The 144,179-nt window shown below is 47.0% G+C and overlaps 1 protein-coding gene across 1 annotated transcript; it reads right to left on the bottom strand.

The window, feature by feature from the left end:
• Positions 1-35,948: 35,948 nt before the first annotated feature.
• LOC120995644 (NXPE family member 1-like) lies at positions 35,949-103,978 on the bottom strand. The gene is made up of 5 exons (XM_040424995.1): positions 103,887-103,978; positions 51,568-52,253; positions 50,595-50,659; positions 38,431-38,646; positions 35,949-36,657 (listed from the first exon to the last, which is right to left on the bottom strand). The coding sequence occupies exons 2-5, from the start codon at positions 52,122-52,124 to the stop codon at positions 36,122-36,124; spliced, it is 1,374 nt and encodes a 457-aa protein (XP_040280929.1). The 5' UTR covers positions 52,125-52,253; positions 103,887-103,978; the 3' UTR covers positions 35,949-36,121.
• Positions 103,979-144,179: the final 40,201 nt, after the last annotated feature.

Genomic DNA, 144,179 nt, shown 5'->3' on the forward strand with positions numbered 1-144,179 from the left:
CGAATCCCCGTGCTGTTGTGGCGGGGACCCGATGGGTGACAAGGCAGCCTGATGCCATGCACAGGCTGCCCAATAAAAAATAGAAAAAAAGGAAAAAACACACATATTAGGTATCACCGTGTCTGTAACGACCGGCTCTATAACTATATCCACCCCGTCCGAAAAAACACCATAAAAAAAAAAACGGTGTAAAAAAAAGCCATTTTTGTCACGTTATATCACAAAAAGTGCAACACCAAGTGATCAAAAAGGCGTATGTCTCACAAAATGGAACAAATAAATCTGTCACCTCATCCCACAAAAAATTAGCCCTTATATAAGAAAATCGCTAAAAAAAAATAAAAAACTATAGCTCTCAGAATATGTTGATATATATGTATATATCTATATATGTGTATATCTATATTTGTGGTCCTGGGCTACGGTAAACGGACCCTGGAACTCTGCGCGCCCTGCCTGCCTAACCTAACTATGGTGACTAGTAGTGTGCCTTTAGCCACGAGCGAGGGTAGGCAATAAAGGGGGATACCCTAAGGAGAGTTATTAGAAAAGGGGTGGGAGGGTGGGGCACCGGCGTTCGCGTGCACCCATGATAGGGCGGCGGGCGTTATGAAGCCCTGCGCCCCGCCCACAAATGCAGGCTGACCTTCAGCCTGCTGTATTTGTGGTCCTGGGCTACGGTAAACGGACCCTGGAACTCTGCGCGCCCTGCCTGCCTAACCTAACTATGGTGACTAGTGGTGTGCCTTTAGCCACGAGCGAGGGTAGGCAATAAAGGGGGCAAAAGCATGCAAATAGGTGATATTTATTAAGGAGGATAATTACAGAACCAAACTGAAAAATGATCTGGCAATTTCGTCCTTGGGATGCGTAATATAACGTGAGAAGCATGATGACCGGCAGCATCCCATCTCGCGGATGACGTGGGCCGGAACTCCATGCTTAGAGGCAGCGGATGTGGCTCCGATGCGGAAGGAATGGCCGGAAATTACTCTGGGATCATGCCCTAAACCGGATGCTAGGCTACGGACGTGACTGATGAATTGATTAGACATCAATGGGCGTGCCGGGAAAGGAAGTAGGGGGGTACCTGGGGCTTGACTACCTAAGGTAGATAGCAATGTATCGAGGACTATTACCAGACACCAAGCGTTGCCTGTCTGGAAGTATTCTACCTGCACAGGGGGCACTACCTGTGACGTTTTGGAAATGGGCAGAAGGAAGGTAAAATAGTCTTGTCTCCGGACAAGCTGACTGAACGCCGGACCTGGGCGATGGTCCGAGGTGCTAGTGAACTCCCCGGGCCTTAGGAAACTGTAGAAGCTCAAGTAGAGGGCAGCTTTGAGAATCGTGCTTTTAAATGGCCGAAAAGGTTTTCCATCTAAGGAAGAAGATAATTTCCTAAATAATTCCCCGGATATGGGTTGCCTGGTGCGAATGGATTTAGTGGAGCTTTTTTGAATGCCTCGCAAAGTGGCCTTGATGGCTTGGGACGAGAATATGGAGTAACTACTGTGATGCTTGATCATGTGAAAATGCTGTACCCCCGCCAAATATACCCTGATAATGTTGTAGGATAAGTATTAAGCAAATATATTGCTGCATTTGTGGGAGGGGAGGCTGATTACAAGGCTATTCATACGTATCTGTGGTCCCAGGCTGGCTGATTACTAGGCTATTTATAGGCACCTGTGGGCCCAGGCTGATGCTGATTCAGCTGATTTCACTACCTCTGAGTCAGCTCTAGGATACAGCAGCATGGTGTGGAGGCTCCTTACGGCTGGGCGACGGCAGAATGTCTCAGGAGGGCCGCGATTTGCAGTGTCCTGGGACGAAGGGGGTTGGGCGCTAATAGTCGGATGATGGTGGTTAGGATTGTTGCCCGGCCGTTTCTATAAAGATTATTTTATGGGCAAGCATGTGTCAGCGGTTCCGTGCTATGTTTATAAGTACACTATATGTCAATTAATTGGCGTTGCATCAGGGTTTATGTTTCAACCACGTTTATGTTTTTCCTAGGCCAGCACGAGGTGGTGTTGTGGTGACCATCGATTAAAAAAAACAAAAAAAAAACACACCTGCAGCATCATGTTGAGGTTCGTTCGCGCCTGGGCAATGACAGAAGGTGCCAGGCGAGTGCTGGCATTCACGATAGGATCGGATTTGGTTACACGGTCCGTGACTTGTAGCGCTCTGGGGCGAAGGGGGTTGGGCGCTAATGGTCAAATGATTGTGGTTAGGATTGTTACCTTCAAAGCTACGTCCGTGTGTCTGCATTTACATTTTGTCCTATACGCCATTCACTACTAGAGCTGCGTTCATGCGTCCGCTGTTGCATTACATTAATACTCTGCTCACTTTCAGATTGCATTCATACGGCTGCTTTATACCATGCTCCTCATATTCATACTCAGAGCTGTGCCCATACCATGTTTTTAGGCACCACTCACATCCAGAGCTGCATTCACCCACTTGTTCTTACATCATGTGTTATACTCTGCTTCCACTTAAAGCTACATTTCTTTTCATTGCTACATTATGGTTACTCAGTATTCTTACTAGGGCTTACCCCGCTCTGATACTGCTCTTCCGATAAACCTAGCTGCTTACGTTTCTTTCCTCGGTGGTTTGTTACATTCCTTAGGCCTACCTTTTTCTGTTCACTTGGGTGGAAAATAATAATAATAATATTTTTGTGGTGTTCTTTAGTCCTGGTTTGCATTCACTCAGACTGGTCTCCTTTACTTCTGGTTCGCTTTCACTCAGATTGGTCTCCCGCCCCAGTTAACCAAATAGCTCCCTAGCGGTCAGTGGGCCAATAGGAGTAAGTTCCTACTATGTTTTCACAGTTCATTCGTTTGTCACGACAAGGGTCTTCTCTTAGCGAACTGCAATGCCTCTGCCTCTGGCTCTTGTTTTTCTCCCATCTGTTTCAATTTCACGGTTCGCGGTTGGTTTAATGTTTTATTAATGCACGTAGTTTGGATCACTAATGTCTATGCATTTTCCATTAGGTATAGCTCACGTTTTAATTACTTATCGTCACTGTAAGGTCATCCAGGTTCTTCATGTTGTTCGTTAGGGGTACAATATGGTTGTAGGCTGGTTAGTGTCCTAGGTTTATTGTCGGAGAGGGTCATGGTTATGCGAGTCCCCAAGTCATACTGGTGCTGCATAAGTGGTGTGTGTGTTTATATAATATAAAAATCCGCCATTAGAGTCTCTCACGCATGGCTTCTCCGTTTTTTAGTTTTACACATTTGACTCTGCCATTAGAGTCTCTCACGCATGGCTTCGTCATTAGAGTCTCTCACGCATGGCTTCTCCGTTTTAGTTTTACACATTTGACTCCGCCATTAGAGTCTCTCACGCATGGCTTCGCCATTAGAGTCTCTCACGCATGGCTTCGCCATTAGAGTCTCTCACGCATGGCTTCTCCGTTTAAATTTACACACATAACTCCGCCATTCGAGGCCGGCTGCGTGGTCCCACAACAAGTAGGTTCCATGTCTTTTTCTGCCTTCAGACCCGCTCGCATGGCTCGGTCATCTGTGGCTCTCAATACAATTTTCTTGTGGTGGCTCGCACGCGTGGCTTGTGCCATTAGAGTCTCACTCACGTTATTGTTTTCTCTGACTTTTATTTTCTAGGTTGTTGGGTCTTCATTGTTTTCTTTATAAGCAGTCATCCCAAGCCTGCCTTTGCGGACATCATCTGCTCCCAGGCATGCTTACTTCATCTACAAACTTGGGCTGAGGGTGTTGGTGTCCGGCCTAAGTCCTGGGTATCGGTCCGTCTTCCAGTAGGAGGTACAGTAATTAGGCGCAGTTTACGAAGTCTGTCATGTCTACAGACACAAGTCCTATCACGACTACAGGCGCAGCATACATAGTTTATCACGACCTTAAGCTTATTTTCTGTCATAACTGCAGGTATTATGTGTACGTTCTGTCCTTATTACAGGCAACATTAGCTCGTTAATCGAAATAGCCATGTATTCCTGTGGATGGTTCCCCAGGCCTGGTGGGTTTACACATTTCACTTAAATTACTACTACAGTAAGACGCCAGACACCATGTTCTGACTTTTGGGCCCTTAATAGGAAGTGTGGCCTGGGGAATAAGTAGAGGTGAAGTATTTTGCCACCAGGAACAGTCGGTGCCCGATCAGGGCCCTTGGCGGATGGTTGGAGTTCATCTAGGCCCTTCCAACAGATTCACCATTGTTTTTCAGTCTGCAGCTCTCAGACCTTCTCGTAATATGGTCATATGTTGTTAGTCAACATAGGAGTAAATCGTTCCTGTTTACCAGCCACTCTTTCAATCGCATCAGCATTAACCATCTCCAAGAACGAGGTAAGGTAGATGGAAGTCACTGTGATATATACGGTATATTCCGCACCTTCATCGTGAAAGGTCTTTTCCGTTCAAAATTGGGTGTCGTAACTGTATGTATATATTTACTCTAAACTAAGGTCTGCTCTTTTTGGCCCCTTTAGACTGCCCTACCACAGCAGTTATGGCATAACTTCACTGCTTGTTGTAGATAGGGTTTGATAGGTTAGGTCCACCTTTCTGATAGCTGATCTGACCACAAGTGGAGTTCTGTATGACAATAAGCCAGAAAGGCCATGATGAAGGTGACCCTGTCGGTGCCCCTTCCAGGATGGAGACGAGAAAAGACTTTGAAGGTCTTCCACCCAGTCTTATAGTTCCTGACTGAATTGGCGGAAAGGGACTTGCGGATAAGTGACTGAGCTGCTGAGATGTGCCTATCTAGTCCATTGTCAATGTGTTGAAAGTCGGGGGAGTGAGTCCGATCCTTTCGGCTCCTGGCATTACCTGGAAGAAAATGGCAAAATTTAAACGGGATAAAGCGTCTGCGGCGGTATTTTTAACCCCCTTAATGTGCGTGCAGGAGACATGAAAGTTGAACTGCAAGGAAAGCCATGTGAGCCTACGGACAAAGCGCATAACCCTAGGTGAACTGGACCTACCTTTAGTCAATATGTCTACCACGGTTTGATTATCAGTGACAAAGGAAACCGGCAGGTTGGCCCATTCCCTACCCCAAACTTGAGCCGCTGCCAGAATAGGGTAGATTTCCAGAAAGGGGGAGGAACTAATGGCACTGGAATCCAAGAGTATCTGAGGGGGCCAGGCACCCGCGAACCATTGCCTGCCACATATGGCTCCGAATCCGATTGATGCGGCCGCATCGGAGAACACCGTGGGTAAGGCTTCCTTCCATTGAGGAACGAACAGGGAAATGCTGTTCCACCTGGATAAGAACACCTCCCACATGGCAAGATCCGCCAAGGCTTCCCGATCCAGATGGATAAGAGAGTCTTGATCGGAGGCAGCGGGTAACAATTGGAGGAGTCTAGATAGAAAAGACCTTCCCTGTGGCATAATTTTTGTGGCAAAATTAAACGTGCCCAGCAGGGACTGCAACTCAGCTTTAGAGATGGTCCGGGATCCCACGTGTCTAGTGATGGATTCTTTAAGCCTGCCCAATTGTCCTCTGGGAGCCTAGCTTCCATCCTTCCGGTATCTAAGGTAATACCTAGAAAGGTAATTGTCGTGGAGGGACCTTTGACTTTGAAGGGGCCACTGGTACATTTAATTCTGCAAATACGCTGAGCAGGCTGTCCAGTCTGTCAGGGACATGATGAGGATGTTCCAGTAACAAGAAATCATCTAGGTAATGGATCACCCTAGGGCAGTGGTGGCAAACCTGTAACATCCCAGAGTATGTCACTAAAACTCTTTCACCCTGCTACAATAATGTCAAGTGTTAATGTATTGTCAACTAGTGTGATATAACTGTGCATTGCCATTTCTATGACTGTTTAATATGTATTTGCTGTAATTTCCATATACACCAGCAGGTGGCAGCAATATGTAGGCAGAACATAGCTAGTTAATAGATCTAGACTGGAATAGACCATTCCAGGCTAGCTTCCCCCTATCTGAGGAGGAGTGGAATGTTCCCACATCCTACTTCAGGGGGAGGACAGAAAGTTCTAGGCAATGTACCAGCCACCCCCTGTTGGGGTAGGCTGTGTTGATAGGAGCTCCCAGAAACATGGACCCCAACCAGGGATCCAAGCCTCTGCTGAGGCCCAAGATCAACCTTCCCAGCCTGAGTCCCTTACCTCAGCAGGTAGACCAAGGAAGCAGCCAACTTCAGAACTATCAGATCTCCAGGACGCCACCATCATTCCCTGCGAGCAGTCCTGTAAGTACAGATTCCAAATACAAGGAGAAGATAAGTACCTCCACAGCTAGTCAGGCCCATATCAAGCAGACCTCAGACAGAGCAGAAGATAGATACCTGCCAGTTCTAATAGGTGTATGTACCAGATGCAGAATATATATATAATTCCTGCCACATATTGCCAATACCTGCGGGGATCCTAGACTATTGCTGTAAATTGTATGGATCTAAAGCTGCATATAAGAACATCAAGTAAAGACCAGTTGGACCCTATTATCTGTGTGGAATTCCATCATTCCTCCATTACTCCTATTGACAGCACTCAATTTTGTTGTATGTGAGCCAGGATACAGGAGTCCAGCCGTACTACAGGTAGGAGACACCGTTGACACAATACAGAGACAATCTCCCCCTCTGGCATTCCTTACCTAGTACGTGTGCTCATACCATCTTAAAGGGCCCTGCTACAGTACCTGCGCAAGCTGCAACTGGCGTCACGAACTTATCCACATATACCGACCCACTGCATAGCAACCCCACTGACCCAGTGTCCTGCTCATTGCATCAAGTGGCGTCACGAACAGGATCGGATTGAAATTGTGTGTCCATCCCTAACTACAGAACCGCATCCAATTGTGCGCAAAAAACGGACTTAAAACCACATGTTTCACAGTATAATAAGGTCTGAAGATTGTACAAAAATCGCTAGAAAAGTGACTTGCTTACTTGTATTATTGTGCCAAGAAAGCGATGGATGTGCGCTACAGCACAAAGTGTTAATTTGATATTGTGGAGATTCGCCATATTCGTTTCAAGATGGTGCTGTATCTTCATGCCAAAGTACAAAGAAACAAAGAAACGCCCTCCCAGGAGCGCGAAAATGCTGTCTACACCCCCCAGAAGCGGGAAAATCTTGTAACACCCCCTCAAGAAAGGCGTGAAGATGTCGAATACGCCCCTTCAGGAGCGGGAAAAATAGAGAACGCCCTCCATGGACTTGTCACTGACCTGGCCCGAGGTGATAAAAGCTCCACCCTCTGCGCCCCTCCTTTAGTACTGGCGATCAGCGTATGCAGAGGAGCAGCAAGAATGGCACACCCACGTCCCAGATGGAATCAAATGGCCATCGACGGAGAGGACGTCTATCCTGAGCAGCCGCTGGAGATACGAGTCTCCCAACTAGTACAAGGACGTGGATCTTCAATCTTAGGTGCTATGCCGGAGGCTGTTGATACTTCCGCGCCCCAGAGCTTCGCAGTACCTACCCCATCTAGTGTACCGGAGATGCCAGAGCGGACGACTGCTGAAGTTCCGGCTCCTGCCATCGATGTCCCGGACCTGATGATTGAGTTCCAGGAAGCCGTGGATCCCTTTGCCTCGTTCAGTGCACCAGCGGACGGCGACACACCTATGTGAATGGAGGTAGATGTCATGCCTGCTCCCGCGGAGGACGCCGTTGACGTCACTGCACCAGCTGAGAAGAAGCCTGTGAACCAGATGGCGCTCGAATCCCGGGAGGACCAGCAGAGGACACCGGAACCGGCCACCCGGCCGCGACAGCAGGTAGGAGCAACCCCGCTCCCTGAGGCCCAGGCCCGGTCCGTGTCCGTCCCGCCGCCACATCCAGAGACCCCAACGCCGGTCATCAACTTGAGACCTGCAAATCCACAGCCGCCTACTGGTGCGGTGGAGGTGGCTGGAGATTCCACTCCACCGCCCAGCTACAGCCAATTGAGCAGCCTAAACCCTGAGGTCCCGCACAAGATCACAGCATTCACCCAGACTGCGTGGGAATACAAGAGTCGGCTGTAGAAGAGTGGGTCAAACAGGTTATTGACAGCCCCCAATCTGGTGACCCCAAGCTGACTAGGAGGACCGGAACCGTTCTATGGTTCTCTGTAGAAAGAGGAGTGGGATTCCTCCAGGATAATCACTCTGGCACAGAGGTATTTGTAGGCCGCCGCTCTGTAAAGAGACATTATCTGCCCCAATAAAGGCACAACCTATATATTGGAGACCAGGTGGAGTACACACCCATGCGGTCAATGCAAGGACTCTTTGCAGCTGGAGTCACCCTACTGCAGAAACCGCTCTCCCCTGCCATCACCCCAGAGACCTGGCAGGAGGATCCAGGCTCTGCGGCCAGGACCAGGTGCCTTCAGGAAACTCCAGACGGTCGACTGATCTTCAAGGAAAAGGCTCAACCAGCCCCTGCTCCTTTGATCCCTGATTTATCACCGCCACCAACCCTGAGGGTAGGACAGATAAATAATTCGGTCCTCACGCTCAACCCCAAGGTGCAGCCGTGCTTTATGCCTCCCTACACACTCCTTTGGAAGCAGCCTCAACAAACTCCTCCAGGCCTCCCTGAGCCTTTGCAGCCAGAAATTCTGCCCCTTCCCGCACCGGCTGTGGATTCCGGTCTGCGGCAAGCTACAGCTACCTTTTCCAGGCTGGCAGTACAGCCAATTCCTACTGTCACTGGTAGAGGGCGCTGGCGCACCACCACTAACACTACTCTCAGCTACCAGCAGAGGCAGGAATTACCTCTGATGCACTTTAGCAGTTCCAGTAGCGATGAGGAGCTGGACACCTACCTGTAAGGTGTCCCCATCATAAAGAACAACCAGTGACATTGTTTTGGGAGCCACGCCATGGACTGATTACCTGACGGGTGAGGACCTGTTGGCATTGTTTGTGTGCTTTTAACCGTTTTTGTTCCAGGTTGCCATTGTTTGTCCTCATCCAGATGGTCATGTCAGTAAGGACTCCCCCCATCAGCTCTTAACTCCCTTCATTTCCAAGTTGAAAGTTTTATCCCCTTTCTCAGGTTACTTGATAGCCTGTTGCTGCTATTAACTTTTAACCCTTTGGATTACAATTGACTTTCGCCCTGTGGATTGCAAAGGACTTTTATCAGTTTCCAGAGGATTCTGCAACTTCAAGTGCTTCCAGGAATAAGGACTCAAGTTATTGTTGAGCCTATCCTTGCACTTATAAAATTTGCACTATTTAATAAAATGTTTGCAACATAAAAGCTTGCACTTAATTGTCATGCTATTTAATAATTTATGTCATTGTAACCAGTTTACAAATGTTTTGTAACGTTCAAGATATCCTGCCCATTGTGTGTATTATCCTTCCAGGTGCCACAATGTGAATTCATGCACTATTTACTATGATTGCACTTAACCATTGCACTTGTCCAAAAATGTAGCAACTTACCTAAAGTGTGCCTTTTTACAGCTCTTGTTCTCTCCCCCTTCATACGGACTGTCTACATAGGGACATTGTACACCAATGGCCTACACCCGGTGATGTATACCCATAGGTACCCAGGGTAGGACCAAGTGGTAAGTCCTGACAGGTCTAGTTACAGAGGTACCCCTGCTGCTTCGGGAATCGTTAGAAGCCCTAGGCTGCTCCTTCCCGCTCGTTAAATGTTCCAGATTGTTCCCATCCGGAGGTGTCTCATTTCCAGGAGATCCATGGGAACGTACTGCCCTCCTCCTGTGACATTGCCAGAAGACACGGAGACGATAAATACCTCCCCTTCTGAGCGTTTGCCTAAGGTATGGTACCCCAAGCCTTAGAGCCTTATATTTAGCTTCCTCTTAGTCATCATAGTGATCATGCTATAAGCCAAATTTCTTCAGGCTATGATGCAGGGAAGGGAATACAGGATAAAGCCACCCTTCTATTTGCGGGCTTTGCATTACACAATGGTGGGATTACGGAGTAAAGACACCCCCATGCTTTCTTTGGTATTGGTGGACAATATACAAGGTCAGTCAGCGATGCATGCTTTGTGCAGTTATAGGTTACCTGGTTATACCAAGATAAGGAAACTGTGTGTTGGACACCTTATGCTAGCGGGCAGGAACCTCGAGGAAACCGTTATGTGTTTTGTCTATGTACGTCATTATATGTGAATTCATGCAGCATGTTGTATTGTATTGGGTACCCAGAGCTTATTCCTCACGTCTACCATGTGCCGAGGACGGCTTCACTTAAAGTAAAGGGGTATGTAACATCCCAGAGTATGTCACTAAAACTCTTTCACCCTGCTACAATAATGTCAAGTGTTAATGTATTGTCAACTAGTGTGATATAACTGTGCATTGCCATTTCTATGACTGTTTAATATGTATTTGCTGTAATTTCCATATACACCAGCAGGTGGCAGCAATATGTAGGCAGAACATAGCTAGTTAATAGATCTAGACTGGAATAGACCATTCCAGGCTAGCTTCCCCCTATCTGAGGAGGAGTGGAATGTTCCCACATCCTACTTTAGGGGGAGGACAGAAAGTTCTAGGCAGTGTACCAGTCACCCCCTGTTGGGGTAGGCTGTGTTGATAGGAGCTCCCAGAAACATGGACCCCAACCAGGGATCCAAGCCTCTGCTGAGGCCCAAGATCAACCTTCCCAGCCTGAGTCCCTTACCTCAGCTGGTAGACCAAGGAAGCAGCCAACTTCAGAACTATCAGATCTCCAGGACGCCGCCATCATTCCCTGCTAGCAGTCCTGTAAGTACAGATTCCAAATACAAGGAGAAGATAAGTACCTCCACAGCTAGTCAGGCCCATATCAAGCAGACCTCAGACAGAGCAGAAGATAGATACCTGCCAGTTCTAATAGGCGTATGTACCAGATGCAGAATATATATATATAATTCCTGCCACATATTGCCAATACCTGCGGGGATCCTAGACTATTGCTGTAAATTGTATGGATCTAAAGCTGCATATAAGAACATCAAGTAAAGACCAGTTGGACCCTATTATCTGTGTGGAATTCCATCATTCCTCCATTAATCCTATTGACAGCACTCAATTTTGTTGTATGTGAGCCAGGATACAGGAGTCCAGCCGTACTACAGGTAGGAGACAATGTTGACACAATACCGAGACAATCTCCCCCTCTGGCATTCCTTACCTAGTACGTGTGCTCATACCATCTTAAAGGGCCCTGCTACTGTACCTGCGCAAGCTGCAACTGGCGCCACTGACCCAGTGTCCTGCTCATTGCAAACCTATGGCACGGGTGCCCGATGCAGCACTCAGAGCCCTCTCTGGGCACCGACACCCTGTAAAAAGTCTATGGTGTACTAATATGCATTCGACTTTTCCTGCCATTCATCAGTGCAGGACGCACTATGAACAGCACAGGCAGTGCATTAAATGTAGGCAGGGTATTATAGCTGAATTATAAAGAACATGGAAGATACACTATATTGGACTGTAGTATTCAGGTTAAATTGCTGTGTTGGCACTTTGCGATAAATAAGTGGGTTTTGGGTTGCAGTTTGGGCACTCAGTCTCTAAAAGGTTCCCCATCACTGCCCTAGGGCAATGAACATGATTTACGAGTATCCAATGGAGGGCCTGAGTGAACTGATCGAACAGCCAGGGGCTGCTTTTCGATCCGAACGTGAGGCGGGTGGTGAAGTAGTACAGGTCCCTCCATTTGATACCGTAAAACTTCCATAGATGTGGATGAATTGGTAACAGCTTGAAGGCATCAGATATATCAGCTTTTGACAGCCAAGCACCTGCCCCGACCTGCAAAATGAAATGTATGGCTTTATCTAAGGAAGAGTAATGCATCGAATATTCCTCCGAAGGAATCAATGAGTTTAGACTGGGGATGTTGGAGGCGTGAGGAGCCGATAAGTCATAAATCAGTCTTTTCCACTTCACCACCATGACGGCCCAGAGAGATTGACCCCTGAACTCTGTAGGGACAGGAACAGAGATAGGTTAAAAGGACCCCTCCCACCACCATTCAACAGTGTGTTCCTGCCCCTATAGTGGCCAGGACAGAGAAAAGTCCTCTCTGGCTTTCAGGGACGTGAAGTGGACCTTTTGCATGATTATAAACCTCAAGAGGCTAAACAAATTTGTAATTTACAAAAGGTTCAAGATGGAATCCCTAAATTCTACCATTCCTTTAATTCAAAAAGACGCGTTCCTCTGTACAATCGACCTGAAGGACGCATATTATCATGTTCCTATTCACACCCAGTCTCAGAGGCTCCTGCGTTTTGCATTAAGGGATCACAGAGGTTCACCATTTCCAGTTTGTGGCTCTCCCATTCGGGCTGGCCTCAGCCCCAAGGATTTTCACGAAGCTGGTGGTAGAGATGGTTGCCTCCCTGAGGTCTCAGGGGGTGACTGTCGTTCCTTACCTAGACTACTTTCTACTGATTTCAAACACGGTGGATCAGTCTATAGCAGATCGAGAGATCTTCTGTTCCCTGCTGACGGCTCTAGGTTGGGTGATAAACCTAAAAAAGTCATTCCTAGTTCCAGATACCAAGGTAAAATTCCTAGGGGTTTTGATGGATTCGGTAAAACAAACAACCTTCCTTCCAGCAGAAAGAATCCAGAACCTTCAATCATCAATCAGGGCCTTCCTAGGACATCGCTCCTTCTCTTTCAGAGAAACGATGAGCCTTTTAGGTCAGATGACAGCCTGCATGGTAGCAGTCCCTTGGTGCCAGGCCCATTACAGGGTCCTTCAGTCCTGGCTTCTAAGAAAATGGGACAAGCATCTGTCCTCTTTGGACAGGAAAATCCTGATCCCGGGCCACATAAAATCTTCAGTCCGGTGGTGGCTTCAAACAAAAAATAAAGGGCATGGTCTGGCTCAAAACCCCAGCAGTGCATGTTCAGACTGATGCCAGCCTAAAAGGGTGGGGCGCAAAAATATACTCCGACCTCTACCAGGGAGACTGGCCTCCGAAAATTGCAGCTCAGTCCTTAAACTACAGGGAGCTCAGGGAAGTTTGGGAGACAATACGAGCAGCCGCTCCAAAACTAAGGAACCAACATATAAAGATCTATTCAGACAATGTAACGACTGTGTCCTACCTCAAGCATCAGGGGGGCAAAAACTAGAAGGTCTGTCCAGAAAAATCTTCCTTTGGGGGGGAAAAAATGTAAAGTCAATATCTGCAATTCATTTAAAAGGAAGCCTAAACAGTGCGGCGGACTTCCTCAGCAGGACCACCATAGACCAGGGAGAATGGTCTCGACTCTCTAAGCATCGACATCTTCAATCTAATTGTCCAGAGATGGGGCCTCCCACTGGTAGAACTATTCGCTACAAGGAAAAATGCAAAGGTATCAACCTTTTGCTCCCTAAACCCAAGGGACAGGCCCCTAGCGATCGACGCCTTCTCCCTGCTGGAACTGGGATCTTGCATATGCCTTCCCTCCGTAACCGTTAATCCCAAAGGTTCTCCAAAAAATCATCAGGGACAGGGCCAGAGTAATCCTGGTCACCCCGTACTGGCCCAAGAGGAGCTGGTTCTCGATTCTAACCAACCTCTCCCCACAGGAAGCATTTATTCTCCCAAAGAGGAAGGATATCCTGATCCAGGGGCTGGTTCTCCATCCTCATCCGGAAATCTTCAACCTCTCGGCTTGGATCCTGAGTCTGACCTTCTAAGACGCAGAGGTCTCTCAGAGGGTGTTATATCTACCTTGAAGGCCAGCAGAAAGAAGGTGACTAACTCCATTTATTTTAAAATCTGGAAAAGATTCTGCACCTGGTCAGGTGACGAAGCCCCAGACCAGACTAAACCAAATATACAAAGGATCCTGGACTTCCTGCCAAAAGGACTAGAGTCAGGGTTAAGTCCTTCTACCCTTAGAGTCCAGGTCTCAGCGCTTAGTCCCTATCTTGATTCTGAATTAGCCAGCCATAGATGGATCCAAAGATTCCTGAGGTCTGCAGCCAGACTAAGACCATCTCTCAAATCAAGGGTGCCTACCTGGGACTTAAACACTGTCCTTAGGGGACTCACAGGTCCACCTTACGAACCCTTGGACTCGAGTTCCCTGAAGCATCTTTCTCAGAAGGTGGCTTTTCTTATAGCTATAACATCAGCAAAAAGACTGAGCGAGATCCAAGCATTGTCTATAAGACAACCATACCTCACAATCCAGGAGGATCTAATTACCTTGAGGCTAGACCCGACGTTTTTGCCAAAGGTAGTAACAGACTTCCATAGAAACCAGGAGATCATTCTTCCCTCCTTTTGTGAGAATCCTAAAAATTCTGGAGAGGAACGTTTCCATACCCTGGACGTCAAACGAACAGTACTAAAATACTAGAGACCTAAGAAAGGTGGACAATTTACTAGTACTCTTCTGTGGTAAAAATAAGGGGAAGGCAGCTTCCAGATCTACCATTGCCCTATGGGTAAAACAGGCTATTACAGACTGCTACAAGATTGAAGGCATCAGTTGTCCAGACGTCATTCGGGCTCACTCCACGAGAGCCATATCTGCCTCATTCGCTGAAAGGGCAGGAGCTTCCCTAGATCAGATATGCCGGGCCGCAACCTGGTCCAGTATAAACACTTTCATCAGACATAGACTCGACTTATCCAGGTCTTCCGACCTGGCCTTTGGTCGCAAGGTCCTACAGACCGTTGCCCCACCCTAAGACGTTTATAATCTGTTATGTCTCTCTGGGCCGTCATGGTGGTGAAGTGGAAAGCCGGAATTAGACTTACCGGTAATTCATTTTCCACGAATCCACCATGACGGCATGATATCCCACCCAAAAATTATTGTAATGACTTGGTATGAGTTAATACCAAAAAAAAACAAAAAAAAAAACCTTGAGTTTCACTTCGTAACCGGTGGTTGTGGCACTATAATCTGGAACTCACTGGTGAAAGGTTAAAAGGACCCCTCCCACCACCAATCTCTGTTCCTGCCCCTACAGAGGTCAGGGGTCAATCTCTCTGGGCCGTCATGGTGGATTCATGGAAAATGAATTACCGGTAAGTCTAATTCCGGATTTCTTATCGGAAATTTTTTTATTGACTGAATCAATCGGGCTGACTCTGTATATATTGAAGGGCAGCTCTGAGAAAGGACCGATAATGAAGCCCTTCTGCAGTTCTGCTTGCAGTAGCGAGACTACCGCGGCTGGATCTGCCCATGCCGACAATAAGTTGGGTCCTTCCCAAGAAACCTGGGGCAAGGTAACCAAACCCGTATGAAACCCTTCAATGAACCCAGACTTCAGAAACTGAACGAAAGCGGGGTCGTAATGATTTTTTTAGCAAGGAGAGCAATAAATCGAGATTGATGTCGGTTAGTCAGGAGCTCTTGGCTGACCACTGGGAACAGGAGGACTGGGGGTGGGCCCAGAAACAAATAGAACAGATGTGAAGGGCCTTGCACTTATTGTAATTGCAGAATGACAGATTATAATTATTGCTAATTTGATTTCTCCCCAATAACACTATGGGCCATCCTAGCTTGTCCACCAGCGGGCCAGGTTTCAGAGCCCCTGAGGGGCCGGGCTGGTGTTTAGCTTGAGAAAAAAGGTTTGAATTGGGACACCAGTCGGAGGAATGTAGGACTGACTGGCAGTTCACACAGGTTGGAGCTTTGAGCCCTGCAAAGTGCCTGCAGAAAAGCTCCATGTTCAACGATGCCCAATTGGTGACATGCTGGAACTGGGAGAGTGCTGCGGCTGCCTTTGCCGAGAATGATCGGTGGTAATCATAAAAGGCAAAGCCTCCATATTTGTAGCCTAGTTCCGTGACCCTATACAAATAGGAGTCTAACTCCTCTCTCCTGTTGGGTTGGGCTGAACATATAATATTCCGGTACAAGCTGAAAGCTAACACAAATTCTGGAATGGTCAATTTCTTGTTGAGACGAGCGTCTTTGGATTTGAGAACCACTGACACATTGCCGCAGGCAATGGTCTTGTTCTCAACGGTAATATGGGTGGAGATGAGTATGGCCGCTATGTTAACGTCGCGACTTGCCAAAATATCTTTCCGGATGGACTCCGGAACAAAGTATGATGGCGCGATCTCGGGCGTGCCTGGGACTCTACCTGGAGAAGAAGGTTGGGAGGTAGAAAGGCCTGGTACGGGTATGACTGGCGGAGCGGGTATGGGATCCCTGCTCTCCACCGCCTGAAGTCTGGTGTTGATATCCGATAGGGAGCTCGAGAGGCTGTTGATGGTGGCATGCAACTGAGTTAGGGAAAACTGGATAGTAGACATGGACACTTGCTTGGTTGGTGCGCTGGATGGTTCGGGAAAAAGTAAACAAAAAAGTTTGGCTTTGCGGGCAGAAGCTGAGTGACGGATTGCTCGTCTGTTCAGTTCCGAAACCAACTTGGGAATCGTCCAGCTTCTGTACAAGAAGTGACTGGCCCGCTCAGAAGCTGCAGACTCCAGGGTTGACATGGTGTCCTCGATGTCGGACCCGTGTGACCTGGTGAAGCTGAAATGAGAGAAATATGGTAGAACCCTGCCGGTAGCAACGTAGGCAAAAGGGGGGGGGGTGTGATGGACAAGACGGGTGCCGAATCAGACGGAAATGGAACGCTTGTGACTGTACATGTTGCCCTAGGAGCCCATGACCCACCAGAGGTGAACAAGGAAAGAGGAAGGAGTGCTGGGACCGGGGCCAGATAGGCGGCCCACCGGGAGCCACGTGGCAGCAATGACCCACCTGAGCCTGGAGAAGCTAAGTGAGCGGAACCTGAGGGTGTAAACCTGAAAGAAATGTCAACCATTGCCGTGAACTGGATACGCAAATGCATGAATCGAGAATAAGAAAACCCACTTACCTTGGTGCCAGAACTAAATACTTGACCGAACCTGGTGAGGTAACTTAGACCTGGGAAAAAAGATCACATAATTCTAGCTACGAAGACATGACTTAGGAGGCGGGCCGTTACCGCAGTGGAAGGGTGCTGATGCTGCCTGGTCCTGCTGATCCGAGGATCAGCAATAGACGAGCGTACGGGCAGGCACATGAGATGATGAAAACCCGACGTACGGACAGTGAGGAGACTGAGAGGGCCCCAAAAGGAACGAGCCGGGGGGGGGGGGGTACCGAACGAGGAGGTTACACACTGACATGAACCGACCTGTATCAACTACTCCTGATAATAATATGACCAACAGATGGACAAAGAAGCTACCAGAGCGTTCCAGGTGATCCCCACGCATGGCGGACATGCGTGACCTGACGGAAGCCCGGAGGTTGACTGGTGGAATCAGACAAACAGAATTGGACCAGGGCGAACCTGGTGGGGACAACATTGACTGACAAAACACGACAGCAGAACAGAGATTTGGATGGACCAACCCAGCGGCCTGAGCGTATCAGGCAGACATGTCAATTAGTAAGCAAGGAACATATAGTGGACATGAGAGTGCCCATGCGTGATGGGTAGAAAAGACGTGGCCTGAGCATTTCAGGCAAACCCAGTATGAACAGCCGACAAACGTTAGGATGACAACAGCCCTGGAACCTAGATGACCAGAACGAGACCAGGGCATACCTGGTGAAGACAACATGATTTGACAGGAGCTTGGACCAGAGACAGCAGCCTGAGTGCATCAGGTGAAACATGCGGACTGGAAAGACAAGGAACATATAGTCAAACATGAGCACCCGTGTGTAACGGTTGGACAAGACATGGCCTGAGCGTACCAGGCGGACCCAACGTGAATGCAGACAAACGTTAAGCTGACAACAGACCCAGAGAATGACGGAGGAAATCCAGACGAATAAAAAGACCAGGGTGCACCTGATGCAAACAAGGTGAATGGACAAGTCACGCCGTGAGACAGAACCAGAACAACAAAAGACAGCAGGCCTGAACACATCAGGCAAAAAACAAGCAAGACCAGAAAGGCTGAGGTACACTAGGTCAGACACAGAGGTACCCGTGCGTAACAGGAGAGAACAGACCGTGACCTGAGCGTATCAGGAAATAATGGACCGTACAGCAAGAGTGACAAGCTTGAGAAAGCAGAAAAAACTAAAATATAGCGTTTATTTTATTTATTTTTGTTTATACTGGTGACCCCCAGGGCCCTGGTCATTTCTCTGACAACTGCTTGGAGCGCCTGGACCTGTGGGTCCCCTGGCTATCAAACATTGGGTGAATTAAAGCCGCAGCAAAGCCCTCTGAAGTCGGGCGCTACAGGGGGGTCAGAGCGAGGGCCAAAAAGAACGGTAGCCGCATTGGTGCACCACTCTCCTAATCATGCCGCTCAGAATACGACCCCCCTGCATGCACATCCAAGAACCTACTGCTACACCTGAACAGTTCCAGAAGGCTTGCCAGTGAATGGCTGACCCCCAAGATTAATATGTCTAGAACCTGGTCTGGCCAGTAGCCCCTTCAACATTAAATAATCCAGGTCGCTCCCTGTAATGCCGTATGGGAGCACCTGTACCCCTAACCCGTTAACTGGTCTCTTTATACACAGGTGGCATTCAACTAGCATTTCACATTTGTACATCCGACTAGGTGTAAACCTTGGTGTGATGTGTTACCATATTGAAAGGTTTGAGTTTAGCGTAGATCTGCACAGGGTTCATGCAGCAGGACAATATGTACCAAACAGAATACATCGAAACGTTGGACAGAAATGTGTCTGCTTCTTTCGTGAACCAAGTCAACAACCGATTTGGTGCAGCTCGGCCACATCATGTGATCCACATACATGGGTGGTAAGTTGTTCACTGATCTGGTGGGAACATGAGGCTTTGTATAGACAAGGTCCACCTTGGCACACTGCTATGTCATGGATTTGTTTTGTTCAGATTTGTAATATGATGCCTATGGTCAGTAGTGTCTTATCTGTGCAGGGTATTGCCGTATGTGTACTTCTAGCTGACTGCGAGTGTCAACCGGCTGAACTGTCGGCCAGAGCGCACCGGCGCCCTGGCTGCTGAAGCTTGTCGCGCCCACAGAGAAGCAGCGGGAACCGAGCGCGAGGGCTGTGTGCAGCGGGCAGGAGTGTGACGGTCACGTACACTACACACAGGGGGGAGGATAGTGACCACTGTGCTCCACCCTCACCCCTGGCCCTGCCTACTTGCCTCGCAAGTTCTAATGACAGGGGACAACTAGACGGCAGTCCCTAACTTAGGATACGTGCTGGGAAGACAGACAAGACAAATAACGGAATGTGAACGGACCGGGTCAGAACCAATAGAGCTACGCAGTACAAAGGGTTAAGCAAAGAATAGTCAGGAGAAGCTGGGGTCAAATACCAGGAAGGTAGAGAAGTACCAGAGGAGTCCGCAAAGCGTAGTCGGGTGGGAGCCGAGGTCACAATACCAGGAGGGATGCGCAGTACAGGAGGAGCAGGCAAAGGATCGTCAGGGAACAGGATCAGGTGAATAATCAGTAGTCCAACAAATAGCCAGGAACCTAGAATTAACAGGCAACCTGTGGCCAGCAGGCTGCCTGTATTTATAGTGGGGTCTGAGGGTCATGTGACGTGGCAAGCATCACATGACCGACAGACAGACACGTCGAGCACCGAGTGATCAGCTCGGCGCTCAAGGCAAACCTAGAAGCAGGGAGCCTCCCAGCTAGCAAAGCCGCCTTGGGAACGAGGCCAAACACAGATCCTCGCTCCCGAAGCTAAGCAGCAGGTCTGCGGCTGATGGGAGACAGAGTGCGCCTTTGGTGCCCCGTGACAAGGAGGAGCGGGGGAGCCGAGGCAGACCCGGAGCATGGATACCTGCAGCCGTTCATACTTACCGGATCCCGGCGCTTGAGGAGACAGGAGGGAGGTAGGTTGCATCCGCCCCACGCTGACCCGTCTGCTTGCCCTGATCCAAGGTGCCGCGAACTGCAGACCGGAAGTGACACACTGGCGTTCGCGTGCACCCAGGATAGGGTGGTGGGCATTATGAAGCCCTGTGCCCCGCCCACAAATGCAGGCTGACCTTCAGCCTGATATATATATATATATATCTATAGGCCCTGAATAGCCAAGTGGGAATATATATTGCATTGGGTATATAAATGTCCCCTGTATTATACATATATATTTAATTGTATGGGCCCAGTATATGCCCCCAGGTTGTGTGTGTGTGTGTGTGTGTGTGTATATAGATATAGATACATGCATCTATATGTATGATATATATTATACTTATCACTAATTGCCCCCCAATCACGGGTGCCCCCCCTGATGAATCCTTCTGCAGGTGCATGCCAGCGTGCCTGCAGGGGAAAGATGCCGCCCGGATAACTGGACAGATACAGTTGCAAGAAAAAGTATGAGAACCCTTTGGAGTGATATGGATTTCTGCACAAGTTGGTTATAAAATGTGATCTGATCTTCATCTAAGTCACAACAATAGACAATCAGTCTGCTTAAACTAATAACACACAAATAATTAAATGTTACCATGTTTTTATTGAACACACCATTCACAGTGCAGGTGGAAAAAGTATGTGAACCCTTGGATTTAATAACTGGTTGAACCTCCTTTGGCAGCAATAACTTCAACCAAACGTTTCCTGTAGTTGCAGATCAGATGTGCACAACGGTCAGGAGTAATTCTTGACCATTCCTCTTTACAGAACTGTTTCAGTTCAGCAATATTCTTGGGATGTCTGGTGTGAATCGCTTTCTTGAGGTCATGCCACAGCATCTCAACCGCATTGAGGTCAGGACTCTGATTAGGCCACTCCAGAAGGCGCATTTTCTTCTGTTAAGCCATTCTGTTGTTGATTTACTTCTATGCTTTGGGTCGTTGTCCTGTTGCAACACCCATCTTCTGTTGAGCTTGAGCTGGTGGATAGATGGCCTTAAGTTCTCCTGCAAAATGTCTTAATAAACTTGGGAATTCATTTTTCCTTTGATAGCAATCCACCCCAAACCATGATGCCCCCACCACCATATTTCACAGTTGGGATGAGGTTTTGATGTTGGTGTGCTGTGCCTCTTTTTCTCCACACATAGTGTTGTGTGTTTCTTCCAAACAACTCAACTTTGGTTTCATCTGTCCACAGAATATTTTGCCAGTACTGCTGTGGAACATCCAGGTGCTCTTGTGCAAACTGTAAACGTGCAGCAATGTTTTTTTTGGACAGCAGTGGCTTTCTCTGTGGTATCCTCCCATTAAATCCATTCTTGTTTAGTGTTTTACGTATCGTAGATTCGCTAACAGGGATGTTAGCATATGCCAGAGACCTTTGTAAGTCTAGCTGACACTCTAGGATTCTTCTTCACCTCATTGAGCAGTCTGCGCTGTGCTCTTGCAGTCTTTACAGGACGGAGAGTAGCAGCAGTGCTGAACTTTCTCCATTTATAGACAATTTGTCTTACCGTGGACTGATGAACAGCAAGGCTTTTAGAGATACTTTTATAACCCTTTCCAGCTTTATGCAAGTCAACAATTCTTAATCGTAGGTCTTCTGAGAGCTCTTTTGTGCGAGGCATCATTCACATCAGGCAATGCTTCTTGTGAAAAGCAAACCCAGAACTGGTGTGTGTTTTTTATAGGGCAGGGCAGCTGTAACCAACACCTCCAATCTCATCTCATTGATTGGACTCCAGTTGGCTGACACCTCACTCCAATTAGCTCTTGGAGATGTCATTAGTCTAGGGGTTCACATACTTTTCCCACCTGCACTGTGAATGTTTACATGGTGTGTTCAATAAAAACATGGTAACATTTAATTCTCTGTGTGTTATTAGTTTAAGCAGACTGTGATTGTCTATTGTTGTGACTTAGATAAAGATAAGATCACATTTTATGACCAATTTGTGCAGAAATCCAGGGTTCACATACTTTTTCTTGCAACTGTATGTCCAGTTGCGGGCACATCAAAAGACAGAGGATCAAAGAGATCCTCTGCCTTTTGCTAAACACCTCTGGCAGGGCCGGAGATGTTTTGCATAATGGGGACAGGGGAACAAAGGGTTCCCCTACCCTTGTATGCCACGTACCTCCGGCGCTGTTACAGCACCGGAGATACGCGGTCACTTCACAGGCAGGAGGATCAAAGCGATCCTTTACCTGGAAGCGCCAGCCCATGTGTACTTGCCTGCAGGCGTGCGCGGGAGCGAGCGCCCCCGGATTTAAATAGTCTGGCGGCGGAGTGCTCAGGAGGTGAGTTGAGCCAAGCAGCCCACCTGAGAAGCTAGAACCATGCCCAGGACAACGAGCAAGCGAGAATTAACCCCTGGAAGATGAGCAAGCAAGGATCATCCCCTGGGAACGAGCATTAACCCCTTGATGGCTGAGTAACCCTTTCCCTAGCCCCCTAGACCAATGAGCATTATTATTATTAACCCCTTCATTGCTCCCTGTATTATTACCCCTGCCCTGCATTGCCCTGATCATTAACCCCTGCAATATTACCCCTGCCCTGCATTGCCCTGATCATTATTATACCCTGTATTATTAACCCCTTATTCCCCCTGCCCTGCATCAATATTTGCATTTACCCCTCCCTTGCCATAACCCTGTGTTAACCCTTTCCCACTGCCACAAATATCCCTGCAATATTAACCCCTATATTACAACACCACTGTATTAAATCCTACAATCTCCTGTATTGAATTAACCCCTTTTTTTTCCTGTAGGGACACAGTGTAGTTAGGTTTGGGAGGGTGATGCTATTACGTGTGTGTTTGAGGCCTCATGCACAGGACCGTTCCATTTTTTGCAGTCCGCAAAAAACGGAAGCCGCCCGTGTGCTTTCCTCAATTTACGGAACAGGCGGCCCATTGTAGAAATGCCTATTCTTGTCAGCAAAACGGACAAGAATAGGACATGCTATATTTTTTTTGCGGGGCCTCGGAACGGATAGTGCTAGTGTATTTAGGTGTATTGTATTGCGGTGTGTGTCTATATGTATATATATTTATATAACTATTGATATAAATATATATAGCAGTAAAAAATTTACTGTAAACTTGTGATTGTTTAATAAATGTATTGTACAGATACAGCTTATAGTCTTTTGTCGCCGCCATATCACAGTGCACGCAGTTCAGGAAAAGGGAGGGCAACAGGTAGAAACAAGAATAAATAGGCAGAGGCAACAATAGGTGACTTACACTTATTTATGAATATTAATAATTAATATTAACTCCAAATATTAATAATTAATATTCCCTATTACATCTGCCAAAAAATTGACATTTTGAAATTTCATCTCCATTTTCCTTTAATTCTTGTGGAACACCTAATGGGATAACAACGTTTGTAAAATCAGTTTTGGGTAACTTGAGGGGTGTAGTTTCTACAATGGGGTCATTTATGGGTGGTTTCTAATATGTAAGCCCCACAAAGTGACTTCAGACCCCAACTGGTCCTTAAAAATTGGGTTTTGGAAATTTTCTTAAAAATTGTAAGAATTGCTTCTAAAATTCTAAGCCTTAAAAAAATAAAATGACATTTACAAAAATGAAGCCAACATAAAGTAGACATATGGGGAATGTTAAGTAATAAATATTTTATGAGGTATTACTTTCTGTTTTAAAAGCAGAGAAATAGAAATTTAGAAAATTGAGAATTTTTCAAAATGTTTGGTAAATTTGGGATTTTTTCCATAAATAAAGGTGAAATATATTGACTCAAATTTATGACTATCATAAAGTACAATGTGTCACGAGAAAACATTCTCAGAATGGCTTGGATAAATAAAGTGTTTCAAAGTTACCACATAAATTGACACATGTCAGATTTGCAAAAAATGGTCTGGCAGGAGGGAGAGTACTGGCCTGGGGTAGAAGGGGTTAATAATAATAGGGTATAATTTCTTTATATAGCACCACCATATTCCGCAGTGCTTTACAAATTCATAGGGTTCATGTACAAAACAAAAGTAACTGGCTAATATGCAACGGAAACACTAGGAGTCAGGGCCCTGCTCGCAAGAGCTTACAATCTGAGGAATTGGGGGTGACACATAAGGTAGTTGATTGTGATAAGTAGGTGTCACGGCTGAGGATGGGAGAAATCCCCAGCCGTGCGATGCCAGAAGATGTAAGGCGGCTCGGCCAGGACGACAGGATTAGGGAGCAGGTCACCTCCTAAACGCATCCCTAACCTGACCCTGACTCCTAGCTACATGAGCCGACCTTGATGGTAGGAGGGCTCATGCACCGGAACCTTGAAGTCCCTGCTAGCCCTCAAGATGGCCCTAACCTAGGAGCAGGGTAAGACGGCCTGTTCCTTCTGGACGCGGAGGAACAGGGGTCTCACTGGCCAAGCTGCAAGGAATGGGCGAACTCATACAACATACAGATATGACAGGGGAACTAAACAAGTTCCACACGTACCTGTCACAGCCACGCTGACTGGAACCCATGCATGCACTACTCATGTCCACAGAACACAAAAGGGACATAGCACACATAACACACAGGTTACCAGGACATCCATAGTTGCACTAAACAGGAAACAAAGGGAAACATCAACTGAACATCATGCAAACATAACTTATACATCACAGATAAACCTATGACCACAAGGGTGGCCCCCACTGGCAGGTGATATACACAGGAGGCTGCTCCAGCTACACATGGCTGAAGCAACCCACTGAGACATGCCAAACACTGAGGCTTTATAGGCCAAGAGGCCACACCCAACAGTCAGACACACCCCGTGACTCACACACACTGAAAGGGAGTTAACCCTTCCAGCACCAGGGAAGGGAAAACACCACTTAAAGGGGAAGTGTCGAAACGAAGATCACACTGTGGCTGTTGCCGCAGGCAACGACATGGGTGGCTAACATGTCCTGGGAGTCAGCCCGCAGGCCGGGACACTGCCACCACATGTACACATCCAACCAAACGTTGCCACGGGCAGCCACAGTGAAGGGAAGAGTCCGAGTGCACACACACAACACAAAACACAGTGCACAACAGACAAACAAACACAACACCCAACATGAAGGTTGTTAGGTGCAACCGCATGCAATGCAGCAAGCTGCCCAGCACCGCTCAGGCTGCTCTGCTGAAACTAACACCATACAACTAGTTGCCCGCGGCAACCACAGGTGAGGCCACAAACCAGCGGCCCTCAGCTGTGATTGAAGACCAAAACCAAACAGCAGGCAACCGCATGCGGTTGTGGAGTCACGACCATAGCCGTGGCCATGACAGTAGGATTTGAATCATTATTGAACTGACAGGAGTGGTGCCGGCCGATTTGCTTCGGGTTTGGGACTACTAGAGGATCGAGTTTAGGACAGAGGAGTTGGTGGGGGAGAGGTTTAGTCGGGGAAAAGTCAGCTCGAGAAAAGTCTTGAAGATGGGAGTGAGAGGTACGAATTATGGAGGTTATTAATCTTAGGTCGTTAACAGAATGGAGAGCACGAGTAGGGTGGTAGATGGAGATGAGGGAGGAGATATATGGAGGTGCAGTGGAGAGCTTTGTGGGTGAGAAGTTTGAACTGTATTCTGTGGTGGATGGGCAACCAGTGAAGTGACTGGCGCAGACTAGTAGCATCAGTGTAGCCGTTGGATGGATAGATGAGCCTGGCTGCAGCATTTAGGACAGACTGAAAGGGGGAGAGATTAGTGAGAGGGAGACCTATTAGTAATGCGTTGCAGTAGTCAAGACGAGAACGAATCAAAGCAACAACAAGAGTTTTTGCCGTTTCCACCGCAAGAAAAGGGCGGATTCTGGCGATATTCTTGATGACAAGCGCGTGTAAGTGATTGAATATGGGGAACAAAGGAAAGATCAGAGTCAAATGTGGCCCCAAGACAGCGGTCATGTTGCACAGGAGTTATGATAGTGCTGCAGACCGAAATTGAAATGTCAAGTTTAGGTGAGTTAGTAGATGGGGGAAAGACAAGAAGTTCAGTTTTTGAGAGGTTCAGTTTTCGATACAGAGAGGACATGATGTTAGAGACAGCTGCCAGACAATTACTGGTGTTTTGGAATAAAGCAGGGGTGATGTCGGGGGATGAAGTGTATAGTAGGGTGTCGTCAGTAGAGATGGCCTTGCGGTTCGCCCGGCGGTCGTTTCGCGGCGAACTTTGCTCGTTCGCGGTTCGCCAAACGGAAGAACATATGGCGATGTCCGCCGGCGCCATATTCTTTTACTTTGTGAAGAACTTTGACCCATGACACATCCATCAGGTGGTACAGGACAGCCAAATGAGACGTTTCAGCACATGGACATACCCCCTACCTTATAAATAAACCCGATCTGGCTGCCATTTTACTTTCAGTCTTTTGCCAGTCTTAGGGAGAGGTTGCTGTTTGGAGCAGGGACAGGCTGTTAGGGACACCAAACGCTAGCTAATATGACCACAAAAGTCCTTTTAAGGACTGGTATAGGTGTGTGCTATCGATAGGTGTGACTTACTGAGGGGTGTAATAAACTTATAATATACTTTCTAACATAGAAGGTATATTATAGTGCATTTGTATTGTGCAGCAGTTGTGTGCGGTTCTGCTGCGATACTGCAGCTACACAGAGTGCCAAACGCTATTGGAACAAAAATTTATTCTACCGGTGTGATCTACCATTTCCCCCGCAAAAAAACTGATTGAAGCAGGGGTGTTATATACCAATAATATACTTGCTATTGTGGGGATGTGCTCGTGGTAGGCTACGGTAGCGGCGGCAGTATTGAGGCAATCACAGACAGTCTTTGTGGTTCACCGTGACTTTATTCACACCAAAGGCATAACAGGCAATGTGCAGACCACACAGGTGCATATCCATATAGTGCATAAAACAAAAGTCCTTCCATAGAAAATAAACAGCAGGTTTGAGTCACCTTGTTTTGGACAGACCACAGCAGTTTCTGCAGGCTTGTAGGCTACCTGCCTTTGTCTCCCTCAGGCCAGAGCCACTTCGGCTCGTAGCACCACAGGTCCCAGGACTATCCTTCAATGTGTGCTGCGCCCAGACTCTCCTTCTCCAGCACTCACTCTGTCTGTGGAAATCTCCAGCACAGCAAGACACACCCCACCCCCATCATCAGCAGGCTGGGTTCTTTAAAGGCCCAGCTCCACCAAAAACCTGGGCTGGCCGTGGGGAACAGGCACCCCCCCAACTCTTTACCTGTTCCCAGTAAAAACCGGCCCGGACACGCTGCGCCAGCAGCATTCGCCGCTGTAACCGCAATGATCCGGTTCTTACTCCACCGAGGCCAGGACCTCTGGTGGCACGTATCGTCCGTCCATTATTATTCCGGGGACTCTCCTACATATCCCCCCCCTTTGTTCACCCCTGAGGGCTTGAACATACTGTTCAAGCCTGAGGGGGTGAACACATGCACAGCAGTGTACCCGGGACAGGGCATCTGCGTTCCCCTGTAAGCGGCCGGCCCTGTGCTCAACAGTGAACTTAAAGTTCTGGAGGGACAAGAACCACCTGGTGACCCGAGCGCTCCCCTCCTTAGCTCGACTCATCCACTGGAGAGGGGAGTGGTCGGTCACCAGACGGAACCTTCTCCCCAGAAGGTAATATCTGAGAGACTCGAGTGCCCACTTGATGGCGAGGCACTCTCTCTCCACAATGCTATACCGGGTTTCTGCTGGGGTAAGCTTGCGGCTTAGAAAAACCACGGGGTGCTCTTCCCCGTTGAGCTCCTGGGAAAGCACAGCCCCTAGTCCTACTCCCGAGGCATCTGTTTGAACTACAAACTCCCGCTTGAAGTCGGGCGTCACCAGAACCGGGGACTCACATAGGGCCGACTTCAAACGGGAGAACGCCTCCTCCTCCTGCTCCCCCCAGCGAACCATCACCGACTTTCTACCCTTCAAGAGGCCGGTTAACGGGGCTGCCAAGGTGGCAAAATGGGGAATGAACCTCATGTAGTACCCAATCAGGCCCAAAAACGACCGTACTTGCTTGGTCGTACGAGGCCTGGGCCAATTCCGGATTGCTTCAACTTTATTCACTTGGGGCCTAATGACTCCGCGTCCAATCACATACCCCAAATAGCGAGCTTCCTCTAGTCCCACTGAGCATTTTTTTGGGTTGGCAGTCAACCCCGCCTTCCTTAGAGAATCTATCACTGCCTGAAGTTTTGACAAATGACCCTCCCAGTCCGGGCTAAACACGACTATATCATCCAGATACGCGGAGGTATACTGGTGATGGGGCTTGAGGACGACATCCATCAGACGCTGGAACGTAGCCGGAGCGCCATGCAACCCAAAAGGCAACACCCTATACTGAAAAAGCCCCTCCGGGGTGACAAAGGCCGTCTTCTCCTTTGCCGCCTCCGTCAGAGGTACCTGCCAGTAGCCCTTCGTGAGATCTAGGATCGAAAAATACCGGGCTTTTCCCAGCCGCTCTATCAACTCGTCCACCCGAGGCATGGGATAGGCGTCAAATTTTGATACCTCATTTAATTTCCTAAAATCATTACAGAACCGTAATGAACCATCCGGTTTGGGAATAAGGACAATCGGGCTAGCCCACTCGCTCTTTGACTCTTCTATGACCCCTAGACGTAGCATCGATCTTACCTCCTGCGAAATGGCCTGTCGCCGAGCCTCCGGTACTCGGTATGGTCTTAGGCGGACTTTCACCCGGGGCTCGGTGACAATGTCATGCTCGATCAAGGTGGTACGTCCAGGAAGGTCAGAGAATACGTCCCTATTCCGACTAACGAATTCTCTCACCTCTTGTGCCTGTTTGGTCGACAGTCCGTCCCCTATCGTCACCCCAGCGGCGTTCTCCGGAACACCTGGTGACCCCGGGTCACTCCCTGCCGTCCAGACAGAGGGCGGGCTGTCTCCAAACAAATTCTCTCTGTCTCTCCAAGGTTTTAGTAGATTCACATGATATACCTGTTCGGGCTTCCGCCGCCCTGGCTGGTATATCCTGTAATCAACTGGGCCCACTTTCTCCTTAACTTCATAGGGTCCTTGCCACCGGGCCAGGAATTTACTCTCGACCGTGGGCACGAGTACAAGAACTCGGTCACCCGGGTGAAATGTCCTTACCCGGGCGGACCGGTTATATACCCGACTCTGGGCCAGTTGTGCCGCTTCCATGTGCTCCCGGACGATCGGCAACACGACCCCTATTCGGTCCTTCATTTCTCCTATGTGTTCTATCACACTTTTATGAGGCGTAGGCTGTTGCTCCCATGCCTCCTTAGCGATGTCCAGTAGTCCACGGGGATGTCGCCCATATAACAACTCAAAGGGCGAGAACCCCGTGGACGCCTGGGGCACTTCCCGTACCGCAAACAAAACATAGGGCAACAGTAAGTCCCAATCTCTCCCGTCCTTAGCCACGACTCTTTTTAGCATGGACTTCAGGGTCTTATTAAACCGTTCTACTAACCCATCGGTTTGGGGATGGTAGACGGACGTGTGCAGGTGTTTTATATTTAATAGCTTACACAATTCCTTTGTTATTTTGGACATGAAGGGTGTCCCCTGGTCCGTCAGAATCTCCTTTGGTATCCCCACCCGGGCGAACATACTCATAAGCTCTTTAGCTATTACCTTGGCCGACGTATGGTGCAATGGGACCGCCTCCGGATAGCGAGTGGCATAGTCTAACACTACAAGTATGTGTTGGTGACCTCGGGCTGACTTAATAATGGGGCCTACCAGATCCATGGCGATCCTTTCGAAGGGCACCTCTATAATGGGCATAGGTACCAGTAGACTGCGATACTGAGGGTGGGGGCTAGTCACCTGACACACTGGACAGGACTGACAGAACCTCCGGACTTCCTCATAAATCCCAGGCCAATAGAACCGTTGTAGAATTCGCTCCAGCGTTTTCTTAACCCCCAGATGACCACCCAACACATGCGCATGCGCTAAATCCAAGACCATTCGCCGGTAAGGCTGGGGCACCACCAGTTGTTCCACCACCTCCTGCCTCACCTTGTCTACCCTATATAACAGGTCCTGGTTATAGGCCAGGTGAGGAAATACAGTATCGGCGCCGGGACGCTGGGCAACGCCATTAATCACCGACACACCTTCTCTAGCCCGCAATAACGTAGAATCCTGGAGCTGTGCGGTCCCGAAGGTTTCTCGGGGTACCCCCAGATCCAGGATAGACGAACTTTCTACTGTCTCACCCGCCAATACTTCTAGGGGAAACCGGTCAGGGTTACACTCTACCTCCCCTACGGTGACCCCTACAGCTGGGGCCCCTGCCTCGGGGTCCTCGGGCTCGGGACCCGGACATTTTTCTTCCCCACAGGTAGGCAACCTGTTCCTCCACAAAGTCCAGAACAGGGGAAAGTCCCTTCCCAATATTGCGGCATAAGGGAGCCGTCTCCCCACTCCGACGACATGTGGTACCTCCTTCCCACACACCGCCAGGGTAACCTTAGTGGTGGGATACTCCCGGCGATCCCCATGTATACAGACAATGGTAAGGGTTCGCCTATCTGGGAGTTTTTCCGTTACCAGCGATTCATGGACCAGAGTTACCAGGCTCCCAGAGTCCAGCAGGGCCTGCACGGAGTGACCATTGACAACAACATCACACAACGGAGGGGTGTCCGCAGCCAGCAGGGGGTCAGCTATATACACCGGTTGGGCATAAAAAGAGGACCGGCGAGCGAACCCGCAGTCCATGGGTTCGGATGCCCTAGGGCAGTTGGCTGCCACATGTCCCCAACCCTGACAATGCCAACATCTGATCCTCGCAGCCTCCCTCCTCCCCAGGGTATTCCTCCCACGGACTGGAGATCCACTCCCCTCCTTATGAGGTGGGATCCCTTTTTCAGGATCCCGGGTCGGCAACGGGGGCTGACGTGACTTCGGTAGTACCGCTGAGTCCCGCACCAAATCCTGAGTGGCCATATACCTCTCCACCAGGCTAACCAGTTGTTCCAGGTTGCCTGGATCGCCTTGTCCCACCCAGCGCTGTATGGCTCTCGGGAGGGTACGCACGAACCTGTCGACCACGACCCTTTCAACCATCTGAGAAGGGCTCAATATTTCAGGCTGAAGCCATTTTTTTACTAGGTGAAGTAAGTCATAGGCTTGTGACCGGGTGGGTCGGGACTCGGCAAACACCCACTGATACACCCTGTGCGCTCGCACATAGGTGTTTACCCCCAACCTGGCCAACACCTCACTTTTTAGCCTCTCATAGTCCTTGGCCTCATCGCGGCTGAGGTCAAAATAGGCCTTTTGTGCGTCCCCCACCAGAAAAGGCGCCACCACCTCGGCCCACTGTTCCAATGGCAGCCTCTCTTGCTCCGCGGTTCTTTCGAACACCGTCAGGAACGCCTCTATATCATCTTCCGGACCCATTTTCCTCAGGGCGGATCGGACTTTATCCCTGGCGGTAGACACAGTCGGGGTTGTTGCGGTTGAAACTCCTTGCAGGGATGTTCGCACCGACTCTTGCATGGCTACCAGCTGCTGCATTAGGAGATTGTTTGTTTGCTGCTGTGCACACATAGCCTCCTCGTGTCTTTTTTGCTGTAGCTCATTATTTTCCCTCTGAGCCTGCAATGCCTGTTGCTGCTGTACATTACTCTGAATCAGGTGCTTAATGGCCTCCTCCATCTTGTCAGGAACCATAAAACTTGCAGGCCTGATATATGACATGCAGTCCAACACAACTTTTGCCTCAGGCCTGCCTCACTGCAGGAATGCCCGCTCCAAGCCACCAATTGTGGGGATGTGCTCGTGGTAGGCTACGGTAGCGGCGGCAGTATTGAGGCAATCACAGACAGTCTTTGTGGTTCACCGTGACTTTATTCACACCAAAGGCATAACAGGCAATGTGCAGACCACACAGGTGCATATCCATATAGTGCATAAAACAAAAGTCCTTCCATAGAAAATAAACAGCAGGTTTGAGTCACCTTGTTTTGGACAGACCACAGCAGTTTCTGCAGGCTTGTAGGCTACCTGCCTTTGTCTCCCTCAGGCCAGAGCCACTTCGGCTCGTAGCACCACAGGTCCCAGGACTATCCTTCAATGTGTGCTGCGCCCAGACTCTCCTTCTCCAGCACTCACTCTGTCTGTGGAAATCTCCAGCACAGCAAGACACACCCCACCCCCATCATCAGCAGGCTGGGTTCTTTAAAGGCCCAGCTCCACCAAAAACCTGGGCTGGCCGTGGGGAACAGGCACCCCCCCAACTCTTTACCTGTTCCCAGTAAAAACCGGCCCGGACACGCTGCGCCAGCAGCATTCGCCGCTGTAACCGCAATGATCCGGTTCTTACTCCACCGAGGCCAGGACCTCTGGTGGCACGTATCGTCCGTCCATTATTATTCCGGGGACTCTCCTACACTATATAGTGCATTTAGGTAGTGCAGCATTTGTTTGCGGTTTTGCTGCGTTACCGCAGCTACAGATAGTGACAAACGCTATTGGAACAAATAATTTCTACTGGTGTGATATACCAGTTGCCCCCCCAAAAAAGTGAAAAAAATAGTGGGCTACAGTAAAATTGTTATTCAGTGACCGCATAATGTACCTCGAGCCACATAATCACAATTTATTTTATGTCAGCTGAATGCCTAATTTTTAAGGCCCGTACTCCTGTGGCCTAAAATAAAAATTTTCTAGGCTCCAACAGGGCACAGTTCAGAGAATTTCACTTTAAAACGCATAAAAATGTCCCCTGATTAAGATACATATTTTTTGTTGGAATTTTTGTCATTGACCCCCCTCTAGTATGCCACTGTCCATGTTGTGGGACTATTTGTGCACTTCTACTAAGTATTTGGTGGCTGCAAATATGAGCTGAAGGTTTTTTAGGTTCGCCTGCCATTAAAGTGAATAGGGCCCGCCGCGAACTTGCGGTTCGCGAACATTTGACCGCGTTCGGGCGTTCGCGTTCGCGAACTGTCCTGGCCGATGTTCGTCCATCACTATTCGTCAGCATAGAGATGGTATCGAAAGCCAAATCTACTGATAGTCTGTCCGATGGGGGCTGTATAGAGGGAGAAGAGTAGAGGACCTAGTACTGAGCCATGAAGAACGCCAACATCAAGAGGAAGAGGAGAAGAAGAAGAACCAGTGAATGATACACTAAATGAGCGGCCAAAGAGATAGGAAGAGAATCAAGAAAGAGCAATGTCGTTAAGACCAATTGAGTGGAGCATAGTGAGGAGGAGTTTATGGTCTATGGTATCAAATGCTGCAGTGAGATCCAGCAGAATCAGTAGAGTATAATCACCATTTCTTTTTGCTGTTGGGAGATCGTTAGACACTTTAGTAAGGGCAGTTTCTGTACAGGGAAGAGGGAGAAAGGCAGATTTTAAGGGGTCAAGAAGAGAGTTTGCAGAGATAGCTTATTAAGCAAGAGTAGACAAGACATTCAAGGGATGTTAGAAACAGGTCGGTAGTTAGCAGCACAGGTCAGATCAAGAGATGGTTTCTTTAGTACTGGGTTTACAGAGTGTTTGAATAAGAAGGGAAAGATACCAGAAGAGAGGTTAAAACTTGTTGTTAGGTGAGTGATGACAGCCGGGGAGAGGGACTGAAGGCGTGATGGAATAGGATCACTGCTACAGGTCGTGGGTAGAGATGTCCCAAACTATTCGCCGGCGAACAGTTCCCGGCGAACATAGCTTGTTCACCGCGGCGGGCGAACATATGCGATGTTCGGTCCGCCCCCTATACATCATCATTGAGCAAACTTTGACCCTGTACCTCAGTCAGCAGACACATTCCAGCCAATCAGCATACCCTCCCTCCCAGACCCTCCCACCTCCTATCAAAAAGCAAGGACAGCATCCATCTTAGATTCATTCTGAAGCTGCAGTGTCACAAATTTGACAATGCGATTAATGCAGGTTATATTAATCGCATTGCGAATTCAACTTAGAGCTGGGTTCCTAATGGTTGTATTGCTAGAATATAACGAAGATTGAGAATATAGTGCTATATTCGATATATTCGTCAATTCTAGCAATACAACCATTAGGAACTCAGATCTAAGTTGTAATCGCAATGCGATTAATACAGGTTATATTAATCGCATTGCGAATTCGACTTACCACACTCTGCGTCAACTACGTAATTTTCCATGGGAGTTTTGCCATGGATCCCCCTCCGGCATGCCACAGTCCAGGTGTTAGTCCCCTTGAAACAACTTTTCAATCACTATTGTGGCCAGAAAGAGTCCCTGTGGGTTTTAAAATTCGCCTGTCTATTGAAGTCTATGGCTGTACGGCCGGTTCGCCCGTTCGCGAACATTCGCGGAAGTTTGCGTACGGAAAATTTTATGTTCGCGACATCTCTAGTAGTGGGTCGAGAGAAGCCTGGAGACTTCTTCCTCTGTTATATGGTCAAAAGAGGAGAGCATGTGCATGTGGAGGAATCGGAGGGAGGAGGATTGAAATTATTTGGGGACTGGGAGATTATTTCCTACTTGATACTGCCAATCTTGTCTCTGAAGTAAGTGGCCATGCCATCAGCGCAGAGGACAGTGACAGGTTCTGGAACTTTAGGGTTTAGAAGAGAAGGAAAAGTGTCAAAGGGTCGTTTTGGGTTATTTGAGAGTGAGGAGATGAGAGAGTACTTTTGTTTGGCAATGTTGAGAGCCGAATTGTATGTTTTGAGCATAAATTTATAGTGGAGGAAGTCTGCTGATATTCTCGATTTTCTCCATAAGCGTTCTGCACATCTGGAGCAGCGCTGTAGAAAACGTGTTTCAGATGTGTGCCAGGGTTTCCGTGTTCTGTGTCGAGAGGAACAGATTGATATTGGGGCAACTTCTTCATCTAGGGTGGTTTTGAGGGTCTGGTTGTAATGATTGGCAGCCAAGTCTGGACAGGGGAGGGAAGAGATTGGGGTAAGAGCTAATTGTAGGGTGTTAATAAGTTGCTGGCAGTTAAAGGTCTTTAGGTTTCTGTAAGTGTGAAAAGTGGGATTGTCATGAGAAAAATGAGATGTCTTAATGGTAAATGAAAGAAGATTGTGGTCAGAAAGTGGGAACGATAAGTTACTAAAGTTTGAGACTGAGATCAAGTATATTTCCCTGTTCATGCATGGCAGAGGAAGTAAGTAGTGATAGGCCAAGAGAGGAGGATAAAGAAAGAAAGTGAGCGGCTGATGGGGAGATAGGATCATCAATGGGGATATTTAAATCACCCATAATAAGAGTTGGTGATTCAGAAGATAGGAAGTGAGGAAACCAAGCTGCAAAGTGATCCAGAAATTGGTGGGGGAGCCTGGGGGACGATAGACAACTGCAGCTCTCAGGGGGAATGGATGGAAGAGTCTAATGGTGTGAACCTCAAAAGAGGGGAATGTGAGAGAGGGTACAAGGGGAATGACCTGAAACATGCACTGTGGAGAAAGTAGTATGCCTACTCCTCCACCGTGCCTGTCATCAGATCTGGGGGTATGGGAGAAGTGAAGTCCACCATAGGATAGGGCAGCAGGGGAAGCCGTGTCAGAGGGTTGAAGTCAGGTTTCTGTAAGGGCCAGCAAGTTCAGAGAGTGTGAGAAGAAGAAATGGTGGGTAGTTTATTATAAGCCTACCATGCGTTCCAGAGTGCACAGCTAAAAGAGACTGGAGAGGATGTGCAGTGAACATTAATCAGATTTTTGGGGTTTCTGTGTGTGGCAGAGGAGAAGCTGAAGTTAGCAACAGAGGAAGGGCCAGGATTCAGTGAAATACCCCCTGCAGCTAGTAGCTGGAGAACAGAAAGAGACAGCAAGTGGTTGAAAGATTTATATTGGTGTTTTTTATGCTGCACTGTGGAGGAAGATAGTTCATGGTGATGTATGATGGTATAAAGTGTATGGGAACTGAACAAGGGTGAGGGAAGGAGGAAGGGACTGATGTGGAGAGAAGGGACAGAGGGTGGAAGGTGTGGTTGATTTTAAAGGTAGACAGCCATAGCAATGAGAAGAGTAGCCAGAGCCTGAGTGAAACAATATTGTAGCATACAGCTACATAGCTGCTGTATATCTTTCTCTAGACAGTGGAGAAGAAAATTGTGAGGGCATTACATACTTTATGTATCTCTGGGGCTATATGTGAGGGACTATTTTCTGTTCAGGGACAAAAGAAATTAACAAGAGTTAAGGAAAATGCATCCTGGGAGATGAAGATGCTTAATGAGCTGCTGTCCACCCACAGAAATGGAAAAAAGTCTTTGAGATCGGTGAGTAAAAAAAAGTTTTACACTTGTGGGATAACCATTTTAACAGATATACGTCATCAGCATTTTAATCTCATTCTCAATAACATTTTCCGAAGGATGAATATCATTGGTGTCAAATGAGTTGGTCATGTCCCAGCCATTAACAAAGCCAATATTGAGGCCCTTGAATACCATTTCCATGATAAAATAGTGTACAGAAGCATGAAAATCACTCATTGTTTCGAAATTTTTCTTCATGGGGCTTGTGTTCTCTGTTTTAATTATCACTTTGGTTTCCGGGCTTCTAAGGAACAAACGCTGTATAGCCCGGCGTGTATTGCAGAGTCTCTTAATGAAGTAATAGACGGGGTAGGCTCTGAAGTGCACGCCAATGTTCAGTACGATCACAGTTCTCTTATCACCTCTTATTAAGTCGATTTCACGAGCAATGGTGCGCTCCTCTTTCCATGATTGATACGAGCTGCTGATAAAAGGGTAGGTGTGCCTCTTCCAAGACATTTTCATATTGTTGTTCACATCGAAGCCTAAAAGCTGACGTGCCCAGTTATCTTCATGGAGAATGAACGGTTTCAGTGCTACGCAAGAAAGGATTGCATGGATTTAGATTGTGTTGGAAAATATATTGTTAGAAATCCATGTATAAAAGGGTGAATGCACACATGGCAGATTTGTTGCAGACATTTCTGTGGCCATGCTGTTTATCCAAAAGCAGCTTGCAGGAATCCATGTGTCTGTGGCCACCAAAACCCCTGTCAGATGAATGAAAATGATAAACCTTTTAAAGGGGTTGCCCCAGAATACCCACTTTACCATTAATCCCCAGGAAAGGCGATAAGTGCCTGATTGGTGGGGCTCTAACCACTGAGACCCTTACTGATCACAACAATGAGCGTCCCTTGTTTCCCAATGGACATGAGTGGTGGTCACGCCATTCAAACTCTACGGGACTTACAGAGATAGCCGGAAGTCCGATAGAGTTCAGCATGCTCAACCATGGCTCTACTCAAATAGTGGCCGTGGGACTCCCGTTCCCAGCAATCAGACCCACAATGATATATTGTCATTCTGGGACAACCCCGTTAAGGCACATGACCTGGGGCACCAATTTCACACTTAGATTATGTCATGGAAATCCATGGTCTCGTCATTTTGTCTCAAGGGTCTTCTGACAGCACTTCATATTGAAGTGGTTTAGTGAGACCCTGTAACTAAGGACCTATCCTCTAGATAGATCATCAGTATCCGATCGGTGGGGTCCAACACCCAGGACCTCAGCTGATCAGCTGTTTAAGAAGGCACTGGCACCCTCAGTAGCCCTGCGGCCTTCTCTCATATCACCAAGCACAGTGCCGTACATTGTATAGTGGCTGTGCTTTGTATTGCAGCACAGCTCCATTTTCTTTATTGAGGCTGAGCTGTGCCTAGGCCACGGGACCAATAAACGTGATGTCACATGGCTTAGGCAAAGCTGTCAGCTGTCTCAGCTGTTGGACCCCCGCTGATCAAATACTGTTAACCTATGCTGCTAACCTACTATAGCTTGGAAAACTCCATAAAAAAATACATCCAATATTTGCTGTAAGCTGTGCTTTCCTATACCTGTCATGTCCTTCCCCATCTACAGCTCGGTTTTATCTGACAGTAACCGCCACTTCTGCAGCTTTTTTTTTTCTCTCTCAATGCCACCACTCTGTTTCTGAGAAATTGGTTTTGGCTATATAACATTAAGATGGCCATCACTGGTGCTAAAGACATTGTTTAAGATCTGCTCTAACACTTTCCGCGTCAATTGGACAGTGTCCGAGACTCCGAGTATTGAGGATCGCTCCTCAATTTAGCACCTCCTTCACAACACATGACCTTATAAGCATATCTGACGCCTAAACTAACAGCACTGATTGCTCGGGAACTGGATCAGGGGGTGGGGGTTTTCTATCAGCATAAGCATTGAAGTGGCGGCTATACTCAGTAAAAGCTAGACCCTAAATAAAATATATTTCCAAGTCATTTCCATCTCAAAGTTTCTCTTGCTAAAATTGTTAACTTATTTTCATGACAATATGTTTTAATCAAGTTTTTGGAATATCCAGTAGGCCTATGGCCACAGTCAGATTTCTGCTTGCAGGTTTAGAAGCTAAAATCAGGAATGGTTCAAAAAAATTGAGAAAGTATTAAGGACAGGCAGAATGTCTCCATTTTTTAAAATTTGTTCTTAATTTTGGCTCCCAAAACTGCATGCAGAACCATAACCGTGTGGCCTTACCCTAAATTCCATATACATTGTTTTTGGAGAGGACAATCCTATAGATTATGCATGATCTGAAATTTTGACTTAATGCATAACTTACTCTTGACATGCTTCTGAAAGTAAAACATCCACATTCTTAAAGTTGAGTCTCCCAAAAGGTAAATGAACTTATGTGTGAAGCACTTATGAAGCTCATCCAAGGTTTTATAGGTCAGCGCCCTGCATCCCTTTGGGTGCCACACATCTTTTATAACATATCCACTGGGGTACTCCAACTCTGTTCCAATTTTGCATGTTTCATTAGTGAGACTAATACCTGTTAAAAAATCATCACAATAACATTTGTCAAAACATTTTCATAGCTGGACATTGGTGACTGTAAACCCAAGCCTGAATAAGGGCTAATTACCTCCCAAAACGTTGTATTTGATACATTAAAAGTGTTTTATCATCTTCGACATTAGTGGCATATTGCTGGGATATACCTTCAATGTCAGATCCCACCACTGGGACCCACACCTATCTCAAGAACGGGCCCTTGAAAATGAAGGAGAGTGTACCACGTATGCGCAGTGTGCTCTCCATTTCTATGGGAGTTCTGGAATTGGGAGATACTATGTCTCCTTGGGGAGAGCACCTTAAGAGGCTTATAGGCCATCCATGCTCCTCTGGAATTCTGGGACAAAAGGGATGCAAACGAGCTTTTAGCAAGCTCTGCCTCTAATGCCAGCAGATGTAAGGCATCTATCCTATAAGTCAATATTCGACCCTTTAACTAGGCCTTGAGACCAATTCCTGAACTAGGCCTCTCACCAAGTTAGGCCGATACTCTCTTCTCTGCATTGATGAAGGGAAACCACCCCGAAACAGCTGTCTGATGATGAGATGCTGGCTTATTTATTATCCAAATCATGTCTCAAGGCCTATTTACAGGTTTGAACATTGACTTATACTGTAGGATAGCAGCCTTATATCTGGTGACAGTGCTCAGCTATTTTTGGAACTCCCATAGAAATGAATGAAGGGTGGCTAGGCATGTGTGGCTGCCCTCAATTCACTTCGGAGGTCCCTTTCTGGAGTTAGGAATATGTTCAGAGGTGGGACCCGGACCTATTTGATGTTGGTTGCATTTCCTAGCGATTTTTCATCAATGTCTAAGGTGAGACAACCCCTTTAACAAGAGCTATCCCTAATTCTGGAATTGCTTCACTCAACACAGAAGGCTGAAAGATCTTTTTGAAACAAGCACTATTGCACAGAAGCTGTGCTGTTGAGGCTCTCTGAGCAGCTTGAGGATCTGTAGTTGATAAATGCATGGAGATAACAAACAAAACCACAATCCGAGGTGTATCGCAATTCAGGTTAATCAAAAATAGATGAAAGATGCAAATTTGCCACTGAGGCTGGTCATACACTTTAGATAAGGCTACTTTCACACTTGTGTTTAAATTTTCCGGCATTGACTTTCAATGGTGTTCATGACTGATCCGTCATTGCTATTTTAAACATAATACAACCGGATCCGTTCATAACAAATGCAGCCGGTTATATTATCACAAACAGAAGCGTTTTTGCTGATCCCTGCTGGATCAGGCAAAAATGCAAGTGTAAAAGTAGCCTAAATCAGCTTGTTTGTAAGATAGCTATCTCTCTCAATCTCCCCCATATACAGTATATGCATGTTTGGCCAAGTAGGCATTTAATTTGAATGAGGAAAGGGGTGTAAATGTAGTATACGGGAGTTGTAATACCCGTTACTACCAAAGGTCACTTGGTGTGCTGTCGTCCCTCCTTAATATTGGGGAGTTGTTGTATGTCAGTTTTATAAAATGTAATGTAATGTGTGTATTTCCCTGTCACTGAGACTTGCATGCACAGGCCTGCTAGGGGTGTAATTACAACTTCTAGTCCATAGAGGGAGCTAGGGAGCCCTAGTTTATATAAGGCCAGTCAGGGAAGTGCAAAGCAGACGGAGTCTAGTATCTGTAATCTACAGTTGGAGTTTAGACAATGTCTGAGACAAGTCCAGGCCTGAAGCCTGCTGTTCAGGAGAAGATTCCCTCCTGAATACCCATATGCAGAAGCAGGAACATCTTAGCCTAAGGGCCTGAGGAACCATTCAGAAGCTAGGAGAGACTGAGGCAAAGAACAGAGGAGCCAGAGGTATTGAGAGAAACAGAGGAGGTACTTATGAAAGCCATAATCAAGGATATAAAGCCAGACTTAGGTTAATGGGCCTTGGTGAAGAATTGCTACATTCCAGGATCAGACAGAGTTAGAGTGCAAGCTCCTTTGCTGCGAATCCTGTATTTAACACTCTGTAATTACCCTGCTGTACTGAATTGCCTGCATCGACCGAATTGCAAAATCGACTGTATGCTGAGGAACTGCGTTTCCAATATTGTCTCTGCCTGCAAACTACTAAAGTTGAAGTTCTGTTTTAACACCACGTTTCCTCAAATTATTCCTGCATCCGCAAACGGCGTGCCACCGTTTACTTGGCACTGGCGTCACGAACTATTCCTACCTATACCTGCCCTTGCAGAGAGTCAGCTGTACCAGGTTAGTGTATATTGCACTACTACACTCAGAAACACCTACTACGCACAACTTGAGTACACTGCACCTCTCTTTTGGCGTCACGAACAGGATTCGCACGCTTTCTAGTGCAAGAAGCGTGAACTTTGTGCCTTATACAAGTGCCCTGTGACCAAAGTGACAATTTTTCTGTTTAATGAAAGTGGACTTTGTGGACTGAAAATCGTACCCAAAGTGTTCCAAAAACCTCTAAAAAGCGCTGTGCAGGGTTGCGCTACCCAGAGGAAGAAAATCGCCGCATTGGAGTGTGGTTTTGTGGACTTTAAACATTCCTGCTTGCTGTCAGTGAATAGACAGCGTTTGTACCTAAAGATGGCCGCTGAGCTGGCTGAATTTACTGCTGCGTCACCTTCATCCCGAAAAGGCGGGAAAAATTGGCGCCTTTTTGAGGAAAAAGCGGGAAGAAGGTCAAGGGCAGGCGCCACGGCTTATCTGGGCATTTGCATGTCTGCCAGCATGGACACCGCCCTCCATATACTGGAATACCTGGGGGGCGGCTCCCCAGTGCAATGGGAGGAGCTGGCTACTCTAATTGACGCGACCCTATCGCTCTCCTCAGTAGGATCGAGCATGTTGGATTGTGAGCAGAGTGTTGCTGCAGCGTCCGCACCTGTAATTGACATGATGACTGACACCGGTGTAGAGCCAGAGGAGGCTCCACCGGCCTACGCTCCGGGACCGGAGCAACCCGCCTGCCGCACCAGGGAAAAGGAACCCGAGCCCTACTATGGCTCATGGAGGGACTTTTTTCAGCCATCGTTCAAATGGTCTTCCCTGATGGCGGAGATTCGGGAGGCCGCTATCAAGCGGAATACCAAGACAAAGATCGTGTATGAGGAGCTAACCAAGACCATACATGAAAGACATACGCACACCCAACCCCGCCTGGAAAGGAGAAAGGGAGTGGTGCTGTCGTTCGACAAATCCCGTGGCTACGGGTTTATTCAGGACTATCTGACTGGCAGAGACCTCTATGTGAATCGAAGGTCTGTCAAGAGAGACTACCTCCCTTCGTACCAGCACAGCCTCCGCGAGGGAGAGGAAGTGGAGTACACCCCTGCCGAGAGCCTGCGAGGCCCCTATGCGACTGCTGTGACCCGTCCGAAGCGAGGACCTGAGGATTGGGAGGCAGACGAAGGAGAAGACTACTCTGGCTGCGAGCGAGAACCGGAACGCTCTCCAGAGCCGGCCCATCACGCCTTTCAGGAGCGGAGCTCCTTCATTGGGCCGAATGTCTTCTGGCAGCCAACCGTGTTGGAGAAATGGGTGAGCCCCTACCCTTCCCCCGAGCTGCCTCGTCGGGAGAAGACAATATCGGAGCTGGAGCAGTTAAAAGGACTTAGTGCTACCTTTCAAAATATCCGGATGGGACGGAGACCAGACGCGTCGCCAGTACCTGAAGAGGCCGAGTCCGCGTCATCGGTGACTGTACCTGCGCCGGCGGCGCCAGCAGAGGACAGCGACTCCGACACAGAGAGCATCGGTGAGCAGATCGTCCGGCTGGAGGAGAAGTTGCGGGAGTTGCGTAAGACCTACACCGCCAGGATCCAGACACCGCCGAGGAAGGATGAGGTAAGGGTGCCTGTCACCACCCGCCGACCGCCTTCTGTTGCCACCGCTCCGTCAGTGCCCCAGACCGGACCCGCGATTGCCGTAAACTGCTGCACCCAGAGCACCGGACCGCTTGCTGCGGCGGTGCAAAGCACGTCACACCCTGCAGTGATCATGCCAGGGCCGGCACGGTCCATCAGAGGGTTCCCCCCTAGGCCTATGGGGCCAATACCTATTAGGGGCCCCTTTACCCTACAGCTGCCCCCTGACACAGTTATGTGGGCACATCCTCCTGTAGAAGAATACTACAGACGGTACTTGCCAGCGGAGCCAAGTGGATATGATATGCCACTGTAATCGGCCTGCTAGGCCTTTGATTTATTTCCTAAGAAGTTAATGTTAACCCTTCCAGGATCTCCTGCCTGCTTTTGCTACCCCACGCCAAGTTGTGGCCTGTTCCTTTGTTGCACCTTTTACCCTTCACCCCCTTTTCAGGTTGATAAGGGGTTTTACAGCACTTTTCCTGCTGTCATTTTATTGTGCAACCTGTTACTAAGGAACCGTGCCCGGAGACAGACTCAAAAGGACCTGAGCCTCCGAGATTCTTACGCTTTTAAAAGTATTGTGCCCAGAGATGGACTCCACCGCATGAGAGCCTCTGTGATTTAATAAGAAATAACCTGGGTACGGACTCATGTTTGTTATTTGAGCCTCCAAGAACTTTTATACCGTTTTCTACTGTTTTATCATGGACTTATTCATTGTCATGGACTATCCTGGTTATAATGTTACGCTGTGCCAGGTCAGCGCCCCCGTTCCATTCACTATCCTGAGCGAAGAGAACGACGCCCCTTGTCACTACCCTGCACCTTTGCCAATTGGACCTGATGTAAATGCAGTTGAATTGCATATATGTATGCCTGCATGTCTCTTTTTCTATTTCAGGTAGAGATTCCAGTTGGGCGACCCATGATGGAGTACGAGGGCGTACTCAGCTTAAAGCAGTGGGGTATGTAGTATACGGGAGTTGTAATACCCGTTACTACCAAAGGTCACTTGGTGTGCTGTCGTCCCTCCTTAATATTGGGGAGTTGTTGTATGTCAGTTTTATAAAATGTAATGTAATGTGTGTATTTCCCTGTCACTGAGACTTGCATGTACAGGCCTGCTAGGGGTGTAATTACAACTTCTAGTCCATAGAGGGAGCTAGGGAGCCCTAGTTTATATAAGGCCAGTCAGGGAAGTGCAAGGCAGACGGAGTCTAGTATCTGTAATCTACAGTTGGAGTTTAGACAATGTCTGAGACAAGTCCAGGCCTGAAGCCTGCTGTTCAGGAGAAGATTCCCTCCTGAATACCCATATGCAGAAGCAGGAACATCTTAGCCTAAGGGCCTGAGGAACCATTCAGAAGCTAGGAGAGACTGAGGCAAAGAACAGAGGAGCCAGAGGTATTGAGAGAAACAGAGGAGGTACTTATGAAAGCCATAATCAAGGATATAAAGCCAGACTTAGGTTAATGGGCCTTGGTGAAGAATTGCTACATTCCAGGATCAGACAGAGTTAGAGTGCAAGCTCCTTTGCTGCGAATCCTGTATTTAACACTCTGTAATTACCCTGCTGTACTGAATTGCCTGCATCGACCGAATTGCAAAATCGACTGTATGCTGAGGAACTGCGTTTCCAATATTGTCTCTGCCTGCAAACTACTAAAGTTGAAGTTCTGTTTTAACACCACGTTTCCTCAAATTATTCCTGCATCCGCAAACGGCGTGCCACCGTTTACTTGGCACTGGCGTCACGAACTATTCCTACCTATACCTGCCCTTGCAGAGAGTCAGCTGTACCAGGTTAGTGTATATTGCACTACTACACTCAGAAACACCTACTACGCACAACTTGAGTACACTGCAAAGATACATTTACATGCGCTGACCTGGCAGGCAATTATCGTGAAGAGATCATTCCTTCCCAATGATTGCCTGCTCATCAGTAGAGTTAAGAGCTGCATTTACATGTAGCAGTCTCCTCCAGTGTATGGGAAGAAGTTTCAAAATGTCACTTTTTTTGCAGATTTTCCATTTTAATCCATTTTTGCCTGTAACACAGCAAGGATTAACATCAAAACAAACCTCAATATTTATTATCCTGATTCTGCAGTGTTCAGAAACACCCCATATGTGATTGTACACTGCTGTATGGGCAAACCCCAGGGCTCAGAAGGGAAGAAGCGACATATGGATTTAACAGGCTAGAATTTGCAGACATGGGGAGACATTTATGAAGACCAAATATTTAGACGCTGGTCTTTGTCCCTCCTTCCCTGGCGGTTCAACTGCCTACGTTATGTACCTTATGTATGATAAGGTTATAAAACTACAGGGCGCATAAAGGATAAAATTAATACAAGGATGAGTGATGCACTTTAAAGTAATTCTTTGTGGGGAGGCCTCTGTGAACAGCCAGCTTCTTTAGCAATGACCTTTTGTGTCAATGACTTTCTGCTGGATGACTGTCAAGTCAGCAGTCTTCCCCATGATTGTGTAGCCTACTGAACCAGACTGAGGGACCATTTAAAGGCTTAGGAAACCTTTGCAGTGTTTTGAGTTGACTGTCCACAATATTGAACTTTTTCACAATATTCTAGTTTTCGGAGATACTGACTTTTGGGTTTTCATTAGCTGTAAGCAATAGTCATCAACATTAACATACACTCTTGAAATAGATCACTCTGTGTATAATGAATCTATATAAAATATGAGGTTAACTGTTTGAATTGAATTACTGAAATAAATTAACTTTTTGAAGATATTCTAATTTATTGAGATGCACTAGTATATTGGAGTTTCTTCTTACACTGTTGTGCCTGATGACGAGACCTAAGTTGTCCTGAAAACTTGCAATGTTAACCCTTAAACCCTAGGAGAGTCTTTAACCCCTTAAGGACACAGCCCTATTTCACCTTAAGGACCAGGCCATTTTTTGCAAATCTGACCAGTGTCACTTTAAGTGCTAATAACTTTAAAACGCTTTGACTTAGGCCTCTTTCACACGACCGTATGGCTTTTTCAGTGTTTTGCGGTCCGTTTTAAACGGATCCGTTGTTCCGTTTTCATTGTGTTTCCGTTTCCGTTCCGTTTTTCCGTTCCGTTTTTCCGTATGGCATATACAGTATACAGTAATTTTATAGAAAAAATTGGGCTGGGCATAACATTTTCAATAGATGGTTCCGCAAAAAACGGAACGGATACGGAAGACATATGGATGCATTTCCGTATGCATTCCGTTTTTTTTGCGGACCCATAGACTTTAATAGAGCCACGGAACGTGATTTGCGGCCAAATATAGGACATGTTCTATCTTTCAACGGAACGGAAAAACGGAAATACGGAAACGGAATGCATACGGAGTACATTCCGTTTTTTTTGCGGAACCATTGAAATGAATGGTTCCGTATACGGACCGTATACGGAACGCAAAAAACGGCCCGCAAGACGGAAAAAAAAAACGGACGTGTGAAAGAGGCCTTACCTAGGACGTTCTGAGATTGTTTTTTCGTTACATATTGTACTTCATGACACTGCTAAAATTTGGTCAAAAAAGTTAATTTTTTTGCATAAAAAATTACCAAATTTAACAGAAATTTTGAAAAATTAGCAAATTTCAAAGTATCAGTTTCTCTACTTCTGTAATACATAGTAATACCCCCAAAAAATTGTGATTACTTTACATTCCCCATATGTCTACTTCATGTTTGTATCATTTTGGGAATGATATTTTATTTTTTGGGAATGTTACAAGGCTTAGAAGTTTAGAAGAAAATTTTGAAATTTTTCAGAAATCTTCCAAATCCCACTTTTTATGGACCAGTTCAGGTTTGAAGTCACTTTGTGAGGCTTACATAATAGAAACCACCCAAAAATGACCCCATTCTAGAAACTAAACCCCTCAAGGTATTCAAAACTGTTTTTACAAACTTTGTTAACCCTTTAGGTGTTCCACAAGACTTCATGGCAAATGGAAATAAAATTTACGAATTTAGATTTTTTGGAAAATTTTCCAATATAATCAATTTTTTCCAGGAAAAAAACAAGGGTTAACTGCCAAACAAAACTCAAAATGGGTTTCCCTGATTCTTTAGTTTGCAGAAACACCCCATATGTGGTCGTAAACAACTGTTTGGCCAAACGGGAGGACATAGAAGGAGGGGAACGCCATATGGTTTTTGCAAGGCAGATTTTGCAGGACTGGATTTGTTTATACCATGTCCCATTTCAAGCCCCCCCTTGCACCCCTAGAATAGAAATTCCAAAAAAGTGACTCCATCTAAGAAAGTACACATGTGTCCTTAAGGGGTTAAATATGGTGTCTGATCGTGAGCTAAGCAGGTGCTATAGATAGCGGGTCTCTGCATAGGTCTGCGACTAATGTCTACGACTAATAAAAATGCAAATCGCAGGCATTTAACTCTTTAGATGCTGTGGTCAAGTGTGAATCGGGGAATCCAGTCCTTCGTACTAATGCGTTGAGTCTCTCTGAAGAGACCCAGCGTATTACAGCTGCAGTTCCTATGGAGGCTAAGATAGGATAACTGCAAATTGAGCTTATACTGTATTAAAATATTTATCCCATATGGTGAATCACATAAAAAATAAAAAATAAAAATGGCTGATTCAACATTTTTTTTACTTTTTCACTTACCGAAAAAAATTGAATAAAAAGTGATCCAAAAGTAAAAAACACTGTAAAATATCAATAAAAAATACAGATTGTCCCACAAAAATGAGCTCCCACAAAGCTTGGTAGACAAAAAAAAGCACACAAAAATACATATGTGGTATAGTTTTAATCATACTGACCGAGAGAATTAAGGGCACAAGACAACCTGTAAAACTGGTGGAATTGTGTTTTTTTTCCAATTCCACCCCATTTGAATTTTTCCCCCCTATCCACTACATGGTATGCCATTTTAAATGGTGACATTAGAAAGTACAACTTGTCCTGCAAAAAATAGGCCCTCTTTCGGCTATGTGAACAGAAAAATACAAAAGTTATGGCTCCTTGAAGACAGGGAGAAAAATAAAACTGCAAAAATGAAAAACCTCCGGTATCCAAGGGGTTAAAAGGCATCATACCTGGAAGACTCTCTTATTTTGTTTCTCTTAGGGCTCATGCACACGACCGTATGCCCTCCGAGACGTACAGTCCGTGAGCGGGTCATATGTCCCAGAGTGGCATACATCATGCGCACGGGAGTACACAGCATCATAGATTACAATGATGCTGTACACGTCGGGCCACCCACGGGGCCATTGTCCCGCACTCATAAGATCTTCTCATAGCCTTCTGTATTCCACATAGAGATCTTAGGCTCCTCTCTTTTCCAACACCTTCCCCACCTTCTCAATAAAAACTCCTTATTCTGGTGCCATTACAGTGTCTACTGCTACTACACCTAATTCTGTGCATAAAACTGTTGCTCAGCAAATAGTGCCCCTGACAATAATAGTGCCACAAATATAATGCCTTTCCCCAAAAAAAGAAATAATAGTTCCAAGCTGATTGAAGCTAATTGTGTCCAACAGTAGTGATGTCTGCTAAGTGCCCTAATAATAATTTTGTCTTTTCACAGTGAAGAGTAAAGTAGAGTACCACCAATAGTATTAATGCCCATGTGGGTAAACTGGGAACTCAAAGTAGAGGTGGAAAAAACTAACAGTGGTCCAATATTGTAGGATGGGCCAACACCATCGGGTCGGCAATACCATAACTCAGCACTAAATACTGCCCTAGCAGAGCCAAACAGCACATTACAACACACCATACTGTCCCAGCAGCACAAAATACTTCCTCAGAACCTACCATCTGTGGTGGCCAGTGCCAGCTGCCGTGTTCTGTTCTCCTCCTCTTCCAGTTGTTGGAAGGCAAGGTTGAGGAGGTAAGTAACAAGTCACAGCACTGAGCCAGCCCTACCTTCACCATCCTGCTTGGTATTTTATCACTAGCAAACAAACAGTCCTATATACAGTACATCTTACTTCCAGCAATGTCTCTTTTGATATATTCTATTTCCTTGTCTTCTCCAATTGGCCCAGACCACCATGGTAACTTCATTCAGCCACATCTCATCTCTGCAGAATTTGTCACGCAGATAGCTTAGTTTCTTGACCTTTCTATTATCCTCCCCACCTTTTCAACACAAACTTTCCATCCTGTGCACATTGTGCTCTCCAATGTCCCCAAATACTACAGAAAAATTATTAGTAGTAATAGTACTAGTAGTAATACCCCAGTAGTGCCCCAGTAACAATGATAATAATGACCTTGACGTGGTGAGTGGCTTATTACACTTTGGCCAAAATGTACACCAATGTCTCATCCAGCATGGAGGCAGAATGCTGGATGTAGAGTGCGATCACATTTGCATTGTCCGTTTGTATATGTATTTCGCCATAGTGATGTGCACCTACATACAGGTTGTGCTGACCCTATCCCCCAAATTTTTTCTTTGCAGTATATATTGGAGGCGTGGTGATCTCCTTTGAGTCATGCACACCTGACCAGTCAATCTGTCCTGGAGGCTGGTTTTAAAGTCAGTATAAAACTGAGTCTGCTTATATAGAACCTACCAGTGGCCATTTGGCTCCAGGAGAAGTATATGGTGGGCTCGGCATGCATGTTGGTACTTGCATCCCTGGATCCGATGAAAGCTGTAATGGCACCGGACGGGGTTAAAAGCAGAGTGTGCTTGGCTTGCATGCTGACCTGCATTCCCTGGACTTTGTGTGGCTGTCATGGCCCATAAACAGGTAGGAACTAGTGTTAGGGACCACTCATAGAGGCGACCTTGAGTGGTGAGTGGCTTATTACACTTTGGCCAAAATGTACACCAATGTCTCATCCAGCATGGAGGCAGGGCAGAATGCTGGATGTAGAGTGCGATCACATTTGCATTGTCCGTTTGTATATGTATTTCGCCATAGTGATGTGCACCTACATACAGGTTGTGCTGACCCAATCCCCCAAATTTTTCCCCAGTAACAATGATGCATTATAAAATGCTCCCAATAATAATAATGCCCCTATAGTGCCCCAGTATTATTAATGCTTCCTATAGTGCCTCCAGAAATAATAATGCTCCCCTATTGTGGCCCCAGTAATAATAATGCCCCTATACTGCCCACAGTATTAAAATGCCCCCTATAATGCTCTCCTAGCTCGGAGTGTTTTCACTTTGTGCTGGTTATCTAATAACTAGAGATGAGTGAATTTCCGCTTATGAAATTCGTTCACACTTCGTTTGTTGGTAAAAGGTGAATTGCGTTATGGATTCCGTTACCACGGACCATAACGCAATTCTATGACGGAATGCATAACGGAATGCCTTTAGAGGCATTCCATTATTCATTCCGTCATAATAGAAGTTGGAGTAACCACCCTGAAAAGAGCGACCCCACTCCACGGGGGTTACCTGTTGTGTTACTAGATGGCCCTAAGTGTCCAATGGTCCTGTAGTCCCAACACATTTTTTCCTAGAGATAACAAAAGGTTCTTCAGGGGACACTCAATTAGTGGCTTAATAGATATGATAGATCAGATACTGACACCCCTCGTTAGTTGTCCAGGCCTAGTCCTGACATTTCCTGTCCCTCTAATCCATAACAGCTCTCCCCAAGTAAAAGAACTTGATCTTGGTGAAGTACCTGTGTCTGTTCCAAATCTGGATGTACTCTGGAGATCATGGATCTAGTGGATTGAGTTACATCAGGAATTTCCACTGTACTGGAACCATTGTTTCTTGTGTATCAATCATTGACCTCAGTGTGAGTAGCTGACCTTCTTATACTAGATGGAGACTGGTCTTTTCCTGTCTATTCTGCAATGTGATTTTGGGGTTTTTAAAAATAAAATTATATTTTAAGTGGGAACTCTTGCCACTTACTTAAAAGCAAATTTATTTTCTCTCTCTCCAAAATTCGTCCGAATCGAATCAGTAAAAATCCAAATTCGGATACACCTCACCTTTTTTCACAAAATTCATGCTAAAGCTGTTGTAGTTTATAATCGAGATGCTCATCTCTAATTGTTCAGTTCCTACTTTTGGATAGTTGTACTTACTATTCTTACATCGAAATACATGGATGTGGTCAAAGTCTTTTGGAATTTCAACTCTGACATTAGGCCTTAAAATCAAAGAATAAAGAAAGATTAGTTTTGTCTTCTCAAATCACTGAAATAATCATTCCTGGATCTTAAAGGCTTTATTCAGTTTCTTAAAGGAGTTGTGCCACGATATCTTAAAGGGGCTATTATGGAATTTATATTGATGACCTATCCTCAGAATAGGTCATCAATATCAGATCTGGGGGGAATTGACACCCGGGACCTCCGGCAATCAACTGTTAGAGAGTAGTGTGGCCTCTTCCTAGGCCATGTGACATCACCGTACATCGGTCACATGGCCTAGTTGCAGCTCAGCCCCATTGAAGTGAATGGGTCTGAGCTGTAATACCAAGCACCGCCACTATACGATGTATTGCATTGTGCTTGGAAAGCTGCTGGGAATCGGCTGCGCTCACTAGAGCTCTGGTGAATGTGGCGGCTCCTTAGCTGATTGGCAGTAGAGAAGAACACTGGGGAGGCAGTCAAATGGATTAGAAGGCGGTCTAATGACATATGGCACCCATGGGTAGCAGGAAGGACTTCTAGGGGAATGTTAGGATAGGTAATGGACACTTAAACTGTTTCATATATCATTACATGTCAGTGTATGGCATTTCAAAAACACCTTTTAAGTTACAGCAGCTGGAGATTCTTTCAGTCTGTTGTAACTTGATACAGGCAGCTCTTTTAGGATATATTTTATATATAATGTATATGTGTGTAATATGTAAGTGCAGGCATTGTGTATGTATAGCTAAATCTTTGCCCCAGGTGAATAAATGCCTAGTTTTAGCTCTTCTTATTAATATATTGTATATATTACTATACCGTCCACATGGGTAGAACATCATGGACATAAAGCAGTGAACATAACTATAACATTAGCCTGTGTGCATGAAAAATCCATATTGCAAGAGCATTAACTTACGCGTCAAATAAGCTCTCTTCAAGACTAGTCAGTAACGTCTTGTGTCTACGCCAGCTCTTCACGTGAGTAAGAGAATCACAGCTAAACCCCTCAGGCTTGATACAATAGAAGTGTTCTTCGTCTTTTTCCTCTTTATACTCACACAGTTCGTTGTCTTCATCAAGGTCAAATCCACACCTTGTCTCTATGTATCGCTGAGACGCTTCGAACTTGCCCACATGGCCTACGTAGCCATGCCATTTATTTCTATAAATCCACAGGGCTGATGCCCCTTCACTTGGGTGCATCATAAAAATTGTAATATTAATTGTACCTTCCCAGAATAAGATGAAGTGGACATGATAGGTACCATTATTGAAATCCTCAATCCTCCCGGAAGCTCCCGCCCCGAGCGTGCTTGTTGACATTCTTGCCCTTAAATAGTCTCCACTGTAGGTTTTCCTTCTGCCCACGTAGTCAAACACATCAACTTGTACTATCAATCGGTCTCCAATACAGTATCTGTCTTTTGGATATTTTAGGAAGGCTTTGCTCTTTTCCGCACTGGTCGATTTCATTTTGTCAGTGATATTTGTTGTGGGAATGGTTTGATCGACCTGATGGTAAATTCTACTTACTGTCTTATCAATTTCGCTTACTTGCTCCTTTCTTGCAGTTGATAAAATAGGTATTCCTGGTCTGTCACACTTATCCGGAAACAGAAAAGACATGTTTTTAGTTTTAGTCTATAAGGAAGTCTAAATAATGAAGAACAGTAACGTTCGGTCAGTGCTGTAACCTGCCAGGACAAGTTTTTCCAGATTTTACTCATCATTCTTGAAAAATTGCTTAACCCACAAAAATTATTATTGTACTATGTTACTATGAATCGCTGGAGAAGCGTGTGAGGGAATTTTCTAGACAGGAATTAACGAGAACTGACTGCAATGCACTCCTGGAAGATGCAGGTACTTAATGGGCACATGGGAGGAGCTGCTGCCCACCTACAGAAAGTGAAGAGACCCGAGCTGCAGAGAGGTGAGTAAAGAAGCTTAAAAGAGTGAAAGTGACACTGGAGAGCTACATTTTTTTTTTTTTTTAGCATTGATATGGTTAACCGTTTCCCAGTGGTGATTTTCCATCTTTGCGTTTTCCTTTCGAAGGTAAATCGTCCAATTAGATTTTTATCCCGTTAAGCCATTATGACATAAATACATTTAATATTTAATAGCATGGGTGTTTTGAGATGGTGGAAATCATCTTTATTTTCTTTATTGCTTATTTTTATTATGGGGAAAGGGGGATTAAAAATGTTTAAAACATCTTTAAAAAAATAACGTTTGTTTATATTAAGTCCCCTTAGGAGATTTGAAAATGTGATCGTTAGATTGCTCCTCCCATAGACTGCAGTGAATTACCATTGCAGTCTATGGTAGATTCACTATGTGCCTAAGGAGCTCTACCGCAGGCGGGGCTCCATAGGAACTATTGCTGTAGTAGCCTCGGAGCCTTTAGTGTGCTAGAGACTACTACAGTGAATGAGGGGCTCCCCCAATCTCTGAACAGGGTGCAGTTAGGGCCCCAGGAGTGCATCACTCCTGAGGAAAAACTTCTCAGATGCCATGACATTAGCTCCGGGTGTAAGCAAGTACCATCTTTAAAGTGACTATGGTTTTTAGCAGATATGGTTATGCAGTTGTGTGCCTCATGTACATCTTCTCTATGCTTTTTCTCATTTCATTTTTGACTCTCCTGACCTGTTTTTACCTTGTGAACTAATCCCTCAGGTTTGTTTCCATCCTGTATGTAGCACTTCCTGTTCCTGCATCCAACCAAACCCATAATGCACTTTTCCTTTCTCTGCCACAGCTCCAGCACCGCCCCTAACATCACCCAGGTATTTTATAGCTCCTCCCACCCATCTTCTTACATAGACACTCCCCTATCACTGCTCCTAACACCCAGCATGTTATGGCCCCACCCCCCAGCTAGTTACATAGACACTCCCTTATCACTGCCACTAGCAAGGCCTAGCTATTTTAAAGCTCCTCCCACCCAGGTAGTTTTATTAAAAAATTTTGGGGGGAGGTGTAGAAATGAAACCTCTACGATCAACGCTGATCGCGGCACCTTTAACTTAAGGCAGAGAGATGCCCACAGTGAAATTGCAGGGCTCCGATTGGCTGCCATGGCAGCCTGGATGCTGCTGAAGCGCTCCAGGCCTGTCATGACCAACTCCATACTGAGCTATGAACAAGGCCAGGGCCGGCGCTTCCATAGAGTCAAGGGGGGCAATTGCCCCCGGGCCCCCGAGTCCTTAGGGGCCCCTAAGCCCACCACCCGACACCGGCAGGTCACAGGGAGATGAACGCTTCCATAGTCATCTGTATCGCCGTCCTCAGGACAGCGATACAGATGCCTGTGGGGCAGGGGAGGGAGAGGCATCTCCCTTCCATGTTCCTCTGATAGGCTGCGAGCCTTGTGTCGGCAGCCTATCAGAGGCCGTGCAGGAGGGGCGTACAGCACTTTATACTGGCACATGGGGGGAGTTTGGCACTTGATACTGACACATGGGGGTGGGGGGTTGGCAATTGATCCTGGCACATGGGGGGGTTGGCAATTGATCCTGGCACATGGGAGGGGGGTTTGGCACTTGATCCTGGCACATGGGAGGGGGGGTTTGGCACTTGATCCTGGCACATAGGAGGGATGGTTTGGCACTTGATCCTGGCACATGGGGGGGGGGTTGGCACTTGATACTGGCACATGGGGGGGTTTGGCACTTGATACTGACACATGGGGGGGTTTGGCACTTGATACTGACACATGGGGAGGTTTGGCACTTGTTACTGGCACATGGGGGGCATGGAGAGGCATTTCTTACTGACACATGGGGGGTGGAAGAGAGGCACTTGATACTGGCACTTTATTATGGGGCACTACGGGGGCTTCTACTAAGGCCACAAAGAAGGGATATTTTATATGGGGGCTCTGTGTGGTACTAGTATTATCAGGGGTATTATCTGTTTCTGCAGTATAGTATTGGGGAGCACAGCGGCACAGTATTGGGGGTAGTAGGATGATTTGTCCAGAAGATGGGAGGATGATAGAAAAGTAGTAAACTAAGATTTATTTATTTTTGTTGTCAAACTGCAGAGATGGAAAATGGCGACAAAATGGTGGTCTGGTCTGAAAGGAGAAGATGAGGACAGAGAACATTAGTGTAGATATAAGATGCTAATACACTATAAATTAGAGAAGCCCTTATTTTTGGGTAAATTAGCCTGCAATACATACCATATTCCCCTCCCTTGTCACTGACCCTATACATGAAAGGGATAAGGTATAGGATAGCCCGTGTGAGAGACACCTATGGCATTGCTAGGGTATCCATGGACTCCCATAGTATCACAGTGATCACTTGCTGACTACTACATGAGCAGAAAGGAAAGGGTTACTGCATTGAGACTGACATAGTCCAACCTCCTACCCCTGTCAAAAGACACTGGTCACGTGATATGGAGGATGGGGGCGTGTCTGTGCCGAGGTGAATCGTACTGGTAGTAAGGAAGCGGCGCTTCCATGACGTCACACCACCTGGTTCGGTGCAGCACTCAGAAGGACGCGCACAATAGGCGGTAAGAAAGCATCATTAGTGATGCGAAACAATGGAAGGGGGTGTGCCTTTGATGCGATACATCTCATTGGTGGAGGGGAGCGACACTCGGCTGATGTCACTTTCCCCGCCTACTTGTCATTCCCGGCGGACCTAATCCGTCACGCTCGTGTGAAACCAGCCTTAGGCTGGTTTCACACTGGCTTTGCGGATTGGGGCCGGATGCGTTCAGAGTGCGTTCAGTGAAACTCGTACTATTTTGCAAGCAAGTTCAGTCAGTTTTGTCTGCGGTTGCGTTTAGTTGTTCAGTTTTTTCCGCGCGGGTGCAATGCGTTTTGATGCGTTTTTCACGCACGTGATAAAAAACTGAATGTTTACAAACAACATCTCTTAGCAATCATCAGTGAAAAACGCATCGCACCTGCACTTGCTTGCGGATGCAATGCGTTTTTCACGCAGCCCCATTCAATTCTATGAAAAACGCAGAATATAGAACATGCTGCGATTTTCACGCAACGCAGAACTGATGTGTGAAAAACAACGCTCATGTACACAGACCCATTGAAATGAATGGGTCAGGATTCAGTGCGGGTGCAATGCGTTCACGTCACGCATTGCACCTGCGCGGAAAACTTGCTCGTGTGAAAGGGACCTTAGAGGTCTGGAGTGTACTGAATAACACTGACCTAATGCTATCAGTATGATTTCCAATACATTCCAAAACTGTAAGGCCTCTTTCACACGGGCGTCATGGATTTGGGCCAGATAAGATGTGGGTGCGTCGCGGGAAAATGCATGATTTTTCTGCGCAAGTGCAAAACATTTTAGTGCGTTTTGCACGGGCGTGAGAAAAATCGGCATGTTTGGTACCCAAACCCGAACCTGGACTTCTTCACAGAAGTTCGGGTTTGGGCTAGGTGTTGTGTAGATGTCACGGATGGTGTACAGGAAACAAGACAAAGCAAAAGAATCTATGACTCACTGGATCCAAAACTAAGGAACAAAAGGGAGACCCCTGCATGAGACCTGTCACTCTCCCTGACTGCTCAGCCTATGCGAACACCCCAAAGGTGGATGGTCGCATATCCACGTACCTCCACTATCTACCACCTGAACACCCTACAATAGTGAGGGGACACGACCACCGGCTCCCTACACTAGACACGGAGGGAGTCAGGGTCAACTGAGATCCAGCAAACAGAAGATCACAAATAAAAGTACAGCACTTATCTTTGTAGAAGACTGGGCAATAGGAACAGCATGCACACACACTCCAGGAAGTTGTATAAGCTACACACTATTGCATTATGGGGAGGAATTTAAAGGGATACAATCAGTCCAAACACATGACAGCTGAGAGAGGCTAACGAGATGAGGAACTGAAAACCAAAACAAAGAAAACTCAAGGAGGAGGTTCTGAAAGGCTTCTGTCAGAGCTTCTCAGCTGTCTGGTTGTGACAGTACCCCTCCCTCTAGGAGTGGACTCCGGACACTCAGAGCCCACCTTCTCAGGATGGGACCTATGGAAAGCCCTGATGAGACGAGTGGCCTTAATGTCCGTCACTGGGACCCACATCCTCTCCTCAGGACCATAACCCTCCCAATGAACGAGGTACTGGAGAGAACCGCGGACAAGACGAGAATCCACAATCCTAGAGACCTGAAATTCAAGATTCCCATCAACCATAAATCGGAGGAGGAGGCAAAGGCGAGGGTACAATGGGTTGAACATAAGGTTTCAATAAGGACTTATGAAAAACATTATGGATCTTCCAAGTCTGAGGAAGATCAAGACGGTACGCAACAGGATTGATGACAGACAGGATCTTGTAAGTCCCAATAAACCTAGGACCCAACTTCCAGGAGGGAACCTTCAATTTGATATTCTTGGTAGACAACCACACCAGATCACCAACATTCAGGTCCGGACCAGGCACACGTCTCTTATCCGCCACACGCTTATATCTCTCACTCATGCTCTTTAGATTATCCTGAATCTTTTGCCAAATAGATGACAAAGACGAGGAGAATCTGTCCTCATCAGGTAAACCAGAAGACCCCTCTCCCGAGAAAGTCCCAAACTGCGGATGAAACCCATATGCACCAAAAAATGGTGACTTATCAGAGGACTCCTGACGACGGTTATTTAAAGCAAACTCAGCAAGGGACAAAAAAGAACACCAATCCTCCTGATTCTCCGCCACAAAACAGCGCAGATATGTCTCCAGATTCTGATTGACGCGCTCTGTCTGGCCATTCGACTGCGGGTGGAAAGCAGAAGATAATGACAACCGAACTCCCAAGCGAGAACAGAAAGCCTTCCAGAATCTGGAAACAAACTGCGTGCCCCTATCAGAGACTATGTCTGAAGGAATACCATGCAATTTGCAATGTGATCAATAAATGCCTGCGCCAGCGTCTTAGCATTGGGCAAACCAGGAAAAGGGATGAAATGCACCATTTTGCTAAAACGGTCCACCACCACCAGAATCACAGTCTTCCCCGAGGAACGAGGCAGGTCCGTTATGAAGTCCATGGACAGATGTGTCCAAGGACGGGAAGGAATGGGTAAGGGAAGGAGAGGACCTGATGGCCGTGAATGAGGGACTTTGGCACGAGCGCAAGTCTCGCAGGCTGCCACAAAACCCTCAACCGACTTACGAAGCGCAGGCCACCAGAATCTCCGAGCGATGAGATCCAGTGTGGCTCTTGCCCCCGGGTGCCCAGCAAGGACCGTATCGTGGTGTTCCTTAAAAATCTTGTGTCTCAAAGCGAGAGGCACAAACAACCTCCCAGGAGGACAAAGATCAGGAGCCTCCGACTGGGCTGCCTGCACCTCTGCCTCCAATTCAGGAAAAAGAGCAGAGACCACCACACCTTCAGCCAAAATGGGACCCGGGTCTTCAAAATTCCCACCTCCCGGAAAAAAACGTGACAGGGCATCTGCCTTCACATTCTTAACCCCAGGGCGGAACGTGACAACAAAATTAAACCTTGAAAAGAACAAAGACCATCTGGCCTGTCTCGGGTTCAGACGCTTGGCTGACTCCAAGTAGGCCAGATTTTTATGGTCAGTAAAAACGGTAATAGGGTGTCTGGCTCCCTCTAGCCAATGGCGCCATTCCTCAAAAGCCAACTTGATTGCCAACAATTCCCTATCTCCCACATCGTAATTTCTCTCTGCGGAGGAGAGTTTCTTCGAGAAAAAGGCACACGGTCGCCATTTGGCAGGAGAGGAACCCTGAGACAAGACCGCACCCACTCCTTCCGCTGAAGCATCAACCTCAACTATGAAGGGTAAAGAAATATCAGGTTGTACCAGGATGGGAGCGGAAGCAAAACTCTCCTTGATATTAGAAAAGGCCTTACGCGCCTCTACCGACCAGGAAGAAAAATCTACCCCCTTTCTGGTCATATCAGTGAGTGGTTTAACAACAGAGGAATAATTCAAAATAAACTTTCCTGTAATAATTGGCAAAGCCCAAAAAACGCATCAGCGCCTTCTGATTCTCAGTAAGCTCCCACTCAAGCACAGCGCGGACCTTCTCGGGGTCCATGCGAAAACCAGAAGCGGAGAGAAGAAACCCCAGAAATTGAACCTCTGGAACCGCAAACACACATTTTTCCAGTTTCGCGTATAATTTATTCTCCCGCAGGATGAGCAAGACCTGACGTAAGTGTTCCTTATGAGTTTTGAAATCAGGAGAAAAAATCAAAATGTCATCCAAATACACTAATACAAATTTTCCCATTAAATGATAAAAAATGCTGTTGACGAAATGCTGAAAAACGGCTGGGGCATTCATCAAACCAAAAGGCATAACCAAATTCTCAAAATGGCCCTCAGGGGTATTGAAGGCCGTCTTCCATTCGTCTCCTTCTCTGACCCTGACCAAGTTGTATGCCCCTCTTAGGTCTAATTTGGAAAAGACTTTAGCCCCAACAACCTGGTTAAACAGGTCCGGGATCAGAGGAAGCGGATAAGGGTCACGAATAGTGATACTGTTCAGCTCCCTGAAATCCAGACAAGGTCTCAAAGAACCATCTTTCTTTTTAACAAAGAAAAAACCAGCGGCAACAGGTGACTTCGAGGGTCGTATGTGTCCTTTTCTCAGACTCTCAGAGATATAAGCACGCATAGCGACCCTCTCAGGTTGGGAAAGATTGTATAAATGAGATTTAGGCAGCTTGGCGCCTGGGATGAGATTAATAGGGCAATCGTACTGTCACAGCCAGACAGCTGAGAAGCGCTCACAGGAGCTTCTCAGATCCTCCTCCTTGAATTTCTTTGTTTTGGTTTAGTTTCTCATCTCTTTAGTCTATCTCAGCTGTCATGCAGTTGGACTGATTGCTACCCTTTAAGTTCCTCCCCATAATGCAGTAGTGTGCGGCTGATACAACTTCCTGGAGTGTGTGTGCATGCTGTTCCCAGTTCCCAGTTCCCAGTTCCCAGTCCCCAGTTCCCAGTCCTCAGTCGTCAGTCGTCTGCAAGATAAGTGCTGTTTATGTATTTATGATTTTGTCTTTTCTGGATCCAGGGGACCCTGACTCCCTCGTGTCAGTGTAGGGAGCCGGTGGTCGTGTCCCTTCACTATTGTAGGGTCTTCAGGTAATAGATAGCCGAGGAACGTGGATATGCGGCCATCCACCTTTGGGGTGTTCGCATAGGCTGAGCAGTGAGGGAGAGCGGCAGGTCTATTGCAGGGGTCTCCCTTTGTTCCTTAGTTGTGGATCCAGAGAGACATTGTTTATATGGTATTGTCTTGTTTCCTGTACACCATCCGTGACATTATCAGCCGCCAAAACTGTCTCAAGCATGGATCCGGTTTCACTTTTGGCTGAACTCTTTCAGGGTCTTTCTTTGGAGGTAGCTGATCTCCGTAAGACTTTTTCTCAGTTTCAAGTGACCGGTTCAGCTTGCGTTCATGGAGTTTGTGCTGAGCCTAAGATCTCGCTCCCGGATACGTTCTCCGGGGGTAGTGAGAATTTTGTGCGTTTTAGAGAGGCTTGCAAACTCCATTTTCGCCTTCTTCCCCATTCTTCTGGTGATGAGGAATGGAGGGTGGGGATCATTATATCGCTGCTCAGGGGTAACGCTCAGTCCTGGGCCTTTTCGCTGCCGGAGGGGGCACGGCCCCTTCGTTCAGTGGATGAATTCTTTTTAGCCCTGGGTCAGATATATGATAATCCGGATCGTATTGCTCTGGCTGAGTCTAGACTACGTCTGTTATGCCAGGGTAAACAATCCGCAGAGATATACTGTTCAGAATTTCGGAGATGGGCAGCAGATACGGGTTGGAATGATGCTGCACTCCGAAGTCAATTTTGCTATGGTCTTTCAGAGGGATTGAAAGATGCATTTGCCTTTCATGAAAGACCTACCTCCTTGGATTCTGCTATGTCTCAGGCTGTTCGTATTGACAGGCGTCTTAGAGAGAGAGGAGAGATCTCTCCTTCCTGTCATACTCAGTCCCGGGACAGTGCAGCGGTCTCATTCTGTGCACAGGGGTCTCAGTCGCTGTCAGCCCCTTCTGAGCAGGAGTCCATGCAGCTGGGGTTGATTGCCTCTGACAATAGAAGATTCAGCCCGCAGGGGAGGGTTTGTTTTTGTTGTGGAGGTATAAATCATCTGGCAAATGTTTGTCCCTCTAGGAGATTCAGGCAGTTTTCTGGGAGTAATAAAGAGACAAAAAGGAAAAAATCTTTTAAAAATGTTCCGTCTGTTACTATTGGCAGGGTTGAGGCGGAAATTGAAGGTTTTCCGTTTGCTTGTAGTTCCCGTTTTGTCCTGCCTGCTAGGGTGGCGCTAGAGAGCAAGAGCATTTTTTGTGAGATTTTTGTGGATAGTGGAGCAGCTGTCAACCTCATTGATAATCAATTTGCAATAACTCATGGTTTCCAGGTATGCACTTTGGGAAAGGATATTCCTGTTTTTGCTATTGATTCAGCTCCACTTTCTCAGAAATCATTAAAGGGCATAGTTCACAATATCCGTTTAATTGTGAGTGATGCTCATGTTAAGGATGTGTCATGTTTCGTCCTTAGCGGTTTGCCTACTCCTCTAGTGTTGGGGCTACCCTGGCTCACTAAACATAACCCCACCATTGATTGGCAAGCGAGGCAAATAAATGGTTGGAGTTACTTTTGCAGAGAGAATTGCCTCATAACATCTGTTTCTGAGGTTTCTACTAAGACTGTACCACCTTTCCTCTCTGAATTTTTGGATGTCTTCTCTGAGAGTGGAGTTCAGGGTTTACCTCCGCACAGGGAGTATGATTGCCCTATTAATCTCATCCCAGGCGCCAAGCTGCCTAAATCTCGTTTATACAATCTCTCCCAACCTGAGAGGGTCGCTATGCGGGCTTATATCTCTGAGAGTCTGAGAAAAGGACACATACGACCCTCGAAGTCACCTGTTGCCGCTGGTTTTTTCTTTGTTAAGAAAAAAGATGGTTCTTTAAGACCTTGTCTGGATTTCAGGGAGCTGAACAGTATCACTATTCGTGATCCTTATCCGCTTCCTCTGATCCCGGACCTGTTTAACCAGGTTGTTGGGGCTAAAGTCTTTTCCAAATTAGACCTAAGAGGGGCATACAACCTGGTTAGGGTCAGAGAAGGAGACGAATGGAAGACGGCTTTCAATACCCCTGAGGGCCATTTTGAGAATTTGGTTATGCCTTTTGGTTTGATGAATGCCCCAGCCGTTTTTCAGCATTTCGTCAACAGCATTTTTTATCATTTAATGGGAAAATTTGTATTAGTGTATTTGGATGACATTTTGATTTTTTCTCCTGATTTCAAGACTCATAAGGAACACTTACGTCAGGTCTTGCTCATCCTGCGGGAGAATAAATTATACGCGAAACTGGAAAAATGTGTGTTTGCGGTTCCAGAAATCCAATTTCTGGGGTTTCTTGTCTCCGCTTCTGGTTTTCGCATGGACCCCGAGAAGGTCCGCGCTGTGCTTGAGTGGGAGCTTACTGAGAATCAGAAGGCGCTGATGCGTTTTTTGGGCTTTGCCAATTATTACAGGAAATTTATTTTGAATTATTCCTCTGTTGTTAAACCACTCACTGATATGACCAGAAAGGGGGTAGATTTTTCTTCCTGGTCGGTAGAGGCGCGTAAGGCCTTTTCTAATATCAAGGAGAGTTTTGCTTCCGCTCCCATCCTAGTACAACCTGATATTTCGTTACCCTTCATAGTTGAGGTTGATGCTTCTGAGGTAGGGGTGGGTGCGGTCTTGTCTCAGGGTTCCTCTCCTGCCAAATGGCAACCGTGTGCCTTTTTCTCAAAGAAACTCTCCTCCGCAGAGAGAAATTATGATGTGGGAGATAGGGAATTGTTGGCCATCAAGTTGGCTTTTGAGGAATGGCGCCATTGGCTAGAGGGAGCCAGACACCCTATTACCGTGTTTACTGACCATAAAAATCTGGCCTACTTGGAGTCAGCCAAGCGTCTGAACCCGAGACAGGCCAGATGGTCTTTGTTCTTTTCAAGGTTTAATTTTGTTGTTACGTTCCGTCCTGGGGTTAAGAATGTGAAGGCAGATGCCCTGTCACGTTGTTTTCCGGGAGGTGGGAATTTTGAAGACCCGGGTCCCATTTTGGCTGAAGGTGTGGTGGTCTCTGCTCTTTTTCCTGAATTGGAGGCAGAGGTGCAGGCAGCCCAGTCAGAAGCTCCTGATCTTTGTCCTCCTGGGAGGTTGTTTGTGCCTCTCGCTTTGAGACACAAGATTTTTAAAGAACACCACGACACGGTCCTTGCTGGGCACCCGGGGGCAAGAGCCACACTGGATCTCATCGCTCGGAGATTCTGGTGGCCTGCGCTTCGTAAGTCGGTTGAGGGTTTTGTGGCAGCTTGCGAGACTTGCGCTCGTGCCAAGGTCCCTCATTCACGGCCATCAGGTCCTCTCCTTCCTTTGCCCATTCCTTCCCGTCCTTGGACACATCTGTCCATGGACTTCATAACGGACTTGCCTCGTTCCTCGGGGAAGTCTGTGATTCTGGTGGTGGTGGACCGTTTTAGCAAAATGGTGCATTTTATCCCTTTTCCTGGTTTGCCCAATGCTAAGACGCTGGCGCAGGCATTTATTGACCACATTGTCAAATTGCATGGGATTCCTTCAGACATAGTCTCTGATAGGGGCACGCAGTTTGTTTCCAGATTCTGGAAGGCTTTCTGTTCTCGCTTGGGGGTTCGGTTGTCATTCTCTTCTGCTTTCCATCCGCAGTCGAATGGCCAGACAGAGCGCGTCAATCAGAATCTGGAGACATATCTGCGCTGTTTTGTGGCGGAGAATCAGGAGAATTTGTGTTCTTTTTTGTCCCTTGCTGAGTTTGCTTTAAATAACCGTCGTCAGGAGTCCTCTGATAAGTCACCATTTTTTGGTGCATATGGGTTCCATCCGCAGTTTGGGACTTTCTCGGGAGAGGGCTCTTCTGGTTTGCCTGATGAGGACAGATTCTCCTCGTCTTTGTCATCTATTTGGCAAAAGATTCAGGATAATCTAAAGAGCATGAGTGAGAGATATAAGCGTGTGGCGGATAAGAGACGTGTGCCTGGTCCGGACCTGAATGTTGGTGATCTGGTGTGGTTGTCTACCAAGAATATCAAATTGAAGGTTCCCTCCTGGAAGTTGGGTCCTAGGTTTATTGGGCCTTACAAGATCCTGTCTGTCATCAATCCTGTTGCCTACCATCTTGATCTTCCTCAGACTTGGAAGATCCATAATGTTTTTCATAAGTCCTTATTGAAACCTTATGTTCAACCTATTGTACCCTCGCCTTTGCCTCCTCCTCCGATTATGGTTGATGGAAATCTTGAATTTCAGGTCTCTAGGATTGTGGATTCTCGTCTCGTCCGCGGTTCCCTCCAGTACCTCGTTCATTGGGAGGGTTATGGTCCTGAGTAGAGGATGTGGGTCCCAGTGACGGACATTAAGGCCTCTCGTCTCATCAGGGCTTTCCATAGGTCCCATTCTGAGAAGGTGGGCTCTGAGTGTCCGGAGTCCACTCGTAGAGGGAGGGGTACTGTCACAGCCAGACAGCTGAGAAGCGCTCACAGGAGCTTCTCAGATCCTCCTCCTTGAATTTCTTTGTTTTGGTTTAGTTTCTCATCTCGTTAGTCTATCTCAGCTGTCATGCAGTTGGACTGATTGCTACCCTTTAAGTTCCTCCCCATAATGCAGTAGTGTGCGGCTGATACAACTTCCTGGAGTGTGTGTGCATGCTGTTCCCAGTTCCCAGTTCCCAGTTCCCAGTTCCCAGTCCCCAGTTCCCAGTCCTCAGTCGTCAGTCGTCTGCAAGATAAGTGCTGTTTATGTATTTATGATTTTGTCTTTTCTGGATCCAGGTGACCCTGACTCCCTCCGTGTCAGTGTAGGGAGCCGGTGGTCGTGTCCCTTCACTATTGTAGGGTCTTCAGGTAATAGATAGCCGAGGAACGTGGATATGCGGCCATCCACCTTTGGGGTGTTCGCATAGGCTGAGCAGTGAGGGAGAGCGGCATGTCTATTGCAGGGGTCTCCCTTTGTTCCTTAGTTGTGGATCCAGAGAGACATTGTTTATATGGTATTGTCTTGTTTCCTGTACACCATCCGTGACACGTACTCCCTGTGCGGGGGCAAATCCTGAACTCCACTCTCAGAGAAGACATCCGAAAATTCAGAGAGGAAAGGTGGTACAGTCTTAGTAGAAACCTCAGAAACAGATGTCATGAGGCAATTCTCTCTGCAAAAGTCACTCCAACCATTTATTTGCCTAGCTTGCCAATCAATGGTGGGGTTATGTTTAGTGGGCCAGGGTAGCCCCAACACTAGAGGAGTAGGCAAACCGCTAAGGACGAAACATGACACATCCTCAACATGAGCATCACTCACAATTAAACGGATATTGTGAACTATGCCCTTTAATGATTTCTGAGAAAGTGGAGCGGAATCAATAGCAAAAACAGGAATATCCTTTCCCAAAGTGCATACCTGGAAACCATGAGTTATTGCAAATTGATTATCAATGAGATTGACAGCTGCTCCACTATCCACAAAAATCTCACAAAAAATGCTCTTGCTCTCTAGCGCCACCCTAGCAGGCAGGACAAAACAGGAACTACAAGCAAACGGAAAACCTTCAATTTCCGCCTCAACCCTGCCAATAGTAACAGACGGAACATTTTTAAAAGATTTTTTCCTTTTTGTTTCTTTATTACTCCCAGAAAACTGCCTGTATCTCCTAGAGGGACAAACATTTGCCAAATGATTTATACCTCCACAACAAAAACAAACCCTCCCATGCGGGCTGAATCTTCTATTGTCAGAGGCAATCAACCCCAGCTGCATGGGCTCCTGCTCAGAAGGGGCTGACAGCAACTGAGACCCCTGCGCACAGAATGAGACCGCTGCACTGTCCCGGGACTGAGTATGATAGGAAGGAGAGATCTCTCCTCTCTCTCTAAGACGCCTGTCAATATGAACGGCCTGAGACATAGCAGAGTCCAAGGAGATAGGCCTCTCATGAAACGAAAATGCATCTTTCAATCCCTCTGAAAGACCATGGCAAAATTGACTTCGGAGTGCAGCATCATTCCAACCAGTATCAGCTGCCCATCTCCGAAATTCTGAGCAGTATATCTCTGCGGATTGTTTACCCTGGCATAACAGACGTAGTCTAGACTCAGCCAGAGCAATACGATCCGGATCATATATCTGACCCAGGGCTAAAAAGAATTCATCCACTGAACGGAGGGGCCGTGCCCCCTCCGGCAGCGAAAAGGCCCAGGACTGAGCGTTACCCCTGAGCAGCGATATAATGATCCCCACCCTCCGTTCCTCATCACCAGAGGAATGGGGAAGAAGGCGAAAATTGAGTTTGCAAGCCTCTCTAAAATGCACAAAATTCTCACTACCCCCGGAGAACGTATCCGGGAGCGAGATCTTAGGCTCAGAACAAACTCCATGAACGCAAGCTGAACCGGTCACTTGAAACTGAGAAAAAGTCTTACGGAGATCAGCTACCTCCAATAAAAGAGCCTGGAAGCATTCAGCCAAAAGTGAAACCGGATCCATGCTTGAGACGGTTTTGGCGGCTTATAATGTCACGGATGGTGTACATGAAACAAGACAAAGCAAAAGAATCTATGACTCACTGGATCCAAAACTAAGGAGCAAAAGGGAGACCCCTGCATGAGACCTGTCACTCTCCCTGACTGCTCAGCCTATGCGAACACCCCAAAGGTGGATGGTCGCATATCCACGTACCTCGACTATCTACCACCTGAACACCCTACAATAGTGAAGGGACACGACCACCGGCTCCCTACACTAGACACGGAGGGAGTCAGGGTCAACTGAGATCCAGCAAACAGAAGATCACAAATAAAAGTACAGCACTTATCTTTGTAGAAGACTGGGCAATAGGAACAGCATGCACACACACTCCAGGAAGTTGTATAAGCCGCACACTATTGCATTATGGGGAGGAATTTAAAGGGATGCAATCAGTCCAAACACATGACAGCTGAGAGAGGCTAACGAGATGAGGAACTGAAAACCAAAACAAAGAAAACTCAAGGAGGAGGTTCTGAAAGGCTTCTGTCAGAGCTTCTCAGCTGTCTGGTTGTGACAGTAGATTTTATTATTTTCCCTTATAACACAGTTATAAGGGAAAATAATAGCATTCTTAATACAGAATGCTAAGTAAAATAGTGATGGAGGGGTTAAAAAAATAATAATAATAATTTAACTCGCCTTAATCCACTTGTTCGCGCAGCTCGGCTTCTCTTCTTTCTTCTTCTTTGAGGAAAAGGACCTGTGGTGATGTCACTGCGCTCATCACATGGTCCGTCACATGATCCATCACCATGGTGATGGATCATGTGACGGACCATGTGATGAGCGCAGTGACATCACCGCAGGTCCTTTTCCTCCTGGACAGCAAAGAAGAAGACAGAAGAGAAGCCGTGCTGCGCGAAAAATTGGATGAAGTGAGTTAAAAAAAAAATTTTTTGACCTCTCCAGCCCTATTTCTGTATTAAGAATTCCATTATTTTCCCTTATAACCATGTTATAAGGGAAAATAATAATGATTGGGTCCCCATCCTGGTCATCTCCTAGCAACCATGAATGAAAATCGCACCGCATCCGCACTTGCTTGCGGATGCTTGCAATTTTAACGCAGCCCCATTCACTTCTACGGGGCCTGCGTTGCGTGAAAAACGCACAAAATAGAGCATGCTGCGATTTTGATGCGTGAAAATCACTGCTCATGTGCACAGCCCCATAGAAATGAATGGGTCCGGATTCAGTGCGGGTGCAATGCGTTCACCTCACACATTGCACCCACGCGGAAATCTTGCCCGTGTGAAAGAGGCCTAAGGGTTACATAGCATCATAAATCAATATAATGCTATGCGATCCTGGCAGTGCTGGAAGGTCAGTACAGAGCTCCTGCAGACATACAGTCGTGGCCAAAAGTTTTGAGAATGACACAAATATTAGTTTTCACAAAGTTTGCTGCTAAACTGCTTTTAGATCTTTGTTTCAGTTGTTTCTGTGATGTAGGGAAATATAATTACACGCACTTCATACGTTTCAAAGGCTTTTATCGACAATTACATGACATTTATGCAAAGAGTCAGTATTTGCAGTGTTGGACCTTCTTTTTCAGGACCTCTGCAATTTGACTGGGCATGCTCTCAATCAACTTCTGGGCCAATTCCTGACCGATAGCAACCCATTCTTTCATAATCACTTCTTGGAGTTTGTCAGAATTAGTGGGTTTTTGTTTGTCCACCCGCCTCTTGAGGATTGACCACAAGTTCTCAATGGGATTAAGATCTGGGGAGTTTCCAGGCCATGGACCCAAAATGTCAACGTTTTGGTCCCCGAGCCACTTAGTTATCACTTTTGCCTTATGGCACGGTGCTCCATCGTGCTGGAAAATGCATTGTTCTTCACCAAACTGTTGTTGGATTGTTGGAAGAAGTTGCTGTTGGAGGGTGTTTTGGTACCATTCTTTATTCATGGCTGTGTTTTTGGGCAAAATTGTGAGTGAGCCCACTCCCTTGGATGAGAAGCAACCCCACACATGAATGGTCTCAGGATGCTTTACTGTTGGCATGACACAGGACTGATGGTAGCGCTCACCTTTTTCTTCTCCGGACAAGCCTTTTTCCAGATGCCCCAAACAATCGGAAAGAGGCTTCATCGGAGAATATGACTTTGCTCCAGTCCTCAGCAGTCCATTCATCATACTTTCTGCAGAAGATCAATCTGTCCCTGATGTTTTTTTTTTGAGAGAAGTAGCTTCTTTGCTGCCCTTCTTGACACCAGGCCATCTTCCAAAAGTCTTTGCCTCACTGTGCGTGCAGATGCGCTCACACCTGCCTGCTGCCATTCCTGAGCAAGCTCTGCACTGGTGGCACTCCGATCCCGCAGCTGAATCCTCTTTAGGAGACGATCCTGGCGCTTGCTGGACTTTCTTGGACGCTCTGAAGCCTTCTTAACAAGAATTGAACCTCTTTCCTTGAAGTTCTTGATGATCCTATAAATTGTTGATTGAGGTGCAATCTTAGTAGCCACAATATCCTTGCCTGTGAAGCCATTTTTATGCAACGCAATGATGGCTGCACGCGTTTCTTTGCAGGTCACCATGGTTAACAATGGAAGAACAATGATTTCAAGCATCACCCTCCTTTTAACATGTCAAGTCTGCCATTTTAACCCAATCAGCCTGACATAATGATCTCCAGCCTTGTGCTCGTCAACATTCTCACCTGAGTTAACAAGACGATTACTGAAATGATCTCAGCAGGTCCTTTAATGACAGCAATGAAATGCAGTGGAAAGTTTTTTTTGGGATTAAGTTAATTGTCATGGCAAAGAAGGACTATGCAATTCATCTGATCACTCTTCATAACATTCTGGAGTATATGCAAATTGCTATTATAAAAACTTAAAGGGTTTCTGTCACCCCATTAAACCGTTTTTTTTTTTTTTCTTTAATAATAATCCCTATAGTGCGATCTCATGATACATAATCAACTTAATAATTTTGGTTCAGTAGATTTTGGTAAAAAACGATTTTTAAAATATGCTAATTACCTTGCTACCAGCAAGTAGGGCGGCTACTTGCTGGTAGCAGCCGCATCCTCCGATGGTAATGACGCCCCCTCGGCATGCTGATTGACAGGGCCAGGGAAGGTAATCCTTCTCTGCTGGCGCTGTTAGAATTTGAAATGTCGCGCCTGCGCCGTACCTGGCTTCAATCGGCGCAGGCGCACTGAGAGGCGGCCGCTCTGCTCGACCGCTCCATCCTCAATGCGCCTGCGTCGATGACGTCATCGCATACACCCGGAAGAGAAGACGCCGGCGTCTTCTCTTCCGGGTGTATGCGATGACGTCATCGACGCAGGCGCATTGAGGATGGAGCGGTCGAGCAGAGCGGCTGCCTCTCAGTGCGCCTGCGCCGATTGAAGCCAGGTACGGCGCAGGCGCGACATTTCAAATTCTAACAGCGCCAGCAGAGAAGGATTACCTTCCCTGGCCCTGTCAATCAGCATGCCGAGGGGGCGTCATTACCATCGGAGGATGCGGCTGCTACCAGCAAGTAGCCGCCCTACTTGCTGGTAGCAAGGTAAATAGCATATTTTAAAAATCGTTTTTTACCAAAATCTACTGAACCAAAATTATTAAGTTGATTATGTATCATGAGATCGCACTATAGGGATTATTATTAAAGAAAAAAAAAAAAAACGGTTTAATGGGGTGACAGAAACCCTTTAAGCAGCAACTTTTCCAATTTCCAATATTTATGTAATTCTCAAAACTTTTGGTCACGACTGTACTGTGGTGTGAAACCAGCGCAGTCCTATCAATGCACAGACTAGTAACATCTGTAATTAAACCATTTCTAATCATAAATCATATAATGTATATTATTATTGGACAAATATTCCCCCCAACCCCCCAGGGATTTACTCAGCAGTCCCAAGGCATGCAGATTAACAAGGAGAGATTGTCATTGTCCATTTGGAAGACCCATTTCAACCCAAGCTTGAACTTCCTGGCTGATGGCTTGAGATGTTGCTTTAGTATTTCCACAATCTTCTTTCCTCATGATGCCATCTATTTTGTGAAGTGCATCAGTCCATCCTGGAGAAAAACAACCCCACAATATGATGCTGCCACCCCCGTGTTTCACAGCTGGCATGGTGTTCTTAGGCTTCCAAGCTTCTCCCTTTTTCCTCCAAACATAACGATGGTCATTATTGCCAAAAAGTTACATTTTAGATATGTCAGACCACAGGACATGTCTCCAAAAATGTAGGTCTTTGTTCCTGTGTGCATTTGCAAACATTAGGCTACTTTCACACTTGTATCTGCACAGACTGATCCGCACCAATAATGCAAATGCTTGTATCCGTTCATAACGGATCAGTTTGCATTATTAATTTAAAAAAAATCTAAGTCAAAACGGATCTGTCTTGACTTACATTAAAAGTCAATGGGGGACGGATCCGTTTTTAATTGCACCATATTGTGTCAGTGAAAAACTGATCCGTCCCCATTGACTTACATTGTAAGTCAGGACAGATCCGTTTGGCTCCGCATAGTTAGTGACCATCTAAAAAACGCAACTGAGACCAAACGCAGCCAAATTGATGCATTCTGAACAGATCCTTATCCATTCAGAATGCATTGGGGCTTAACTGATCCGTTTTGGGCCGCTTGTGAGATCCGTTTCAGGGACCTAGAAACGCCAGTGTGAAAATAGCCTTAATCTTGCTTTTTGAGTAATGGCTTCTTCCTGGCAGAGTGGCCTTTCAGCCCATGTTGATACAGTACTCGTTTCACTGTGGATATTGACACAATCTTACCAGCTTCCGCCATTATCTTCTTGGGTTGATATGCACATGTCAGACCAAAGCACGTTCATCTCTGGGACACAGAACCCGTCTCCTTCCTGAGCGGTATGATGGCTGGACATTCCCATCTTGTTTGTACTTGTGTATAATTGTTTGTACAGATGAACGAGGCACCTTCAGGTATCTTAAAATTGCACCCAAGGTTGAGCCAGACTTGTGCAAGTCCACAATTCTCCTCCTGATATCTTGGCTGATTTCTTTAGACTTTCACATGATGCTACACAAAGAAGCAGCGTGTTTCAGTTGTGCATTTAACCACCTCCCGTCTGCCCGTTGACTATAAACGTCCGGGAGGTGAATCTCTATCTCGGAATAGACGTTTCTGAACCGTGCAGCTGCAGAGCGGGTTGCCCGCTGTCAGTGGCAGCAGGACAACCCAGAGAGAAGGCAGGGACAGTTCTCAGGTGTCCCTGATCTCAACGAGCGCTGTGTGTACAGATCAGGAAGCGCTATGCCTCTCTGGGGGGTGTATTTAATCTGTAACTGGGGCTACTATGTCAGCCCCAGTTACAGGAGAAATCAATAGTGGCAAAAAAAAAAAAAAAAGTTAAATATCCCCCAGAGGTCTTGTATGACCTTATGGGGGACGCAAAGTGTAAAATAAAAAAATTAAATAAAAGTTTCACAAATTCCCCAAGTAAGAAATAAAAATATTTTTTTTAAATGGAAAAAAATTAATAAAATAGACATATTTGGTATTGCTTTGTCCGTGACGGTCGACTCTATAAATATATCACATGATCCACCCAGTCCGATAAACACCATAAAAAATAAAAACTGCATAAAAAAATCCATTTACATCACAAAAAGTGCAACACCAAGTGATCAAAAAGGCGTATGTCCCACAAAATGGTACCAATAAAACAGTCACCTCATCCCGCATAAAATGAGCCCCTACATAAGAAAATCGCTTAAAAAATAAAAAAAAACTATAGCTCTCAGAACATGGACACATTAAAACATAATTTTTTGGGTTTCAAAAATGCTATTATTGTGTTAAAGTGAAATAAAAAAAAGTATACATATTAGGTATCGCCGCGTCTGTAACAACCAGCTCTATAAAAATATCACATGACCAAACCCCTCGGATGAACACCGTAAAAAAAAAAAAAAAAAAACAGTGCCAAAATTTTTTGTCACCTAACATCATATAAAGTGCAACACCAAGTGATCAAAAAGGCGTATGCCCATCAAAATAGTACCAATCAAACTGTCACCTCATCCTGCAAAAAAAGTAGACCCTAACTAAGACAATTGTTAAAAAAAAGAAAAAAAAAGCTATGGCTCTCAGACTATGGAGACACTAAAACATCCTTTTTTTGGTTTCAAAAATGCTATTACTGTGTAAAACCTTAAATAAATAAGAAAAAGTATACATATTAGGTATCGCCACGTCCGTAACGATCTGCTGTATAACAATGTTGCAAAATTTAAACCCTCAGGTGAACGCTGTAAAAATAAATAAATAAAAACAGTGATAAAACAACCAATTTTTTGGTCACCTTGCCCCATAAAGTGTTATAATGAATGATCAAAAAATCATATGTACCCAAAGATGGTACCAATAAAAACGTCAACTCTACCTGCAAAAAACGAGCCCCTGCACAAGACGATCGGCAGAAAAATATAAAAAATATGGTGTTCAGAAAATGGAGTCACAAAAACATATTTTTTTTCAAAAATGCTTTATGTAAAACTGAAACAAACAAAGAAAGTTAACATTTGATATCATTGCGTCCGTTACAACCTACTCTATAAAAATAGCACATGATCTACCCTGTCAGATGAATGTTGTAAAAAATAAAAACAGTACCAAAACAGCCATTTTTTGGTTACCTTGCCGCACAAAAAACTTAATATAGAGCAATTAAAAATCATATATACCCCAAAATAGTATTAATAAAACTGGCACCTTATCCCCTAGTTTCCAAAATGGAGTCACTTTTTGGGGGTTACTACTGTAAGGGTGCATCAGGGGGGCTTCATATGAGACATGACATCTAAAAACCAGTCCAGCAAAATCTGCCTTCCAAAAACCATATGGCTCTCCATTTCTTCTGTGCCCTGCCTTGTGCCCTTACATCAGTTTACGACCACATGTGGGGTGTTTCTGTAAACCGCAGAATCAGGGTAATAAATATTGAGTTTTGTTTGGCTGTTAACCCTCAAAGTGTTGAAGAAAAAAATGGATTAAAATGGAAAATCTGCAAAAAAAGTGAAATTTACAAATTTAATCTCCATTTCCTTTAATTCTTGTGGAACACCTAAAGGGTTAACAAAGTTTGTAAAATCAGTTTTAAGTAACTTGAGGGGTGTAGTTTCTACAATGGGGTCATTAATGGGGGTTTCCACTATGTAAGCCCCACAAAGTGACTTTAGACCTGAACTGGTCCTTAAAAAGTGGGTTTTGGCAATTTTTTCAAAAATTTTAAGAATTGCTTCTAAAATTCTAAGCCTTCTAATGTCCTAAAAAAATAAAATGACATTTACAAAATGATGCCAACATAAAGGAGACATATGGGGAATATTTTATAAGGTATCACTTTCTGTTTTAAAAGCAGAGAAAATAACATTTTGAAAATTCCGAAGTTTTCAAAATTTTGGGTAAATTTGGGATTTTTTTTCATAAATAAAGGTGAAATATATTGACTGAAATTTATGAAGTACAAAGTGTCACGAGAAAAAAATCTCTGAATGGCTTGGATAAGTAAAAGTGTTCCAAAGCTATTACCACATAAAGTGACATATGTCAGATTTGCAAAATTAGGCCTGGTCAGGAAGGGGGCAAATGGCCTGGATGTGAAGTGGTTAAATACATCCACAGGTGTGTCTCTAACTAACTCAGATGTTGCCAACAAACCTAACAGAAGCTTCCAGACTCATTAAATCATCATATGGGCAGTCCAGAATTGTTTAACCCTTTCATGACCAACGGTAATTGATGACCCCCCCGACACGTCTAATTTTGCTAATCTGACATGTCACTTTATGTGGTAATAACTTTGGAACGCTTTTACTTATCCAAGCCATTCTGAGATTGTTTTCTCGTGACACATTGTACTTAATGGAAGTCATAAATTTGAGTCAATATATTTCCCCTTTATTTATGAAAAAATCCCAAATTTACCCAAAATCTTGAAAAATTAGCAATTTTCAAAATTTTTATTTCTCTGCTTTTAAAACAGAAAGTGATACCTTATAAAATATTTATTACTTAACATTCCCCATATGTCTCCTTTATGTTGGAATCATTTTGTAAATGTCATTTTATTTTTTTGGGATGTTAGAAGGCTTTGAATTTTAGAAGCAATTCTTAAAATGTTTAAGAAAATTTCCAAAACCCACTTTTTAAGGACCAGTTCATGTCTGAAGTCAATTTGTGGGGCTTACATAGTGGAAACCCCCCATTAATGACCCCATTGCAGAAAACTACACCCCTCAAGTTACTCAAAACTGATTTTACAAACGTTGTTAACCCTTTAGGTGTTCCACAAGAATTAAAGGAAAATGGAGATGACATTTCTAAATTTCACTTTTTTGGCAGATTTTCCATTTGAATCCATTTTTTTCTTCAACACATCGAGGGTTAACAGCCAAACAAAACTCAATATTTATTACCCTGATTCTGCGGTTTACAGAAACACCCCACATGTGGTCGTAAACTGATGTGAGGGCACACTGCAGGGCACAGCAGAAAAGGAGCGCCATATGTTTTTGGAAGGTAGATTTTGCTGGACTGATTTTTAGATGCCATGTCCCATATGAAGCCCCTCTGATGCACCCTTACAGTAGAAACTTCCAAAAAGTGACCCTATTTTGGAAACTAAGGGATAAGGTGCCAGTTTTATTGGTACTATTTTGGGGTACGTATGATTTTTAATTGCTCTATATTACATTTTTTGTCAGACAAGGTAACCAAAAAATTGCAGTTTTGGCACCGTTTTTATTTTTTACAACAATTATCTGACAGGGTAGATCATATGCTATTTTTATAGAGCAGGTTGTTCTGGACGTAATGATATCAAATATGTCTACTTTCTTCGTTTCAGTTTTACATAAAGCATTTTTTTTTTTTTAAATTGTTTCTGTGTCTCCATTTTCTGAACGCCTTATTTTTTTAATTTTTCTTCCAATCGTCTTGTGCAGGGGCTCGTTTTTTGCAAGAAGAGTTGATGTTTTTTATTGGTATCATTTTTGGGTACATATGATTTTTTGATCATTCATTATTACACTTTGAGGCAAGGTGACCAAAAAATTGGTTGTTTTAGCACTGTTTTTATTTATTTATTTTTACAGCGCTCATCTGAGGAGTTAGGTCATGTGACATTTTTATAGAGCAGATCGTTACGGACGTGGCGATACCTAATATGTATACTTTTTCTTATTTATTTAAGGTTTTACACAGTAATAATTTTTTGGGTTTCAAAAATGCTATGTTTTAGTGTCTCCATAGTCTAAGAGCCATAGCTTTTTTATTTTTTGACCGATTGTCTTAGGTAGGGTATCATTTTTTGCAGAATGAGGTGACAGTTTGATTGGTACTATTTTGGAGGCATACACCTTTTTAATCGCTTGGTGTTGCACTTTTTGTGATCTAAGGTGACAAAAAATGGCTTTTTTGGCACTGTTCTTATTTTTTTACGGTGTTTAGCTGAGGGGTTAGGTCATGTGATATTCCTATAGTGCAGGTTGTTACGGATGCGGTGATATCTAATATGTATACTTTTTTTTACTTATTTCACTTTAACACAATAATAGCATATTTGAAACAAAAAAATGTTTTAGTGTCACCATGTTTTAAGAGCTATAGTTTTTATTTTTTAAGCTATTTTCTTATGTAGGGGGTCATTTTGGCGGGATGAGGTGACTGTGTTATTGGTACCATTTTGTGGGACATACGCCTTTTTTATCGCTTGGTGTTGCACTTTTTGTGATGTAAGGTCACAAAAATTGCTTTTTTTACACAGTTTTTATTTTTTATGGTGTTTATCGGACGGGGTGGGTCATGTGATATATTTATAGGGCCGGTCGTTATGGATGCGTTGATACCCAATATGTGTAGTTTTATATAAAAAAAAAATCTTTTTTTTTAATCTCTTATAAATGAGCGGATATAGGAAAAGGCAATTTATTTTATTTTTAATTTACATTTTTATTTATTTTTAACTTATTTTTTATTTTCATACTTTTTTTTTTATCAAGTCCCTCTTGGATCTTGAAGATCCAGTAGGGCTGATGGCTGTACTATACTTTGCAATGCTCTTGCATTGAAAAAATATAGTACTATCAGGTTTGCTGATAGATGGCCTTTGCAAAGCGTCAGGTCGCCATGGCAACCATCGGGCCGCAGCGCGGCAGCCTGATGATTGAGAGAGTGAGCCCCTCCTTCTATTAACCCAATGGATGCCGCTACCGGCGTCTAAAGAGTTATAGCAGAGTGTCAGCATACAGCTGACACTCTCTGTTGATGGCTGCGGCTTTTCTGAGCCACCACCATCACATTCAGCAGGACCGCAACAGGGGAGGGGGCAAGGGGCTCAAATGGGGGCAGTGAGATTAATGCCAGGGGCTGGCACGTGCAGAGCATAGCCGGCAAAGTTAAAAGCAGGGGGCACAGATGGACAGCTGACGCTGATCGGGCAGAGGGCACGGAAGTGGCTGGCAGGACACATTACAGGGGACAGATGGGGGCTCAGATCGGGGTAGGGGGCACAGATTGGGGGCAAAGATCAGCTAATGCCTGATTTCAGACTCTGATCTGCAGAGTGCAGATCAGAGCCAGAGCCGGCATTTTTACACTGTTGCGCTCCAATTGGTTAGTCTGCATAGATCATTACTAAAATCTGGTTAGTCTGCCAGCACTATTGGAATCTGCACTGTCCCTGACATCGGCAGTGCAGGGGCAGAAGCTTTAATCCAAGTGCTTTGCAGCACTTGGATTAAAGAGCTGCCATGACGTCTATACACGTGCTAGCTGCACGGGGCATGTGTAATTAGCACATATATAGCCGTATGGCAGTCGGGAAGGGGTTAAAGGCATAGTAATCTTGGTGTATGTAAACTTTTGACATTGCAAAAAGTAATAAAAATGCCTTAGAACATTCTCTCTCTCATTATTCTGGCATTTGGCAAATAATAATAATTATGGTAATTAGAGATGAGCGAATTTTTAAAAAATTCGATTTGGCCGGTTCGACTAATAAAATAAAAAAATTTGGTTCGATCTGAATTTATTTGCGGCGAATCGCATTAAAAAACAGCTATTTCCTGGCTGCAGAGAGCCTTTATAGTGGTGTAGAACGCATAGGGAGTCTGCCGTGGTAGTGAAATAATACTGTGAGTCAGTATGACATGCAGATGATAGGCGTCGCTGTTAGAATCACTGCACACTTCACTTATTAGGGCAGTCACGGGGCCAAAACTGACCAAATAACTCAAGTATGAACTCAGCCTTACAGGTCGATGTTAGCGCCAAGAAGAAGCACACTCCATTTACACCGTCGTCAGTTGATTCCACATAGATGTCTACAGAACCTGTTCTATTAAACGTATTGCTAATGCCAAAAAAAAACAAAAAAACAGGAGTGGAGCCAAAAGAGAGATGACCATGTCAACCGCTGGTTGCTGGTCAAGACACAACCACTAGATGACATCGGGAGCTCAGGCCTCTCTCTGCGGCTCCTGTTGCCACGCCCCCTTACTTTGCTGCGACCTGAGCCTGCGCCAGAAACATTTAGGCCTCTGCCACTCCCCTGTGCAGAGCCTGGCACTTCTTTGTCTAACATACTGTTAGATCAAATAAATAAAAAGGAAATTAAAACACCCCAAAAAAGTTAGTAATTTTCTCACTTCACCACACAATGGCTAATAAGCCCTTTTTTCCCCACTAATATACGTCAAAGTGCTGTACTTTTCTCACTTTAACACACAACGGCAAATACTTTTTTTGTGTAACTAATATGCAAAAACGGGCTTTAGAACATATAACTGCACCGCTGAATGGCAAATAGGCCCTTATTTATTTCCACTTACACACAACACAAAAAGCTTTAGAACATATAACTGCACCACTGAACGGCAAATATGCCCTTATTTTTTTCCACTTATACATGACAAAAAAGGCTTTAGAACATATAACTGCACAGCTGAATGGGAAATATATTTTTCTTTTTTCCTCTTATACACTCCACAAAAGGCTTTAGAACATATAACTACACCGCTAAACGGCAAATAGGCCCCTTTTTTCCCCACTTATACACGACACAAAAGGCTTTAGAACATATAACTGCACCGCTGAACGGCAAATATATATTTCTTTTGCACTAATACATGATGAAAAGGGCTTTAGGACATATAACTGCACCGCTGAACGGCAAATAGGCCCTTTTTCCCCACTTATACATGACGCAAACGGCTTTGGAATATATAACTACACCGCTGAACAGCAAATATATATTTCTTTTTTCCACTTATACACTCCACAAAAGGCTTTTGAAATTATATAACTGAACCGCTGAACGGCAAATATATTTTTCTTTTGCCACTAATACTCGACAAAAAGGGCTTTAGAACATATAACTGCACCGCTGAACGTCAATTTTTTTTTTGTGCCACTAATACACGCTAAAAACGGCTGTAATTTTCGCACTTTACCACACAACTGCTAATATGCCCTTTTTTCCCATTAATACAAGCCAAAAAATGCTTTAGAACATATAACTGCACCGCACAAATCAAATAAGACTTAGAAATATTTTCTTGTAATAAACCCAGTTAATGGCTGCATCAAACAGCAGTTGCACCCCAATAACAAGAACGGTTTGCTGGAATTACAGAGCTGTATAATGGCAATTAAGATCCCCAGTCAGTGCAGCAAGGTGTAATAGGATTGTTCCTATTAGGCTACTTTCACACTAGCGTTCGGAGCGGATCCGTCTGATGTTTCATCAGACGGATCCGCTCCGATAATGCAGACGTTCGCATCCGTTCAGAACGGATGCGTCTGCATTAAAACGTAGAAAATTTTCTAAGTGTGAAAGTTGTCTGAGCGGATCCGTTCAGACTTTACATTGTAAGTCAATGGGGAACGGATCCGCTTGAAGATTGAGCCATATGGTGTCATCTTCAAGCGGATCCGCCCCCATTGACTTACATTGTAAGTCTGGACGGATCCGCTCGCCTCCGCACGGCCAGGCGGACACCCGAACGCTGCAAGCAGCGTTCAGGTGTCCGCTCACTGAGCGGAGCGGAGGCTGAGCGCTGGCAGGCGGATGCATTCTCAGTGGATCCGTCTCCACTGAGAATGCATTGGGGCCAGACGGATGCGTTCGGGGCCGCTCGTGAGCCCCTTCAAACGGTGCGCACGAGCGGACACCCGAACACTAGTGTGAAAGTAGCCTTACCCAGGCTGTAACCTCCCCTACTGAACCCTGTTCTACATAATAGATGTGGAATGATTCCTCTACACCTTGAAAATGTTTTTTTTTTTTTGCACAATGAAGTCTTTCCTAGTACTGTCCCTAGCGCCTGCTGACGTCTCTCCCTGCACTAACCACACTGGAAAATGGCAGAATCCAAGATGGTTGAGGCTATTTATAGGGCTGTGACATCACAGGGCTGGCTGGCTGCTGATTGGCTTAACACATGGCATTATGCGTGATCCCACGTTCCCAGAGTTCCTTGCTCCATGTCCTCACACGTGCTGCAGCCATTTTAGGAAAAAATACCACGAAGCGTGAGGAAATTCGTTCATCTCTAATAGTAATCCTAATTGACCAAAAACAGGAAAGGTTTATTCTGATTTCATGTCAGATATTGAGAAAAAAATGCATATGTGTCTTTTTATATAGTGTACGTAAACTTCTGGTATAAACTGTAGTTAACAGGAGCTGTTGGCATTCCAGTAATGTCCAGCAATGCCAGATTCAGAAAGCCCTGGCAGGTTGCTCTCGGCTGAAACAGTGTGAGACTAGCCTTAGGGTCCATTACAAGGGAAACAAGACATGCTTGGAAGCTTAAAAAGAATGGTACCTGCTTCACCGTTGGCTTACATGGCCAGTAGCGTTTGGGAGGAAGAAGATAGTTTGGCAATTGCCAGTACTGTTGAGCGAACTTGTGTTTCAAGTTCAGCGTACAAAGTTCAGGTTATCTAAGAATTTTGTTATGGATTCTGCTACCACAGACCATAACTTATGGTCCGTGGTAGCGGAATCCAAAACTGAATTCTTAGATAAACTGAACCCGAACCTTGTACGCCGAACTTGAAACACAAGTTCGCTCAGCACTAGTTGCCAGCTTTGCTTCTTGATCTTCTCAGTACTTAAAGGGGCAGTGAGAAGAACACTAGAGTTGAGTGGACACCTGGATGTTCGGGTTCGTCAGGTTCGGCCGAACTTGAAAAAAAAATTCGGGTTCGGGACCCGAACTTGACCCCGACCCCTATTGAAGTCAATGGGGACCCGAACTTTTGAGCACTAAAATGGCTGTAAAAATGTAATGGAAAGAGTTAGAGGGATGAAAAAGGCAGCAAAATGTGCTTAAGAGCATGGCAAATGCTCTGCAAACAAATGTGGATAGGGAAGTGAATAAAAATAAATAAAAGACCTTAAATAAAAATTAGGAATGATGTCGGAGGAAGAGGTTGAGGAAGCGGTGAATGGGTGGATGTGGCCGTGTATGTTCACGTCGCGGTATAGGTGGAAGCAACGGCGAAGGACGAATAGGTAGCCAACACAGATGTGTGTTATTTTGCATTTTTACATAGGGGTATCCCCCAAAATATTGGGACATATAAAAAAAATAAAGGATTAAGTGCACTTGAGTACAAGGATGGATGGGTTCAGGCTGTTAAAACTGTCTATTTTGCACAAGGTACAGACAAGTCCTGAGGGATCCAAGCCTGGTTCATTTTAATGAACGTGAGCTTGTCCACATTGGCTGTAGACAGGCGGCTGCGTCTGTCTGTAATGACGCCTCCTGCCGTGCTAAATACACGTTCAGAGAGTACACTGGCTGCAGGGCAGGCCAGCACCTCCCAAGGCATACAGGGCAAGCTCTGGCCATGTGGACAATTTGGAGACCCAGAAGTTGAATGGGGCAGAACAATCAGTCAGTACGTGTAGGCGTGTGCACAGGTACTGTTCCACCATGTTGTTCGAATGCTGCCTCCTGCTAACACGCTCCATATCAGCAGTTGGGGCTGGTTGTTGCGACGAGGTGACAAAGCTTTTCCACATGTCGGCCATGCTAACCCTGCCTTCTGAGGTGCTGGCGCTGACACAGCTGCGTTGGCGACCTCTTCCTCCTCCCCTGCCTTCGCCTTGTGCTTCCACTTGTCCCTGGCGGCAGTCGGGAATGCTCTCAGAAGCGCGTCTACCAGCGTGCGCCTGTAGTCGCACATCTTCCGATCACGACTCCAGTGAGGGAATTAAGGACGGCACATTGTCTTTGTAACGGGGATCCAGCAGGGTGGCCACCCAGTAGTCAGCACACATTAAAATGTGGGCAACTCTGCTGTCGTTGCACAGGCACTGCAGCATGTAGTCGCTCATGTGTGCCAGGCTGCCCAGAGGTAAGGACAAGCTGTCCTCTGTGGGACCCGTATCGTCTGCCTCCACCGTATCCCCCCAGCCACGCCCCAGTGATGGGCCCGAGCTGCGTTGGATGCCACTCCGCTCTGAACATGCTTCATCCCCATCCCCCTCTTCCTCCTCATCCTCCAGTAGTGGGCCCTGGCTGGCCAAATTTGTACCTGGCCTCTGCTGTTGCAAAAATCCTCTTTCTGAGCCACTTCTAAAAGACTGGCCTGAAAGTGTTAGAGATGACCCCTCTTCCTCCTCCTCCTCCTGGGCCACATCCTCTTCCATCATCGCCCTAAGTGTTTTCTCAAGGAGACATAGAAGTGGTATTGTAACGCTGATAACGGCGTCATCGCCACTGGCCATGTTGGTGGAGTAATCGAAACAGCGCAACAGGGCACACAGGTCTCACATAGAGGCCCAGTCATTGCTGGTGAAGTGGTGCTGTTCCGCAGTGCGACTCACTGTGCGTGCTGCAGCTGAAACTCCACTATGGCCTACTGCTGCTCGCACGGTCTCTCCAGCATGTGCAAGGTGGAGTTCAGCCTGGCGAGCACGTTGCATATGAGGTGGTGAGCGGGGAGGCCGAAGTTACGCTGTAGAGCAGACATAGAAACATAGAAACATAGAATGTGTCGGCAGATAAGAACCATTTGGCCCATCTAGTCTGCCCAATATATCTGAATACTATGGATAGCCCCTGGCCCTATCTTATATGAAGGATAGCCATATGCCTATCCCATGCACGCTTAAACCCCTTCACTGTATTTGCAGCTGCAACTTCTGCAGGAAGTCTATTCCATGCATCCACTACTCTCTCAGTAAAGTAATACTTCCTTATATTACTTTTAAACCTTTGCCCCTCTAATTTAAAACTGTGTCCTCTTGTGGTAGTTTTTCTTCTTTTAAATATGCTCTCCTCCTTTACCGAGTTGATTCCCTTTATGTATTTAAAAGTTTCTATCATATCCCCTCTGTCTCTTCTTTCTTCCAAGCTATACATGTTAAGGTCCTTTAACCTTTCCTGGTAAGTTTTATCCTGCAATCCATGTACTAGTTTAGTAGCTCTTCTCTGAACTCTCTCTAGAGTATCTATATCCTTCTGGAGATATGGCCTCCAGTACTGCGCACAATACTCCAAGTGAGGTCTCACCAGTGTTCTGTACAGCGGCATAAGCACTTCACTCTTTCTACTGCTTATACCTCTCCCTATACATCCAAGCATTCTGCTGGCATTTCGTGCTGCTCTATTACATTGTCTTCCCACCTTTAAGTCTTCTGAAATAATTACTCCTAAATCCCTTTCCTCAGATACTGAGGTCAGGACTGTGTCAAATATTCTATATTCTGCCCTTGGGTTTTTACGCCCCAGGTGCATTATCTTACACTTAGCCACATTAAATTTCAGTTGCCAGAGTTCTGACCATTCTTCTAGTTTTCCTAAATCCTTTTCCATTTGGCGTTTCCCTCCAGGAACATCAACCCTGTTACATATCTTTGTGTCATCAGCAAAAAGACAAACCTTCCCATCGAGGCCTTTTGCAATATCACTTATGAAGATATTAAACAAAATTGGTCCCAGTACAGATCCCTGTGGAACCCCACTGGTAACATGACCTTGTTTTGAATGTTCTCCATTGACTACAACCCTCTGTTGTCTGTCACTCAGCCACTGCCTAATCCACTCAACAATATTGGAGTCCATGCTCAATGACTGCAGTTTATTGATAAGTCTTCTATGTGGGACAGTGTCAAAAGCCTTACTAAAATCTAGATATGCGATGTCTACTGCACCTCCACCGTCTATTATTTTAGTCACCCAGTCAAAAAAATCTATAAGATTTGTTTGACATGATCTCCCTGAAGTAAACCCATGTTGTTTTTCATCTTGCAATCCATGGGATTTCAGATGTTCCACAATCCTATCCTTTAATAGGGTTTCCATTAATTTGCCTACTATTGATGTCAGACTCACTGGTCTATAGTTGCTCGATTCCTCCCTACTACCTTTCTTGTGAATGGGCACGACATTTGCCAATTTCCAATCTTCCAGGACGACTCCTGTTACTAATGATTGGTTAAATAAATCTGTTAGCGGTTTTGCCAGCTCACCACTAAGCTCTTTTAATAATTTTGGGTGTATCTCATCAGGCCCCTGTGACTTATTTGTCTTCACCTTAGACAGCAAACTTAGAACATCTTCCTCTGTAAAGATACATGCATCAAATGATTTATTAGTCATCCTTTCTAGTGGAGGTCCTTCTCCTTTTTCTTTTGTAAAAACTGAACAGAAGTATTCATTAAGGCAGTCGGCTAGCCCTTTATTCTCTTCTACATACCTTCCGTCCTTTGTTTTTAATTTAGTTATTCCTTGTTTTAATTTCCTTTTTTCATTTATATATCTGAAGAATGTCTTATCCCCTTTTTTCATAGACTGAGCTAGTTTTTCTTCTGCCTGCGCTTTAGAAGTTCTTATAACTTGCTTGGCCTCTCTCTGCCTAATCTTGTAGATTTCCTTATCTTCATTGCTCTGGTTTTTTTTATAATTACAAAATGCTAGCTTTTTATTTTTAATGATTTGGGCCACTTCTGCTGAGTACCACAGTGGTCTCTTCCTTTTTTTGCTTTTACTGACAAGTCTAATGCAATTTTCTGTTGCCTTTAATAATGCACCTTTTAAGTAGTCCCATTTCTCCTGGACTCCATGTAATCCGTTCCAGTCTGATAAGGACTCATTTATGACTAATTTCATTTTTGAAAAGTCTGTTTTTCTAAAATCTAAAACTTTTGTTTTTGTGTGGTGGGACTCTTTCACAGTTCTTATATTAAACCACACTGACTGGTGATCACTAGATCCCAAGGTTTCGCCTACAATGACATCATATACCGAATCCCCATTTGTGAATACCAAATCCAAAATGGCCTCCCTCCGGGTTGGCTCCTCAACCACTTGTTGTAGAGATAACCCCAGTAGGGAATTTAGAATATCTGTACTCCTGGTAGAACTTGCTATTTTGGTTTTCCAGTTTATATCTGGAAGATTGAAATCTCCCATAATGATAACTTCTCCTTTCATTGTCATTTTAGCTATTTCTTCAACTAGTAGATCATCTAGTTCTTTAACTTGACCAGGTGGTCTATATATCACACCTACACGAGTTACTGCATGGTTAGCAAACTGCAACGTAACCCAAACTGACTCTATGTTGGCCTCACCAACTTGTATTAGGTTAGATTTAATGCTATCTTTCACATACAGGGCCACTCCTCCTCCTTTCTTGCCTTCTCTGTCTCTTCTGTATAAAGAGTACCCTGGTATGGTTATGTCCCAGTCATTTCTTTCATTAAACCATGTCTCCGTAACAGCCACTAAATCTACATTCTCAGATGCCATTATTGACCCAAGTTCATTGATTTTTTTACCTAAACTGCGAGCATTTGTAGACAGGACTCTGAGCTTATCATTTCTTAACCTCTGTGCTTATGACCTGTTCTGGCATTGTTTCGGGGGGCAATTGGACTCTTTTATTTTCACTCTTTTGCCTCCCCTTCCTAGTTTAAATACTCTTCCGCAAATTCTTGGAGTTGTTCACTAAGTACATTTGTTCCTTTGAGAGAAAGATGCAAACCATCTTTTTTGTACAGTTCCTTTCTATTCCAAGTAGAGCTATCATGAGAAACAAAGCCAAATCCTTGCTCTTGACACCATTTACCAAGCCATATGTTGAACTCCTTTATGCGCCTCTGCCTATCATTCCGAACATTATGCACAGGCAGAACTTCAGAAAATGAAATGGTGGATGCAAAATCCTGTACCTCATTACCAAGTGTGATAAAAGATTTTTTCACCTCCGACACTTCATTGCAAGCCAGGTCATTTGTCCCTAGATGGACAAGAACATCCACGTCCCCTTCCTGCTTTGCTTGCTTAACAATATTAATAATACGTCTTCTATCTCTTCTAGCAGTAGCCCCAGGGAGACATCTCACAAAACCATTTTCTTTAAGCTCCACACTTCTTATGATTGAATCACCCAGCAACAGCTGCTTCCTTTGAGACTTCACTTTATCTTTTTTGTTGCATACATTAGACATAGGAGTCGATGGTTTCTCACCCTCTGTGCTTGAGTCCATATCCATGTTGTCCTTACATTCTGAGAGTGCTGCAAATGAATTATGGAGAACCACCGACTGTGGGACATGTCTTCTATCCACCACTCTAAGTCTTCCAGAACCTACATTAACCCATCTGCCATTTCTGGGGGTCCTCTGTGGCAGTGGCATTGCAGCAGTCCTAGCTGGAGTTTGTTTAACAGATAATTTAAATATTTCAGATTTCAAAAATTCAATTTCCTGCTGCAGTAAGGAGAACTGTCTACAGATCTGACAGCATCCGAATCTCCAAAGAGTGGAACATGAAATAAATGCACAACAATTCCTGCACTGAACCAAGTCTGCCATTTTAAAGAGGAGAAAAAAATAAATAAAAATAAATTGTAAATTTAAATCAAACAAATCTTACCTTTTTTTTTTTGTATTGTTTCCACCTTCCAGCCTACCTCCTGACTATCTCCTGCAATATCTCTTTACTGTACTTAATGTAGTACTTGAAGGTAGTACTTGCAGCTAATGAATTAGCTGCAAGTACTACAGACAGCCGAGCGGCGGCAGGATGAGAACGCCGGAAGCGCTCACAGACGGCCCGCACTTTACGCAGCAGCTCTGACATGTCGGGGTAGTTGTGAATGAATTGCTGCACCACCAAATTCCGCACATGCGCCAGGCAAGGGATGTGCGTCAAACCGGCTAGTCCCAGAGCTGCAACGCGATTTCGCCCATTATCGCACACCACCAGGCCAGGCTTGAGGCCCACTGGCAGCAACCACTCGTCAGTCTGTTGTTCTATACCCCGCCACAACTCCTGCGCGGTGTGGGGCCTGTCCCCCAAACACATTAGTTTTAGAACGGCCTGCTGACGTTTACCCCTGGCTGTGCTGAAGTTGGTGGTGAAGGTCTGTCGCTGACCGGATGAGGAGGTGGTAGAAGAGGAGGAGGAAGCCAAGTAGGAAGAGGAGGCAACAAGAGGCAAAGAATGATGCCCTGCGATCCTTGGTGGCCGAAGGACGTGCGCCAAACAGCTCTCCGCCTGGGGCCCAGCCGCCACTACATTTACCCAGTGTGCAGTTAGGGAGATATAGCCGTGCTTTCTGGTCCACTTATCTGTGGTTAGGTGGACCTTGCCACAGATGGTGTTGCGCAGTGCACACTTGATTTTATCCGATACTTGGTTGTGCAGGGAGGACGCGGCTCTCCTGGAGAAGTAGTGGCGGCTGGGAACGACGCACTGTGGGACAGCAAGCGACATGAGCTGCTTGAAGCTGTCCGTCTCCACCAGCCTGAATGACAGCATTTCAAAGGCCAGTAGTTTAGAAATGCTGGCATTCAGGGCGAGGGATCGAGGGTGGTTAGGTGGGAATTTACGCTTTCTCTCAAAGGTTTGTGAGATGGAGAGCTGAACGCTTAGTTGTGACATGGTGGAGATGCTTGGAGACGGAGGTGGTGGTGTTGGTGGCACATCCTCTGTTTGCTGGGCGGCAGGTGCCAACGTTCCTCCAGAGGCGGAGGAAGAGGCCAAGGCAGCAACAAAAGAGTGAGCAGGAGGGGCCTGAGCCCTTTCTTGGTTTTGAAGGTGCTTACTCCACTGCAGCCCGTGTCTCGCATGTAGATGCCTGGTCATGCAGGTTGTGCTAAGGTTCAGAACGTTAATGCCTCGCTTCAGGCTCTGATGGCACAGCGTGCAAACCACTCGGGTCTTGTCGTCAGCACATTGTGTGAAGAAGTGCCATGCCAGGGAACTCCTTGAAGCTGCCTTTGGTGTGCTCGGTCCCTGGTGACGGTGGCCAGTAGCAGGCGAACTGTTTTGGCGACGGCTGCTCTGCTTTTGCACCCTGCTCCTGCTTTTGCTACGCTGTTGGCTCGGTCTCACCACTGCCTCTTCCTCCGAACTCTGAAAGTCAGTGGCACGACCTTCATTCCATGTGGGGTCTAGGACCTCATCGTCCCCTGCATCGTATTCCACCCAGTCTTTCTCCCTGACCTCCTTTTCGGTCTGCACACTGCAGAAAGACGCAGCAGTTGGCACCTGTGTTTCGTCATCATCAGAGACCTGCTGAGGTGGTATTCCCATGTCCTCATCAGGAAACAGGGCTAGGTGGATGCCCTTGGGAAACCCTGCCAGCAGAGTCTTCATACAGCATAAGAGACTGCTGCATGACTTGAGGCTCAGACAGGTTCCCCGATATGCACGGGGGTGATGTGACAGACTGATGGGCATGGGTTTCAGGCGCCACCTGTGCGCTTTCTGCAGAAGACTGGGTTGGAGATAATGTGAACGTGCTGGATCCACTGTCGACCACCCAATTGACTAGCGCTTGTACTTGCTCAGGCCTTACCATCCTTAGAACGGCATTAGGCCCGACCAAATATCGCTGTAGATTCTGGCGGCTACTGGGACCTGAGGTAGCAGTTTCAGTAGGATGTGTAGCTGTGGCAGAACGGCCACGTCCTCTCACTGCACCAGAGGCTCCACCAACACCACCACCACGACCGCGTCCCTTATTAGATGTTTTCCTCATAGTTAGCGTTCACAAAGCAAAGTAAAAAGTGGTTAAGTCTGTTAAAAATAATTAACCGCCAATAAAAACCCTGATGTAGGGTATTGCACTCAATTCTTTTTTTTTAAACTCTATATGACAGCAGTATTTCTAGCCTAAATGTGACAGTCACTTATGCACGTCTAATCCCAGATGTGCAGTATATTAGAGGGTTTTTTCACCCCAGTAAGCAAAAAGATGTATTTTCCGTACACCTCCCACAACGGCACTTCAGCAGGAGGGTACCCCGCCCCCAGGGACAGGAAACGACGTAGAAAGCAGAAGTTTAAATGCCTCCTCCCCATTACTTTCTCCAGTCGTTTCCTGTCCCTTGGGATGAGTGGAAAGCGGGCAGGCTCCCTCCTGCCGAAGTTTCATGCGCCCAGCCTGCGGTGAGTATTCCCTGCTTTGCAGGAGGGCTGTGGCAGAGCAGCGGACGCTGGGGGCGAGATACGGCTCCCACTGCATGCTTATGGCGTAAGTCCTGACTTCAGGCAGCCCCGGACGGTGCATCGGCTCAGGAAGAAGCCACTTGCAGGGCCAGAAGGTGCGCGGGATCTCTGGGCCGAGATCTCGCGATATCAGGTCACGTGACCTCGGCTGGGCCATGTGACGCGCCGGCAGGTCATGTGACCAGGAAGTAATTCAAATTGGCGGCGGGAAGCTGAAAAATGCCGCACAGTGTCTCCAGCAGAGCAGCAGTGGATCCCTCAGCATGTCTCTGCAGCAGGAGAAGACTTCTGATGCCCCTAAGGCCCCCAGTCCGGTAAGCCTCCTCCTCTGGAGTAGTTTTATTTTACGCTATCACCTGTGGGATTTTTGTCTCTTTTAATCCTGGTGACGGTTACCCCACTCCTTCCCCTACACTAAAAGAGCCCCTGCTCTTTTTTTTTTTTTGTACTTTCAGAGTAGAGAAACCGGAAGGAGTGGGGAATCTGCACAGAACAAAAAATGTGCTATTTGCAAAAAGCATCTGGCAGCACATAGCAAAAAACCTATTTGCCAAAGATTTATGGACAAAATAATGTCTGAAGATTCCCCTTCTCTAGTGGAAAATTTACGATCCATTATAAGAGAAGTGAGTTCAGCAGTGGAAGCTAAAATGGCGGCCTTTTCCCAAAAACCTTCCACTTCTAAAATGGTCACGGAGTCCCAGATAGAATGGGATATGGAGGATGACTATTTTAATGATTCGTCTGACTCAGGATCCTCCTCTGATGAGGAGGTCAGTGGTCCGTTATGCTCAGTAGAAGACACTGACGGCCTCCTGAAAGCAATAAGATTAACTCTAAATATTGAGGAATCTAGACAGTCAGTCAGTCCAGGATCAGATCTTCAAAGGGCTGGGTGATAGGAAGAGGAGAGTGTTCCCCATCCATGACAGGATCCGGAAACTTATACGGGATGAATGGAAGGACCCAGAGAAAAGGGCTGTTACTTCAAAAGTCTTTAAAAAGAAATATCCCTTTAGCGAGGAAGATTCGGCTCTTTGGGATAAAACACCAAAGGTTGACGCCCCTGTTGCACGAATTTCTAAAAAGGCAGCATTACCTTTTGAAGATGTCGGCTTATTAAAGGATGCGATGGATAAAAAGTGTGAATCCGTACTTAAAAAAGCTTGGGAATCCAACACCGCTATGTTGAGACCTAGCATAGCTGCCACCTATAGGGCTAGATCTGTCTCTCTGGCTCTCTCAGCTGGAGGAACACCTGGTCTCTGACACCCCCAGAGAGGATCTCCTGGCCTCCTTGCCGGTTTTGAAACAGGCCTCTAATTTCCTGGCAGACGCGTCTGCCGATCTGGTAAAGTTATCAGCTAGGTCGGCGGCTCTTTCTAATACGGCAAGGAGGTCAGTCTGGTTACGCTCTTGGTCAGGCGATACCGCTTCAAAAAATAAACTCTGCAGTATCCCTTGTGAAGGAGATCGTCTTTTCGGTTCTGTCTTAGACGACATTCTGGAAAAGGCCTCTGATAGAAAAAAGGGGTTTCCGCCAGAGTCCAGGTTCTTCCAACAGCGTCGTTCCTTTCGCCCCCAAAGAAAGGGTAGACAGGACCGTAAGAAAAAGGACCTCTCTAGTTCTTGGCAGTCCTCAAAGGGGAGAGGTAGGAATTTCCTCTTTAGCCAGGATAAGTCTACAAAACAGTCCTCCCAATGACTCCATGAGCCCGGTGGGGGGGAGAATGAAAGAGTTTGTCCCTTCCTGGGAAAAGATCTCAAACTCAGCCTGGGTCCTAGACGTAATCCGTCAGGGATACCAGCTGGAATTTTGCACTCTTCCTCCAGACAGATTTGTATTGAACAAAAGATTGAAGTCAGATCACAATCTTCTAGAGTCTCAGATTTCCATTTTGTTAGAAAAAAGAGCGGTGGTTCCAGTTCCAGCAGACCAGGAAGGAAGGGGATTCTATTCCCCAATTTTTCTCGTAAAAAAAAACAATGGCTCCTTCAGAGCAATAATCAATCTAAAGCTCCTCAACAAGTATATAAAATACTGTCTCCATTTTGAACCTTTTGTAAGATCTACAGTGAACCTTTTAACTCAGGACTGCTTCATGGTAACACTCGACCTGGCGGACGCATATTATCATGTTCCGATCCATCAGAAACACCAAAAATATCTGCGTTTCACCATTTTCAAGGGGGAACGTCTTCTCCATCTCCAGTTTCAGGTGTTACCTTTTTGGCCTGGCCTCAGCACCCAGAGTGTTCACGAAGATTATTGCAGAAATCTCAGCTTTTTTCCACCAGAAGGGGATAAACTTCATACCCTATTTGGACGATTTTCTCATTCTCCTCCCAGACTCAGCTGCAGCTACAGGTGAAGTTCATCCTGGAGACCTTAAGATCCCTAGGTTGGAAACTAAATCTAGAAAAATCAAATCTATCACCCAGCCGAAAGATGATCTTTCCAGGTATTCTTCTGGATTCCAGCCAGATGACCTCTTTTCTTCCAGAACAAAAGATCCGGGACATCAAGTCAAAGATTTCTGTCTTTTCACACCAGAGAAAGGTCACGTTCCGAAGGATTATGAAAATTCTGGGACTCATGACGTCAACAATTCCTGCAGTGAGATGGGCCCAGGCTCACGGGAGACCGCTTCAGGAATTCCTGCTAAAACAGTGGAACAAAAGCATCTTCTCCCTGGAAAAGGCAGTTACCTTACCTCCAGGGGTCAAACTCTCCTTGCAGTGGTGGCTGAACGAAAGAAACCTAGTCAAGGGGGTCCCTTGGAGGCTCTCCAATCAAATAGTGGTAACAACAGACGCAAGCGGGGCAGGCTGGGGAGCCCATTGTCAAGGTCAATTGTTACAGGGGTCCTGGGATGCAGAAACCCTTCCCCTTTCTTCAAACGCCAAAGAGCTTCTGACCGTGTTTCTGGCCCTAAAAGCCCTGGCTCCAGTCATCCGAGGACAAAACGTAAAAATCCTCTCCGACAACTCCACCACGGTGGTATGCCTCAACAAGCAAGGGGGCACATGAAGCAGTTCCCTTTGTCAGATAGCATCTCGGATCTTTTCTTGGGCAGAGTCAAACATCCAGTCCATAACCGCGGTCCATCTAAAGGGGGGCGAGAACACACTGGCAGACTTCCTGAGCAGGAAGAGTATTTAGCCAGGGGAGTGGAGCCTCAAAAAAGCGGAATTCCAGAACATCTGCAGCAAATGGGGAGTCCCAAGAATAGACCTCTTTGCTTCCCAGAAGAACAAACAGGTGGATCTTTTCTATTCCCTCTCGGCAAAGGACCACCCGGTGAGAGTGGATGCCTTAGTGGGTCCATGGCCATTGGGTCTGCTATATGCATTTCCAGCTCATACCAAAGGTTCTGGCAAAGTTAATAGAGGAACGAGCCCATGTCATCCTAGTGGCTCCATACTGGCCCAAAAGGCCTTGGTTCTCCCTCCTTCTGCACCTCTCCAAGGGGGATTTCTGGACCCTTCCTCAGTCTCCAGACCTCCTCCATCAGGGCCCAGCCTGGCATCCGGCAATCAGCCAACTAAAATTGACAGCATGGAATTTGAGCGCTCCATTTTGAAGTCCAAGGTCTTCTCGGATGCAGTTATCTCCACCCTGCTCTCTAGCAGAAAGCAAGTAACTTCCAATATCTACTGGAGAACTTGGAAAACCTTCCTTTCATTTGCCAAGGAATCCTGGAATCCCACTCTTCCCCCAGATATGAGGGTAATTCTAGACTTCCTTCAGAAGGGACTGGATAAAGGTCTTCGTGTCAGTACAATTAAAGTCCAGATTTCAGCCCTTAGTGCCTTCTTGGATGTGAAATTGGTGGATTTGGATGTGGTCAAGAGGTTCATAAAAGGGAGCCAGCAGACTTCACCCAGTCCTTTCCGTCCTTATGGACCATCCCTTTGAACCTCTTGAGTAAATCCCCCTTAGGTTGCTGTCCTTTAAATCCGCTTTTCTCATAGCTATCACCTCAGCCAGGAGAGTGGGGGAGATCCACGCTCTTTCATGCAGACCTCCATACCTAACCATCCTAGGATTATATTGAGACATGAACCCTCCTTCTTACCAAAGGTTTTCTCTAAATTCCACTGCCAACAGGAGATTTCCTTACCCACCTTCTGCGCAGGGGCGAAATCTTCAAAAGAAAGACGTTTTCACCATCTGGATGTACGCAGATGTATACTTGGCTATCTGGAAACCACAAAAGGACTGCGAAAATCCGACCGTATTCTGGTCCAGTATGCAGGCCAAAATAGGGGGCAGGCAGCATCAAAAATGACTATCGCCCGCTGGATAAGAATGACCATTGCAATGGCCTATACAGTTAAGGGTCTTACTCCTCCAGAGGGTTTAAAAGCCCATTCAACCAGAGCGATTTCCACCTCCTGGGCAGAATCTGCCTCCGCCTCCTTGTCTCAGATCTGCCAGGCCGCTACATGGGCAAATCCTTCCACCTTTTTTAACCACTATAGGTTGGACGTTCAGTCCAATTCGGATTTGTCGTTCGGACGTAAAGTCCTGTCAGCGGCAGTCCCCCCCCCTAATGGATTCCTTTGTTATTCCTCCTGCTGAAGTGCCGTTGTGGGAGGCGTACGGAAAAGATGATAATTACTCTTACCGGTAATTGGATTTTCCGTATAGCCTCCACAACGCCACTAGGTTTTTCCCACCCATTAATTGCTTAGGGCCCTTTCACACTTGCGTTCTTTTCTTCCGGCATAGAGTTCCGTCGTCGGGGCTCTATGCCGGAAGAATCCTGATCAGGATTATCCCCATGCATTCTGAATGGAGAGAAATCCGTTCAGGATGCATCAGGATGCCTTCAGTTCCGGAACGGAACGTTTTTTGGCCGGAGAAAATATCGCAGCATGCTGCGCTTTTTGCTCCGGCCAAAAATCCGGAACACTTGCCGCAAGGCCGGATCCGGAATTAATGCCCATTGAAAGGCATTAATCCGGATCCGGCCTTAAGCTAAACGTCGTTTCGGCGCATTGCCGGATCCGACGTTTCGCTTTTTCTGAATGGTTACCATGGCTGCCAAGACGCTAAAGTCCTGGCAGCCATGGTAAAGAGTAGTGGGGAGCGGGGGAGCAGTATACTTACCGTCCGTGCGGCTCCCGGGCGCTCCAGAGTGACGTCAGGGCGCCCCACGCGCTCATGGATGACGTGATCGCATGGACACGTCATCCATGCTCATGGGGCGCTCTGACGTCATTCTGGAGCGCTTCGGGAGCCGCACGGACGGTAAGTATACTGCTCCCCATTACTACTATGGCAACCAGGACTTTAATAGCGTCCTGGCTGCCATAGTAACACTGAACGCATTTTGAAGACGGATCCATCTTCAAATGCTTTCAGTTCACTTGCGTTTTTCCGGATCCGGCGTGTAATTCCGGCAAATTGAGTACACGCCGGATCCGGACAACGCAAGTGTGAAAGAGCCCTAATATTCCTTTGTCTATTATAACTTGATTTATATCTCCCTACAAATAAAAGGTTACTTCTTCAGCATCATCCTGGTTCCTTTGGTATTTACTGGAGAAGGTAATGGGGAGGAGGCATTTAAAGAGGACCTTTCACTAGAATAAAACATCTAAACTAACCATACAGACATGGAGAGCGGCGCCCAGGGATCCCCCTGCACTTACTGTTATCCCCGGGCGCCGCTCCGTTCTCCCGTTATAGGCTCCGGTATCTTCATAGTTATGCTCCACCCAGGGGAACTGCCGGCGTCTCATTCTCCCATGCTGTAGCGCTGGCCTATCGCAGCGCTCAGCTCATAGCCTGAGAGGCTTTTTTTTCTCTCAGGCTATGTGCTGAGCGCTGCGATTGGCCAGCGCTACAGCATGGGAGAATGAGACGTCGCCTGGTTCCCCTGGGTGGAGCCTAACTATGAAGATACCGGAGGCTATAACGGGAGAATGGAACGGTGCCCGGGGATAACAGTAAGTTAAGGGAGATCCCTGGGCGCCGCTCTCCATGTCTGTATAGTTAGTTTAGATGTTTTATTCTAGTGAAAGGTCCTCTTTAAACTTCTGCTTTCTACGTCGTTTCCTGTCCCTGGGGGCGGGGTACCCTCCTGCTGAAGTGCCGTTGTGGAGGCTATACGGAAAATCCAATTACCGGTAAGAGTAATTATCATCTTTCTGGCCTAAATGTGACACTCACTTATGAACGTCTAATCCCAGATGTGCAGTACATTAGAGGGTTTTTTAACCCCAGTAAGCAAAAATATGTATTTCTGGCCTAAACGTGACACTCACTTATGCACGTCTAATCCTAGATGTGCACTATATGGAAATTTTTTTTTTTTAACCCTAGTAAGCAAAAAGCTGTATTTCTGGACTTGCAGACATGCAGATATCCTGTGCTGGTGCATTATCGTTGCATAAAATGGCTGCCGATTATGTATTGATATTGACAAACTGAAGTAAAAGTTCGTTTTCAGCAGTAGTTGGCTAGGGCAGGCTTAAAAAAAATTGTGCACTGCACCCACAAAACATATTTGCTGTAGATCGCTGAGTAAAAAAAGCAGTTCTTTATAAGATTTCTCCCTGATCTCTCCCTCACAGCAGCTGCAGCCTCTCCCTACACTAATCCGAGCAGAGTGACGTGCGGCGCTACGCGACTCCAGCCTAAATAGAGGCTGGGTCACATGCTGCAGTTGGCCAATCACAGCCATGCCAATAGTAGGCATGGCTTTGATGGCCTTTTGGGGCAAGTAGTATGATGCTTGTTGACTGGCTTTCGCCGAACCCCGAACCCGAACTTTTACGTAAATGTTCGGGTCCGGGTGCCGAAAAACCTAAAGTTCGGTACAAACCCGAACTTTACAGTTCGGGTTCGCTCAACTCTAAAGAACACCTGTTGAGCAATTTATTATTATATTTTTTTGCCTTAAAGCACTCTTTGGTATTTACTGGAGACAATGATGGTTGTTGATGCTGGCCACAGATTGCCTGTTATTGAGGTCCTTCCTGCGATATACTCACCTTGTTGGTTGTTCCTGCTTGGCTTCCGATTGTCCTGACTATTGTCCTGACGATTCTCTGCCTGCAACTCCGGTACCTTTCTGCTCTCCTGGTTATTTGACGCGGCTTGTTTGACCTTCCTGTTACATGTGGTGTTTGTTTTCCCTGCACTATCCTAGCTAAGGGTTTGTCGACCAGTTGTCCCTTGTCGCTAGGACTTGCGAGGCAAGTAGGCAGGGACAGGGGTGAGGGTGGAGTTCAGTGGTCACTTCCCCACCCCCTGTGTGTGTGACAGAATAACAGGCCCAAATTACCACTGTTATCATGAATCCTTTGGAGCATGTTTCTAATTTGACTCAGATGATTCAGGAATTGGGGGAGAAACTCCATTTACATGAGTCAGCACAGAGTGCCTCCACTTCGAGTTCATCTAGTCATCATATGGAGCCTCAGATTAAGCTTCCTGAATCGTTTTCAGGTGACCGTAAAAAGTTTTTTTGTTTTAAAGAGAATTGTAAGCTTTATTTCAGATTACGCCCCTTGTCATCCGGTTCGGAGAGCCAGCGCGTGGGCATAGTAATCTTCTGTCTCCAGGGAGATCCCCAAGATTGGGCTTTTTCCTTGCCTGCTGACGCTGGTTGTCTCAGCTCTGTCGAGGGGTTCTTCCAGGCCCTGGGAACCTTATATAATGAATCTGACAGGGCCATGGTAGCTGAGACCGCTCTTAAGGCTTTGGTACAGGGAGACCAACCTGCCGAAGAGTATTGTACCCAGTTCAGGAGATTGTGTTCCTTCTGGCTGGAATGAACCAGCCCTAAAAAGCCAGTTCAGGTCAGGGTTGTCTGAAAATCTTAAAGACCTATAAGTGAACTACCAGCTTCCTGAGACATTGGAGGAGACCATGACACTCGCTGTTCGACTTGACAGACGTGTTAGGGAGAGACGGCAGGAACTTTTTCTCTTTTCCCAGGAGGTGCTTCAGTCAGAAGTCTGTCCTGTGAGCAGAGCCAATTTCTCCTCTGAGGAACCCATGCAGGTCGGGATGACTCGTAGAGATCAGCGTCGTCGACAAGGGGCTTGTTTCTATTGTGGCGAGTCAGACCATTGGATTAACCAGTACTCCAAGAAACCTTCTTCCGGTAAATCTACCAAAACGGGGGAGTTTAAGAACCAGGTATTTCCTAATGTGGTCTAGAAAAAGTTACTAGTACCTATTACTGTCTCCATGGGTATTAACAAGTGTTTTGGTAATGCGTTCATTGACTCAGGTTCTGCTGCCAACTTTATTGATCAGAGATTTGCATTAAAATTAGGTATTCTGATTTTGACACTACCTACTCCCATCCACATCATGGCTATTGATTCCACCCCCCTGGTGGGTGGTACTGTGAAGTATTCTACCACTGAATACTTCACAGTACCACCCACCAGGGGGGTGGAATCGATAGCCATGATGTGGATGGGAGTAGGTAGTGTCAAAATCAGAATACCTAATTTTAATGCAAATCTCTGATCAATAAAGTTGGCAGCAGAACCTGAGTCAATGAACGCATTACCAAAACACTTGTTAATACCCATGGAGACAGTAATAGGTACTAGTAACTTTTTCTAGACCACATTAGGAAATACCTGGTTCTTAAACTCCCCCGTCTTGGTAGATTTACCGGAAGAAGGTTTCTTGGAGTACTGGTTAATCCAATGGTCTGACTCGCCACAATAGAAACAAGCCCCTTGTCGACATATCCTTGACTGTGGGGGTGTGTCACTCTGAAATATGTTCCCTGTTGGTTCTAGAAAACTTACCAGTAGAGGTAGTACTGGGAATGCCTTGGCTACAGTTACATAACCCATTATCGACTGGACCAAGGGGGAACTGGTGAAATAGGGGGGTGAATGTGACTTGTGCTTGTCTGTAGTGCAAGCGGGGGTCTCAGCAGAAACCAATACATTGCCTTTACTTTTAAAGGCATATATGGATGTATTCTCCTCTTCGAACCCCGAGTTGCTACCACCCCATAGATCTTATAATTGCGCCATTGAATTGGTAGAGGGTGCCAGGTTTCCCAAGTGACGTATCTATAATATTTCTAGACCTGAAAGCAAGGCTATGGAGGATTATATTGAAGAGATTCTCAGTAAGGGACACATTAGGCCTTCTGTATCTCCTATGGGGGCGGGATTTTTCTTTGTCAAAAAGAAAGATGGAGGCCTCAGACCTTGTATCGACTACCGGGAGTTAAATAAGATTACGATCAAGAATCAATACTCCCTTCTATTGATTCTTGATTTGTTTAATCAAGTAATGGGGGCTTCCTGGTTCTCTAAAATTGATTTGAAGGGGGCATATAACTTAATTCGAATTAAGGAGGGAGATGAGTGGAAGACAGCTTTCAATACTCCAGCTGGACACTTCGAATATCTTGTAATGCCTTTTGGACCCAGCAATGAGCCAGCTGTGTTTCAAAACTTTATGAATGATATTTTTTGAGAATTCTTGGGTAAATTTGTAAATTTCTACCTTGATGATGTTTTGATTTTTTTCCCCTGATTTTGAGTCATGTGTCTCATGTTAAACAAGTGTTGGAGGTGTTGAGGAAGAATCAATTGGCGGCTAAACAGGAGAAATGTGTTTTTGGGGTACAAGAAATTTTGTATCTCGGGTATGTTCTCACTCCTCACGCTTTTAAAATGGATCCTAGCAAGGTATTAGCAATTATAGACTGGGTAAGGCCATCATCCTTAAAGGCCTTACAAAGTTTTTTGGGATTTGCTAATTAGCACCGTAGATTTATAAAGAATTTTTCGGTAATTGCTAGGCCCTTGACCGACCTGCTGTACTTATATGGGTAGTACTTCAGGTATTGACCATTAGAGTTATGAACATTGTACTGGGTTGGAAGCCTAGTGCCCGTTTCACCGCCTGGGGGGGAGGGGGGGGGAGGAAGTTTGGTTGGGTGGGAAATTTTTTGTTCATTATTTTAAAGTGAAAAAGTCGATGTATATGCCTTGTACAATTGCCCATAACACACTGTAATGGCGGACACTGTAGACATTTATTATTGTATCGAGTATATTATATCCTTTTCATGCGCTTAATGAACAGATGGCCTCAGTGATGATATTTGTAACCGTTTTATTCTTTATTACCAAGAAATTGTACAAGCATTCTTTATTCTGTGGAATATTGTTAATAAAAACTATCTGATTTTAAAAAAAAAAGAGAGAGCTTTCAGTTGCGTCCTGGTTTTGATTCAGCTGGATCAAGAGAGACCTTTCATTGTGGAGGTGGATGCCTCTGAGGACAAAGTAGGGGGGCGGTCCTCTCTCAAGGTCCTGCTAATCTTACCAATTTAAGGCCTTGTGCCTTTTTTTTCTAGAAAATTTTCTCCAACCAAGAGAAATTATGATGTGGGAAATTGTGAATTGCTGGCCATTAAATGGCCGTTTGAGGAGTGGAGACATTTTCTTGAGGGGGCCAAACATTGTGTTATCGTTGTTACTGATCACAAAGATCTGATGTTTCTTGAGTCTGCTAAGAGGTTGAATCCCCGTCAAGCCAGATGGGCATTGTTTTTTACACGCTTTAATTTCTCCATCACTTTCAGGCCAGGAAGTAAGAACGTGAAGGCAGATGCTCTATCTCGGAGCTTCTGTGCGTTTCAGCCTACAGATGCACCGCCTGAAACCATATTGCCAGCTAATGTCTTTTTAGCAGCCGAGTCCCAAGATCTTACGGCTCTTATTAAGGCAGAACAACATCTTACCCGGCACCCACACCAACAGATAAGTTGTTTGTCCCTGAACAATTCCGTCTCCGGCTGTTGGGTGAGTGTCATGACATGTTTTGTGTGGACATCCTGGTATCAAGAGGACTAAAGAGCTGGTATCTAGGTCTTATTGGTGGCCCACCCTATTCAAGGATGTCAAGTCCTATGTGTTGGCCTGCGAGGTGTGTGCCAAGTCCAAAACCCCTAGAACTTGTCCTGCTGGTGAACTGCAACCCCTACCCATTCCCTGTAGACCCTGGTCCCATATTTCTATGGACTTCATCACAGATCTGCCACCTGCTGAGGGTAAAACTGTGGTTTGGGTAGTGGTCGACAGGTTCAGTAAGATGGTACATTTTGTTCCCCTGGCTAAACTTCCGAATGCTAAGACTCTGGCCTCTATTTGTGGAACAAATTGTACGTTTGCACGGTGTCCCTGAAAAACATTGTGTCTGATAGGGGTGTCCAGTTCGTGTCTAGGTTTTGGAGAGCCTTCTGTCAGAGGTGCCAAATCTCATTGTCCTTCTTGTCTGCCTATCATCCTGAGTGTAATGGGCAGACGGAACGACTTAATCGGTCTGTGGAACAGTTTCTCAGGTCATATGTCTCTGGTGAGCAACAGTTGTGGGTTAAATACCTTCCTTTTGCAGAATTTGCGATAAACAACCATGTTAATTCCTCCGCTGGTGTCTCCCCATTCTTTTGCAATTACGGTTTCCATCCTCATTTTCATTCTGGGTCATCTGTCTCCTCGTCTAACCCTGAGGCGGATAAGGTCTCGTCAGAACTGTGCACAGTTTGGGCTTGGGTTCAGTCGAACCTAGAAAAAGCTCAAAATAGCCAAAAAATCTAAGCTAATAAGAAACATTCTAAGGGATGGATTTTTAGGTTGGGGATCAGGTGTGGCTATCTTCTAAGAATGTGCCTCTTAAGGTGGCCTCAAAAAAGTTTGCACCTCGTTTTATAGGTCCATACGAGATTACGGAGGTAATTAATCCAGTGTCTTTTAGATTGAAGTTACCTGAATCTTTCCACATCCATGGCGTCTTCCACAAATCTCTGCTGAAAAAACATGTTACTCCTGTTGTTCCTTCACAGTCCGCTCCACCGCCGGTACTGGTTAATAATTCTGAGGAATTTGTGGTTTCTAAAATCTTGGATGTTAGGAGAGTCCGGACCGTAACGCCTTACAGTACCTGGTGCACTGAAAAGGCTATGGACCGGAGGAAAGGTCCTGGGTATCAGCTAAGGATGTTTATGCCGCTAGACTTGTCAAAAAATTTCATTTGGAACATCCTGAGAAGCTGTCGCCTGAGGCCTTGGGTCCGGTGGCCCTGTGTGGAGTGGGTGGGCTACTGTCATAATGCGCTCTGTGCGTGGTTCCAGGAGGCGGGGACGGCCGAGGCACGCTTATTTCATCAGCGTGTCCGGCGTCATCCGTCCCTGTGGTAACCATATGACTCTGCTAGCGCCCTATTTAAACAGGCAATCTGCTGGCCACAGATTGCCTGTTATTGAGGTCCTTCCAGCGATATACTCACCTGGTTGTTCCTGCTTGGCTTCCAATTTCCCGTCCGTCTCATCCTTTGGTCTTGGCGTTCCCTCCTGGTTTTGACTTCGGCTTGTCCTGACGATTCTCTGCCTGCTCCTCCGGTACCTTTCTGCTCTCTTGGTTATTTGACACTGCTTGTTAGACCTTCCTGTTACATGTGTTGTTTGTCTTCCCTGCACTTATCCTAGCTAAGGGTTTGTCGACCAGTTGTCCCTTGTCGCTAGGACTTGCGAGGCAAGTAGGCAGGGACAGGGGTGAGGGTGGAGTTCAGTGGTCACTTCCCCACCCCCTGTGTGTGTGACAAATGGCACTACAACACGATATCCAATAATCAGGTGACACCTAAATGGGTGTGGGTGCAATAATCAGTGCATCAGTGAATGTGCATTCCCTTGGTGAAAGAATCTGCATCTAAGTGGGCCGCATTTGCATTGCAAGCCTCAATTTATTAGATACTTTTACCAATATGCTTGTGTAAAAGTTTTATTTTTATTTTTTTTCAGAGGAGCTGTCACCTCTCCTGACATGTCTGTTTTAGTAACTACTTGTACAGTACCCCAGAGCAGGGGGTCCCCCACTCTGGCTCCTCCTGGGCTCACTGCACTTGAATCCCCCTTGTAATGACACTTCTGGAGCATCGTTTTATACAACTTCCTATTTTGCCATCCCTCTATTATGTAATGCAATTACTGAGTGACTATTACTGTTTCTTTGCAGTCCTGGGATCCTGGGTTTGATCTGAAAAACAGGAACTGATGGACAAAGTCCTCACTCTGATATGATAATATCTGAGACACTTAGCCAATATATTTTGATCAAAACACATCTGAGCCCGCCTACCAAGCGCCAAGGTGGTCTCAGGTCAGGCGGGTCCTACGCTAAACCTACCTAAGCCATTGGGCTTCTATGTTCAGGAGCGCAGACGCCGCACATATGGTGTGCTGCTCCTAGTCACCTCCATGTGCATCAAGCAACCAATGGGAGGAGGAGCCAGCACACCCATATGTACCACCTAATCAAGGCGCTCTATTGGATAGGAAGGGCAAAAGTGCAGAGGAATGCTACTCCCAAGATAAAATAGGTGCGCATTCACACTTGAAGGTGCCACTCCCTCAAGCAAATACTACATAGTTTTTTCTGTGATTTCTTTGTCTATGTAGTATTTGCTTGAGGGAGTGGCACCTTAAAGTGTGAATGCGCACCTATTTTATCTTGGGAGTAGCATTCCTCTGCACTTTTGCCCTTCCTATCCAATAGAGCGCCTTGATTAGGTGGTACATATGGGTGTGCTGGCTCCTCCTCCCATTGGTTGCTTGATGCACATGGAGGTGACTAGGAGCAGCACACCATATGTGCGGCGTCTGCGCTCCTGAATATAGAAGCCCAATGGCTTAGGTAGGTTTAGCGTAGGACCCGCCTGACCTGAGACCACCTTGGCGCTTGGTAGGCGGGCTCAGATGTGTTTTGATCAAAATATATTGGCTAAGTGTCTCAGATATTATCATATCAGAGTGAGGACTTTGTCCATATATAATGCTTGCATCTACTTTATTAAGTGCATTATTATCTTATTTCTGTGATTTTCTTCAATAATATGGCCAGGGACATCCGCACATTTGTATATTATACCGTGCAGGATGTTTTTATCTTAGTTTTTTCTGTGAAAAACAGGAACACCTGCATGGAATTTATATGTTCTTCATGAGTTTCTCTGATTTCTTCCCACACTCCAAAAAACATACTGATAGATGTGACATTTGGCCATTAAGGGGTTACGCTATGATAGATATAAAATAAAAATCAGACATCATATAGCACATGATGACAATCTCTTTCTAACAAAGCTAGAACCAGCCCTGCACCTCACATGGATCCAGAAATCTCCCCATTCATGGCTGCAATTGATCTGCTCGATTCTCATCAGGCTGCCAGCTCAAGAGCATGTCCTTTCTGTTGCAGCTCTCTCCCTGTAACTTCCACAGCTTCTAACAGTAGATATATAGAGAAAGACTCCTTAAAACCACTTGTATGCTTTAAGTGCAGTACTTTATTGCATAGGCTGTTTTTGCAGTTCACAAAAAGTTTTTCGGCATATAGCCTTCTTCAGAACACTGGATGAGCTGCTTGTGCTGGTACTACAGGGCAGCAGCCTACATCCCACAAGCGCACTCCAGGCCACAGTGCCCCCAAACCTCGGACCCTAGTCCATATTACTATACCAGTACAAGCGGCTCATCCAGTGTTCTGAAGAAGGCTATATGCCGAAAAATGTTTTGTGAACTGGAAAACGGCCTATGCAATAAAGTTCTGCACTTAAAGCATACAAGTGGTTTTCAGGAGTCTTTCTCTATCTTGCAACTCGGCCTGGGAACCGTCTTCTGACTCCCACGAAAAATTCCCCACCTAGAGTGTGATCCAACAACTTCTAACAGTAGATATGGCTGGAGGCAGTTGAAGATTTGAAATGAGCACATGCGACCACTTCAGTGAGGTGGACGGCGAAATAAGGAAAAGAAGAAACAGCAGGTGGCGCTATACAGATACATTCTGTGGCTATACATATTTTTATTTACATTTTGGTTTGAACAATGTAGAATGTTTCGTGGAACAACCTCTTTAAGTGTTAATGTGTTTAAGGTATGGAATTTATCTACATAAGCATGAGGAATACATATTGCCTACAGATGACATGCTGCTGTTAATATAGTTTTTTTTTAACTTATTCTTTAGTAAATTAACCACCACTATCATTTTATACTACTTATATTGATTACTGAACACCAAAAACATTTACTATACAACTTGTTTCATCTATTACCTTTATTATTTTCCAATGGTAAATGATGCTCACAAGGAAACAGAATGCAGCCAGTGATATCAGATAGCCTTTATAGGATTGGAGGGCATTCATTATGTCTGCAGAGAAACAGTACAGAGCATTACAAATACTAAATATCTAGGTATACACTCATGGACAAAAAAAAAGCACCCTGATAAAAAATGTCGGATTGCTGGAAAACTTGGCATGCAGTGAGGAAGATATGTAAATGATTACATGTGTGGTCTGTAAAAGTGCTCCCCGATGCCCCCCATGCCCTATAAAAAGGTTCTCAGGGGCTACTTTTGGGTAGTGTACCTCTAGGTGAGAGATCATTAACTGCTAGATAGGCCTCTACAAAGCGCTGGAAGACATTGTGCCCAGTTTACAGACTTTGAGCAATGTTTCCCAGGAATGTCTCCACCAGACTGCAACACTTCCTTGGCCCTAAGAGTAGGAGTATGGTCATTTTGACAAACTACCCACGAGGTAGGCTGTTCTGACCTAGCTGTTAGGAGGTGTAGGGAGCAGTGGTTATGTGAGGGCTCATGCATAGGCTCTGGATGGTCCAGAAAGACCACCAGCAGAGAGGCGTCATTTGATCTGCTGAAAAGCATGAGAAGCATCCACACTTTCGTTGTCCACCATCCAGACACAGGTGGCACCTTTATTACACACCCCTGTCTCTGCCCGGTCCATTTCCAGGTGCTTAGCAGAAGGAAATTTGGTGTCACGGTGTCTATTACGTGTCTTGTCATTAATAAATCCAGGTGGAGGCCTTGTGGTCAGCTCTTCAATCCTGCCTTTGCTGTGGAGCGACACACTGCCCCATCTGCTGGTGTGATGATTAGTGTTGATCACGAATATTCGAATTGCGAATTTTAATCGCGAATATCGGCACTTCGAGAATTCGCGAATATTTAGAATATCGCAAAATATATTCGGAATCGCGAATATTCAATTTTTTTTAAAATACCAGTTCATGCAAATTTTTATGCAAATCCTTTAGGCGAATTTTATGCGAATTTTCGCAATCAAGAAAATAATGCTTAGAGATCATGAATTCGCGAATTCTCAAATATATGGTGAATATTCGCCCAAATATTCGCGAAATATCGCGTATTCGAATATTGCCCCTGCCGCTCATCACTAGTGATGATCTGGGGAGCCATCACATACAACAGTCGGTTACCTTTAGTAGTGATACGAGGGACACTAGCAGCTCAGAGATATGTACAGGACATCCTGCGGCCACATCCCCATCCCAACTGCCCTAGATCCAGGCAACCGAAAGGGGGCATTTTACTATGTGGGGGCATTAAGGGGGGACAACTACTGTGTGGTGATGCTAAGGAGGCATAACTACTTTGTGTGGGCTCTAACAGGGCATAACTACTGTGAAGGGGGCACAAAGGGCGAATTTTACTCTGAGGAGCATTAAAGGGGCATCACTACTGTGGGAGGGCACTAAAATGGGCTTTCTACTGTTTTGGGGGCACTAAAGGGGACATTCCACTCTAAGAGGGTACAAAAGGGGCAGAATACTCTGAGGGAGGCACTAAAATGGGTATTCTACTGTGTGGGGGCATTCAACTGTAAGGCAGATTTCTATTGTTTGGGTGCACTAAAGGGGGATTTCTATTATGTGGGTGCACTAAAGGGAGCATTCTACTGTGTGCAGGCACTAAAGGGGGGATTCTACTGTAAGGAAGCGTTAAAGGGGACATTTTACTCTGTGGGGGCACTTCAGGGGCATTCTACTGTAAGGAGGCATTAAAGGGGCAGTGTACTTTGTAGGGTCACTAAATAGGTCATTCTACTGTGTGGTGACCCAAAAGGGGGCATTCTACTGTATGGGGACACTAAAGGGGCATTATACTGTGTGGAACCCACTAAAGGGGCAGTCTACTCTGTGGGGGCACTAAAAGGGGAATTCTGCGGTGTGGAGGTACTAAAGGGGGCATTCTACTGTAAGGGGGCACTTAAGGGGATTTCTTTTGTTTGGGGGCACTAAGGAGGGCATTCTATTGTGTTCGGGGACGAACAGGGGATTCTACTGTAAGGAAGCATTAAAGAGGCATTCTACTGTGCAGGGGCCCTAAAGTGGGAATTTTACTGTGTGGGGGCACTAAAGGGGGATTTCTATTATGTGGGGCGCTAAAAGGGGCATTCTACTGTAAGGAAGCAATAATGTCACGGTCTCTCCCATGACAGGGGTCAGAAGATGTAAGAGACTGGCTGCACATGATGTGATCTGACAGCCTTTATGGTTTCACTTGTTTCTGTGTTGTTGCTGGTTATGACCACACCTCTTGTTTCAGATGTAGCTTAAGTGGTCATTCCCACTCCTCTATTAAGTCTGGTCTCACCCATCATGCTATGCGGTTGATGGCTCCTTTCTGGTTGTGAAATGCTGGTGTTCGGTTCTCCATTGAGTTCCTGCTCGTCCGCTTACTTTGGAGTTAAGTGTCCTTTTCTTATTTCTATCTTGTTGTCTCCCCCTATCTTTTGGTATTAGGCCTGAGTGGGTCTCCTGTTCCTTCAGCTGGGAAGGAACAGGTCATCTTTTCCCCTGACACTATTCCCAGGGCACTTTAGGGTCAGATACGGCTCTAGGTTACAGCGTATAAACATTCCTACCTTTTGAGGTCTGTTCATACCTTTTAGTAGTCAGGACTCGATTTAGGGAATCACTAGGTGGTGACCTTTTCCCCTTTCCCTAGTTTCCAGGCCTAGTACTTCTTCCCTTCCCTCCTGTGTTCAGTGTGGAGTTTACCTCCCACACCACGCCATGACAATTAAAGGGGGCATTCTACTCTGTGGGAGCACTAAAAAGGCATTCTACTGTATGGTTACCCTAAAGGGGGCATTCTACTGTGTGAGGACACTAAAGGGAGCATTCTACTGTGTGGGGGCACTAAAGAGGCATTATACTGTGTGTGGGCACTAAAGGGGGCATTTTGCTGTGTGGTTGCATTAAGGAGGCACAACTACTGTGTGGGGACACTAAGGAGGCATATCTACTGTGTGGGGGCACTAACAGGGCATAACTACTGTGAAGGGGCACTAACGGGGCATTCTAATTAGTTGGGGCAATAAAGGGGTATTTTACTGTGTGGGGGCATTAAGGAAGGCACAACTACTGTGTGGTGACACTAAAGAGGCATAACTACAGTGAAGGGGCCACTAAGTGAGCATTCTACTGATCAGATAGACCACCAGCAGAGGGGCATCATTTGTTCCACTGGCTAGCAAAAGCAGCGTCCACAGTTTCGTTGTCCACCATCCAGACACAGGTGGCATCTTAAATGCACACCCCTGTCTCTGTCCTGTCTATTTCCAGGTGCTTAGCAGCAGTGGCGTGCCTGGGGTGTTTGGCACCCAGGGCGGGTCCTTACTCTTGCACCCCCCAATACTTTAAAAAATTGTGCCACCTCACAGTAGCATTGCCTTGATTGTACAACCTTCACAGTAGTAATGTCCAGATATGTGCCCCCTAATAATATCCACATTGTGCCCCCTCACAGTAGTTATGGCCATTTTGTGCACACTCACAGTAGCAATGCCCTCATTGTACAACCTTTACAGTAGTTATGCCCACATTGTGCCCCCCTTAAAGTACTTATCCATTCATTGTGCCCCCTCTACAGTAGTTATTCACCCTGTGCTCCCTTCACAGTAGTAATGCCCTATCTGTGCCCCCTTCACAGTGGTAATGCCATATCTGTGCCCCATCACAGAAGTAATGCCCATTGAGCCCCCTTTATAATAGTAAAGTACTCTGTGCCCCTTTTACAGTAGTAAAGCCCTCTGTGCCCCCTTTATAGTACTAATGCCCTCTGTGCTCCCTTCACAGTAGTAATGCCCTCTGTGCGCCTATATAGTAGTAAAGCCATCTGTGCCCCCTTTATAGTACTAATGCCCTCTGTGCCCCCTTCACAGTAGTAATGCCCTCTGTGCGCCTTTATGGTAGTAAAGCCATCTGTGCCCACTTTATAGTAGTTATGCCTTCTATGCTTCCTTTATAGTAGTAATGCCCTCTGTGCCTTCTTTATAGTAGTAATGCCATCTGTGCCCCCTTTATAGTAGTAAAGCCATCTGTGCCCTCTTTATAGTACTAATGCCCTGTGTGCCCCCTTTATAGTAGTAATGCCCTGTGTTCCCCCTTTATAGTAGTAATGCCCTGTGTGCCCCCTTCACAGTAGTAAAGCCCTCTGTGCCCCCTTTATAGTACTAATGCCCTCTGTGCCTCCTTTATAGTAGTAATGCCCTCTGTACCCCCTTTATACTTCTTTTCAGTTTTTACAAAGGAAAATGAAGGAAAAGGACCTCAGTTAGGAAGGAAGACTAATGAATCTTTTGATGCATGTGTCTTTACAGAGGAAGAGGTTCTAAGTCAGCTGTCTAAGATTAATACAAATAAGTCACAGGGGCCTGATGGGATACACCCAAAGCTATTAAAAGAGCTCAGCGGTGAACAAGCAAAACCATTAATAGATTTATTAACCAATCACTGGTAACAGGAGTCGTCCCAGAAGATTGGAAATTAGCAAATGTTGTGCCCATTCACAAGAAAGGTAGTAGGGAGGAATCGGGCAACTATAGGCCAGTAAGCCTGACATCAATAGTGGGGAACTTAATGGAAACCATACTCAAGGAGAGGATTGTGGAACATCTAAAATCCCATGGATTGAAAGATGAAAAACAGCATGGGTTTACTTCAGGGAGATCATGTCAATCTGTCAGGGAACCAGGGGGGCCGTTTTGCATCGGGTTCGCAGGCGCGAGCGGCGGGCGCAGATAGCTCCTCCTCTTCGGGACCTGCAGACGGTGCCCCTTCTTTGCCCGAACAACTGACAATGGTGGCGCAAGCCCTTCAGGACATGCAGGCCAGCCATGCACACCTATTAGGGAGAATGCGTGCCCAGTTCACTGCGCCAGGCCCAGTTCACTGCACTACCACCCTCACCTCCTCCCGCTCCACGGACCTCACTAGAAGTGGTGAACAGTGAACCAGCCGTAGCCCTACCAGAACGCTTTTCTGGAGGCAGGAAGAAATGCCGTTCGTTTATTATTTCCTGCGAGCTACTGTTCTCCTTGAAACCCCGCACTTACTCCTCGGACTACGTCAAAGTACGGACAGCTATCTCCCTGCTCACGGGACCCCCACAGACCTGGGCCCATCAGCTCCTGCAAACTGATAGCCCAGTGCTGTCCTCTTGGGGCTCCTTTGTTTCCGCCATGCAGGCACTCTTTGACGACCCCCCGCGTGCTTACACCTCTAGGGACACTCTCCGTTCCCTGCGACAAGGAAGGCGTCCAGTGGAGGACTACATTACGGAGTTCCGGGAGATCGCACCAGATACCGGATTTAATGAAGTGGCCCTTATCGACCACTTCCGGATCGGACTGTCGGACCAATTAAAAGACAAACTCGCCCGTATCGGGGTCCCGGAGGTCCTGGAAGGGCTGATGAGCACGGGTACCCAACTGGACCGCCGTTTCCGGGAACGAAGGACGGAGAGACAGCACGCTTTGCCTCCTCCTGCACGGCGATCCAATCCTCTTCCAGTTTCAGTCCTTGGGCAATCCTCCACAGTGGGAGACCTCACCCCGGACAAACCAATGCAGGTCGGAGTAGTCAGGGGTCCACTCTCAGCAATGGAGAGGTCCAAAAGGCGGACTCTCAATCTCTGCCTCTACTGTGCCAAATCCGGGCATATGTTGAGAGACTGTCCTGTCAAACCACCTACAGGTAGGAATGTCAGTTCCGCTGTGTTTTTGAACATACCTGTATACCACGGTTCTTCACATCTAACTCTGTGTTTCTCTGCAGCTGAACGGAACTGGCCATGAACTCACGGCCTTAATCGATTCGGGCGCAAGCAGCTGTTTTTTTTTTATTCCAAACTTTCCACGCAGCTAGGAATACCCTTGCGCCCCAAGGAACACCCATCCCGACTCCACATGGTGGACGGCAGTACATTAAAAACCGGACCTGTCTCTTTGGAATCACACCCTCTTACCCTTTCCATTGGTCACCACCACCGTGAAGAGATCGTGTGGGACATCGTACCCTCTCCTTTGTTTCCTGTTATCTTGGGCATTCCATGGCTTAGAAAGCACAACCCCCAAATAGACTAGGCCCTGGGACGTGTCACATTTCAGTCCTCTTATTGCATCTCCCACTGCATCTCCTCCGATCCTGTCTCTCTGCTGGTCCTAGCCTTATCTCCTCGGGTATTACCCGCTAAATACAAAGAATATGCGGATGTCTTTGAGAAAGCAGGGGCGGACACCTTACCTCCCCACAGACCTAATGACTGCCCCATTGATCTACTCCCCGGGGCCCCGCTGCCGTACGGACGGTTATACAACTTGTCTGAGCCCGAGACCCAGGCGCTGAGGGATTACATTGAGGAAAGCCTGGCGAAGGGCTTTATCTGCCCGTCCACCTCCCCAGTTGATGTAGGTATCTTTTTTGTGGGGAAGAAGGACGGGGATCTTCGGCCCTGTGTGGACTACCGGGGCCTTAACAACATCACCAGGAAAAATAAATACCCTCTCCCTCTCATCCCTGATCTCCTGGACCGAGTGAAGGATGCCAGAGTGTTCTCCAAGATCGACCTCCGGGGGGCCTATAATCTTGTGCGGATCCGTGAGGGCGATGAATGGAAGACGGCTTTTCGTTCCAGATTCGGCCATTATGAGTATCTGGTGATGCCCTTCGGCCTTTGCAACGCCCCAGCTACCTTCCAAAGCTTTATCAACGATGTCTTCCGCGACCTTCTTGACACATATGTGGTAGTGTATCTGGATGACATCCTAATTTTTTCCCACACACTCCAGCAGCATGAGAGACATGTGAAAGTTGGCCTCCAGCGCCTTCGGACACACCGACTCTATGGGAAGCTGGAGAAGAGCATCTTTGAGGTTCCTTCTATTGAATTCTTGGGATACATACTGTCCCCCGGAAAAGTGGAGATGGACCCCAAGAAGGTTCAGGCCGTCCTAGAATGGCCTATCCCACGCAAATTTCTACCGTCGCTTCATCCGTAATTTCTCGGCCACATGAGCTCCTATTACAGTCCTAACCTTGAACAAAGTTCCATTTGTATGGACCCCTGCCACTCATAAGGCCTTCCAAACCCTCCAAAGGCTCTTCACACAAGCTCCAGTACTGGTGCAGCCTGACACTGCTCTCCCCTTCTACCTGGAGACAGATGCATCAGAGAAAGCCGTCGGGGCAGTTCTCTCCCAAAGACAAGGGGAGAAACAACTCCTACACCCAGTGGCGTTCTACTGCCGCAAGTTAACCAAGGCGGAACGAAACTACGATGTGGGCGAGAGGGAACTACCGGCCATAAAAAATGCGCTGGAGGAGTGGCGGCATCTGCTGGAGGGAGCCAAGCACCCGGTAACTGTCTATACTGATCACCGTAACCTAGAATACCTTCGTACTGCTAAGAGGTTACGGCCCCGGCAAGCCAGGTGGGCCCTCTTCTTTTCCCGCTTCACCCTCCAGATAACATATCGTCCTGGATCAAAGAACGGGAAGGCCGATACCCTCTCCCATCTTCACGACTCTGATGCCGTCTTTTCACCTCCAGAGACCATCCTTCCAAGCACCTACTTTTTGGCCACACAACATTCATTACTCAAAGAGATCCGACAAGCCAGCGTGACCGTACCGTCAGAAGCAGCACACCTGCCACAAAGGCAGGGTCTACGTTACCATCAGGGAAAGATCTATGTGCCTACTTCCCATCGGATGCCGATCCTGCAACATCATCACGAACACCCAACTGCAGGTCACCGGGGAATACGCAATACCTTAGAGTACGTGCAGAGGCAGTTCTGGTGGCCTTCCCTAGCGGCGGATGTACGGTCCTTTGTGGGCTCATGCACTATCTGTGCCATGCACAAGAGACCCCACACCCGGCCAGTCGGCCCACTACAACCTCTACCCATGGCAACGGTGCCCTGGAGGGACCTCGCCATGGATTTTGTGGTGGACTTACCTCCTTCACAGGGCCACACTACGATCTTGGTTGTAGTAGATAGATGCACCAAGATGGCCCACTTTATTCCAACTACCGGCCTTCTAACAGCCCAACATACCTCAAAATTGTGTTTTTACAGCACGTGTTCCGCCTACATGGAGTCCCCTTCTCTATTGTGTCTGATCGGGGTTCGCAGTTCACCTCCCGTTTCTGGAGCCAATTTTGCTGCTGCCTCCACATCACCCGCAACCTGTCCTCTGTTTATCATCCCCAGTCCAACGGCCAGACGGAGAGGACGAACCAAACCTTGGAGCAGTATCTCCGCTGCTATTCGTCATACCTACAAAACGACTGGGTGGACCTTCTCCCGCTGGCAGAATATGCATACAATCAACAGCAGCATACCTCCACGGGACTCTCACCCTTTTATGCGAATTACGGGTACCATCCCTTGACGTTTCCAGACCTTCCGGTGGACATTCCTGTACCTGATGTGGCCCAGCGCCTCCGTCGTCTCCGGGGTTTGCTACGTACCCTAGTGCAGAAGCTCCGCACTACCCAGCAACAGCAAAAGACTCAGGCCGATCGGAGACGCACCGAGAGCCCCAAGTACAGAAGTGGGGATAGTGTATGGTTATCTTCTCAGCACCTTAAACTGACCTGCCCGTCCAAGAAATTTGGCCCTCGCAATTTGGGTCCATTCATCATCGCCTCAATGGCCAACGACGTCGCGGCGAGACTAAACCTGCCCACTTCATTTAACATCCATCTGGTGTTTCATGTATCACTACTGAAACCCTACTGTGCCAACATGCAGCGTACTCAAGTTGTGTTTAGAAATGTTCCTGGGTGTTGTAGTGCAATAGACACTAACCTGGTACGGCTGACTCTCTGCAAGGGCAGGTGATGGTAAGAAATGTTCGTGACGCCAGTGCCAATTAAACGGTGGCACGCCGTTTGCTGATAGCAGGAATAACTGAGGAACCACGTGAGGTTAAAGCAGAACTCAAACTTTAGTAGTTATCATATAGGGACATTAACGGAAGCGCAGTTCCTTTGCATACAGTCGATTTTTCAATACAGTTGATGCAGGCAATATATAGGTATATAGCAAGGTGACTTCAGAGTGTTAAACACAGGACTTGCAGTACAGGCAGCTTGCACTCTATTCCTGACTGATCCTGGAACATAGAAACTCTTCTCCAAGGTCCAATGCCCTAGCTCTGGTGTATATCCTTGGTTTTATCTTTATAAAGTACCTCCTCTGTTGTCTTGAGTACCTCTTGCTTTTCCTGGCTTGCCTCTGTCTCTCTCAGCTTCCTCAGGCTCTTTAACTGAGGTATTCCTGCTTCTGCATATGGGAACTCAGGAGGGGAACCTTCTCCTTGAATCTGGAACCCGGTTACAGGGACTGCAATACCCTCTCCTGGTCTGCAGGCTTCAGGCCTGGACTTGACTCGGACATTGTCCAATCTCCAACTGGTTAGACTAGACTGCTTCCTTAGACTCTAGATTCTAGACTCTAGACTCTAGACTGACTTTCCCTTCCCTGACTGGGCCTTATATAAACTAGGGCTCCCTAGCTCCCTCTAATGACTAAGAGCTGGAATGACACCCCTAGCAGGCCTGTACATGCAAATTTCACAGTAACAGGGAAATACATAGCATTACATTCAATTACATGTTATAACCAACCTTCCCATAGATAAGGGGAAACGACAGCACACAAAGTGACCCTTTTGTAGTGTAGTGTACGGGGACTGTAATACCCGTCACTACCAAAGGTCACTTGGTGTGCTGTCGTCCCTCCTTATTTATGGGGAAGTTGGTATATGTCATCTTTATAAAATGTCATGTAATGTAATGCTATGTATTTCCCTGTTACTGTGAAACTTGCATGTACAGGCCTGCTAGGGGTGTCATTCCAGCTCTTAGTCACTAGAGGGAGCTAGGGAGCCCTAGTTTATATAAGGCCCAGTCAAGGAAGGGAAAGTCAGTTTAGTCTAGAGTTCAGAAGTTTCTGGAGCTGGAGGAAGCTGAGAGGGACAGAGGCAAGCCAAGGAAAGCAAGAGGTACTTAAGTCTACAGAGGAGGTACTTTAATAAGAATAAAACCCAAGGATATACGCCAGAGCAGGGCATTGGACCTTGGAGAAGAATTTCTATGTCCCAGGATCAGTCAGGAATAGAGTGCAAGCTCCTGTACTGCAAGTCCTGTGTTTCACACTCTGAAGTTGCCTTGCTTAATCTGTATTGCCTGCATCAACCGTATTGTAAAATCAACTGTATGCAAAGGAACTGTGCTTCCGTAAATGTCCCTATATGAAAACTACTAAAGTTGGAGTTCTGTTTTAACATCACGTGGTTCCTCATTTATTCCTGCTATCAGCAAACGGCGTGCCACCGTTTAACTGGCACTGGCGTCACAAACTTTCTATCATCACCTGCCCTTGCAGAGAGTCAGCCGTACCAGGTTAGTGTCTATTGCACTACATCACCCAGAAACACTTCTAAACACAACTTGAGTACGCTGCACCTCTCTTTTGGCGTCACGAACAGGATACGCACGCTTTCTAGTGCAAGAAGCGTGAACTTTGTGCCTTATACAGTTGCCCTGTGACCAAAGTGACAAATTGCCTGTTTATTTAAAGTGGACTTTGTGGACTGAAAATCATACCCAAAGTGTACCAAAAACCCCTAAAAAGCACTGTGCAGTGTTGCGCTACCCAGAGGAAGAAAATCGCCACATTGGAGTGTGGTTTTATGGACTTTCTATCATCCTGCTTGCTGTCAGTGAATAGACAGCGGATTTTGCTAAAGATGGCCACCGGCCGCCTGGAATAAAGTTTCCCGCGCTGCTGAGGACTTCGTGGGCGGATCCCTGCAAAGACACCGAGAATCCCGCCCCTCTTCATCATCGCACCGCCGCGGCCCTGCTCCTCCTACGTGACCGCGTTCTCAGGACGTCCAGAATCTCGCGAGACTTGGCCTGCGCAAGCCCTGCGATACCGGTAAGCACTTGTAACCAGAGGGAAGGGGAGTGTTCCGGCCCCGTTAGTCGCCAGCGGCCACCTCTCCATAGACTACCATGTCAGAACCGGGAGTGCCTGAGCAGCCGGCCCCAGGAGAGCTTGCGGCTCCTGATCATCCTACGGCCCCCAGCATGATGCCCTTTACCATGCCTTACTATTTCGGGGCCCCATGGTTCCCCCGCTACAGGGGAGAGACCCATACCCTAAGGGACTTTAAAGAAAAGTTGCTGGCACTATTCCGACTGTACCCTATAAATGCCGACCAGCAAATGGAAATCCTGCTGGCGCAACTGGAGGGAGCTGCCCGCAGGGAAGTGTTATCCTGGCCTGCTACTGAGCGGAGTACTTTAGAACAGATCTTCACCCGCCTCAGAGCCACTTTTGAAACTAGGACTGCCTCAGAGATAAAGATGCACTTCTTTGGCAAGAAACAGAAGTCCGGTGAGTCCCTCCGTGACTATGCCCTATCACTTCAGGAGGCTTTATGGGCTGTAATTCAGATAGATCCCAAAGAGGCTGAAAACCGGGACCAGACCCTAAGGGAACAATTTATAACCGGGGTGTCTAGTGAGCAAATAAGGACCCAATTAAAGATGCTGTCGGCCCAGCACCCTAACAGTGCCTTTCTGGACTTTAAAGAACTGGCTATAAAAATTCTGGGGTCAGCAGTATCTACGGAGTTAAGCACCCCACCTGAGTCATCAGCCTGCAGGCCAAAACCGCTCATCACTAACCAAGCTCAGGCCGGTCAAGCTGTTCAAGCGTCAGCTACCGATACTATCGCCATGCTGACAGAGCAAGTAAATCACCTCACTAGAAGTTTAGAGAAAGTGTGCAGAAAAATAGAGGAATGGGAGAAACCCATAATGACAGAAGAAGAATTCCTGTCACCTCCTAGGCCGTTCCCACCTCCTTACCAAGAGACTCACCCCAGGGATCCTGGGAGGCGTAATAGAGATCGTAAGCGGCCCGTGTGTACATACTGCAAAAAGCTGGGACATACAGAATCCACGTGCTGGCAGTTAAACGGGCAACCCCTGAGGCTGAGGACCACCCCTCGGGAGGTAGAACACTAGGTCCAGAGGATCCAAATTGGATGCCACGGTATGTAGGATCCCATCCTAAAATCAATATAGAGATCAACGGGGTCCCCTTTGAAGCCCTATTAGATACTGGGTCTCAAGTCACTACTATTCAGCTGCCTGCATTTGAAAAGTTCTGGGACACCAACCAGTTAACCCAGCCGCCTGAATCCTGGGTGGAGATTATCGCCAGCAATGGCAAACCAGTAAAGATTCACGGATACTGGGAACCCACCCTGCAGGTGGGAGAAGTAACCTTACCACAACAGGGGGTGATAGTAGTGCAGGCCGGCGACAGAGGAGGACATCCTGTCATTCTAGGCACCAATGTCTTCAGAAACTGTTATTCAGAAATACTTGCCGTATTACATCAGACTTTGCCCACTGCTTCCTCTGCATCCAGGAGGGTGATTCAAAAGACTATTACTGTGTTAAGTGCCCAGCAGAGGTTTGCTAATGGGAAAGGAGAAATCTGTACTGCCAGGATTAGTGATATTAAGCCTGTGACTTTGCCTCCTAATTCTCAAACTCTTTTATGGTGTCGTGCTGTCCTGGGAGTCCAAGGCCGAGATTATCCAGCCCTGGTGGAACCAATCCAGATGGAGGATTACCCTTATGTGAGAGCTGCCAAGTGCCTGGTGAACGTCTCCCAAGGTAAAGTACCTGTCCGTCTGATTAACCTGAGTGATCATCCTGTTGCACTTACTAAGCATTGCCGTGTTGCCCAGCTGTCCCAGGTGTCCTTCCAAGACATCATTCGTCTTCCAGTGACAGAAAAGCCGCCAGCTGCAGTCAGCGGATGTTCGCCGGTGACCCAGCCACAAGTGCCCTGGTGGGAAGAGCTCCATGTCGGGGACTAGAATACCCCCCAACAACAACAAGAAGGGATTATACAGCTTGTCAAAAAGCACCACCAGGCCTTCAGTAAGCATGCTACTGACTATGGAGAGGTTAGTGCCGTACAACACACCATACCCACTGGCTCTCATCCTCCTATCAAGGAGAGATACAGACCCTTACCGCCTACTTCATATCAGACTGTAAAGGAAATGATCCAAGAGATGAAAGACTCTAATGTAATCCGGGACAGCCGTAGTCCGTGGGCTGCACCCCTGGTCCTTGTAAAGAAGAAGGACGGGGGTATCCGTTTCTGTGTGGATTATAGGAAAATTAATCAAATAACCCACAAAGATGCATACCCACTGCCCCGCATTGAGGAGTCACTAACTGCTTTGGGCTCCTCTGCCTATTTCTCCACGTTGGACTTGACCAGTGGCTACTGGCAAGTGCCCATGGCCCCTGCAGATAGGGAAAAGACTGCTTTCACTACTCCCATGGGCCTGTTCGAATTTAATTGTATGCCGTTCGGGCTATGTAATGCCCCAGGAACTTTCCAGAGACTAATGGAACGGTGTTTGGGTCACAAAAACTTCGAAACAGTGCTGCTGTATCTAGATGATGTCATTGTGTACTCAAAAACATATGAAGACCATCTGAAACATTTGGCAGAGGTATTTGAAATCCTGATCAAATATGGTTTGAAGGTAAAGCCATCCAAGTGTCACCTGCTCAAACCTGCAGTAAGATACCTGGGGCATGTGGTAAGCGGAGAAGGCGTGCAACCTGACCCTGATAAGCTAGCAGCTGTCCGTAATTGGCCGGTTCCTACTACTGTCAAGGAAGTGAGGGGTTTCCTTGGTTTCGCAGGCTACTATAGACGTTTTATCCCCCATTTTGCTCAAATAGCTGATCCTATCCAGGAACTCCTGAGGGGGCAACCCAAGAAAAGTCCTAGAACCCCTGTGCCCATTGAGTGGAATGAGGAAAGAGAGATAGCGTTCCAATTGCTAAAAAAGAAACTGACCGAGCCTCCTGTGTTAGGTTATCCAGATTATAGCAAGCCTTTCCATCTTTATACCGATGCTAGTAAGCGAGGCCTGGGAGCTGTGTTAGCCCAAATCCAAGAGGGAAAAGAGAGAGTGATAGCATATGCAAGCCGCTCCCTGAAAGAAGCTGAGAAAAATGACCAGAATTATAGTTCCTTCAAACTAGAGTTCCTGGCATTAGTGTGGGCAGTGACGGAAAAATTCAAAGATTATCTAGCCGCCACCCCGTTCATTGCATTCACTGACAATAACCCTCTGGCACATCTAAATACAGCTAAATTAGGGGCCTTGGAGCAAAGATGGGCCTCTCGCCTTGCCAACTATGATTTCTCTGTAAAATATCGTGCTGGACGTACTAATGATAACGCTGATGCTTTATCCAGGCTTCCCACAGAGACAGCTCCTGATGATGTGCGAGATGCTTGGGAAGATGTAGAGATGCCGGCTTTCTATAACAAATTTGCTCAACAGGATCAGGCTCGAGCTACCAATAACAGAGCTGCAGTTCCTTCATCCTCCAGTAGGCCTGAACCTAAAGAAGAAAGGTGGGTGAAACTACAGTCTGAAAGTAGAGTGCTGGGTGAGTTGTTGGACTTCATTACTAGTGGCAGAGCCCCTGAGAGGATTAGGCGTAAGAGTGCAGATCCTGAACTCATCAAACTGTGGAGACAGCGCCATCAACTCTTCCTACAAAAGGGCCTATTGCTACGGAGAAGCCTAGACCCAGTGTCTAACGAGAGAGTGCACCAGATTCTCATACCCCGACGAGATGCAGGTATGGTGTTGGAGATGTACCACAATCAATCCGGTCACTTTGGGGTCCAAAAGACTGAGGCTAATATCCGCCAACGGTTTTACTGGGTGGGCATGAGAGAAGACATGGAGAAATGGTGTCGGGAGTGTGTAGCCTGTGCCTTAAAACGAGGTGAACACCATGATCAGAGGGCACCACTGAGACCCATTGTAAGTACCCGTCCTCTTGAACTTGTTGCCATCGACCATGTGAAACTGGAGCCTAGTCGCTCAGGGTATGCTTATGCCATGACTATTATTGACCATTTCACTAAGTTTGTTGTAGCGGTGCCTGTGAGAGACCAGACAGCCAAGACTACAGCCGAACTGTTCTGGAAGCACTTCCTCCTGCCCTACGGATGCCCAGAAAAGATCCTCACCGATCAAGGACCTGCTTTTGAGTCCCATCTGTTCCATGAACTGTGCCGCTTACACAACTGTAAGAAGATCCGGACAACGGCCTACCATCCTCAAGGTAATGGATTATGTGAAAAAATGAATCAGACCTTGATAGAGATGCTGAGGGCCGTGACTCCTGAAAACAGAGGAGATTGGCCTAGTCTGTTGCCACAGCTCATGTTCACGTACAATCATACCATCCATTGTTCCACTGGGTATACCCCTTTTTACTTGATGTTTGGGCGCCAAGGGACATTGCCTGCTGATCATTCATTGGACATACACGTACCTGATTGCATTAACCCATTACCTAACACCGACTGGGTTGCTGAGCACCAAAGGCGATTGGATGCAGCCAAAGCCATTGTTCAGGAACGTATGGACTATGCCAGAGACCGACAGCAGAGAGACTATGATCAGGCAGCCCATGCAGAACCCTTGACCATAGGGTCCGTGGTATGGTTAAAGAATAACCGCCGTACCAGTAAACTGGACAGTAAATGGGAACGAAGTCCCTATGTTGTCACTGCAATCCCAAATGTTGGAACTCACACTTATGAGATCACCCGGGAAGACAAGGGATCCCAAATTGTACACCGAAACCGGTTAAAGCTCTGCCTGACACCAGAACCCAGTGCCGAGAGTTCTGGATCTGAATTCCCTGTGTCAGAGTCAGCAATACAGTCCGAGGATCCTATGCAGGCTGTCAGTGATCTAAGGTATGACGCTGATCCCATGCATTGGCTTCTGACACCATGGTTGAACTTGCTGTTGCCTGCTCCGGCACCTACTATCTCTTCACCTCCAGAAGAGCCGGTTCATGATACTCCGGACCCAGTTCTCCCTCTCGTGGATATTGTTGTTCCAGTTGTTCCTGTTGTTCCAGTTGTTCCTGTTGTTCCAGTTGTTCCTGACCAAGGTCTCACGGATGGAGACCCTCCTGTTGCTCCTCTCTCTTCTACCTCGTTGCTAAGGGAAGAGGAGACCCCTGTATTGAGAAGGTCTACCCGGATGACCAGGGGACGCCCGCCAGTCCGTTTAGGAGACTTTGACTATTCTGGTGGTGTCTCCTCCCAAACCGTTGCTACTGGTAATACCTTGTTGGACATTTGTGCGCAAGAATGGACTCCCCCACGTGAGCCCTTGCCTGTGCTACACCCACAGGAAACCCCTGGGTAGTTCCGTTATTATACCGTTTTATCTATTTTACTGTTCTATTATGGACTTATTCATTGTCATGGACTATCCTGGTTATAATGTTACGCTGTGCCAGGTCAGCGCCCCAGTTCCATTCACTATCCTGAGAAGAAGAGAACGACGCCCCTTGTCACTACCCTGCACCTTTATCAATTGGACCTGATCTGAATGTAAATGCAGATGAATTGCATATATGTATGCCTGCATGTGTCTTTTTCTGTTTCAGGTAGAGATTCCAGTTGGGCGAGCCCTGATGGAGTACGAGGTCGTACTCAGCTTAAAGCAGTGGGGTATGTAGTGTACGGGGACTGTAATACCCGTCACTACTAAAGGTCACTTGGTGTGCTGTCGTCCCTCCTTATTTATGGGGAAGTTGGTATATGTCATCTTTATAAAATGTCATGTAATGTAATGCTATGTATTTCCCTGTTACTGTGAAACTTGCATGTACAGGCCTGCTAGGGGTGTCATTCCAGCTCTTAGTCACTAGAGGGAGCTAGGGAGCCCTAGTTTATATAAGGCCCAGTCAAGGAAGGGAAAGTCAGTTTAGTCTAGAGTTCAGAAGTTTCTGGAGCTGGAGGAAGCGGAGAGGGACAGAGGCAAGCCAAGGAAAGCAAGAGGTACTTAAGTCTACAGAGGAGGTACTTTAATAAGAATAAAACCCAAGGATATACGCCAGAGCAGGGCATTGGACCTTGGAGAAGAATTTCTATGTCCCAGGATCAGTCAGGAATAGAGTGCAAGCTCCTGTACTGCAAGTCCTGTGTTTCACACTCTGAAGTTGCCTTGCTTAATCTGTATTGCCTGCATCAACCGTATTGTAAAATCAACTGTATGCAAAGGAACTGCGCTTCCGTAAATGTCCCTATATGAAAACTACTAAAGTTGGAGTTCTGTTTTAACATCACGTGGTTCCTCATTTATTCCTGCTATCAGCAAACGGTGTGCCACCGTTTAATTGGCACTGGCGTCACAAACTTTCTATCATCACCTGCCCTTGCAGAGAGTCAGCCGTACCAGGTTAGTGTCTATTGCACTACATCACCCAGAAACACTTCTAAACACAACTTGAGTACGCTGCAGTAGTGACGGGCATTACCGTCCCCGTACACTACATACCCCACTGCTTTAAGCTGAGTACGACCTCGTACTCCATCAGGGCTCTCCCAACTGGAATCTCTACCTGAAACAGAAAAGACACATGCAGGCATACATATACGTAATTTATCTGCATTTACATTCATATCAGGTCCAATTGATAAAGGTGAAGGGTAGTGACAAGGGGCGTCGTTCTCCTCTCTCAGGATAATGAATGGAACTGGGGCGCTGACCTGGCACAGCGTAACATTATAACCAGGATAGTCCATATGTGCAAATTGTCCTTATTAGAACAGCAAAATAGATAAAACAGTATAAAAGTTTTTGGAGGCTCAAAGAACAAACATGAGTCCGTACCCAGGTTACTTTCCTATAAATCACAGAGGCTCTCATGCGGTGGAGTCCATCTCTGGGCAGATTTCCTTTAAAAAGAATAAGAATCTCAGAGGCTCAGGTTCTTTTGAGTCTGTCTCCGGGCACGGTTCCTTAGTATCAAGTTGCACAATATAAAACAAGTGCTGTAATACCCCTGATCAACCTGAAAAGGGGGTTAAGGGTAAAAGGTGCAACTAAGGAACAGGCACAACTTGGCGTGGGGTAGCAAAAGCAGGCAGGAGATCCTGGAAACAAACTTGGCCTTGTTGACCTTGTGATTTCAGTGGTTAACACCCACCACTGAGCCGTGGATGAACTGGCAGCAGCAACAAAGGACCAGGGAAACATAGGACTCCTGTCCTGGAAGGATTAACAACATCACTCTTTGGTGCAATAAATCAAAGGCCTAGCAGGCTGATTCACAGGGGTATGTCATAATTACCCGGCTCTGCTGGCAAGTACGGCCTGTAGTAGTCCTCTACAGGAGGATGTGCCCACATAACGGTGTTAGGGGGCAGCTGCAAGGTAAAGGGGCCCCTAATAGGTATTGGCCCCATGGGCCTAGGGGTAAACCCCCGGGTGGACCGTACCGGTCCCGGCATAATGATTGGGGTTGGTGCTGCATTGGGTACCGCCGCCGCGAGCGGTCCGGTGGGCTCTGTGCAGCAGTTCACAGCAATAGCGGGTCCTCTTTGGGGCCGCAACGGAGCGGGGGTGACAGAAGATGGAATCCGGGTGGTGACAGGCACCCTTACCTCATCCCTCTTAGGCGGCGTTCGGATCCTGGCGGTGGCAATCTTGCGCAGCTCCCGCAACTTTTCCTCCAGCCGGACAATCTGCTCACCGATGCTTTCTCTGTCGGAGTCGCTGTCATCTGCTGGCGCCGCCGGCGCAGGTTCAGGCAACGATACCTCGGACGCAGCCTCTGCAGGTTCTGGTGGCGCATCGGGTCTCCGACCCTTCCGGATATTCTCGAAGGTATCGCTAAGTCTTTTGAAGTTCTCCATGTCCTGGATGGTTTTCTCCCGGCGAGGCAGCTCGGGGGAAGGATAGGGGCTCACCCATTTTTCCAACACGGTTGGCTGCCAGAAGACGTTAGGCCCAATGAAGGAGCTCCGCTCCTGGAAGGCGTGATGGGCCGGCTCTGGAGAGCGTTCAGGTTCCCGCTCGCAGCCAGAGTAGTCTTCTTCTGCTTCCCAGTCCTCAGGTCCTCGCTTGGGACGGGTCACGGCAGTTGCATACGGGCCTCTCAGGCTCTCGGCAGGGGTGAACTCCACTTCCTCTCCCTCGCGGAGATTATGTAGATGCGCAGGGAGGTAGTCTCTTTTGACAGATCTTCTGTTAACATATAAGTCTCTGCCAGTTAGGTAGTCTTGGATGAACCCGTAGCCATGGGCTTTGTCAAAGGACACCACCAACCCCTTTCTCCTTTCCAGGCGGGGTTGAGTGTTGGTGTGTCGTTCATGGATAGACTTGGTCAATTCCTCATAATAGATCTTAGTCTTTGTATTCCGCTTTATAGCGGCCTCCCGGATCTCTGCCATTAGTGAAGACCACTTGAAAGAGGGCTGAAAGAAGTCTCTCCAAGAGCCATAGCAGGGCTCTGGTTCTTTCTCCCGTGGCGGGCAGGCGGGTTTCTCTGGTCCCGGAGAGTAGGCCGGTGGAGCGTCCTCAGGCTCTACACCTTCATTATTCATCTTTGGTATTTCAGGCGCGGACGTTGCAGAAAAGCTGTGCTCACTCTCCAACATGCTTGATCCTTCTCTGGAGAGCGACAGGGTGGCGCCAATAAGTTCAGCCAGATCCTCCCCTTGTGCTGGGAGGCCGCCCCCCAGGTATTCCAGTATATGGAAGGCGGAGTCCATGCTGGCCGACATGCAAATGACCAGATAAGCAGTGGCGCCTGACCTTGAACTCTTTCCCGCTCCTTCATCAGAACGGCGCCAATTTTTCCCGCTTTTTCGGGATGAAGATGACGCAGCAGTAAATCCAGCAAGCTCAGCGGCCATCTTTAGCAAGAAACGCTGTCTATTCACTGACAGCAAGCAGGATGATAAAAAGTCCATAAAACCACACTCCAATGTGGCGATTTTCTTCCTCTTGATAGCGCAACACTGCACAGCGCTTTTTGGAGATTTTAGGCACACTTTGGGTATGTTTTTCAGTCCACAAAGTCCACTTTAATAAAACAGGCAATTTGTCACTTTGGTCACAGGGCAACTGTATAAGGCACAAAGTTCACGCTTCTTGCACTATAAAGCGTGCGTATCCTGTTCGTGACGCCAAAAGAGAGGTGCAGCGTACTCAAGTTGTGTTTAGAAATGTTCCTGGGTGTTGTAGTGCAATAGACACTAACCTGGTACGGCTGACTCTCTGCAAGGGCAGGTGATGGTAAGAAATGTTCGTGACGCCAGTGCCAATTAAACGGTGGCACGCCGTTTGCTGATAGCAGGAATAACTGAGGAACCACGTGAGGTTAAAGCAGAACTCAAACTTTAGTAGTTATCATATAGGGACATTAACGGAAGCGCAGTTCCTTTGCATACAGTCGATTTTTCAATACAGTTGATGCAGGCAATATATAGGTATATAGCAAGGTGACTTCAGAGTGTTAAACACAGGACTTGCAGTACAGGCAGCTTGCACTCTATTCCTGACTGATCCTGGAACATAGAAACTCTTCTCCAAGGTCCAATGCCCTAGCTCTGGTGTATATCCTTGGTTTTATCTTTATAAAGTACCTCCTCTGTTGTCTTGAGTACCTCTTGCTTTTCCTGGCTTGCCTCTGTCTCTCTCAGCTTCCTCAGGCTCTTTAACTGAGGTATTCCTGCTTCTGCATATGGGAACTCAGGAGGGGAACCTTCTCCTTGAATCTGGAACCCGGTTACAGGGACTGCAATACCCTCTCCTGGTCTGCAGGCTTCAGGCCTGGACTTGACTCGGACATTGTCCAATCTCCAACTGGTTAGACTAGACTGCTTCCTTAGACTCTAGATTCTAGACTCTAGACTCTAGACTGACTTTCCCTTCCCTGACTGGGCCTTATATAAACTAGGGCTCCCTAGCTCCCTCTAATGACTAAGAGCTGGAATGACACCCCTAGCAGGCCTGTACATGCAAATTTCACAGTAACAGGGAAATACATAGCATTACATTCAATTACATGTTATAACCAACCTTCCCATAGATAAGGGGAAACGACAGCACACAAAGTGACCCTTTTGTAGTGACGGGCATTACCGTCCCCGTACACTACAAACACCCTTGTGGGCAGAGTGCTGGTGCCACCCGCTCCCATTCAGGTGGATAACAATGATGAATATGAAGTCCAGGGGATCTTGGACTCCCGCAGACGCCGTGGAGTCTTGGAATACCTTGTCCACTGGAAGGGATATGGGCCAGAGGAGCGTTCCTGGGAACCAGCAGGTAACCTTCATGCAGACGCCAAGGTCCGCGCATTCCACAGGGCTCATCCTGATCGGCCATCCCAGGTTCGCGTCCGGCGGCCGCTCCTTGGTGGGGGGCTCTGTCAGGGAACCAGGGGGGCCGTTTCGCATTGGGTTCGCAGGCGCGAGCGGCGGGCGCAGATAGCTCCTCCTCTTCCTCTTAACAGGACACCTGACGTCAATGTGGCCAGTGCGCCTGCGCGAGTCAGACGCCGGGTGCGCGTGCGCGGTACACAAGCCGCACGCGCGTGTGCGGGGATACGAGCGTAGTGCACATGCGCCATTCCAGACCACAGGTGCTACTCAGGCTGGGGAGGGCTTCAGCCTCCGTCACCGCCCTCAGCCTTATGATTGGCTTCTGACTAAGGAAGCCTCCTGGTTGCCCGGCAACCAGGGGGGCGGTCCTGGGTTCACTGTGTACTTAAAGCCAGTCAGAGCCTTGACTCATTGCTGAGTTATTCAACCTTATGGTGAACACCCAGCTCTTCCCTGTGAATCCACTGTTTATTCTGACTTCCCAGCTTCCAACTCCTTGCCTGTTTCCTCGATTACGATTTCTGCTGCCCGCCACGATCCGGAACTGGAACCAACTACCCGATTGGATTGACCTTTTTGTACTATGCTAATTTTTGGGATTATTTCGTCCCTGCCAAAAGATTCCATACCTGATCCACTATTCCAGTCCTGACACAAACTAATCTTATTGATTTTTTTGATTGGGTGACTAAAATAATAGATGGCGGAGGTGCAGTAGACATCGCTTATCTAGACTTTAGTAAGGGTTTTGATACTGTCCCACATAGAAGGCTTATCAATAAATTGCAGTCTTTGGGCTTGGACTCCCATATTCTTGAATGGATTAGGCAGTGGCTGAGGGACAGACAACAGAGGGTTGTAGTCAATGGAGTATATTCAGACCATGGTCTTGTTACCAGTGGGGTACCTCAGGGATCTGTTCTGGGACCCATATTGTTTAATATCTTTATCAGCGAAATTGCAAAAGGCCTCGATGGTAAGGTGTGTCTTTTTGCTGATGACACAAAGATTTGTAACAGGGTTGATGTTCCTGGAAGGATACAACAAATGGAAAAGGATTTCGGAAAACTAGAGGAATGAGCAGACAGTGGGCCCCTACGCAGGGGGAGGGGGGAGTATACTTATTTAAAATATAACTTTTAATGTGGTCTAGAATATGCAGAATAATAAGACTCACGAGAGCCAGGAAACACTGGGTGTTTACCGTGCGGGAGCTAGTGCATCTGCTGTATAGCCGTGTAGATGGAGCAATAGGACTGCACCTATATAACCCTATCAAGGTGAAGGGGGCTATTATGCTACTACCTATCTACATGGAGCACTCGCCTTAGAAAGGGCGACCCCGTCTGGTAGCCTGCCCCTATCTTGGACCTGAACCCTAGAACTACAGACAAATTGCCAGTGCAGATGATGATGAAATTGCTTCCAATGGTCTCCCAACGTGGCACGTTTCTGTCCGTGACTCTTCAGGGGAACGACTGCAGGAAGATGACGGATAGATAGCCACAGGTATCTGACCTGAGGCTAAATAGACACTGGGAAAGGAACAAGCAGTAACAGCTTGTACTCTGCTATCCCAGGGTGGTGGGATGCAGTATTGCACAGGAGGGGTAGTCCTGTGATGGACGGTCCGGGGGATATAATGATCCCTATCAGATGAGACCCTTCTGGTTGGGGGAAACAACGAAATGAACCAGCCGCAGTAGTATACCTAGATAGTGGGCTTTAAATATTCGCACTCCATCTCTGTCGCTCCTCCTCCCCACTGACGTCATCGGGATGAGACGCCTGGAGCGCCGCGGCCTACCCGGTCACGTGACCCAGACGTCAGGGAAACCTGAGCCGAGGCATCGCATACGAGGCAGGAGCCGGACGCAACCAGTGACGTCACACGCCGGCGGCACCATGTGGGATGGGCGGAACTAGCGGCAGGGGATGGGCGGACTGAGGATCACTCAGCCAATGTTAGCGGTCCGGTGATCACATGGGACGCACAGTATATGCATCTCTGTGGTAACAATTAGGGGTGCACCGAAATTTCGGCAGCCGAAAATATCGGCCGAAAATGTACCTAATCCATTTCGGCCGATATTGTTACATATCGGCCGAAAATATGGGGTGTGGGATTTGTCACCCACCATCTGCGGGCGGGCGCCGGGCGGGCGGTTTACTGCATCTTTATTTCACCTTGACGCTCCAGTAAGAACTCTGCAGGCAGAGCGGAGGGCGGCGTAACGTCACTTACTCACGTGACGCGCCTGCTCCGCCTCCTTCATTCATAAAGTGGGCGGAGCAGGTGCGTCACGTGAGTAAGTGACGTTACGCCGCCCTCCGCTCTGCCTGCAGAGTTCTTACTGGAGCGTGACGATTGTAAGGTAAAATAAAGATGCAGTGAGTGATGCTGTGAGCAGCAGGGCCGGGGCTGTTATGGGTAGGGGGATCGGTCTATGGCACTGCTATGGGGAGGGGGGATCTGTGCACTGTTATGGGGAAAGGGATCTGTGCACTGTTATGGGGAAAGGGATCTGTGCACTGTTATGCCCATAACAGTGCACATATCCCCCCCCTCCATAACAGCGCCACCCACAGATCCCCCTCTCCATAACAGCGCCACCACAGATCCCCCTCTCCATAACAGCGCCACCCACAGATCCCCCTCTCCATAACAGCGCCACCCACAGATCCCCCTCTCCATAACAGCGCCACCCACAGATCCCCCTCTCCATAACAGCGCCACCCACAGATCCCCCTCTCCATAACAGCGCCACCCACAGATCCCCCTCTCCATAACAGCGCCACCCACAGATCCCCCTCTCCATAACAGCGCCACCCACAGATCCCCCTCTCCATAACAGCGCCACCCACAGATCCCCCTCCATAACAGCGCCACCCACAGATCCCCCTCTCCATAACAGCGCCACCCACAGATCCCCCTCTCCATAACAGCGCCACCCACAGATCCCCCTCTCCATAACAGTGCCACCCACAGATCCCCCTCTCCATAACAGCACCAATCATTAAAAAAAAAGTATTTTAAAAGTATTTGGGCAAAAAGGCAGTTTCGGTTTCGGTTTCGGTTTTCGGTCAAGGGCATCCTGAATTTTCGGTTTCGGTTTCGGACCAGAATTTTCATTTCGGTGCACCCCTAGTAGTGAGTCTTATTATTCTGCATATTCTAGACCACATTACAAGTTATATTTTAAATAAGTATACTCCCCCTGCATAGGGGCCCACTGTCTGCTTGTTACTTTGGAGTGTTTTCATAGCCTGATTGGATTCAGAGCTCTGATCAAATTTTGCTATTTCTCTCCATTTGTGGCATGGCAGGATTCCTGGCGACAGGCTTTGATGCAGATAATTGGTTACATGAAGCCAAGGATATATTTTCTGAGAAACAATTCTATCAGAAAAAATATCTGCCCTCTTTTCATACTGCCTTTACAGACCTGACACAGGTATACAAAGAGCAGATCACGTCGTGGTGGGAAGTCCAGAGTCTGGATAATTATATCAAAAACAGCATAGTCCCCCGAGGCCTCCGTATTTCTCTCCTTCCGTCAGCTCGGTCACGTAACCCGGGCTTTATGACCAAATGGGAACAGGAGGCCACCAATAGTTCCCTCAGATTGATGAGACTACTGGTGGAGGAAGAGAAAAATACACTGACCACTTTAAATGAGAAACTGACGGAACAAATTGAGGTGGTGCGGACCTTCTCACAGGAGACAGAATTCTCCAACAGGGAAAAACAGTTGCAACTTACCCTTGAGAAGTACCAGTACCACCTCAAGGAAAGAAAGCACCGGCAGTTTATTCTGAGAGATCCTCGACAGAAACGGATTACTCCGACTCAGAACACGAAACAGGCCCTAAAGCAAACAAATACTCTAACAGGGGCATACCCAGAAGAGGTCGTCCTAGGGGTTCATATAAGGGACGGGAAACCCGTTTTTTAGGACAACCCAGTCAGACTCTGGACTACCCACTTCACAGTCGCACACCACAACCACCAACTCAACCACAGGACCAGAGGTAATCAATTTGTCCTCACGTCCTTTCTCCCAGGACGAGATTAAAGCCCTTGAACTGGGACTTTCCTTTGTGCCCACCCCTAAGTTTGATAGATTCACTGCTGTCAAAGACCTGAATCTATTCATTCGTAAACTAAGGTGGCACAAGCATTTTAAATACATTGATAGACGCCAATGCCTTGAGCTGGGTATCCCGGTAGAATTGCTAGGAGACGTCCAACTATTGAACTCACTATCTATGATGGATAACTCAGCCTCAGGCCTTGGCCCTTTTACAGAACTTTTACAGTTCAAGTGAAGTCTCCTGCATAGACGTCTTCTTAAATATGGTCACCAATGACCTGGAAAATCTTCGGATCTCCTCACACCACTCCAATTGCACTGAGTCCATGGCCACTGCTATTTCTTCCCTCGCCAATGACCCCAAAATCCTTATCAAACCTGCGGATAAAGGGGGAAACATTGTGGTCATGGACTCGGTGCAATACAGGGATATGTGTAGGAGCCTGCTATCTGATAAGGAGACCTACGTGATCCTGGAAAGGGACCCCACGGACGTCTATAAACGTGAACTCAAATCTATTCTTGAAGAGGCCAAGGCTTCCAAAATCATCTCACTAGACGAGTACACCTTTTTGTTACCTAAATTCCCCCGTAGGTCCACATTTTACTGTCTCCCCAAGGTCCACAAGGGGACATCCCCTCTGAAGGGGAGGCCCATAGTATCAGGGGTAGACAATCTAAACCAAAACCTGGGGATCTACATCGACCGTGTCCTGGCACCATTTGTTACCACGTTGCCATCCCATCTCAGGGATACTACGGACCTCCTTAAACAATTGGAGGGTCTAACCCTTGAGAATGAGTGTCTGCTGTCGAGCATCGACGTAGAGGCCCTATATTCCTCTATACCACACCAGTTGGGATTAGCAGCGGTTGTCAATACCGCGCACACAGCCAATTCATCATCCGTATCCTGGAATTTACCCTGAACAGGAACTTCTTCTCCTTTGATAATAAAATCTACCACCAGCTCAGGGGTACCACGATGGGGAGTCCCTGTGCCCCGTCGTATGCTAATTTATTCCTGGGCTGGTGGGAGGAGAACCTGGTATTCGGGGAGAGGAATCCGGATGATCTGTCAAGAATTGGACTGTGGGCGCGTTATATAGATGATATCTTCATCACTTGGAGTGGCAGTCCCTCTCAATTTGAGTCATTTGTGTCCTGTCTGAACCAAAATGAGATTGGCATGAGGTTCACACATGAAACACATCCAACCAGTCTACCGTTCTTGGACATTAAAATCACCAAGAACGATAGGGGGGAATTGGACACATCGATTCATAGGAAACCCAATGCGACGAACTCTCTCCTGAGATGGGAGAGCAGTCATCCTCTCCCACTCAGGAAAGGGATACCAAGAGGGCAGTATCTTCGTCTGCGCAGAAATTGCTCAGACAAAAAAGACTTTGTGGCGCAGGCAGCTGACCTAAGGGCCAGATTTCTACAAAGGGGGTACCCTGATTATATCCTGAGATCTGCCTACAAGGCAGCTCTTGCGCGACAGAGACCCACCTTACTAATCAAACTGGTCACGTGTAATCACCACGTTTGACAGAGGTTCAAGCCAGGTCAGAAAGATCTTACAACGCCACTGGGGGATCCTTAAAATGGACCCCGACCTTCAGGATGTACTAGGAGACAACCCACAGATTACGTACAGACACGGCACTAACCTGCGTGATAAGCTTGTCCGCAGTCATTTCTCATCTATCAGAACACAGTCAACATGGCTGCGGTCCAGCTTAGTTGGCAGTCATAGGTGCGGCAGGTGTGTCGCCTGCAAACACATCATGACCACTAAATCCTTCACCAGCTCGGTCACGGGCAAGACGTATCCCATTGCACATTTCATCAATTGTAAATCTAGAGGTGTGATTTATCGTATCCTCTGTGAATGTGGTCTGGAATACGTCGGCAAGACCATACGGGAATTTCGGAGGAGGATTGGTGAGCACGTGGGGGATGTCACACACAAGAGAGACACCCCGGTGTCCAAACACGTGCACACCGATCACAACGGTAAAGCCCGACTAAGGTTCATGGGCAGCGACCTTGTGAAACCCCCACCAAGAGGGGGGGACTGGGACAAGAGCCTCCTCCAACGTGAAGCACGCTGGATTTTTAATCTGAAAACAGCAGCACCGGGCGGCATGAACGAAAGATTAAACTACACTTGTTTTCTCTGAATAATCACGTTCATGCCAACCGCAATGCCTTGTCTGTAATATTGTTTTCTGGGGGGTGTTCCCACGCAGATATGCGCTAATTGTTTCATCTTTCAAACTGCGCATACGCCTCCCTGTGTGCACATCCCACTCTTTAAATTTGCGCATGCGTCCTTCCTCGCGCACATCTCCATCCAAATTTAGGCGCATGCGTCCGGGGAGACGCAAAGTCTTCATGGTTTCCCTGGGGCTGGTACAATCCTATCATGTATACATTGATTATACATCATACTGTGGCTGCGCCTGCAATGCGCATCCACAGGCTTCTACTTCATCCCAAGTGCGCCTTAGATGACCACATGCTGTGCCCTGATTGCACGGCATTCTGATTCATTACTTATGCGCATCATTACCCGTGGATGACCTACTTCATGATACCCAGTCAGTAACATTTTAACATTATTTGCATCTTATTTCACCTGTTAACCCTTGTTTCCTGCGCTAAATGTCATTAGCCGATTTAAGGCTTCATTATCCTCATTGTTACTAGGGGTGCACCGAAATGAAAATTCTGGTCCGAAACCGAAACCGAAAATTCAGGATGCCCTTGACCGAAAACCGAAACCGAAACCGAAACTGCCTTTTTGCCCAAATACTTTTAAAATACTTTTTTTTTAATGATTGGCGCTGTTATGGAGAGGGGGATCTGTGGGTGGCGCTGTTATGGAGAGGGGGATCTGTGGGTGGCGCTGTTATGGAGAGGGGGATCTGTGGGTGGCGCTGTTATGGAGAGGGGGATCTGTGGGTGGCGCTGTTATGGAGGGGGATCTGTGGGTGGCGCTGTTATGGAGAGGGGGATCTGTGGGTGGCGCTGTTATGGAGAGGGGGATCTGTGGGTGGCGCTGTTATGGAGAGGGGGATCTGTGGGTGGCGCTGTTATGGAGAGGGGGATCTGTGGGTGGCGCTGTTATGGAGAGGGGGATCTGTGGGTGGCGCTGTTATGGAGAGGGGGATCTGTGGGTGGCGCTGTTATGGAGAGGGGGATCTGTGGGTGGCGCTGTTATGGAGAGGGGGATCTGTGGGTGGCGCTGTTATGGAGAGGGGGATCTGTGGGTGGCGCTGTTATGGAGAGGGGGATCTGTGGGTGGCGCTGTTATGGAGAGGGGGATCTGTGGGTGGCGCTGTTATGGAGAGGGGGATCTGTGGGTGGCGCTGTTATGGAGGGGGGGATCTGTGGGTGGCGCTGTTATGGAGGGGGATCTGTGGGTGGCGCTGTTATGGAGAGGGGGATCTGTGGGTGGCGCTGTTATGGAGAGGGGGATCTGTGGGTGGCGCTGTTATGGAGAGGGGGATCTGTGGGTGGCGCTGTTATGGAGAGGGGGATCTGTGGGTGGCGCTGTTATGGAGAGGGGGATCTGTGGGTGGCGCTGTTATGGAGGGGGGGGATATGTGCACTGTTATGGGCATAACAGTGCACAGATCCCTTTCCCCATAACAGTGCACAGATCCCTTTCCCCATAACAGTGCACAGATCCCCCCTCCCCATAGCAGTGCCATAGACCGATCCCCCTACCCATAACAGCCCCGGCCCTGCTGCTCACAGCATCACTCACTGCATCTTTATTTTACCTTACAATCGTCACGCTCCAGTAAGAACTCTGCAGGCAGAGCGGAGGGCGGCGTAACGTCACTTACTCACGTGACGCACCTGCTCCGCCCACTTTATGAATGAAGGAGGCGGAGCAGGCGCGTCACGTGAGTAAGTGACGTTACGCCGCCCTCCGCTCTGCCTGCAGAGTTCTTACTGGAGCGTCAAGGTGAAATAAAGATGCAGTAAACAGCCCGCCCGGCGCCCGCCCGCAGATGGTGGGTGACAAATCCCACACCCCATATTTTCGGCCGATATGTAACAATATCGGCCGAAATGGATTAGGTACATTTTCGGCCGATATTTTCGGCTGCCGAAATTTCGGTGCACCCCTACTCACTACACAATATAGACATACATGGCTGCTACCAATAAGAACCGGCCCGGATTGGCTTTACAGCCATACTAAGTACAACAGTGTCAGCGAGCACTAGCTGCCGTTGACACACAAAATTGCCGGTTTTTATCTCACTGAGGCCAGGAACCTCGATGACACGTACCTTCCGTCAATGATGGACCCCTGCGCCTTCCTACATTCCTCCCCCTTTGTTCAAAACTGAGGGGGTGAACACACGCCAGACAGTGTACCTGGGACAGGGCATCTGCGTTTCCCTATAACCGGCCTGCCCTGTGTTCTACTGTGAACTTAAAGTTTTGCAGAGACAAGAACCACCTGGTGACCCGAGCATTCCTCTCCCTGGCCTGGCTAATCCACTTGAGAGGGGAGTAATCGGTCACCAGACGGAACTTCCTACCCAACAGATAATAGCGGAGAGACTCGAGTGCCCACTTGATGGCCAGGCACTCTCTCTCCACTATACTGTACCGGCTCTCTGCTGGAGTGAGCTTACGGCTGAGGAAGACAACGGGATGCTCCTCCCCGTTGACTTCCTGAGACAGTACCACACCGAGACCTACTTCGGAGGCATCAGTCTGTACCACAAATTCCCTCTTGAAGTCGGGCGTCACCAAAACCGGGGACACACACAGGGCCGACTTCAAATCGGAGAAAGCCTCTTCCACCTGGTTATTCCAGCGGACTATCACAGACTTCCGTCCTTTTAAGAGCCCTGTCAACAGAGCCGCTAAAGTAGCAAAATGGGGGACAAACCTCATAATAGCCCACCATTCCCAGGAACGACTTTACTTGTCTAGAGGTGGCAGGTCGGGGCCAATTCTGTATCGCCTCTATTTTGTCTACTTGGGGTTTTATGACTCCGCGCCCAATGACATACCCAAGGTATTTATTCTCTTCTAACCCTATCGCACATTTCTTTGGGTTAGCTTTCGAAGGGAGTCCACTACGGCCTGTACTTTGGGCAGGTGACTTTCCCAGTCGGTACTGTGAATGATAATATCGTCCAGGTAAGAGGAGGCGTACCGCCGATGTGGACGAAGTACAATGTCCATTAGACGTTGAAAAATGGCGGGGGCGCCATGCAGGCCAAAGGGTAACACCTTACATTGGTACAGCCCCTCTGGTGTGACGAAGGCAGTTTTCTCTTTGGCAGGCTTCGTCAAGGGCACCTGCCAGTACCCTTTGGTGAGGTCCAAAACAGAAAAATACCTGACTTGGCCCAACTTTTCAATTAGTTCATCTACCTGAGGCATTGAATCGTAACGTCCCGTCTGGCTTGGGAATTAAGACTATAGGACTGGCCCACTCAATTTTAGATTCCTTTTAGATACCTCAATGATGTCTAGCCGCAGCATGAGCTGCACTTCCTCCGAAATGGCTTTTCGCCGAGCCTCTGGCACCCGGTATGGCTTTAAGCGGACTTTTGCCTGAGGCTCAGTGACAATGTCATGTTGGATTATGGAAGTGTGTCCAGGGAGGTCCGAGAACACATCTGTGTTCCGACTAACAAACTCCCTGGTCTCCTGAGCCTGTTTAGAGGAGAGGCTGTCAGCAATTTTTATTGTGGCAACTTCTGCCCTTGCACCAGACAGAGGAGCCGGAACCTCTTCCCCTAGAAAACCCGGTCACGAGCTTTCTTCCGTACAGGTTTCCCTATCCTTCCAAGGTTTTAGTAAGTTTTTTTTTTAATAGCGTTTATTTAACATTTTCAAAATAGTACAACAATCCCATAGGGAAAAACAAAAAGGTTTTAGTAAGTTAACATGGTAAACCTGCTCCGGCTTTCGCCTCCCCGGCTGGTGTACCTTGTAATTTATGTCTCCAATTTTTTCACGTACCTCGTATGGCCCATGCCACCTGGCTAGGAACTTACTGTCCACGGTCAGCACCAGAACTAAAACCCCATCACCCGGGTTAAAGATCCGGACCGGGCCTGCCGATTATAGATCCGACTCTGGGCTCGCTGAGTGGCCTCCATATGCTCCCTGACAAGAGGCAAAACGGTCTCTATCCGCTGTTGCATCTTGGTAACATATTCAAGGATGCTTTTATGCGGAGTGGGTTGTCCAACAAACCACGAGGATGTCTGCCATATAGCAATTCGAAGGGCGAGAACCCAGTAGAGGCCCGGGGCACCTCTCGCACTGTGAACATGAGATAGGGCAGAAGAAGGTCCCAATCCATTCCATCTTTGGACACTACCCTTTTTAACATGGTTTTTAGAGTTTTGTTAAATCTTTCAACCAGTCCGTCCGTTTGTGGATGGTACACGGACGTCCGTAACTGTTTAATACGCAGTAACTTACAGAGTTCCCTCATGACCTTGGACATAAAAGGGGTCCCCTGGTCAGTCAGGACCTCTTTAGGTAGCCCCACTCAGGAGAACATTTCCATTAGCTCTTTAGCTATAAGTCTCGCCGATGTATGTCGCAGTGGCACTGCCTCCGCGTACCGAGTGACGTAGTCAAGAACAACCAAGAGGTGTTGGTGTCCCCTAGCAGACTTCGGTACTGGGCCTACTAGGTCCATAGCGATTCGCTCAAACGGTACCTCGATGATCGGGAGAGGTACCAAGGGACTGCGAAAAAGGTGCTGGGGGCTAGTTGCCTGGCAGGTCGGGCAAGACTTACAGAACTTGTCCACCTCTTTAAACACACTGGGCAAGTAAAACTGTTGTAGTATCCGGTCCTGTGTTTTCTGCATTCCCAGATGACCCCCGAAAACATGCTGGTGGGCTAACTCTAACACGAGTTTGCGATAAGCCTGGGGCACCACCAACTGTTCAATGGATTCACCTTGCAGCTGATTTACCCGATACAATATATCCTGATGAACCACAAAATGGGGGAACACCCACTCTGCCCCTGGTTGTTGTGGTTCACTATCTATTAGTAAATTTTCCCAGGCTCGGGATAAGGTTGGATCCCGGTGTTGTACAGTACCAAAATTGAGGTCTGCCAGCTCAGGCCCCGGCGGCAAGTCCTCTATGTCTCCCACCATTACACTTAGCGGAGTTGTTTTCCCCTCTTCCACCAAAGTGGCGGACACCCCTACCGCTGGCCCTTCGGACTCAGGTTCCCAGGGTTTGGGTCTCCCCCCTGAGCCGGGCCACTCTTCTAGGGTTACCCCTGTCACATGGGTATCAGTCACTCTCGTAGCCGGCCACAGTGCCGGGAAGCCTCTCCTCATTATAAGATCATAGGGAAGGTTGGTTGCAACAGCCACCTCGTGGGTCAACCTGCCGGAAACCGTGGACAGAGACACCATAGCAGTGGGGTAGTCTTTTAAGTCTCCATGTATACACATGACTCCGACCTTACGGACCCTTGCCAGGGTCACCAGACTCGCTGAGTCCAACAGAGCCTCCGCTGGAGTGTCCCCCACCTCCACCTGGCACAGGTGGTTCAGAGACTCGGAGCACCCACGGCACACAGTTTCCTGGCATATAATGATTGACGGAAGCCATAGTTCGTGTCGATGGGTTCCCCCTGCTGTGGGCAGTCCGCTCGAACATGGCCAGGTTCCCGACACCGCCAGCAGATTATTGACCCAAAGCATACTGCAAAAGCAACCAAAGAGTTTTTTAAGGGAAAGAAGTGGTATGTTGTGCAATGGCCAAGTCAATCACCTGACCTGAATCCGATTGAGCATGCATTTCACTTGCTGAAGACAAAACTGAAGGAAAAATGCCCCAAGAACAAGCAGAAACTGAAGACTGTTGTAGTAGAGGCCTGGCAGAGCATCACCAGGGATGAAACCCAGCGTCTGGTGATGTCTATGCGTTCCAGACTTCAGGCTGTAATTGACTGCAAAGGATTTGCAACCAAGTATTAAAAAGTGAAAGTTTAATTTATGATTATTATGTCCTATTACTTTTGGTTCCTTAACAAGTGGGAGGCATATATGCAAACTGTTGTAATTCCTACACCGTTCACCTGATTTGGATGTAAATACCCTCAAATTAAAGCTCACAGTCTGCAGTTAAAGCACATCTTGTTTGTTTAATTTCAAATCCATTGTGGTGGTGTAGCGGTCAGGGGAGGGAGAGACCGCAAGGCAGGATTCAAGTACAGTATAGCAGACAAGGAGACTGAAGATAAACCGGCTTTATTAAAGAACAAGATGTAACTGCCGGAAAATCGGATTAACAGTATAAACAGGTTTACACAGAATACTTGAACAAGAGCTAGAATAAATTCCACAGCAAACAAATCAGATTCCAGGCTACACTCAGCTAATATACTCCTATCCAGTGGCGTAGGGATCGCTCTAGCAGCCATAGCAATGGCTATGGGGCCCTACGCCACTGGGGGCCCGGGCCGCCGGCTGAGGATTAAAATAAATAAATAAATCATCTGTGTACGATAGGGGGCGGCCTTTCCCCCCTCCCCGATTTCCCCCTCATCATTGGTGGCAGCGGCAGTTCTGATCGGAGTCCCAGCAGTGTATACTGGGGCTCCGATCGGTTACCATGGCAGCCAGGATGCTACTGAAGTCCTGGCTGCCATGGTCAGTTAGTCAGCACAGCATACTTACATGCGCTGTAGCCGCCGGGCGCTCCTCCTTCTTGTAAATCCTCACAGATCTGTGCGGCGCATTGCAATAAGCATAAGCAATGCACCGCACAGACCTGTGAATTACAAGAAGAAGGAACGTCGGGCGGTCACAGCGCATGTAAGTATGCTGTGCTGAGTGACTAACTGACCATGGCAGCCAGGACTTCAGTAGCATCCTGGCTGCCATGGTAACCGATCGGAGCCCCAGCATTACACTGCTGGGACTCCGATTGGAACTGACGCTGCCACCAATGTTGGGGGTGGGGGGTTGGGGGAGGGCGCACTGCCCACCAATGATTATAATACTGGGGGGGGGCTTGCACTGCCCACCAATGATTATAATAGTGGGGGGGCTTGCACTGCCCACCAATGATTATAATACTGGGGGGGGCTTGCACTGCCCACCAATGATTATAATACTGGGGGGGGGGCGCACTGCCCACCAATGATTTTAATACCGGGGAGGGTGCACTGGGGGCTGATGGAGAGGCACTAGGGGATGGTGGAGAGGCACTAGGGGCTGGTGAGAGGCACTGGGGGCTGGTGAGAGGCACTGGGGGCTGATTGAGAGGCACTGGGGGCTGATTGAGAGGCACTGGGGGCTGATTGAGAGGCACAGGGGGCTGATTGAGAGGCACAGGGGGCTGATTGAGAGGCACTGGGGGCTGATTGAGAGGCACTGGGGGCTGATGGAGAAGCACTGGGGGCTGGTGGAGAGGCACTGGGGGCTGATGGAGAGGCACTGGGGGCTGATGGAGAGGCACTGGGGGCTGATGGAGAGGCACTGGGGGCTGATGGAGAGGCACTGGGGGCAGATGAGAGGCTACTGGGGGCTGCCTTGAGGCTACTGGGGGCTGCTATGAGGCTACTGGGGGCTGCTATGAGGCATGGGGCTCTTATCTGAGGTCTGATTGGGGGTCATTCATATTGTGGTCTGAGCTGAGGTGTTATCTGAGGTCTTATTGGGGTCTTATTAACATTGGGGATCTTATTGGGGCTGTTTGCTGAGGTCTGATTAACATTGGGGGTCTGATTGGTGGTCTGACCTGAGGTATAATGAAAAATATTTTTTTTTCCAGAGCAGCTTGGAGAAAAAAGGCCTCACAGTCTCCCACACTCCTTCTGCCCAGCCAAGCGAGCCAGCACCCCTGAGGCCAAGCCTGCCAGCACCCCTGAAGCCAAGCCTGCCAGCACCCCTGAGGCCAAGCCTGCCAGCACCCCTGAGGCCAAGCCACCCAACACCCCTGAGGCCAAGCCACCCAACACCCCTGAAGCCAAGCCTGTCAGCACCCCTGAGGCTAAGCCAGCCAGCACCCCTGAGTGTTCAGAACTGTAAGTAAATTATATAGAAGGGGAGCTTATAATATGAAAGAGACTAATTATGTCTGAACAGACATATAGCACAAATTCCAGTTTTTGTTTGTTTTATGTTGCACTGAATTTTCTGTGAAATATATATTTATGGCAGTGGATATGGGGTGGCAGTGGATCTTGGGTAAGTTCCCACACTTTTTGGCCCAGGACTTGACCCCTGGAGTGGTCCCGCAGTCTGGGTGGCAGTTCTGACTAGTCCTACTTTAATACACAGACATTTAGACCTTTTTTCTCCAAGCTGCTCCGGAAAAAAAATATTTTTCATTACACCTCAGGTCAGACCACCAATCAGACCCCCAATGTTAGACCACCTCAGCTCACCTAGCTTAAACCCCCTTAATGACCAGACCACTTTTTACAATTCTGCACTACACTACTTTCACGGTTTATTGCTTGGTCATACAACTTACCACCTAAATTAATTTTACCTCCTTTTCTTCTCACTAATAGAGCTTTCATTTGGTGGTATTTCATTGCTGCTGACATTTTTACTTTTTTTGTTATTAATCGAAATTGACATTTTTCACTTTCTGTTGTAAAATTTTTCAAACAAAACTACATTTCTATATAAATTTTTCTCTAAATTTATTGTTCTACATGTCTTTGATAAAAAAAATGCAATAAGTGTATATTTATTGGTTTGCGCAAAAGTTATAGCGTTTACAAACTATGGTACAAAAATGTGAATTTCCGCATTTTGAAGCAGCTCTGACTTTCTGAGCACCTGTCATGTTTCCTGAGGTTCTACAATTCCCAGACAGCAGAAACACCCCACAAATGACCCCATTTCGGAAAGTAGACACCCTAAGGTATTCGCTGATGGGCATAGTGAGTTCATCAAAGTTTTTTTTTTTTGTCACAAGTTAGCGGAAAATGTTTTTTTTTTTTCTTACAAAGTCTCATATTCCACTAACTTGTGACAAAAAATAAAATTTTACATGAACTCACCATGCCCCTCACGGAATACCTTGGGGTGTCTTCTTTCCAAAATGGGGTCACTTGTGGGGTATTTATACTGCCCTGGCATTTTAGGGGCCTTAAAGCGTGAGAAGAAGTGTGGAATCCAAATGCGTAGAAAATGCCCTGTGAAATCGTAAAGATACTCTTTGGAATTTGGGCCCCTTTGCGCACCTAGGCTGCAAAAAAGTCACACATGTGGTATCGCCGTACTCAGGAGAAGTAGGGCAATGTGTTTTGGGGTGTATTTTTACATATACCCATGCTGGGTGAGATAAATATCTCTGTAAAAGACAACTTTTCCCATTTTTTTATACAAAGTTGTCATTTTACAGAGATATTTCTTTCACCCAGCATGGGTATATGTAAAATGACACCCCAAAACACATTGCCCAACTTCTCCTGAGTACGGCGATACCACATGTGTGACACTTTTTTGCAGCCTAGGTGCGCAAAGGGGCCCAAATTCCAACTCGTACCTTTTAGGAGGGCATTTTTAGGCATTTGGATTCCAGACTTCTTCTCACGCTTTAGGGCCCCTAAAATGCCAGGGCTTTATAAATACCCCACAAGTGACCCCATTTTCGAAAGAAGACACCCCAAGGTATTCTGTGAGGGGCATGGCGAGTTCCTAGAATATATTTTTTTTGGCACAAGTTAGCGGAAAATGATATATATATTTTTTTCTCTTACAAAGTCTCATATTCCACTAACTTGTGACAAAAAATAAAATTTTACATGAACTCGCCATACCCCTCACGAAATACCTTGGGGTGTCTTCTTTCCAAAATGGGGTCACATGTGGGGTATTTATACTGCCCTGACATTTTAGGGGCCCTAAAGCGTGAGAAGAAGTCTGGAATATAAATGTCTAAAAAATTTTACGCATTTGGATTCCGTGAGGGGTATGGTGAGTTCATGTGAGATTTTATTTTTTGTCACAAGTTAGTGGAATATGAGACTTTGTAAGAAAAAACAAAAAAACAAAAAAACAAAATCTATTTCCGCTAACTTGTGGCAAAAAATAAAAATCTTCTATGAACTCGCCATGCCCCTCAAAAGTGATCTTTTTATAGCGCCGCAGCGATTTTACGGTGTTTTTGAAGTGATCAGAAAAAAAATTATTTCTGTCACAGCGGTGGGGCGGACTGAACGCAAGTGTGCGCACAAGATCAGGCCTGATCGGGCGAACACTGCATTTTTTGTAGAGCCTATAGAACATGTCCTATTCTTGTCCGCAATTGCGGACAAGAAAAGGCATTTTCTATATAGTTCTGGCAATGTGCGGATCCGCAAAATGCGGAAAGCACATTGCCGGTGTCCGTGTTTTGCGGATCCGTGGTGTCCGTGTTTTGCGGATCCGCGGATCTGTGGATCCGCGGATCCGCAAAACTCATACGGACGTTTGAATGGAGCCTTACAGGAGGGTGATCAATGACAGGGGGGTGATCAGGGAGTCTATATGGGGTGATCACCCCCCTGTCATTGATCACCCCCCTGTAATGCTCCATTCAGACGTCCGTATGTGTTTTGCGGATCCGCGGACCGTGGATCTGCGGATCCGCAAAACACATACGGACGTCTGAATAGAGCCTTACAGGGGGGTGATCAATGACAGGGGGGTGATCAGGGAGTCTAATATGGGGTGATCAGGGGTTAATAAGGGGTTAATAAGTGACAGGGAGGGTGTAGTGTAGTGGTGTTTGGTGCTATTTACAGAGCTGCCTGTGTCCTCTGGTGGTCGATCAAAGCAAAAGGGACCACCAGAGGACCAGGTAGCAGGTATATTAGACGCTGTTAACAAAACAGCGTCTAATATACCTTTTTGGGGTTAAAAAAATCGCATCTACAGCCTGCCAGCGAATGATCGCTGCTGGAAGGCTGTAGATGTACTCATTTACCTCCCGATCCTGTGAACGCGGGCTCCTGTGTGCGCGTGTTCACAGGAAATCTCGCATCTCGCGAGAGGACGCATCGGCGCGTCCAGGAGGAATAAACCTGCCACCGCCAGGATGCAATCCTGCGTTCGGCGGTCCTGAGCAGGTTAATCAGACCTCAGCTAACAGCCCCAATAGGATCCCCAATGGTAATAAGACCCCAATAAGACCTCAGATAACACCTCAGCTCAGACCCCAATATGAATGACCCCAAATCAGACCTCAGATAAGAGCCCCATGCCTCATAGCAGCCCCCAGTAGCCTCATAGCAGCCCCCAGTAGCCTTATAGCAGCCCCCAGTGCCTCTCACCAGCCCCCAGTGCCTCTCCATAAGCCCCCAGTACCCTTTCCATTAGGCCCCCAGTGCCTCTCCATCAGCCCCCAGTGCCTCTGACCAGCCCCCAGTGCCTCTGACCAGCCCCCAGTGCCTCTGACCAGCCCCCAGTGCCTCTGACCAGCCCCCAGTGCCTCTGACCAGCCCCCAGTGCCTCTCCATCCGCCCCCAGTGCCTCTCACCAGCCCCCAATGCCTCTCGCCAGCCCCCAGTGCCTCTCCATCGGCCCCCAGTGCCTCTCCATCAGTCCCCAGTGCCTCGCCATCAGCCCCCAGTGCCTCTCACCAGCCCCCAGTACCCTCTCCATTAAGCCCCCAGTGCCTCTCACAGCTCCCAGTACCCTCTCCATCAGCCTCCAGTGCGCTCTCCCCGGTATTTAAATCATTGGTGGGCAGTGGGAAGTGGGCAGTGCGCCCCCCGGCCCCCCCTTTATTGGTAGCAGCGGCAGTTCTGATCGGAGTCCCAGCAGTGTAATGCTGGGGCTCCGATTGGTTACCATGGCAGCCAGGACGCTACTGAAGTCCTGGCTGCCATGGGCAGTTATTCTGCAGAATACTTACATGTGCTGTGGCCGCCGGGCGCTCCTTCTTGTAACTCACAGGTCTGTGCGGCGCATTGCTTATGCTTATAGCAATGCACCGCACAGACCTGTGAGGATTTACAAGAAGGAGGGGCGATCGGCGGCCACAGCACATGTAAGTATTCTGCAGAGTAACTGGCCATGGCAGCCAGGACTTCAGTAGCGTCCTGGCTGCCATGGTTACCGATCGGAGCCCCAGCATTACACTGCTGGGACTACGATCAGAACTGCCGCTGCCACCAATGAATGGGGGGGCCCGGGGCCCCTATCGCACCGCCACTCAAATTTTTTTTTTTTTGATCCTCAGCTGGCAGCCCGAGCCCCCCAGTGGCGTAGGGCCCCATAGCCATTGATATGGCTGCTATGGTGATCCCTACTGCTCCTGGCTCACTTGCAATAAATTTTAGTGTAGTGATAGTAGGAGTAATAGAGGAATTTTGCTGAGTAAATGATGTCCAGACCTTTAGATGAAGTTCAAATGTTGCTTTACTTGACATAACTTGCATGCAAGCAGTATATAGCTTTGGTCTCTTCTTGGTCCCAGCAGGTTTTGGCAATGATTGGCAGGAATGAATACTTCTGCTTTAAATGTAACTTCTGCTGTGTGGGGACAGACTAGCTGAGAAGGGAATAGCTTCTTCTAGGTCTCTGGACTTATCTCTCAGATGGATTCTCAGGGGATGCTTTCTTCCTGGAACTCTGGAGTTTGTCTGTAGTTTTCTGTTCTTCCTTATCCAGCAGAGCTGAAGGTGCTCTGACTGGGTATATGACCAAGTCTCAGCCGAGACTAGGCCCTTGCTGTCTTCCCTATGCAGGGGGTGGGCTACACTCCTCTAACTTCCTTCTCCACCCATGCTGCAGGATGTGGGAACTGCCTACTCTCTCGACAGAGGGGGAGCTAAACTGGAATAATCCATTCCAGCCTAGATATACTAATCACTA

Source organism: Bufo bufo, chromosome 1, assembly GCF_905171765.1.
Source record: "Bufo bufo chromosome 1, aBufBuf1.1, whole genome shotgun sequence".
Classification (NCBI taxonomy): Eukaryota; Metazoa; Chordata; class Amphibia; order Anura; family Bufonidae; genus Bufo; species Bufo bufo.

Coding starts and splice junctions, on each gene's coding strand:
- LOC120995644 (XM_040424995.1), bottom strand. CDS start 52,124: ATGAAATCGACCAGTGCGGAAAAGAGCAAAGCCTTCCTAAAATATCCA. Junction 50,660..51,567: donor GAAGAGAGCTTATTTGACGC/GTAAGTTAATGC, acceptor TTTGATTTTAAG/GCCTAATGTCAGAGTTGAAA. Junction 38,647..50,594: donor TGTATTTCGATGTAAGAATA/GTAAGTACAACT, acceptor ATTTTTTAACAG/GTATTAGTCTCACTAATGAA.